Source organism: Phyllobates terribilis, unplaced genomic scaffold (genome assembly GCF_046119375.1).
Source record: "Phyllobates terribilis strain yellow unplaced genomic scaffold, ASM4611937v1 Scaffold_12__6_contigs__length_324123572, whole genome shotgun sequence".
In the NCBI taxonomy this organism is placed as follows: domain Eukaryota; kingdom Metazoa; phylum Chordata; class Amphibia; order Anura; family Dendrobatidae; genus Phyllobates; species Phyllobates terribilis.
This window is the reverse complement of record NW_027362772.1, coordinates 15,755,011-15,899,189: the sequence shown is the minus strand read 5'-3', so window position 1 is coordinate 15,899,189 and position 144,179 is coordinate 15,755,011. Positions and strand designations below refer to the sequence as shown.

The 144,179-nt window shown below is 42.8% G+C and overlaps 2 protein-coding genes across 4 annotated transcripts; one reads left to right on the top strand and one right to left on the bottom strand.

Moving 5' to 3' along the window:
- The first annotated feature begins 45,367 nt into the window (after positions 1-45,367).
- On the top strand, positions 45,368-53,155 carry RBM42 (RNA binding motif protein 42). Its single transcript, XM_073655572.1, has 10 exons — positions 45,368-45,558; positions 45,998-46,127; positions 46,234-46,321; positions 50,595-50,726; positions 50,804-50,928; positions 51,320-51,445; positions 51,560-51,664; positions 51,734-51,854; positions 52,146-52,340; positions 52,625-53,155. The coding sequence occupies exons 1-10, from the start codon at positions 45,503-45,505 to the stop codon at positions 52,735-52,737; spliced, it is 1,191 nt and encodes a 396-aa protein (XP_073511673.1). The 5' UTR covers positions 45,368-45,502; the 3' UTR covers positions 52,738-53,155.
- A 5,719-nt stretch (positions 53,156-58,874) lies between these two features.
- Positions 58,875-93,615, bottom strand: LOC141172939 (Friend leukemia integration 1 transcription factor-like). 3 transcript variants are annotated; one of them, XM_073657555.1, is made up of 9 exons: positions 93,085-93,320; positions 67,142-67,329; positions 66,530-66,687; positions 63,613-63,816; positions 63,451-63,528; positions 63,301-63,363; positions 63,151-63,195; positions 60,743-60,790; positions 58,875-59,673 (listed from the first exon to the last, which is right to left on the bottom strand). In XM_073657555.1, exons 1-9 carry the CDS (start codon positions 93,136-93,138, stop codon positions 59,168-59,170), a joined length of 1,344 nt encoding a protein of 447 aa, XP_073513656.1. In that variant the 5' UTR covers positions 93,139-93,320; the 3' UTR covers positions 58,875-59,167. The 3 variants fall into 3 exon arrangements, with proteins under 3 accessions (XP_073513656.1, XP_073513658.1, XP_073513657.1); XM_073657557.1 differs by lacking the exon at positions 93,085-93,320 and adding an exon at positions 78,097-78,215 and having other exon boundaries at positions 58,876-59,673; XM_073657556.1 differs by lacking the exon at positions 93,085-93,320 and adding an exon at positions 93,449-93,615 and having other exon boundaries at positions 58,879-59,673.
- Positions 93,616-144,179: the final 50,564 nt, after the last annotated feature.

Here is a 144,179-nt window from a genome sequence, read left to right as displayed (position 1 = left end):
GCAAAACTGCAGGTGCGGAGGACAAGCAGGGCAGAACAGAGCAGAGCGAAACCGCAGGTGCGGAGGACAAGCGAGGCAGAACAGAGCAGAGCAAAACCGCAGGTGCGGAGGACAAGCAGGGCAGAAAATTACAGGGCTGTGTTCACATGGAACAGACTGGGAAACACAGGAAGATAGTTAGAACACAGGAGGTAGATATGGAGGCAGGGAAACGGGACAAGCAGAACCAGATACACACAAGGTACTTACAATGAAGTAGTGAGTGGACACAAAACTCACAAACAGATCTACAGAGACAACGAGTTGGAGTTAGGTGCAGGTTCAGATACTGCAGGAAAAGGGAAGGTACGGACATAGAGACAAACAGGTAACGGGCTAGGACACAGTTCAGACAGGAACTGAACCCGGAACAAGATACAGGAACGAGCCTGGGAACTCAGCCCCCAGGGTGGCAGAAACAGACTAGAAGTCACAGATACAGGTAACAGGCCTGGGTATACAGCCCCCAGGGTGGCGGAAACAGACAAGATACAGGACAGGACCTGGCAACTCAGTTGCACAGAACACTGAAAGAAAGTGTTGCTCAGGCACCTCCTACTGGGTGGAGGGGGTTTAAGTATCCAGTGACTCACAGCAATAGGCTGGGGATGCATTAGGAGTGCGCACACTGTAACTTTAAGAATCAGGCAGTAACCGCGCCGCCGCCCTAAGCAATCAGACAAGAGACATGCACACAGCACATACTGGAGCAAAGTGTGCAGCCTGGACTGATAGGTAAGATGGCGGTCTTGCATAGTGGGAGATGGTAAGCCATGCCAGCACGCCGCCAGGGATGTTACAAGGGTGTTGTTAGATCTGCTTAGGGGTCTCCACTCTCCTTTTCCCTAGCTGCTGAGCTTCCCCCATTTTTCCCATCGTCATTCGCTGGGTCCTTCCCATACCTAGCATGACATTATCACCAGCCGTTTAAAGAAAAACAAAAACTGACTTATTTTTTTTGTGTGGTTTTTTTTTGTTGTTTCTGGGTTTATGGATCCCGTTTTGGTGCTGGCAAGCAGTTTCAGAGTTTATCACTGGGGGTGACTGACCTTCAAGTGGGGATTGTGATCTCACTGTTACAAGGAGATCCCCAATCCTGGGCTTTCTTGTTGCAACAGGGCTCTATTTGTCTCCAATCGGTTGAAGGGTTTTTCGGGGCTTTAGCCCTCATCTATGATGATCCTGACCGAATCTCCTTGGCTGAGTCCAGGTTACGTCGCCTTCAGCAGGGGAATCGGTCAGTGGAGACTTATAGTTCCGAATTCCATAGATGGGCAACCGATACCAAATGGAATGACCCGGCTCTTAGAAGTCAATTTTGTTAAGGCCTTTCAGAAAGGTTGAAGGAAGCCTTGGCAGTTGACAAGACCCCAGGGTCCTTGGAAGCTGCCATGTCATTGGCTATACACGTGGATAGATGCCTTTGAGATAGGTGGGTGAGACCACCTTCTCCTGAGCCCTCTTTTCGGGGCCCCTTTGCCTGGGGGGCAGTCTGGGGGTGAACCTGTGCTTATGGAATTGGAGGAACCCATGCAGTTAGGGGGAGGTACTGCGTCGCATATTTCCCCTGAAATCCGCAAGAGAAAGGGCGTGTGTTGTTTTTTTTGTGGTAAAAAGGGACATTTTATTGGGGTCTGTCCCTCGATTCCTAAGCAAAAAGAAACTCGATTAACCCTTGGTAGTGTGGAGTTGGATAATCAGGGGGTGTGTTTGTCTTCAACATGCAGTTCTCGGTTTGTCCTAATGGCAGAGGTGGTGCTAGAGAGCAGGACTGAGAAAATTTCTGTGTTTGTTGACAGTGGAGCTGGAGTCAGCATGGTTGATGCAGGGTTTGTGAGAACTCATGGGCTTACTTGTCGCACGTTAACTAAGCCCATCCCTATTTATGCCATCAACTCAGCGCCACTTGCACAGAGATGTCTGACACAGATTGTACATAATATAAGACTGAGGGTGGGGTCTTTTCATTGTGAGATAATTCCTTGCTATGTCCTGGAGGGCCTTCCCACTCCAATTGTACTGGGTCTACCCTGGTTGGTGAAACATAATCCTGTAGTGGATTGGCAATCCAGGGAAATTGTTGAATGGGGAGATTACTGTCATGAGAACTGTTTAAACATTTCCCTTTCTGCTGTCTCTACGGAGACCTTACCTGCGTTTTTGTCTGGTTTTGAGGATGTTTTTTCTGAGAGGGTGTGTCAGGATTTGTCTGCTCATCGTGCTTATGACTGTCCTATTAACCTGACCCCTGAGCTAAACTACCAAAGTCCAGACTGCATAATCTTTCTGGCCCTGAGAGACAAGCCATGAAGGATTTCATTGCGGAGAGTCTAGAGAAGGAACATATCAGACCCTCATCTTCGCTCGTGGCAGCAGGGTTCTTCTTCGTTAAGAAGAAAGATGGCGGTCTCCGTGTCACGCAAGGTGTGGGAAAGACTAAATGCAACACAAAGCGAAGAGAGGAAGGGAGCCCAGACACTAGGGGAAGTCGGAGTGGAGACCTCCTAGGCTGATCTGATATCACCCTGTCTCCCCTACCGTCCCTATATTGGTTCTTCACCAATCGCCACATAGGAATCTATCCCTGTATTTCCCTAGCGCTTGGCCCTGGATAAGGGTGGGGGGGTGAACACTAGTCGATCCCAACTAACGACAACAAGGTAGACAGACACGGGGGAAAGATAACTTAGCTTGAGCCGACTTTAGAGAGATAACACACACGTCCTCTTAGCACCAGAGAGGAAGTAAACAGACTGCACTCACTCCAAGCTTTCACAGGGAAACGTGAATATCACCGGCACCGCCCTGTAGCAAAGTGAAACTATTTAAATATCCAGGCCAGGGTGTCAATTAGAGCAGGAGGTAGGTAGCCTCTGGGTCCTAGAGAAACAGCTAAGATTGTGTCTGTAATGCCAAATGAAGAGACCTCCTACCATCAACTGCAGGGCGACTGTCTGTCACATCTGACACACTTGTCACACTCCGTCCCTGTTTAGATTTCCGGGAATCAAATCAAATTACCATCCGAGATCCATACCCTCTTCCTCTGATTCCTGATTTGCTCAGCCAGGTTGTGGGAGCTAAGGTTTTCTCCAAGTTGGATTTAGGGGAGCCTATAATCTGGTTAGAATCAGAGAGGGGGATGAATGGAAGACAATGTTCAATACCCCTGAGGGGCATTTCGAGAGTCTGGTTATGCCTTTCGGTTTGACCAATGCACCTGCGGTATTCCAGCATTTCATAAATTATATTTTCTATCATTTGGTGGGGAGGTTTGTGGTGGTCTATCTGGATGATATTCTGGTTTACTCACCTGATTTTGAGACCAATCGGGGGCATGTTAAGCAGGTGCTCCAGATATAAAGAGATAACAAACTATATGCCAAACTAGAGAAATGTGTTTTCACTGTCCAGGAGTTGCAGTTTTTGGGACACCTGTTATCATCATTGGGTTTTCGGATGGATCCGGAGAAAATCCGTGCAGTCCTTAATTGGGAACGTCCCGGGAACCTGAAGGCTCTACAACATTTTCTGGGCTTTGCTAATTTTTACCGGAAATTTATCCAAAATGATTCGGTAATTGTGAAACCCCCTACTGACATGACTAAGAAGGGGTCTAATCTTTCTAAATGGTCGAATGCTGCCCAACAGGCTTTTTCCTCCCTAATGAGTTTTTTTCCACAGCACCTATACCCAGTCAACCCGATGTTTCTCAATCTTTCATCGTGGAGGTTGATGCATCGGATGTAGGGGTTGGGGCTGTGTTGTCTCAGGGTCCGTCCCCTGGTAAATGGCGTCCATGCACTTTCTTTTCCAAAAAATTATCTTCTGCTGAGAAAAATTATGATGTGGGTAATAGGGAACTTTTGGCGATTAAATTGGCATTCGAGGAATGGCGACATTGGTTGGAGGGGGCTGTCCATCCTATTACTGTTATTACTGACCATAAAAACCTGTCATATCTCCAGTCAGCTAAACGTCTCAACCCTAGGCAAGCCAGATCGTTCCTGTTTTTTACTAGGTTCAATTTTGTTGTCACTTTCCGTCCAGGGGTTAAAAACATCAAGGCTGATGCTTTGTCCCGGAGCTGCCCTGGTGGTGGTGACCATGAGAACCCTGCCCCAATATTACAGAAGGGGGTAGTCATTTCGGCGTTGTACCCTGACCTGGAGGGTGAGGTGTTGGAGGTTCAGGGGGACGCCCCTGCTTCCTGCCCTTCGAAGAGGTTATTTGTACCATCTAATCTGCGCCGTAAAGTAATTGGGGAACATCACAACTGTGCTTGCTGGTCATCCAGGTGGTAAGGCAACCGCAGACCTCCTTTCTCGTCGTTTTTGGTGGCCAGGGTTGCATCAGTATGTGGTTGATCAGGTGTCGGCTTGCAGTATTTGCACGCGTTCTAAGGTTTCGCATACCCGTCTGTCTGGTACTCTTCTTCCTCTTCCTATTCTTATCGGGCCATGGACATACTTGTCCATGGATTTTATTATTGACCTATCAGTATCTGCAGGCAAAACGGTGGTTTTGGTGGTAGTAGATAGGTTCAGTAAAATGGTTCATTTTATCGCATTACCAACACTTCCGAATGCCAATACTCTTGCTCAGGTTTTTATTAATGAGATCGAGAAGCTTCACGGGGTTCCCTTCGATGTGGTGTCTGATCGGGGGACCCAGTTTGTTTCTAAGTTCTAGAAAGCTTTCTGTACTCGACTGGGGGTGCAGCTGGCCTTTTTTCTGCCTTCCATCCTCAGTCGAAGGGGCAGACCGAGCGCGTCAATCAGAATTTGGACACATACCTCAGGTGTTATATCTCCGAGAACCAGGAGGATTGGACATCCTACTTACCGTTGGCCAAGTTTGCTATTAATAATCATCGCAAAGAATCTACTAGCAGGTCACCGTTCTTTGGTGCATACGGTTTACATCCACAGTTTGGTACTTTTCGTGGGAGAGGGAATGTTTTTCTTCGTCGCTCTCCTCGGTATGGCAGGGTGTTCTAAGTAATTTGAAGATCATGGAAGACAGATTCAAACGTATTTCTGACAGAAAACGCTCGCCAGGTCCGGACCTAAATGTGAATGACTTTGTGTGGTTGTCTACCAGGAATATCAAGTTGAAGGTTCCTTGCTGTAAGCTGGGACCTCAGTTTATTGGTTCCTATTAGTGATGAGCGAGCATGCTCTCTACTGCTCGGTGCTCGCCCGAGCATCTCACTGCTCGAGATGCTCTGCGCTCGCCGAGTATTTCCGGGGCTGCTCAGCAGGAGCTCGGGTCCCCTCCCTGCATGTTTGGCGCTCTTTAGAGCGCCAGTCAACATGCAGGGATTGCCTGCCACTCATTGTAAAGCCGGAGCCATTGTGGTTGTAGCATTACAGTGATTGGCTGGCCGCACAGCGTCATCAGGTGTATATCAGACCTGGCGCCGCCATGCTCATCACAGTCACTCCGGAATCAGACAGTGTAGGGAGAGGTGCTACTGCTTAAGGGAGAGATTTGCTTGTGTATTAGGTAATGTAGAGAGAAAAACCGTACATTACACATATCCATCTTAACAAACAGTCCTTTTGAGGACTAACTAATCCATCTGCAGAGATATCAGGCAGGCAGTGTATATAGGCAGGCAGGCAGGGTATATAGCAGACTGCAGTGCATATAGCACAAGAGGCTCCATTCCAATTCTGCCTTCTGCTGCTGTTAGATATTTCTATGCAAAGGCCCAGGTCTCAGGGGCCAGGAATACCTTTTTTGGATCTTAATCCTCATTATTTGCTTAAAAAGCAATCCAGAGAACACTGTTTTTCTGCGCCATTTGCTTGTTGGTACTGCGGAATACAGCCAGGTCCTTTCCATATTACAGTGCTAGAAATTCAGATATTTAAAACTCTGTTTTCTCCGTCACACGGATCACATATACGTTGTCTGAAAATAATGCCATTTCTGGCCTCCATTAAAATTTCCTTTAGTGTGTCATTGAAGCAATTCACAGCAGTTTGCTGTTCAAACTACTTACCTACAGGCCAGGTATTTAAAACTCTGTTTTCTCTGTCACACGGATCACATATAAGTTCGCTCCAAACTCAGTCATTTGTAGTGAGCGTGGAAGATACTGTCCTACATTTAAAATGGGCAAGGCACGTGGCAAGGGACGGGGAACTGGACGTGATGGTGATAGTGCATGCAGAGGCCGAGGACAAGGCCGTGGGCAAGCTGAAATTGTGCCACAACAAACACCCACATCTTCTCGCCTGACCTTCCTGTCCTAATTCCTAGGGGACCGCAGCACACCACTATTGAACCCAGAGCAGTGTCAAAAGATTGTGGGATGGATAGCGGATAATGCTTCCAGTCACTTAGCCACCACCACCACCACCCTGTCTTCCACACGGTCAAGTCTCAGTAGCCATGAGTCTGGACCGCATATTCGTCACCCTAATCCTCCTTCCTCCCACCATGCCGAGTGCCCGGAGACAACTGATCCCCCACTTGGACACTCTGATGAGCTGTTCACTCTTCCATCTATAGATTCGGGCCTCTCGCCCGGTCCACTTGAAGCGGGGCAAGAGGAGATCGCGTGTAGCGATGCCCAAATATTTGAGCTGCCACGGTGGGAAAGTGTCACAAGAGGTGAACGATGATGAGACACAATTGCCAGAAAGTCAGGAGGAGGACCAGGGTGCTGAAGTGGAAGAAGAGGTGGTGGATGATATAGTAAATGACCCAACCTGGCAGGAGGACATGCAGAGCGAGGACAGCAGCCCACTGGGGGAGGGAGGCAGAGCACCCCAACAGGCAGGAAGAAGCAGTGTGGTGACCGCAGACAGAAGGCAGGCAACCGCTCCCCGTAACACCAACACCAAGGAAGTTGCCAGTACAACTGTTAGGTCTTTCCCGAGTCTGGTTGTTTTTTAAAGACTCTGCCAATAACCCCAAAAAGGCCATTTGCACCACCTGCCAGACCAGCATCACCAGGGGTGGCAAAACGACCAGCCTGACCACCACCAGCATGATCAGGCACTTGGCAGCAAAGCACCCGACTTTGTGGGCCGAACCCCAGGGTCCAGGAACAGTGTCTGCAGGTGGCACCATTGCTTCTTCCGCTGTTGTGCATGCAAGCCAATCCCCTGTCCATGGTGCATGCAAAGATGCCTCCTGCCCTGCACCTGTCGTTGCACACTCTCAAGTAGCAGCATCAGGAAGCACGTCCATGTCCTTGTCTCAGTGCAGCATTCAGTTGTCAATACCCCAGTCTTTGAAACGCAAGCACAAATATGCAGCCAACGCCCCACAGGCCACACTACTAAATGCTCAAATTTCACAACTGCTTGCGCTCGAAATGTTGCCTTTTAGGCTCGTGGAGACGGAAGCATTCTGCAACCTGATGGCGGCGGCCAACCCTCGGTACTCGTTCCCCAACCGCCACTATTTCTCCCGGTGTGCCATCCCCGCATTACACAAGCACGTGTCCCAAAACATTAGCCGTGCCCTCAACAACGCAGTTACCGGGAAAGTCCACCTAACCACGGACACGTGGACAAGTGCTTGTGGGCAGGGACAGTACATCTCGCTGACTGCACACTGGGTTAACATAGTGGAAGCTGGGACCCAGTCGGACCTTGGGACGGAACACGTCCTCCCGACGCCAATGATTGCCACATCAGTCACAAGCTGGAAGCACTGCCTCAGCCAAGCGGCAACAGGCTGTGCTGAAGCTAATATGCTTAGGTGACAAACCGCACAATGCTGAAGAGTTGTGGTCAGCTCTGAAAGAGCAGGCAGATCTGTGCCTGAACCTACGGCCAGGCATGGTCATGTGTGACAATGGCCGGAACCCGGGGTGGCGGCTCTGAAGCGAGGCGAATTCACACAAGTACCATGCCTGGCCCATGTGCTTAACCTCGTGGTTCAGCGGTTTCTCAAATCCTACCCGGCGCTGCCGGATCTGCTTGTTAAAGTATGCCGCCTGTGTGCCCATTTTATGAAGTCAGCTACAGCTTCCGCCAGCCTTGCCGTGTTTCAGCAGCGTTTGCAGATTCCGGCTCACAGACTGGTGCGTGATGTCCCCACGTGTTGGAGCTGTACACTGCAGATGTTGGGAAGGATTTGTGAGCAGAAGAGGGCAGTTGTTGAGTACCAGCATCAACAAGGCCGTCGATATTCAGTTCAGACTCCACACATAAGAGCTCAGGAGTGGACATGGATGTCAGACATATGTACCATCCTCCAAAACTTTGAGGACTCCACCAAGATGGTGAGCGGCGATGACGCCATATTTAGCGTCACCATCCCGCTACGCTGTCTGCTCACAATCAAAGAGGATGCCTTGCAGGCGGAGCACGATGAGATGGAGCAAGGAGCCATACAGGGTGATTACACACAGCCAAGCCTCATCTCATCCCAATGTGGATTGGGTGACAATGAGGAAGAGGAGGAGGAGGAAGGACCGGATCTAGTTTCATGCACTATAGACGGTACTACCTACACAGCTGTCATACCGTCTGTTCAGCGTGGATGGCCAGAGGACAGAGAGGAGGAGGAGCAGAGCATGGTCAGTCATCCTCTTGCTGAGGACACGGAAGTCTTGCCTGTTAGTAGTCTGGCACGCATGGCTGAATTTATGTTACGCTGCCTTTCTCATGACCCTCATGTTCTAAAAATTTTGGGTGACAGTCATTACTGGTTGGTGACACTTCTAGACCCATGCTAAAAGGAGAACTTTATATCTCTTATTCCTGAGGCGGACAGGTCTACAAAAATGGGGCTGTACCAGAAGGCCCTTGTTGCAGAACTATTAAAAAAATTCCCATCTGAAAACGCTGGCGGCAGAGGGCACACTTCGTTGGACAACCAAGGAGTACAGGCGAGAGAGACACAACTTCAATCCAGCAGAGGCAGAGGAACACTGTCAAAGTTCTGGGAGAGTTTTCTCAGACCCTCCCATCGCACAGGCCCTGAGGCGCGGGGTACTCTCACAAGGAGTGCAAAGTTTGGGAAGATGCTGAGAGAGTACCTTGCCGACCGTACAAACATCCTCCGTGATTCCTCTGTGCCTTATAATTATTGGGTATCCAAGCTGGATACGTGGAATGAACTGGCTCTCTATGCCTTGGAGGTACTGGCCTGCCCTGCTGCCAGCGTTTTATCAAAGCAGGTTTTTAGTGCCGCTGGTGGAATTATAACTGATAAGCGCATCTGCCTGTCAACTGACAATGCTGACAGGCTGACTCTTATAAAAATGAACAAGGGCTGGATTGAGCCAGACTTCTCAACTCCACCGAATGACAGCAGCGTAGCATAAACTCAAATCCAGTGTCTTTTCTTGGGAGGTGTATTCCCATGCACCTCTTCACACCCACACATGGGTATACACTTCCTGATTTTGGCTATTTGCTCTTGTCCTCCTACTTCTCCTCATCCTCCACCACCATATCACCAGGGTGACCGTGGTCTGTGATGCAACACCCACATAATTTTTTTTAAAGGGTGTTTATGATGCCAGTAAAAAATTTTTTTTATACAGTATGTTCATGCATACACCCCAGGGGTAAATGTTTGTCAGCCCATACACTTAGTGCATGGGCATTACAACTATAGGAGGCCTGCTCCTTTCTAATGGGAACAATTTTTATGAGGCCCTCCTCCACGTCTCTTCCAAGGGGCATTGAAGTGCCTCAAAATTTTTGGCAGCCCTTGCATTCACTGCATAGGCCAACACTATGGGAGACTCTCTCCTTTCTAATGGGAATTTGTCATTACTGTGGCCCTGCTCCATGTGTCTTTAAATTCTTAGTGTTGTTTTTACTAAAATTGGTCAGCCGTTGGACTCACTGCATACCCTATAACTGTATAGCATACTCTCTCCTTTCTAATGGGAACATGTCGTACTTGTTACTGTGGCCCTGCTCTTTGTCTCTTTAAATTCTTAGTGGGGTTTTTCCTAAATTTGTTCAGCCGTTGGACTCACTGCATACCCTATAACTGTATAGCAGACCCCTTCCTTTCTAATGGGAACATGTCGTACTCGTTACTGTGGCCCTGCTCTGTGTGTCTTTCAGAGTCCCTCCATCATCAATGAAACAGGATGTGTCTGATGATGTGTCACACACCACATTGCCAGCTAAGGTTGTAAAATGTTAAAATAACATTTCCCGGTGAATGCATTTGCCTTAAAAAATAACGTAAAAAAAAACAAAACAGTAGGATCTTTCTTTAGTATAAAAACAATGTAACCTCAATGTAATCACATTGTTCAGCTTCTGCACCTCCTCCTCCATCTCCGAAATGACCACATCAGTCACAAGCTGACAGCACTGCAGCACTGCCTTGGCCAAGCGACTACAGGCTGTGCTGAAGATAACATGCTTAATGCTTAATTGACAAACAGCCCAGTGCTGCAGAGTTGTTGAAAGCTGTAACATAGCAGCCTGATCTGTGGCTCTCACCGCTGAACATACAGCCAGGCATGGTCGTGTGTGACAATGGGCGGAACCTGGTGACGGAGAAATGACAGCCGGGGTAGATACGGTTTCCCTCTATGCCAGTCCTTTCACCGAGCTAAAGAATATGGCTGTGGTGAAATACGACTCCCACTGAGAAGCTGTTTCAGATTGAAAAACATTGTTCCCACCAGAGGATTTGATTCTGAGGGATAACCTTTCTCACCCGCTCAAGAGCCCCATAGCAGCTGCAAAGTTAGCGCTATCATGAACTCTCCTGAGGTAGAAGCCAGGGCCCACCAGACGATTCTCTAGTGGGACCGTCCAACCCTGCTTAGAAGCAGCCCTGGCTAAGAAAAGTGTGTGGGAAGGTTCTTGGACACTCTATGGCTGCTTTTTTACTGAGGTGGAAACCCACGCAAACAAGGGGAGAACATACAAACTCCTTGCAGATGTTGTCCTTGCTGGGATTTGAACCCAGGACCCCAGCGCTGCAAGGCTTCAGTGCTAACCACTGATCCAGGGCCCACCAGACGATTCTCTAGTGGGACCGTCCAACCCTGCTTAGAAGCAGCCCTGGCTAAGAAAAGTGTGTGGGAAGGTTCTTGGACACTCTATGGCTGCTTTTTTACTGAGGTGGAAACCCACGCAAACAAGGGGAGAACATACAAACTCCTTGCAGATGTTGTCCTTGCTGGGATTTGAACCCAGGACCCCAGCGCTGCAAGGCTTCAGTGCTAACCACTGATCCAATGTGCTGCCGTTCACCCTCTAATATCTAACAGGCTGGAGAAACTTGCACCTGCTGCCACTCTATCTTCAGCTTCTTTGTGTTATGTTCTGCTACCAGAGCTAAGGAAAGAGAGGAGATCTGTCCCTACGATAGAACTCAGCTGAATCCCTACGATGTAACAGGGAACCTGATCCTGCGATCAGACCTGCTAAAGTCCTAAGCTAGTCTGTACGGAGACCTATAGATGTGGGGAAGGAATCCCTACAAGTACTAAGGACTGGGAGGAAAATGGGACACCTCCTAACAGAAATAGTAGCAGACAGACGAACAAACAAAATATATAGAACATAGAGGTCCGTAGACCAAGCAAACTAACAGAGTTAGATACAGAGCACAGGCTAGCTAGAAAGTAGTTATACAATGAAGTCCAGCAAAGCCAGAAGGGCGGAGCAGGATTAAATAGGCCAACAAGGTCATGTGACCAGCAAAGGAAAAAACCTAAGAGCAAGGTTCTAACAGTACCCCCCCTTCTAAGAGGATCCTCCGGATCCCCTAGGACCAGGCTTATCAGGAAATCTCCTGTGAAACGCTCTGATAAGTCTGGATGCGGAAACATCATCTGACCTCATCCAAGAGTTATCCTCGGGTCCGAAACCTTTCCAGGCCACAAGATACTGCAAACTACCTCTATACCGTCTAGAGTTAAGGATGCGAGAAATTTCATATTCCCCGTCCTCCACCACCGGAGGAACAGAGGCAGAGGCGTCACCATCCGACACAACAGCTTTTTTTAACAGAGAGACATGAAATACCGGATTAATTCTCCAGGAGGTAGGAACCTCCAACCTAACAGCAGATTGGTTGACAACCTGAAGCACCTTAAAGGGCCCTACAAACTTGGGACCCAATTTCTTAGAAGGAATCCTCAACCGCAGATTCCTAGAGGACAACCAAACCATGTCACCAACAGCGAACAAAACCTCCTGTCGTTTCCTATCAAAGTAGTCTTTAGATTTTCTGTTGGCCTCCTGAAGATTACCACGCACATCCGTCCAAACTCTCTCCAAATCACCGGAAAAATTCTCCTCCTCAGGCACGGCAGATCCCAACTTGGAGAACGACCCAAACGACGGATGTCTCCCAGAACAACAAAAAAAAGGCGAACAACCAGCAGAAGAAGATGTATGATTGTTCAGAGCAAATTCAGCAAGTGGCAGAAACTCAGACCACCCCTCTTGATTGTCTGCCACAAAACAACGCAAGAACTGCTCAACATCCTGGTTTTTCCTTTCTGTCTGGCCATTAGATTCAGGATGATATCCGGACGAGAACGACAAATGAACTCCCAACCTGTCACAAAAGGCACGCCAAAAACGAGCCACGAACTGAGGACCCCTATCAGAAACAATGTCAGTAGGAACGCCATGAAGTCTGACAATTTCCTTGACAAAGGCCTTAGCGAGAGTTTTAGCGCAGGGCAGTTTGACGAAGGGAACCAAGTGACACATCTTGCTAAAACGGTCCACGACCACCCAGATGACAGTAAAACCCTCAGAGGGGGGAAGGTCAGTTATAAAGTCCATAGCCAAATGTGTCCAAGGAGCACTGGGAACCTCCAAAGGACAAAGCAACCCCGCAGCAGGAGTATGTGAGGACTTAGATCTAGCACATATAGTACATTGACGCACCCACTTAATGACCTCCTTCTGCCATCCAGGCCACCAAAAACTGCGACCCACCAGTCTCTTGGTCTCAGAGATTCCGGGATGACCTGCCAACCGAGACTCGTGACACTCAACAAACAAATCTCTCCTAAAGGTCCCAGGCACAAACAACCTCCCATGAGGAGTGTTAGATGGGGCATTCTCCTGTGCTTTAAGAATCTCATCTTCCAAAACGGAGTCCAAAGCAGCTATCACAACACCTTCTTGTAAAATGTTCTCCTCTTTCTCAGCACCGACTATGGGAGAAAAACTGCGAAACAAGGCATCCGCCTTAACATTCTTAGTACCAGGGATGTAAGTAACAGAGAAATTAAACCGCGAGAAAAACAGTGTCTACCTAGCCTGACGGACATTCAGGCGCTTGGCAGCATCAAGATATATCAGATTTTTATGATCCGTAAGAACCTGAACGGGAAATTCCGCACCTTCCAAGAAGTGGCGCCAGTGTTCAAATGCGAGTTTAATAGCCAATAATTCCCGATTACCAATATCGTAATTCAGTTCAGTCTCCGAAAATTTTTTTGAAAAAAAGGCACAGGGATGTAATCCATCCCCGTTATCCTGAGACAATACTGCGCCAACCCCCACAGAGGAAGCATCAACCTCAACCAAAAACGGCTTAGTCACATCAGGCTGCATAAGGATGGGAGCAGAGGTGAACCTCTCCTTGAGATACACAAAAGCTTCAATGGCCTCAGAAGACCACTGAACCGCATCAGCACCTTTCCTGGTGAGATCGGTCAGAGGTTTGACAATACTAGAAAAATTTTTTATGAATTTTCTGTAATAATTGGCGAAACCTAAAAACCTCTGTATCGATTTCAAACCAATAGGCCTAGGCCATTCCTGCACAGCTTGAACTTTAACCGGGTCCATCTCAAAACCATCGCTGGAGATAATGTAACCCAAAAAACTAATTCTCTGTACAGCGAACTCACATTTCTCCAGCTTAGCAAAAAGCGAATTGTCCATTAATAACTGTAATACCTCACGTACGCTCCGCCAATGAGACTCCAGATCTGGCGAATAAATCAAAATGTCATCCAAATACACAACCACATTTTTGCCGATCAAAGGTCTAAGGATGTCATTAATAAGATTCTGAAAAAATGCTGGAGCATTGGTAAGACCAAAAGGCATCACCAGATTCTCAAAATGACCCACAGGAGTGTTAAAAGCAGTCTTCCATTCATCACCCTCCTTCATGCGCAACAGATTGTATGCCCCCTTAAGGTCAATTTTAGAGAACCACTTGGCCCCCATTAACTGGTTAAACAGATCAGGAATCAATGGCAGTGGGTAAGGATTGCGTACAGTAATTTTGTTAATCTCACGAAAATCCAGACAAGGACGTAAACCGCCGTCCTTTTTTTTTACAAAAAAAAATCCAACCGCCACAGGAGACTTAGAGGGCCTAATGTGACCGGCGGCCAAACTTGTCTGTATGTATTCCTCCAAAGCCTTTCTCTCAGGAATAGTAAGGTTAAATAAACGACTTTTAGGAAGAGTCGCTCCAGGGACAAATTCAATAGAACAATCATAGTCTCTATGGGGAGGCAAAACCTGCGATTCCTTCTCAGAAAAAACTCTCCAAAAATCCTGAATAGGAACAGGCAATTCTCCCCTATCCAAAGCTGCAATACGCCCGTTACAACACTTGTCATAACATTTATGGCTCCAGGATTTAATTTCACTGGTAGACCAATCCAGTACAGGATTGTGAAATTTTAACCAGGGCAATCCCAATATTACTGGAGAAGGCAAGTTATTCAAAACTACCAAATCCAATTTCTCATGGTGAACACCATTAATAGTGAGAGGAAATTCACAGACCTTGAGAGTAATATTCTTCAAAGGGGAACCATCCACAGAAACCACAGCAATGGGGGATGATAAAGGTTCGGGTTTTAAATTGAGTCTTTCCAAGAATCCCCCATCAATTACATTCAGAGTAGACCCACAATCAACAAACACCCGAAATTCCATTAATTTTTCCTGAGCAATCGTGGAAGCAGCTAAAAATACACCCTTGGAATTTAAACAGGCAATACGGGCATGACTGACCATTTTTTTTTCTTTCTTCATACGAAGCTCACAGCCTTTAATCAAATGACCAGATTTTCCGCAATAGAAACACAAGCCTTCAAAAAATCTACGGTCTTTTTCTTGAGAGCGAGGTGCCACCGATCCAATCTCCATCGGTTCACCACTGTTAGTACACACATTCTCATAACCAGAAACTGACATAGCAGAGGATTTGCTCTCATTAACCCTTGCACGCAGTCTCCTATCCACCCGTATAGCTAATTGCATAGCCTGTTGCAAATCTTCAGGTGTAGGATAAGCAATTAGCAGGTCTTTAACCCTTTCATTGAGCCCAGCAAGAAATAGACTTTTCAGAGCAGAATCGTTCCACCCTGTTTGAGTAGACCAACGACGGAAATGAGTACAATATTTTTCCACATTACCTGATCCCTGTTTCAAACGTCTCAACTCAGTCTCAGCTGATGCGACACGGTCAGGATCATCATATAATAGTCCCAAAGCAGAAAAAAAACTATCCACTGATCTGAAGCATGTATCACTAGGTTGCAAAGAAAAGGCCCACTCCTGAGGCTCTTTGCGCAAAAGTGACATTATGAACCCTATGCGCTGGGATTCATCCCCAGAGGACTTGGGTCTCAAACGAAAATACAATAAGCAAGCATTTTTAAATGAAAAAAATTCTCGGTGTTCACCAAAAAATAAATCCGGCAAACATACCTTAGGCTCCAAGAAATGTGCTCCAGGACAGTTACTCACGTGCTGACGGAGCTCGGCCACCTCCAGAGAGAGTCCCTGCAGGCGATGAGCCAAATCCTGAACCGACACCATGATGGAACAGAAAAATCTTTCCTTAGAGAATTTGCAGGCTGGACTTACTGTTATGTTCTGCTACCAGAGCTAAGGAAAGAGAGGAGATCTGTCCCTACGATAGAACTCAGCTGAATCCCTACGATGTAACAGGGAACCTGATCCTGCGATCAGACCTGCTAAAGTCCTAAGCTAGTCTGTACGGAGACCTATAGATGTGGGGAAGGAATCCCTACAAGTACTAAGGACTGGGAGGAAAATGGGACACCTCCTAACAGAAATAGTAGCAGACAGACGAACAAACAAAATATATAGAACATAGAGGTCCGTAGACCAAGCAAACTAACAGAGTTAGATACAGAGCACAGGCTAGCTAGAAAGTAGTTATACAATGAAGTCCAGCAAAGCCAGAAGGGCGGAGCAGGATTAAATAGGCCAACAAGGTCATGTGACCAGCAAAGGAAAAAACCTAAGAGCAAGGTTCTAACACTTTGTGATAAACTAATGTATTTGGGCAGCCAGTCAGTCTACCAAATAAAATTCCTGAGAAGGAAATTGGGGATGGCTTCGCTACTGGTACTGGGGGCAGTGCTAATACCATGGTGTCATACCATAGTTTACTGGAAATATTCCAGGCTGGTAGGAGGCAAACAAATTCCCACAGAAAAGTACCAGCAGTAATGTTCAGGGACCCGCACTTGTAGAAGGCGGAGACAACACCGGGAGAAATAGTGATGGCTGGGGACTGAGAATAGACATGAGGCATGTGGTTGTGAAAAGCTTCCTCCTCCACGAGCCTAAAAGGCCACATTTCAAATTAAAGCAGCATTAGAGGACTTCCTGGGAGAAATGACAGCTGGGTAGATATGGTTTCCCAACTCCTTTCACCGAGCTAAAGAATATGGCTGTGGTGAAATACAACTCAGCAAAAAAAGTTGTGGACTGGCTCCGTACCGTCCCTGGCCACATTCACCTGTCCACGTGTTTGTGGTTAGGCGGTCCTTCCCAGTAAGTGCACTGGGGAGGGCATGGGTAATGTTGTGGGACCCGTGCTTGTGGAAGGAGGAGACGACACCGGGAGAAACAGTGGCGGCTGGGGACAGAGTATGGACACCCGGTCACCGCCGGCATGAGGTTATGAAAAGCTTCTGCCTCCACGAGCCTAAAAGGCCATATTTCAAGTGAAAGCAGCTGTCAAAAATTTGGCAGTATAGTATTGCAGCCTGTGGGTGGGTGGCTGGCTGGCTGGCTGCATACTTGCGCTTGCATTCCAAGGAATGGGGTAGGGACAACTGAACGCTGCAGTGGGACAACGACGTGGACAGTGATTGTTACAAGTCTGCAACAACAGGTGCATGGCGGGAGGCATCTTCGCATGCGCCAAGGATCACTTATCATTGGCACACTTTTAGGCAGTGACCTGGGAGTCAGAGATGCTTCCAGAGGTCTTCCCCATGCTGTTCCCATGACTTTTCAGCACTGGATGCATGTGTCTGATGATGTGTCACACACCACATGGCCAGATAAGGTTGTAAAATGTTAAAATTACATTTCCTGGTGAATGCATTTGTCTTGGTTGAAAGCAATGCAAAAGTGCAAAAACGCATCAAAAACACTACGTGTGAACATAGCCCAAGTTGTGGAGGAGTATTTTTGTTTTTGGTTATTTATTTTGCCTTATATACAAGTCATTACCCTGGAAAGTATGTTCCTTAACATATTTCCCAGGAAAATCCATTTTGGTTTCGTTTTTGTATGTTTTATTGTGAGTCCATAAAAGTGGCGTAATACTCTGACAACGTTGTTGACAGCAGTGACCTGGGAGTCAGAAATTCTTCCAGGGGTCTTCCCCATGCTGTTCCCATGTCATTTGAGCACTGTTCCCATTGATTTGGGCAATTTTTAGGCCCTCTGCAGACCGCCGGGGGGAGCCGCCTGAGAAATGCTCAAGTTTCCCATAGACTTACATTAGGCTCGTTGCTCGGGTCGAGCACCCGCATATTCCAATTTGCTCGACCCGAGCATCGAGCACCCGAGCATTTTAGTGCTCACTCATCACTAGTTCCTATAAAATTACTGCCTTCATTAACCCTGCAGCGTTTCGTCTTGAGTTACCTCAGGCTCTTAGGATCTACAATGTGTTTCACAGGTCTCTGCTCAAGAAGTATGTGGTACCTCTTGAGCCCTCCCCCAGCCAATCATGGCTGATGGCAATTTGGAGTTCCAAATTTCGAGGATTGTGGATTCTTGTCTTCAATGTTGTTCCCTTCAGTACTTGGTGCACTGGAGGGGTTATGGTCCAGAGGAGAGGATGTGGGTTTCAGCATCGGAGGTGAATGCCCCTAGCTTGGCTCATTCTTTCCATGTCTCTCATCCAGAGAAGCCTGGTCCTGAGTGTTCGAAGACCACTCATAGAAGGTGAGGTACTGTCACGGGTGTGTCAAGTTTGACAGACAGTCATTCTGGATCTGGCTATAGAAGGTCGCTGCGCTTGGCCTTTGTGATGAAAGCCGGCCGGTGGGTGCAGCTCTCTGGCGCCCCCTTACCTCTCAGGTCAGTCAAGGTACTGCACCTAGAGAAAGTAGTGCCAGGAAGCTGCAACCAGCGCAGGGAACACGGTAGTGTGTTATCCCTTCAACGTCACTAAACCGTAACGTCACTACACAGCACAACTCGCTAGCGCCCTCTTAGCCTCAGGTCAGTCAAGGAACTGCACCTAGGATAAGCGGTCGCCAGGGAGACTGTCCTGTAACCTACTGGGTATCGGGGCCCTCTGTAGTGAGGGCGGTATATATATCTTCCTTGGCCGCGCCAGGAATATATATATCTGAACCTCCGACCGTCACTACCAGCCTTCCCCAATCCCCAGTTGGTATGCTGCCACCAGTCCCTATTGTTAGAACCTTGCTGTTAGGTTTTTTTTCCTTTGCTGGTCACATGACCTTGTTGGCCTATTTAATCCTGCTCCGCCCTTCTGGCTTTGCTGGACTTCATTGTATATCTACTTTCTAGCTAGCCTGTGCTCTGTATCTAACTCTGTTAGTTTGCTTGGTCTACGGACCTCTAGGTTCTATCTATTTTGTTTGTTCGTCTGTCTGCTACTATTTCTGTTAGGAGGTGTCCCTTATTCCTCCCAGTCCTTAGTACTTGTAGGGATTCCCTCCCCAAATCTATAGGTCTCCGTACAGACTAGATTAGGACTTTAGCAGGTCTGATCGCAGGATCAGGTTCCCTGTTACATCGTAGGGATTCAGCTGAGTCTTATAGTAGGGACAGATCTCCTCTCTTTCCTTAGCTTTGGTGGCAGAACATAACAGTAAGTCCAGCCTGTAAATTCTCTAAAGAAAGATTTTTTTTTGTTCCATCATGGTGTCGGTTCAGGATTTGGCTAAACACCTGCAGGGACTCTCTCTGGAAGTGGCCGAGCTCCGTCAGCACGTGAGTAACTGTCCTGGAGCATATTTCTTGGAGCCTAAGGTATGTTTGCCGGATTTATTTTTTGGTGAACATCGAGAATTTTTTTCATTTAAAAATGCTTGCTTATTGTATTTTCGTTTGAGACCCAAGTCCTCTGGGGATGAATCCCAGCGCGTAGGGTTCATAATGTCACTTTTGCGCAAAGAGCCTCAGGAGTGGGCCTTTTCTTTGCAACCTAGTGATACATGCTTCAGATCAGTGGATAGTTTTTTTTCTGCTTTAGGACTATTATATGATGATCCTGACCGTGTGGCATCAGCTGAGACTGAGTTGAGACGTTTAAAACAAGGATCAGGTAATATGGAAAAATATTGTACACATTTTCGTCGTTGGTCCACTCAAACAGGGTGGAACGATTCTGCTCTGAAAAGTCTATTTCTTGCTGGGCTCAGTGAAAAGGTTAAAGACCTGCTAATTGCTTATCCTACACCTGAGGATTTGCAACAGGCTATGCAATTAGCTATACGGGTGGACAGAAGACTGCGTGCTAGGGTTAATGAGAGCAAATCCTCTGCTATGTCAGTTTCTGGTTATGATAATGTGTGTACTAACAGTGGTGAACCGATGGAGATTGGATCGGTGGCACCTCGCTCTCAAGAAAAAGACCGTCGTTTTTCGCAAGGCTTGTGTTTCTATTGCGGGAAATCTGGTCATTTGATTAAAGGCTGTGAGCTTCGTATGAAGAAAGAAAAAAAAATGGTCAGTCACGCCCGTATTGCCTGTTTAAATTCCAAGGGTATATTTTTAGCTGCTTCCACGATTGCTCAGGAAAAATTAATGGAATTTCGGGTGTTTGTTGATTGCGGGTCTACACTGAATGTTATTGATGGGGGATTCGTGGAAAAACTCAATTTAAAACCTGAACCTTTATCATCCCCCATTGCTGTGGTTTCTGTGGATGGTTCCCCTTTGAAGAATATTACTCTCAAGGTCAGTGAATTTCCTCTCACTATTAATGGTGTTCACCATGAGAAATTGGATTTGGTAGTGTTGAATAACTTGCCTTCTCCAGTAATATTGGGTTTGCCCTGGTTAAAATTTCACAATCCTGTACTGGATTGGTCTACCAGTGAAATTAAATCCTGGAGCCATAAATGTTATGACAAGTGTTGTAACGGGCGTATTGCAGCTTTGGATAGGGGAGAATTGCCTGTTCCTATTCAGGATTTTTGGAGAGTTTTTTCTGAGAAAGAATCGCAGGTTTTGCCTCCCCATAGAGACTATGATTGTTCTATTGAATTTGTCCCTGGAGCGACTCTTCCTAAAAGTCGTTTATTTAACCTTACTATTCCTGAGAGGAAGGCTTTGGAGGAATACATACAGACAAGTTTGGCCGCCGGTCACATTAGGCCCTCTAAGTCTCCTGTGGCGGTTGGATTTTTTTTTGTAAAAAAAAAGGACGGCGGTTTACGTCCTTGTCTGGATTTTCGTGAGATTAACAAAATTACGGTACGCAATCCTTACCCACTGCCATTGATTCCTGATCTGTTTAACCAGTTATTGGGGGCCAAGTGGTTCTCTAAAATTGACCTTAAGGGGGCATACAATCTGTTGCGCATGAAGGAGGGTGATGAATGGAAGACTGCTTTTAACACTCCTGTGGGTCATTTTGAGAATCTGGTTATGCCTTTTGGTCTTACTAATGCTCCTGCATTTTTTCAGAATCTGATTAATGACATCCTTAGACCTTTGATCGGTAAAAATGTGGTTGTGTATTTGGATGACATTTTGATTTATTCGCCAGATCTGGAGTCTCATTGGCGGAGCGTGCGTGAGGTATTACAGTTATTAATGGACAATTCGCTTTTTGCTAAGCTGGAGAAATGTGAGTTCGCTGTACAGAGAATTAGTTTTTTGGGCTACATTATCTCCAGCAAAGGTTTTGAGATGGATCCGGTTAAGGTTCAGGCTGTGCAGGAATGGCCTAGGCCTATTGGTTTGAAATCAATACAGAGGTTTTTGGGTTTCGCCAATTACTATAGAAAATTCATAAAAAATTTTTCTAGTATTGTCAAACCTCTGACTGATCTCACCAGGAAAGGTGCTGATGCGGTTCAGTGGTCTTCTGAGGCCATTGAAGCTTTTGTGTATCTCAAGGAGAGGTTCACCTCTGCTCCCATCCTTATGCAGCCTGATGTTACTAGGCCGTTTTTGGTTGAGGTTGATGCTTCCTCTGTGGGGGTTGGCGCAGTATTGTCTCAGGATAACGGGGATGGATTACATCCCTGTGCATTTTTTTCAAAAAAATTTTCGGAGACTGAATTGAATTACGATATTGGTAATCGGGAATTATTGGCTATTAAACTCGCATTTGAACACTGGCGCCACTTCTTGGAAGGTGCGGAATTTCCCGTTCAGGTTCTTACGGATCATAAAAATCTGATATATCTTGACGCTGCCAAGCGCCTGAATGCCCGTCAGGCTAGGTGGGCACTGTTTTTCTCGCGGTTTAATTTCTCCGTTACTTACATCCCTGGTACTAAGAATGTTAAGGCGGATGCCTTGTCTCGCAGTTTTTCTCCCATAGTCGATGCTGAGAAAGAGGAAAACATTTTACAAGAAGGTGTTGTGATAGCTGCTTTAGACTCCGTTTTGGAAGATGAGATTCTTAAAGCTCAGGAGAATGCCCCATCTAACACTCCTCATGGGAGGTTGTTTGTGCCTGGGACCTTTAGGAGAGATTTGTTTGTTGAGTGTCACGAATCTCGGTTGGCAGGTCATCCCGGAATCTCTGAGACCAAGAGACTGGTGGGTCGCAGTTTTTGGTGGCCTGGATGGCAGTAGGAAGTCATTAAGTGGGTGCGCCAATGTACTATATGTGCTAGATCTAAGTCCTCACATACTCCTGCTGCGGGGTTGCTTTGTCCTTTGGAGGTCCCCAGTGCTCCTTGGACACATTTGGCTATGGACTTTATAACTGACCTTCCCCCCTCTGAGGGTTTTACTGTCATCTGGGTGGTCGTGGACCGTTTTAGCAAGATGTGTCACTTGGTTCCCTTCGTCAAACTGCCCTGCGCTAAAACTCTCGCTAAGGCCTTTGTCAAGGAAATTGTCAGACTTCATGGCGTTCCTACTGACATTGTTTCTGATAGGGGTCCTCAGTTCGTGGCTCGTTTTTGGCGTGCCTTTTGTGACAGGTTGGGAATTCATTTGTCGTTTTCGTCCGGATATCATCCTGAATCTAATGGCCAGACAGAAAGGAAAAACCAGGATGTTGAGCAGTTCTTGCGTTGTTTTGTGGCAGACAATCAAGAGGGGTGGTCTGAGTTTCTGCCACTTGCCGAATTTGCTCTGAACAATCATACATCTTCTTCTGCTGGTTGTTCGCCTTTTTTTTGTTGTTCTGGGAGACATCCGTCGTTTGGGTCGTTCTCCAAGTTGGGATCTGCCGTGCCTGAGGAGGAGAATTTTTCCGGTGATTTGGAAAGAGTTTGGACGGATGTGCGTGGTAATCTTCAGGAGGCCAACAGAAAATCTAAAGACTACTTTGATAGGAAACGACAGGAGGTTTTGTTCGCTGTTGGTGACATGGTTTGGTTGTCCTCTAGGAATCTGCGGTTGAGGATTCCTTCTAAGAAATTGGGTCCCAAGTTTGTAGGGCCCTTTAAGGTGCTTCAGGTTGTCAACCAATCTGCTGTTAGGTTGGAGGTTCCTACCTCCTGGAGAATTAATCCGGTCTTTCATGTCTCTCTGTTAAAAAAAGCTGTTGTGTCGGATGGTGACGCCTCTGCCTCTGTTCCTCCGGTGGTGGAGGACGGGGAATATGAAATTTCTCGCATCCTTGACTCTAGACGGTATAGAGGTAGTTTGCAGTATCTTGTGGCCTGGAAAGGTTTCGGACCCGAGGATAACTCTTGGGTGAGGTCAGATGATGTTTCCGCGTCCAGACTTATCAGAGCGTTTCACAGGAGATTTCCTGATAAGCCTGGTCCTAGGGGATCCGGAGGATCCTCTTAGAAGGGGGGGTACTGTTAGAACCTTGCTGTTAGGTTTTTTTTCCTTTGCTGGTCACATGACCTTGTTGGCCTATTTAATCCTGCTCCGCCCTTCTGGCTTTGCTGGACTTCATTGTATATCTACTTTCTAGCTAGCCTGTGCTCTGTATCTAACTCTGTTAGTTTGCTTGGTCTACGGACCTCTAGGTTCTATCTATTTTGTTTGTTCGTCTGTCTGCTACTATTTCTGTTAGGAGGTGTCCCTTATTCCTCCCAGTCCTTAGTACTTGTAGGGATTCCCTCCCCAAATCTATAGGTCTCCGTACAGACTAGATTAGGACTTTAGCAGGTCTGATCGCAGGATCAGGTTCCCTGTTACATCGTAGGGATTCAGCTGAGTCTTATAGTAGGGACAGATCTCCTCTCTTTCCTTAGCTTTGGTGGCAGAACATAACACCTATTTTAGATATACGCCCAGTCCGTGAATGGGCCTATATCGGGTCAGGAACCAACCCTGGGTAGCGTTTTTGGCTTGAGCCGAGCTCACACGGACGTGCGTTCGTTATGCAGAATAAAAGGCAGGCCCACAATTACTTGAGGTAATTGATTATAATAATACACTAGATACACGATATACAACTAAATATACACAGGTATAAGGTCAGGCTAAACTATACAACAATGGAATACAACACACAGAATCACCACAGCATATCAGTTACCGGTTTCTTGATTTTCTTGTGACGCAGGGAGAGGATTCTGCGGTCGCAGGCACGGTTCTTTGTTACAGGCTGAGGCCTACCACCGCATGGTCAAACTGCTCCTCCCCTTGGTGGCCTCAGCTGGTGCTCAGATGTTCAGCACACCACTCTTGGGTCAAAAACTGACTTGTCTCTTGTCTGTCCTGCTATCTTACCTGCCCCGTCCCGCCCACTGCTGGTGAGGTCAGCTGGCTCAGTCTCCACCCTCAGGTCTAACTTCGATCAGAAGCCCAAATTCTATGGAACCCAAAAACTTCTTCTGGGATGGTCTCATGATACCCCCAGGGGTTCCCATGGATTCGGGCCGCCGTAACCGACCTTTTGATATCAATTATGATACCATACGGTCCTCAGGAATGGCTCCGCGCTATATCTTGGCTTCCAGAGCACGTACAAACGTCTACCGCGGAGGCTTGTGTGCGCAATGGCTCCGGGACGCCGTGATATTTTTTTATTGGCCCATCCCATGCAACATGCGTGTACTTTTCATGTTTCTATATCTTATGCCTCCATGCTTGTGACAGACAAAGAAACTAGTCCTATGGGACAAATGGTCAGGTACAGATAGACGAAGCACCCCCCCCTGCTGGCTGTGTTTCCTCTCGAAGTCTTTGAAGCTCCTAGCATTCAAGTGTTAAGTAGGCTTCTTATCTTACAGGAGCCTGGATGGGGGGAAACTATCTAGTTGACGTTTTAACAGAAGGTCCCAAGGGTGGGGGCTGCTGAAGTGTGGCCATCCCTGGATATGATTTATCATTACCAAGATGGCGGCTACAGGTTCATCACACCTCCCCCTATACGAGGGCGCGAGGGGGTAGCACATTCCTGTGTTCCCCCGTGCGTCCTTCTGCACCCTCCCCTTGCCGGGATAACCCGTCAGCATTACCGTGGTCACGGCCTCTTCTGTGGCGAATGGAGAAGTGGTACTGCTGGAGAGCGAGGCTCCAGCGTAGCAACCTGCCATTCGACCCAGAGACCGTGTGTAACCAGCTGAGGGGGTTGTGGTCCGTCTCCACGGTGAAATGGCTCCCGTACAAGTAGGGCTGCAGACGCTGCAGGGCCCATACAATTGCCAGGCATTCTTTTTCCACCGTGGAGTAAGCCACCTCCCGGGGCAGTAGCTTCCTGCTCAGGTACAAGACAGGATGTTCCTGGCCTGTCGTGTTGACCTGACTTAGCACAGCACCGAGGCCAAAGTCACTGGCGTCGGTCTGTACCACAAACGGCCGGTCGAAGTCGTCAGCTTGCAGTACAGGGGAGCTACTTAGGGCGGCCTTGAGTGCCCCGAAAGCTGTCTCGCAGGCGACTGTCCAGTCGACTGCGACGGGCAGCTTCTTCTTGGTGAGGTCCGTCAGGGGCTTGGCCAGGGTGCTATAGTGTGGGACGAACCTCCTATAGTACCCGGCGGTCCCCAAGAAGGACATCACCTGCTTTTTGGTCCTAGGAGTGGGCCAGGATGCGATGGCATCCACTTTCCCCGGTTCTGGCTTCAGAACCCCCCCGCCTACCCGGTGACCCAGGTAGAGGACCTCACTCATGCCCAGCTGGCACTTTTCCGGCTTGATGGTCAAGCCTGCCCGGTGGATCCGACCGAGCACCTGCCGCAGGTGCTCTAGGTGATCCTCCCAAGTGGGACTGAAGACTGCAATATCGTCCAAGTACGCAGCCGCGTACCCTTCAAGTCCCTCAAGCAGCGTATTGACCATCCGCTGAAAAGTGGCAGGGGCATTCTTCATGCCGAATGGCATCACGGTGGACTCGTACAGTCCAAAAGGGGTGATAAAGGCAGAGCGTTCCCTTGCCGCGGGGGTCAGAGGAATCTGCCAGTACCCCCGGCTCAGATCCATGATGGTCAGGTACTTAGCCCCGGCCATCCGATCGAGCAGGTCATCGATGCGTGGTATGGGGAACGCATCGGTGGCCGTTACAGCGTTGAGCCCCCGGTAGTCCACGCAGAACCGTGTAGTTCGGTCCTTCTTTGGTACGAGGACTACAGGCGAGGCCCACGCGCTGCTGGATGCCTGGATCACCCCCAGCTTCAGCATCTCGTCTATCTCTTGGCGCATGTTTCCCTGCACCTCGAAAGAGACCCGATATGCTGAACGCCGGATCGGCGGGTGATCGCCAGTGTCCACGTCGTGGACAGCCATCTCAGTCCTTCCGGGCAGGCTGCTGAACAGCCCCCGGAAGGGGTGCAGGGTGGTCCCCAGCTGGGACCGTTGGTCCTCCGTGATCTGGTGGCCAACCCCCACATCCTCGATGGACCCACCCGCCTTGGCTTGGGTGAGCAGATCCAGGAGGGTTTCTACCTCTCCTTCCTCGGGAAGGTTGCACACTGGGTGGGCAGTCGCTTCCCGCTCATGATGAGCCTTCATCATGTTCACGTGGAAGGCCTTCCTCCTTCCACGGGCGTGATCCAGGGTGACCAGATAGGTGACGGCATTGAGTTTCTGGTGCACGAAGTAGGGACCTTCCCAGGCTGCCTGAAGCTTGTTCTGTGGTACGGGGACCAGTACCCACACCTTTTGACCCACCTGGTAGGTCCTCTCACAAGCATTCTGGTCGTACCACCGCTTCTGGTCGGCCTGGGCCTGGGCCATATTGTCCTGCACCAGCTTTGCCAAGGCCATCATCCTGTCCCGGTGGCGCACGACATACTCGATGACCGACACCTCGGGGGTGGCCAAATCCCCTTCCCATGCTTCCTTCACCAGAGCCAGGGGGCCCCGTACCCGTCGCCCGTACAGGAGCTCAAAGGGGGAGAACCCCGTTGAGGCCTGCGGAACCTCCCGGTAAGCAAATAGGAGGTGTGGGAGGTAACGCTCCCAGTCTCTCCCGTGGGAGTCGACCAACATCTTAAGCATCTGCTTTAAGGTGCCATTGAACCGCTCACACAGGCCATTAGTCTGTGGGTGATACGGGCTGGCCACCAGATGTTGCACCTGCATTTGCTTACAGAGGGACTCCATCAGCCGCGACATGAACTGGGTCCCTCGGTCGGTGAGCATTTCTTGGGGGAAACCCACTCTGGAGAAGATCTCCAGTAAGGCGGTAGCCACCTTGTCGGCCCGAATGGACGACAAAGCTACCGCTTCCGGGTACCGGGTGGCATAGTCCACTACCGTGAGTATGAAGCATTTCCCGGAGTGGCTGGGAGTGGACAGAGGTCCAATAAGATCCACAGCAACCCTCGAGAAAGGCTCTTCGATGATTGGCAGAGTTACCAGTGGGGCTTTGGGGCGCGGCCCCGCCTTCCCCACCCTCTGACAGGTGTCACACGAACGGCAGTAGGCACCCACCGCGGCTCCCATCCCAGGCCAGTAGAAATGCTGAGCTATCCTGGCCTTGGTTTTAGCGATCCCTAGGTGTCCGGCCATCGGAATCTCGTGTGCGATCCGCAACAATTCCGCCCTGAACGGATAGGGTACCACTAACTGTCGGTCCCTGGGCCACGCCTCCGGTGAACCCTGCTGGACCGTTACCCGGTACAGCCGTCCCTGGTCCCAGACCACCCGCTCGCAGTCTGACTCCATGGGAGGCTGTGCCGCCTGTTCCTTGAGAGCTTTCAGGCTGTCGTCTGCTTCCAACGCAGCCTGAAATTCCTGACTTGATGTGGCCAGAATCGACGAAACTGCCACATCCTCTGTCAGCCCCTCCGGGCATGTCACCTGGCCGCTGTCTGACCCGGCAGACACTTGGTCAGAAGTGGGGAAGCCGTCGGACCTCTGCAAGGCTCCTTGGGCTCCGGCGCTCCCACTCCTGGTGACAGCGGCTATGACCGCTGTGACCGTGGGTAGTGCCTGCTTCCCCTCTGTTTCTGACCAAGCCGCCCGATCAGGCAGGCTTCCTAGGCCTTTGGACATCTCAGATGTGGGGAACTCCTGCCCTGGGGTCTTACCTGGCGGCTCCTCTCTTGGGACACCCCCACCTCCCATGGCCTGTTCCTCCCCCTGCAGTGGGCCTATACTCAGCAGCCTGGATACCCCTGGGAGCCCTACACTGCCGGTAGCTGCCCCCCTCTCCATCCCTGAGCTTCCCTCTACAGAATCCTGCCCGCCCCCTCCCTCACCGGAGGACAAGAGGTCACGGCACGCCGGCTGAGCACCTCTGCGGGCATCCCCACACTCCCCACCTGCTTTCACTAACCCTGTTTGTGTTGTGTCTGTGCAGGTGTTACCCTCAGGTTTCACTCCCTCCTCCTCAGCAGGACACACACTACATACAACATGGTTGGCATTAGCAGCAGACAAATCAATACACTCTTGGGGGGCCGAACTTGGGGGTTCAGAGGGTACATACTGCGATACTAGACGCCCCAAGTCGGTCCCTAATAAAACATTTGCGGGAATATTTGGCGTTACTCCCACCTCCCGCATCCCCCTTCCGGCACCCCAGTCCAAATACACCATGGCAACGGGAAGTGCCGGCTCCACGCCTCCAACCCCGGAGACGGAAAGAGTCTTTCCTGGTACCAAGTCCTGGGGGGACACCACCTCAGGCCGTACCAGTGTTCGTTCAGCGCCCGTGTCCCGCAGTCCCATGACCGCAGAACGGCCTATGGTGACGGGTTGGATGTTGTCCAGGGACCTACCACCACCCCCTCCCACACACAAAACATTGGGCGCTCTCTGGGACTGGGATGGGGTCTTTTGGACACTCAGCCCTAAAGTGTCCTGGTTTGTTGCATAGATGACAACGTCTTACGTCTGGTCCTTGCCTGGAGAGGGCAACAGGGGGATACACCCCTTGTGTTCTAGGGGCCGGGGAAACAGGGGCATGACTGGGCTTACCCCCTCTCCAGGTGCTGCTGGCAGACTTCTTCAGCTCAGGCGCCCTGTTATTGGCATACTCGTCTGCCAGGGCGGCTGTAGCAGAAGCCCCTGTTGGTTTTCGGTCACGGAGGAACTGTCGGAGGTCCTCTGGGCAGTTCCACAAGAACTGCTCCGTGACGAACAGTTCCTGGACCTCCTGGCGGGTAGTAAGCGCTAGACCCGAGGTCCAGTGCTCTGCGGCTCTCAACAGCGCCCGCATATGATCGGTCCAGGTGTCCTTGGGGCCACGCAGCAGGCTCCGGAACTTCTGGCGGTACGACTCGGGAGTGAGGTTGTACTGCCGGATCAGGGCCCGCTTGATGCAGTCGTAGTTCTGTACCTCCCCGGCAGGTAAGTCCCCCAAGGCATCCAGGGACTTACCCCTCAAACGGGGGGTCAGGTATCTGGCCCACTGATCCCGGGCCAGATGGTGCTGAAGACAGGTCCGTTCAAATGCCACCAGAAAGGAGTCCAGGTCCCCATCCTTCTCCAGTAGAGGGAAGTCCTCAGCTCGGACTTTGGACGACTTGGTCTCCTGATGGGTTGGTTGCTCTAGCGGAAGCCCCCGCTGGGCCAGGTCCAGTTGGTGCTGGCGCTCCGCAGCTCGCTCTGCACGCTCCGCAGCCTCCCGGCGCTCTGCAGCCCGCTCTGCACGCTCCGCAGCCTCCCGGCGCTCCGCAGCTTCGCGCTCCTCCTCCGCTGCCTTCTCTGATGCTGCCAGGAGGGTTTTGTAGACGGCATCGCCATGAGACTGGAGACTTGCCATAGCCGCTTGTAAAAGGGCTTGTGATCTGGACAGGCTGGGCTGGGTAGGTGGTGGGCAGCCCACTGCGGGACCGTATACTGGGGACTGGCTCCCTGAGGTGCCCGGGCTGGACTCCTCCTCGCCATGAGTAACAATGTCCTCCCCTCCTGCCACACGGACCGTAGCATTAGCCTCCTGCAGGGTCTTGCTCCTGGTGCCGTCTGCCATCTTGGTAACCGACACCGCTGCAACCCTGAGTTTGCACACACCTTGTTATACTTTTAGCCTGACCGTCTAACGTTGGGCTGACCTTAAGACTCCAGCAGTGGAAGTTACCACTGGCAGTCTTTAGTGCCTGGGAGTAGGGGTCCCACAACACTATTATTCTGCAATCCCACCGCTCTGCCACCAATGTGATGAAAGCCGGCCGGTGGGTGCAGCTCTCTGGCGCCCCCTTACCTCTCAGGTCAGTCAAGGTACTGCACCTAGAGAAAGTAGTGCCAGGAAGCTGCAACCAGCGCAGGGAACACGGTAGTGTGTTATCCCTTCAACGTCACTAAACCGTAACGTCACTACACAGCACAACTCGCTAGCGCCCTCTTAGCCTCAGGTCAGTCAAGGAACTGCACCTAGGATAAGCGGTCGCCAGGGAGACTGTCCTGTAACCTACTGGGTATCGGGGCCCTCTGTAGTGAGGGCGGTATATATATCTTCCTTGGCCGCGCCAGGAATATATATATCTGAACCTCCGACCGTCACTACCAGCCTTCCCCAATCCCCAGTTGGTATGCTGCCACCAGTCCCTATTTTAGATATACGCCCAGTCCGTGAATGGGCCTATATCGGGTCAGGAACCAACCCTGGGTAGCGTTTTTGGCTTGAGCCGAGCTCACACGGACGTGCGTTCGTTATGCAGAATAAAAGGCAGGCCCACAATTACTTGAGGTAATTGATTATAATAATACACTAGATACACGATATACAACTAAATATACACAGGTATAAGGTCAGGCTAAACTATACAACAATGGAATACAACACACAGAATCACCACAGCATATCAGTTACCGGTTTCTTGATTTTCTTGTGACGCAGGGAGAGGATTCTGCGGTCGCAGGCACGGTTCTTTGTTACAGGCTGAGGCCTACCACCGCATGGTCAAACTGCTCCTCCCCTTGGTGGCCTCAGCTGGTGCTCAGATGTTCAGCACACCACTCTTGGGTCAAAAACTGACTTGTCTCTTGTCTGTCCTGCTATCTTACCTGCCCCGTCCCGCCCACTGCTGGTGAGGTCAGCTGGCTCAGTCTCCACCCTCAGGTCTAACTTCGATCAGAAGCCCAAATTCTATGGAACCCAATAACTTCTTCTGGGATGGTCTCATGATACCCCCAGGGGTTCCCATGGATTCGGGCCGCCGTAACCGACCTTTTGATATCAATTATGATACCATACGGTCCTCAGGAATGGCTCCGCGCTATATCTTGGCTTCCAGAGCACGTACAAACGTCTACCGCGGAGGCTTGTGTGCGCAATGGCTCCGGGACGCCGTGATATTTTTTTATTGGCCCATCCCATGCAACATGCGTGTACTTTTCATGTTTCTATATCTTATGCCTCCATGCTTGTGACAGACAAAGAAACTAGTCCTATGGGACAAATGGTCAGGTACAGATAGACGAAGCACCCCCCCCTGCTGGCTGTGTTTCCTCTCGAAGTCTTTGAAGCTCCTAGCATTCAAGTGTTAAGTAGGCTTCTTATCTTACAGGAGCCTGGATGGGGGGAAACTATCTAGTTGACGTTTTAACAGAAGGTCCCAAGGGTGGGGGCTGCTGAAGTGTGGCCATCCCTGGATATGATTTATCATTACCAAGATGGCGGCTACAGGTTCATCACAGCCTTGCAGACACTTTCTTGATCCTTTCATCATCCCTCGCTCTCTAGGATCCAGTGGTGATCTCAACCTTCTGCAGCTAATTAACACACCCTTGCTGGATCTTTAAATACACTCAGATGTGCCAGGGAATCGCTGGTGATAGAGTAAATTCCTTTGTTCAGGTCTGGAGTTCTAGCAGTCGGCTAGATTCTTGGTCCGGAGCCTGTTTTTGATTAGGGGGTATGGGCTGGGGTGTGTATTCAGGCGGTCATCGCCCGGGTATGTATTAGTTTAGGGGTCTAGTCTGGGATCTGTATTTGATTAGGGAGTCTAGTCTGTAATCTATATGTGTAGGGGGTCTGTATTTACCATAATTGGTGGTCTGGTCCGGGGAATGTATTATTTTGATCTGGTCTGGGGTCTGTATTTAGGGGGTCTGTATTTAAATAGGGGGTATTAGTTAAGGGGGTATGATCTGGGGTCTGTATTTAGGGGGTCTCAGCCCGGTCTGTATTAGTTTAAGGTGTCTGAGATCTATATTTGATTAGGGGGGTCTTGTCTGGGGTCTGTATTTAATTAAGAGGTCTGGTCCAAAGTATGAATTAGTTTAGGAGGTATGGTCTGGGGTCTGTATTTAGGGGGTCTCGGCCCTAGTATGTATTAGTTTAAGGGGTCTGGGATCTATAATTGGGGGCGTCTTTTCTGGGGTCTGTATGTTATTAGGGGGTCTATATAAAATTAGGGGGTCTGGTCCAGAGTATGTATTAGTTTAGGGGGCATGATTTGGGGTCTGTATTTAGGGGGTCTCAACCTGGGTATGTATTAGTTTAAGGGGTCTGGGATCTATAATTAGGAGGGGGGGGTCTTGTCTGGGGACTGTATGTTATTAGGGGGTCTGTTCTTAATTAAGGGGTGTGGTCCAGGGTATGAATTAGTTTAGGGGGTCTGGTCTGGGGTCTGTATTTAATTAGGTGGTCAAGTCTGTGGTCTGTATTTGTTTAGGGGGTCTGGTTTGGGGACTCTGTTTAGAGGATCTGGTCTGGAATATGTGTTAGTTTGAGGATCTGTATTTGTTTAGGGGGGGTCTGACCTTGGGACTGTTTTTGATTAGGGGCTATGGGCTGGTTTCTGTATTTTGGGTGTCTGTGTGCAAATGGGATTTCTGCATGTGATTAGGGGGTCTCAGCCATTGTGATTTAGATGTGTATGGTCAGGGTTTATCCTATATAATTGGGTGGGCCATTATATATTCTTATTGCTTTACATCCTATGTTTTCTAGCGGTATACTATGGTCACTATTGCCATTTGCATTTTTTGCTTCTATATCTGCACTTTTTTGTCTGTCCATGTCTTTACCTGTGTATATTATTTTGTCTTTCATGGAGTATGTTTCTGTTTTGATCTCTATATACACTGTATATATTACTCTTTGGAGATCTTTTTTGTCAGTGTGCAAAAAAAAAAAAAAAAAACTTTCTCCCCTTTATAATGTTTTTAACTCTTTATTGTTCACTATAAGTACCTTGTAAAATATTTCACTATTTTTGCATGCAAGCTGTCTTATATTATTATTTTTGGGTTACTAGTGCCTTCAACACACCGTTCCCCCTTTTCTCGTGTCCCTTATGAAAACTTGTCATGTCTGAGTTCACTGCTGTGGGAATCGTCTTTATCTGGCATCCACGGAGCCGATCCTCGCTGAACCTCTTATCAGCGCACGACACGCAGCCCAGATCTCATTATCGCAGCTAAGTGACCGCGATCGGGGGCCACTGGTGGGAAAAAAACATGAACGCTGCGAAGACGCGCAAATCCATCTCCTTTTGTCCCTCCAGTAGGTTTTTAGGCAAGGGCTACAGGGCGCCCATGGCCGCACAGTCAACGCATAGCTCCCAACTGTTCCGTTTTTTTCATTTATTTCTATTTTCTACAGCAGTTATGCTATTCATATTTCATATTTCATATCTATATACTCAGTGTTACAGTGTGCTACTTTATTTGTTCATTATATATGGAGGTAGCTGCTCTTAGTAAGCACCTGTTCACACCTAGTTTTTGTAGTGGAAGTGCCGTCATTCTCTTTGTTACTAGATTTAGCGTTGACTGAGCACTCCACCCCCACCCCCATGCCGCAGGTGGTTTTAAATGCATCAGGATCTGTATTTCCCACACATAAGCAGACGGAGGTCTCTTAGAGAGGTATTCACATTGATAGGTCCTGACATCGAGAAACGCCTTACCGCGGCTGTCAGGTACACATGAATTGGCCAATTTATGCGCTAAGATTTCTCATTTATTTACAGCAGTAATGCTATTCATTTTCCATACTTCATATTTACATGCGCTAAAAAAAAATTTCAAAATTTTTTTTTCATTTATTTCTATTTTCTACAGCAGTTATGCTATTCATATTTCATATCTATATACTCAGTGTTACAGTGTGCTACTTTATTTGTTCATTATATATGGAGGTAGCTGCTCTTAGTAAGCACCTGTTCACACCTAGTTTTTGTAGTGGAAGTGCCGTCATTTTCTTTGTTATTAAGTTTGACAGACAGTCATTCTGGATCTGGCTATAGAAGGTCGCTGCGCTTGGCCTTACAGACACTTTCTTGATCCTTTCATCATCCCTCCCTCTCTAGGATCCAGCGGTGATCTCCACCTTCTGCAGCTAATTTACACACCCTTGCTGGATCTTTAAATACACTCAGATGTGCCAGGGAATCGCTGGTGATAGAGTAAATTCCTTTGTTCAGGTCTGGAGTTCTAGCAGTCGGCTAGATTCTTGGTCCGGAGCCTGTTTTTGATTAGGGGGTATGGGCTGGGGTGTGTATTCAGGGGGTCATCGCCCGGGTATGTATTAGTTTAGGGGTCTAGTCTGGGATCTGTATTTGATTAGGGAGTCTTGTCTGTAATCTATATTTGTAGGGGGTCTGTATTTCCCATAATTGGTGGTCTGGTCCGGGGAATGTATTATTTCGATCTGGTCTGGGGTCTGTATGTTATTAGGGGGTCTGTATTTAAATAGGGGGTATTAGTTAAGGGGATATGATCTGGGGTCTGTATTTAGGGGGTCTCAGCCCGGTCTGTATTAGTTTAAGGTGTCTGAGATCTATATTTGATTAGGGGGGTCTTGTCTGGGGTCTGTATTTAATTAAGAGGTCTGGTCCAAAGTATGAATTAGTTTAGGAGGTACGGTCTGGGGTCTGTATTTAGGGGGTCTCGGCCCTAGTATGTATTAGTTTAAGGGGTCTGGGATCTATAATTGGGGGGGGTCTTTTCTGGGGTCTGTATGTTATTAGGGGGTCTATATAAAATTAGGGGGTCTGGTCCAGAGTATGTATTAGTTTAGGGGGCATGATTTGGGGTCTGTATTTAGGGGGTCTCAACCTGGGTATGTATTAGTTTAAGGGGTCTGGGATCTATAATTAGGAGGGGGGGGGTCTTGTCTGGGGACTGTATGTTATTAGGGGGTCTGTTCTTAATTAAGGGGTGTGGTCCAGGGTATGAATTAGTTTAGGGGGTCTGGTCTGGGGTCTGTATTTAATTAGGTGGTCAAGTCTGTGGTCTGTATTTGTTTAGGGGGTCTGGTTTGGGGACTCTGTTTAGAGGATCTGGTCTGGAATATGTGTTAGTTTGAGGATCTGTATTTGTTTAGGGGGGGTCTGACCTTGGGACTGTTTTTGATTAGGGGCTATGGGCTGGGTTCTGTATTTTGGGTGTCTGTGTGCAAATGGGATTTCTGCATGTGATTAGGGGGTCTCAGCCATTGTGATTTAGATGTGTATGGTCAGGGTTTATTCTATATAATTGGGTGGGCCATTATATATTCTTATTGCTTTACATCCTATGTTTTCTAGCGGTATACTATGGTCACTATTTATTGCCATTTGCATTTTTTGCTTCTATATCTGCACTTTTTTGTCTGTCCATGTCTTTACCTGTGTATTTATATTATTTTGTCTTTCATGGAGTATGTTTCTGTTTTGATCTCTATATACACTGTATATATTACTCTTTGGAGATCTTTTTTGTCAGTGTGCAAAAAAAAAAAAAAAAACTTTCTCCCCTTTATAATGTTTTTAACTCTTTATTGTTCACTATAAGTACCTTGTAAAATATTTCACTATTTTTGCATGCAAGCTGTCTTATATTATTATTTTTGGGTTACTAGTGCCTTCAACACACCGTTCCCCCTTTTCTCGTGTCCCTTATGAAAACTTGTCATGTCTGAGTTCACTGTTGTGGGAATCGTCTTTATCTGGCATCCACGGAGCCGATCCTCGCTGAACCTCTTATCAGCGCACGACACGCAGCCCAGATCTCATTATCGCAGCTAAGTGACCGCGATCGGGGGCCACTGGTGGGAAAAAAACATGAACGCTGCGAAGACGCGCAAATCCATCTCCTTTTGTCCCTCCAGTAGGTTTTTAGGCAAGGGCTACAGGGCGCCCATGGCCGCACAGTCAACGCATAGCTCCCAACTGTTTCGGATTCAGCGGGACTGTCCCGATTTAATGGCTCAGTCCCGCCATCCCGGAACGTCAGGGCTTTGTCCCGGCTTCTAATACTCACCTCCATTGCATCTTTCTGCACTGACATAAATTATGTTATAATACTCACACTTCTCCTGTGATTGGGTCTCCCCAGGACTCAAACTAGCTAGGAGCCACAGCCCATAATGATAAACATAGGAGAATTTGGTAATCTTGACCTGTATTGCAGGTAGTGAACCCAGAAGCAGATTGTAACAAATTTTTTTTTTTTTTTTGTTCCTAGGTACAAAGTGTGTGTTCCTAACCCGTTATGCCTAAAACAAATAGAAAATAGGTGCTGTTCCACAAAAACTTTGCTTCTGTGATCAGGACAATGAAATGTTGACGTTTGTCTGTTTTCGGGAAAATTCTCGATTCGTATTCAATACTGAATAGTCTTCTAGAATATTCTTGAACTGCTACAATTGTGCAGAAGTTTCTACAATTTTCCAGAATTATTTAGAAGTTTCTAGAAACTTTTAGAACTTTCTAGAACGTTCTCGGACTGTTCAATAGTAGTAATACAAGTATAAAAGCACAGGTGACTCGAACCAACATTTCGGTTTATGTTATTGCTGAGTAAGAGAATAACGAATCGTAGCTAAAGGGACACTGTCAGGTAATTTTTCAGTATGATGCTAATATTACCCTTGAATAGGGCCTGGGCGGACCTTTTAAAAACATGTAAAATTATTATTCTACCCTTTGTAGTTTCCATGTTATCAGCATAGTCAGAACCTGCAGGGAGCTGGTACATTAGTCCTCTCCATTATAAGCAAACAGGAATAGTCCGGCTACTGTATAAACTGTCATGTAATTATGCACTCCCTCTCAGCAGCTCCCTCCTCCCTCTCAGCAGCTCCCTCCTCCCTCTCAGCAGCTCCCTCTCAGCAGCTCCCTCCTCCCTCTCAGCAGATCTCTCTCAGAAGCTCTCTCTCAGCAGCTCCCTCCTTCCTCTCAGCAGCTCCCTGCTCCCTCTCAGCAGCTCCCTCTCATCATCTCCCTCCTCCCTCTCAGCAGCTCCCTCTCAGTAGCTCCCTCTCAGCAGCTCCCTCTCAGCAGCTCCCTCTCAGCAGCTCCCTCTCATCAGCTCCCTCTCATCAGCTCCCTCCTCCCTCTCATCAGCTCCCTCCTCCCTCTCGGCAGCTCCCTCCTCCCTCTCGGCAGCTCCCTGCTCCCTCTCGGCAGCTCCCTCCTCCCTCTCGGCAGCTCCCTCCTCCCTCTCGGCAGCTCCCTCCTCCCTCTCGGCAGCTCCCTCCTCCCTCTCGGCAGCTCCCTCCTCCCTCTCATCAGCTCCCTCCTCCCTCTCGGCAGCTCCCTGCTCCCTCTCGGCAGCTCCCTCCTCCCTCTCGGCAGCTCCCTCCTCCCTCTCGGCAGCTCCCTCCTCCCTCTCGGCAGCTCCCTCCTCCCTCTCGGCAGCTCCCTCCTCCCTCTCATCAGCTCCCTCCTCCCTCTCGGCAGCTCCCTCCTCCCTCTCGGCAGCTCCCTCCTCCCTCTCGGCAGCTCCCTCCTCCCTCTCGGCAGCTCCCTCCTCCCTCTCGGCAGCTCCCTCCTCCCTCTCGGCAGCTCCCTCCTCCCTCTCAGCAGCTCCCTCTCAGCAGCTCCCTCCTCCCTCTCAGCAGCTCCCTCTCAGCAGCTCCCTCCTCCCTCTCAGCAGCTCCCTCCTCCCTCTCAGCAGCTCCCTCCTCCCTCTCAGCAGCTCCCTCCTCCCTTGGCTCTCAGTGCAGTGTCAGGTTTCAGTTTCTATAGGAGCTACTGTACTGTTCTGTTGAGGACACGGAGGGAGAGAGCTATTTGTTTTAGATGGCATCAAGAGGTTGTTTGCGCCCAGCAGATGCATTTTGCTACGTGTGTGGACAATTTATAAAGACAAGAGCGGGAAAGTATTCCGTGAAAGCATGTTGTAAGATGTGCGAGGACTACAAGGCATATTTCGGCATGCCTGTCGGGGATCAAGACAAGTCCTGGGCACCTCATTTCACATGCGAATATTGCAAGAAAACTCTTGAAGGTAAGGTGAACAATTACTGCTCCTAATGCAGTGCTTTATTTTGTAAAATTTCAATGATTTAGATCTACTACAGTTTAAGGCTATGTGCCCACGATGCAGAAATGCTCCAGATTTTTCCTGAGCATTTCCGCATCTCCCAGGCAGAAAAAAGGCATGCGGATTGTACATGTGTTTTTCCTGCTAGGGACATGCGATTTTAGCAGGTCCTTTCACAACACCGCGGGACGCCGATGACAGAGGACGCCACCGGAAAGGAGAACGGGGGCCGCCGGAGAGGTAAGTATAATGTTTTTTTTTTATTTTTTATGTTTTATTCTTTTTTTTACTAATGGTACCCGGGTTGGAGGAAAGTCTCCTCTTCTCCAGACCCAGGTACCATCTGCTTGTTGAACTGCATAACATCTGCATGCATACATGTATACATGTGAATGTTATGCGGTTCAATGCAAGTCAATGGCGGCGATATCGCCGCGATTACGCAGAAGACATGGTTGTGCTGCAGATTTTTCCGCAATGATAATCCGCAGCGGAAATTTCCGCAGCATGCGCACAGCACATGCGGATTATCATTGGGGAACATGGCAGACAACTTGACACGCGTTTTTAATGCGTTTTCGCGGCGGAAATGGCGCAGCGGAAACGCATTAAATCCGCATCATGGGAACACAGCCTAAGGAGTTGCAATTGACAACATTTTCACATATGTCAATGCACTATAGTAAAATATATAAGATGGGTTGTCCTTTTTTTGATTTTTGACTGTCTTTGTCTATTTACCATGCAAGTATTGTTTTTTTTTTTATCAGACCGCATGAACGAAAATATAATAATTTCCTTTTTTTGTCACAATAAATACGACATTTTTCTGGGCTGTGGTCATAAAATCAAAGTTTGTGCTGAATGTAGTCGTTTTTCCATAGTCTTTAAACATAAGCAGTTGAAATATTACACTTGGAAGCCAGGAACAAAAATTGTGTTACACAGTATGTACCTTGTATACAGTCAGCTTTTTTATTCCCATAAAACTGCTAAAAATAATAAAAGCAATTACAAAAATATCATTTTGTCTTTTTTTTTGAGTCTTCCCAGGTCTCGAACCCACAACCTTCAACATTACAGGCAGGAGCTAAAGCTACGCAGTCACAGGTTCTGGTGATATCACTGGGAGAATTTTGTATGCTTGATCTGCATTGCAGGCTCTGACTCCACAGGCAGATTACATAGAGATACATCTGTACTTAGCAGTGTATTTCTATGTCCCTGTATTTTAGAGGTAGAATAAAATGTGTTTTTTTTCTTCCTATAAAATTACTAAAAAGTAATGAAAAACAATTACAATAATGTCATTTTTAATGCTCCTTTTTTAAAAAAAAAATTAAATATCACAAGTCAGCAAATAACACTGACATATTTGGTGTCCCTGTAATCGTAACGACCAACAGAACACAGTGATCAAATTATTTACGGGAATCGGTAAATGGGGTAAAAAGATGGCGTGATTGATATGTTTATTCTATTAAACCCATAAAAAAATTTAACGCTGAGGCGGTGTTCATACATAGCATAAATGCAGCGTTTTTTCTACTGCTTTTTTTTCTGCAGGTATCCGCACCACATGACGCAATAACAATCTTGTCTGATTACTGCATGTTTGCTACATTTCTTTTAAGCAGTTTTGGTGCTTTTTTTTTCTCTTATCTTCTATGTGGAGTCTATAAAAAAACACAAGTAAAAAACTGCAGATACTTTATTAAGGGCAGAATCAAAGCTTTTCTATACTATAAAAAACAAATTAAAAACACGGCTTCACATCTACACCAGAAACGCATCAAAAAAGGGAAAAGGCATAAAAATGCAGCAATAATCAGAGAAGATTGTTTTTGTGTAGTTTGGTGCGGATCCTGCAAGAAACGAAAAAACACAGTATTTCTGCAGCGTGTGAACACGTCCTCACAGACACAAAATGCCAGGTGTCGTATAGTGACGCTACATAAAAATGAGAAAGTTCTGGCGGCTCCGACTGTGAATGAAGGAACAAAAAACACACATACAAGGCAGAAGTCTCAAAAAGCGCGTCGTGACGCAAGATAATGTCAGTTAACTGTTTAAGTGTCGATCATAACAAGAAGTCATCTTGCGCATGCGTGGCTAAATACGTGTACAGGAAGCTAGCGGTTACCAATTGGGATGCCGATACCTCACACGACTCGCCGCCAGCTGGTAAAAGCTTTAATATTATTTAACTCTATATATAACCTCATAAGGCCAATACTAATTGCACATTTGCCGCTGAGGAAGCCACACTAGTGGCGATACACATGGAGTCCGCTCCTTTCTTCTGCCTCATTATTGGCGCAGGTCTTATATGACTGCATTGTCCATACCACGATTCATGATGCACAGATAAGAAATATAGGTATAGTACAATGCCAAATATTTCACTTACTACTTACATTACATGAGTGATATCTATTGTAAATTCTACAATATCTCAGAAACCTCAAACACCTCGACCTACACTCACTCTCTGAATCCCTCCTCCCTCTTACAGACATAAATTTCTTACATAATGCAGATGTTGCTGCTGCTTTATATAACACAGCCGTAGCTCTCGACTCAGTCGCCCCTCTCACACATACCAAAGCTCGCACAATCAATAGGCAACCCTGGCACACCAACCGTACTAAAGAACTGTGACGGGCCTCCAGGGTTGCTGAGCGGAGATGGAAAAGGTCCCACCCCATCGAGCACTTCATCGCATTCAAACAATCCCTCACTATTTTCAAATCCACACTTACTGCAGCAAAACAAACCTACTTTTCATCTCATATCCTCCCTGTCTCACAACCCTAAACAGCGATTCAACACTTTCAATTCTCTCCTCCGTCCCCCAGCGCCTCCTACCTCTTCTTTCATCTCAGCCGAAGACTTTGCCTCATTCTTCAAGCTGAAGATTGACACCATCAAACAAAGCTTTTCCCTAAAGTCTCCACAGCCCCTCCTCATATCTCGCCTCCCTCCAATCTATTCTAAACTCTGCTGCCCGACTAATCCACCTGTCCCCCCGCTATTCCCGGCCTCTCCCCTTTGTCAATCTCTTCACTGGCTCCCCATTGCCCAGAGAATCCAGTTCAAAACCCTAACCCTTGCATACAAAGCCATCCACAGCTTATCTCCTCCATACATCTGTGACCTAGTCTCCCGGTATTTACCTGCACGCAAGCTTCGATCCTCACAAGATCTCCTTCTCTACTCCCCTATTATCTTCTCTTCCCACAATCACATACAAGATTTCTCCCGTGCATCCCCCCGACTCTGGAACTCTCTACCCCAACACATCAGACTCTGGCCTACATTGGAAACCTTCAAAAGGAGCCGGAAGACCCACCTCTTCCGACAAGCCTACAACCTGCAGTAACCACCGCTCCACCACACCGCTGCACGACCAGCTCTACCCTCACCTACTGTATCCTCACCCATTCCTCGTAGATTGTGAGCCCTCACGGGCAGGGTCTTCTCTCCTCCTGTACCAGTCTCTGACTCGTTTTGTTAAGATTATTGTAAGTATTTTTGCTATGTATACCCCTCACATGTAAAGCGCCATGGAATAAATGGCGCTTTAATAATAAATAGTAATAATAATACAGAATAATCGATTCCATATAATGTTCCATACAGTATGGGTCCCATATATAGTTCCATACAGGGCGGCACGGTGGCTCAGTGGTTGATTCGCAGCGCTGGGGTCCTGGGTTCAAATCCCACCAAGGACAACATCTGCAAGGGTTTCCTCCGGGTTCTTCGGTTTCCTCCCACACTCCAAAGACATACTTATAGGGAATGTAGATGGTGAGCCCCAATGAGGACAGCAATGATACGGTCTCTAAATTGTCTGAATTGTAAAGCGCTGTGGAATATGTTGGCGCTATATAAATAAAAAGATTATTATTGTTATACAGAATAATAGACTCCATATATTGCTCCTTACAGTATATTGGGCCCTATATATTGCTCCATACAGTATGGGCCCCAAATAATGCTCCATTCAGTATGGGTCCTATATATTGCTCCATTCAGTATGGGCCCCATATATTGCTCCATTCAGTATGGGCCCCATATATTGCTCCATATAGAATAATGGGCCCCGTATAATGATTCATGCAGAATAATGGGCCCCATATATTGCTCCATACAGAATAATGGACTCCATATATTGCTCCATACAGTATAATGAGTCCCATATATTGCTCCATACAGTATAATGAACCCCATATAATGCTCCATACAGTAGAATGAGCCCCATATATTGCTCCATATAGAATAATGGGCCCCATATAATGCTCCATACAGAATAATGGGCCCCATATAATGCTCCATACAGAATAATGAGTCCCATATATTGCTCCATATAGAATAATGGGCCCCATATAATGCTCCATACAGAATAATGGGCCCCATATAATGCTCCATGCAGAATAATGGGCCCCATATAATGCTCCATACAGAATAATGGGCCCCATATAACGCTCCATACAGAATAATGGGCCCCATATAATGCTCCATACAGAATAATGGGCCCCATATAATGCTCCATACAGAATAATGGGCCCCATATAATGCTCCATACAGAATAATGAGCCCCATATTATGCTCCATACAGAATAATGGGCCCCATATAACACTCCATACAGAATAATGGGCCCCATATATTGCTCCATACAGAATAATGGGCCCCATATAACGCTCCATACAGAATAATGGGCCCCATATAATGCTCCATACAGAATAATGGGCCCGATATAATGCTCCATACAGAATAATGGGCCCCATATAATGCTCCATACAGAATAATGGGCCCCAAATAATGCTCCATACAGAATAATGGGCCCCATATAATGCTCCATACAGAATAATGAGTCCCATATATTGCTCCATACAGTATAATGAGCCCCATATATTGCTCCTTACAGTATAATGGGCCCCATATAATGCTCCATACAGAATAATGAGTCCCATATATTGCTGCATACAGAATGAGTCCCATATATTGCTCCATACAGTATAATGAGCCCCATATATTGCTCCTTACAGTATAATGGGCCCCATATATTGCTCCATACAGAATAATGGACTCCATATATTGCTCCATACAGTATAATGAGTCCCATATATTGCTCCATACAGTATAATGAGCCCCATATAATGCTCCATACAGTATAATGAGCCACATATATTGCTCCATATAGAATAATGGGCCCCATATAATGCTCCATACTGAATAATGGGCCCCATATAATGCTCCATACAGAATAATGAGTCCCATATATTGCTCCATATAGAATAATGGCCCCCATATAATGCTCCATACAGAATAATGGGCCCCATATAATGCTCCATACAGAATAATGAGTCCCATATTACGCTCCATACAGAATAATGGGCCCCATATAACGCTCCATACAAATAATGGGCCCCATATAATGCTCCATACAGAATAATGGGCCCCATATAATGCTCCATACAGAATAATGGGCCCCATATAACGCTCCATACAGAATAACGGGCCCCATATAATGCTCCATACAGAATAATGGGCCCCATATAATGCTCCATACAGAATAATGAGTCCCATATATTGCTCCATACAGTATAATGAGCCCCATATATTGCTCCTTACAGTATAATGGGCCCCATATATTGCTCCATACAGAATAATGGACTCCATATATTGCTCCATACAGTATAATGAGTCCCATATATTGCTCCATACAGTATAATGAGCCCCATATAATGCTCCATACAGTATAATGAGCCCCATATATTGCTCCATATAGAATATTGGGCCCCATATAACGCTCCATACAGAATAATGGGCCCCATATAATGCTCCATACAGAATAATGAGTCCCATATATTGCTCCATATAGAATAATGGCCCCCATATAATGCTCCATACAGAATAATGGGCCCCATATAATGCTCCATACAGAATAATGAGTCCCATATTATGCTCCATACAGAATAATGGGCCCCATATAACGCTCCATACAGAATAATGGGCCCCATATAACGCTCCATACAGAATAATGGGCCCCATATAATGCTCCATACAGAATAAGGCTGCGTGCCCACGTTGCGGATTACAAGCGTTTTTGCTGCGGATTTTCCGCAGCGGAAACGCTTGTAAAACGCTTGGTAATCCGCATCCCATTGTCCCCAATGAGAATCTGCAAGTTCTATGCCCACGCTGCGGATTTTTCCGCAGCGTTTATGCTGCGTTCAAAAATCCGCAGCATGTCCATTAATTTTGCGTTTCCGCATACGGAATTGCCTTGTGCAATGCATTAAAAACGCAAGGCAATTCCGCATGTGGAAAACGCGCAATAAACGCGTGCGGAATTCTGCATGCGTTTTTCCGGGAGAGGACATGCGGAAATGAAGCAGAAATTTTCTGCTTCATTTCCGCAACGTGGGCACATAGCCTAATGGGCCCCATATAATGCTCCATACCGAATAATGGGCCCCATATAATGCTCCATACAGAATAATGAGTCCCATATATCGCTCCTTACAGTATAATGGGCCTTATATAATGCTCCATACATAAAATAATTCAAATACGCACCTCTTCTCGCTGGCGGCAGGTCCTGTCTCCTCAGCGTCTTCTGGCTCTCTGCACTGTCAGAGCAGAGGGTGCGCTGTAGTGACATCATCACGCCCTCTGTCCTGAGACGTCACAGAGTCAGAAGACGCGGAAGATGCCGGAGCTGCGGAGGACTGAGGAGAGGTAAGTATTGCAGGTGCCGGGCCCCGGGCAAGCGGAAGGGCCCTCTCGTGGGCCGGTGTCCCCAACAGTGAGTGGGCGCCCCCCGCTTGCTCAGGGCCCCGGCACTTGCCAACATTGAGGCATTTGTTCTTTGAGTTACATTTTCCTGAGTCATTTGGTGGATTAGGTAAATGGGCGCGGCCAAACTTTCCGCACACGCGCCACATGATTTGTCCCGCTTTCTGGTGATTTTTACTGCACAGTGAACGCGATAAAAATAATGGCGGTTTGACACTCAATGTTGCCCATAGCAACCAGGCAGAAATTCCTATTCTAAACCTTACAGACCATAGTAACCAATCAGAGACCATGTTTCATTTTCCCCACACACTTAAGCAAATAAAAGCCAGACTCTGATTGGTTGCTATATGCCCTGAGGTTTATAGGATGAAAGCTGTACTCTGATTGGTTGCTATGGGTGACAAGGCCTGTTTATACAAGACACTATTTTTTTCTTTTTTTACATAACGTGGCTTCTCATCAGTGTCCATCGTTTATTTCTGCATGTCCACACTCAGAAACCATATGCCCTTACTTTGCCCCACAGCAAAATGGCGGCGGTCTATTACATCACGCGTGCGCAGTGAGAAGCGCTTATACGCGAGACCAGAAGCGGAAGTGACGTGTGGGCTGAAGCGGAAATGACGTTGAAACAGTGCGCCGCGACGTAAAGCAGTCTATGGCGGAGAGAGTGGAGGGAAGCAGAGGAATTTCGCGACTTGTGCCTTCTCTGTGAAGCGGCGTCATGGCCGGGAAGAGCGGGGAGGAGAAGCTGAAGGCGATGGAGGCGGAGATGGCTCTGTGAGTGACGTCCGGCGGCTCCCATGCTGGCACTTGTAGTCCATATCTCAGCACAGCATTTGCAGGGGGCAGATGTTGATTTTTATAAGCCCGTTTTTTTTTGCTTTTCACAGTTGAGGGTTTGTTACACTTTCTAGGCTCGCAAGGGATTGTCTGGGCCAGATGCAACTGAAACAAACCCTCAGCTGTGAGGAGCGCGGGGTCCTGCAGGTCTTCGGTGTCTCGATGCAGGCGTGAATGTCTCCATTCATTGACAGCAAGCAGAGATACTCTACAGATGGGGAGAAGGAGACACAAAGTCAACCAGAAAGATTCATTTTCTTCTGATTGGAAGGGATTGTCCAGTCCCCGGCCCCTGGACCCCTCTGCTCAGCCTGCCACTCCGTCCAGTGCGGATCGGACCCGTCTCATATTGTTCATTAACTTTCTTTCTTGGCAGATTCGAGCAGGAGGTGCTGGGCGCCCCTGTGGCTCTGCCTCCCGGAGATCCCGTCCCCATCCCTGTACCATTAGCCATGCCTGCTGTTCCCATCATCCGCCCCGTTATAGCAACCAACACCTACAGCCAGGTAGGAGGTCGTTACAGTGTAAGGCTGAACGAGCACTAAAGCTGCACAATCCCAGTCTGAGTGCGACAGAATGGCAGAGAATAATGGTCGTGTTCTTACATCACAGGTGCAGCAGAGTCTGGATGCGCGAGCAGCCGCTGCAGCAAGTGTGGTTCCTCCTCTAATGGTTCCCCCTGTACAGTTTGTTGGACCAGGTTAGAATAAAAATTTCTCTGATTATTTTTACACTGATGCTGAGTTATACTAAATATTATCAGGGCTGTGGAGTCAATAAGCCAAACCACCTCCCTCGTACACGGTTCATGTTTAAGTGATAAATTTACTGTAGCACAAATTCATCTCACCTAAAAGTCCAGACCCTTAGATCAGGAATAGGACAGACATTTATAGGACATTTCATAACTTTCCCACATTCTTATGGAAACATTTCCAGCACATCCTGCATTGAACTACTGTACCCAATTTTTTATATATTTTCGGAGTCGGTCCATTTTATACCGACTCCACCAAAATGAACTCCGACTCCCCAGCCCTGTATATTATACTCCAGAGTTGGACTCACTATTCTGCTGGTGCAGTCACTGTGTACATACGTTACATTACTGATCCTGAGTTACATTCTGTATTATACTCCAGAGCTGCACTCACTATTCTGCTGGTGCATTCACTGTGTACATACATTACATTACTGATCCGGAGTTGCATTCTATATCATACTCCAGAGCTGCACTCACTATTCTGCTGGTGCAGTCACTGTGTACATACATTACTGATCCTGAGTTACATCCTGTATTATACTCCAGAGCTGCACTCACTATTCTGCTGGTGCAGTCACTGTGTACATACATTACATTACTGATCCTGAGTTACATCCTGTATTATACTCCAGAGCTGCACTCACTTTTCTGCTGGTGCAGTCACTGTGTACATACATTACTGATCCGGAGTTACCTCCTGTATTATACTCCCGAGCTGCACTCACTATTCTGCTGGTGCAGTCACTGTGTACATACATTACATTACTGATCCTGAGTTACATCCTGTATTATACTCCCGAGCTGCACTCACTATTCTGCTGGTGCAGTCACTGTGTACATACATTACATTACTGATCCTGAGTTACCTCCTGTATTATACTCCCGAGCTGCACTCACTATTCTGCTGGTGCAGTCACTGTGTACATACATTACATTACTGATCCTGAGTTACATCCTGTATTATACTCCAGTGTTGCACTCACTATTCTGCTGGTGCAGTCACTGTGTACATACATTACATTACTGATCCTGAGTTACATCCTGTATTATACTCCAGAGCTGCACTCACTATTCTGCTGGTGCAGTCACTGTGTACATACATTACATTACTGATCCTGAGTTACATCCTGTATTATACTCCAGAGCTACACTCACTATTCTGCTGGTGCAGTCACTGTACATACATTACATTATTGATCCTGAGTTACCTCCTGTATTATACTCCAGAGCTGCACTCACTATTCTGCTAGTGGAGTCACTGTGTACATACATTACATTACTGATCCTGAGTTACATCCTGTATTATACTCCAGAGCTGCACTCACTATTCTGCTGGTGCAGTCATTGTGTACATACATTACATTACTGATCCTGAGTTACATCCTGTATTATACCCCAGAGCTGCACTCACTATTCTGCTGGTGGAGTCACTGTGTACATACATTGCATTACTGATCCTGAGTTACATTCTGTATTATACTCCAGAGCTGCACTCACTATTCTGCTGGTGCAGTCACTATGTACATACATTACATTACTGATCCTGAGTTACATCCTGTATTATACTCCAGAGCTGCACTCACTATTCTGCTGGTACAGTCACTGTGTACATACATTACATTACTGATCCTGAGTTACATCCTGTATTATACTCCAGAGCTGCACTCACTATTCTGCTGGTGCAGTCACTGTGTACATACATTACATTATTGATCCTGAGTTACCTCCTGTATTATACTCCAGAGCTGCACTCACTATTCTGCTGGTGCAGTCACTATGTACATACATTACATTACTGATCCTGAGTTACATCCTGTATTATACTCCAGAGCTGCACTCACTGTTCTGCTGGTGGAGTCACTGTGTACATACATTACATTACTGATCCTGAGTTACATCCTGTATTATACTCCAGAGCTGGACTCTCTATTCTGCTGGTGCCGTCACTGTGTACACACATTACATTACTGATCCTGAGTTACCTCCTCTATTATACTCCAGAGCTGGACTCTCTATTCTGCTGGTGCAGTCACTGTGTACATACATTACATTACTGATCCTGAGTTACATCCTGTATTATACTCCAGTGCTGCACTCACTATTCAGCTGGTGCAGTCACTGTGTACATACATTACATTACTGATCCTGAGTTACATCCTGTATTATACTCCAGAGCTGCACTCACTATTCTGCTGGTGCAGTCACTATGTACATACATTACATTACTGATCCTGAGTTAGATCCTGTATTATACTCCAGAGCTGCACTCACTATTCTGCTGGTGCAGTCACTGTGTACATACATTACATTACTGATCCGGAGTTACATCCTGTATTATACTCCAGAGCTGCACTCACTATTCTGCAGGTGCAGTCACTGTGTACATACATTACATTACTGATCCTGTACTGATCCTGAGTTACATCCTGTATTATACTCCAGAGCTGCATTCACTATTCTGCTGGTGCAGTCACTATGTACATACATTACATTACTGATCCTGAGTTACAATCCTGTATTATACTCCAGAGCTGCACTCACTATTCTGCTGGTGCAGTCACTGTGTACATACATTACATTATTGATCCTGAGTTACCTCCTGTATTATACTCCAGAGCTGCACTCACTATTCTGCAGGTGCAGTCACTGTGTACATACATTACATTACTGATCCTGTACTGATCCTGAGTTACATCCTGTATTATACTCCAGAGCTGCATTCACTATTCTGCTGGTGCAGTCACTATGTACATACATTACATTACTGATCCTGAGTTACAATCCTGTATTATACTCCAGAGCTGCACTCACTATTCTGCTGGTGCAGTCACTGTGTACATACATTACATTACTGATCCTGAGTTACATCCTGTATTATACTCCAGAGCTGCACTCACTATTCTGCTGGTGCAGTCACTATGTACATACATTACATTACTGATCCTGAGTTACAATCCTGTATTATACTCCAGAGCTGCACTCACTATTCTGCTGGTGCAGTCACTGTGTACATACATTACATTATTGATCCTGAGTTACCTCCTGTATTATACTCCAGAGCTGCACTCACTATTCTGCTGGTGCAGTCACTATGTACATACATTACATTACTGATCCTGAGTTACATCCTGTATTATACTCCAGAGCTGCACTCACTGTTCTGCTGGTGGAGTCACTGTGTACATACATTACATTACTGATCCTGAGTTACATCCTGTATTATACTCCAGAGCTGGACTCTCTATTCTGCTGGTGCCGTCACTGTGTACACACATTACATTACTGATCCTGAGTTACCTCCTCTATTATACTCCAGAGCTGGACTCTCTATTCTGCTGGTGCAGTCACTGTGTACATACATTACATTACTGATCCTGAGTTACATCCTGTATTATACTCCAGTGCTGCACTCACTATTCAGCTGGTGCAGTCACTGTGTACATACATTACATTACTGATCCTGAGTTACATCCTGTATTATACTCCAGAGCTGCACTCACTATTCTGCTGGTGCAGTCACTATGTACATACATTACATTACTGATCCTGAGTTAGATCCTGTATTATACTCCAGAGCTGCACTCACTATTCTGCTGGTGCAGTCACTGTGTACATACATTACATTACTGATCCGGAGTTACATCCTGTATTATACTCCAGAGCTGCACTCACTATTCTGCAGGTGCAGTCACTGTGTACATACATTACATTACTGATCCTGTACTGATCCTGAGTTACATCCTGTATTATACTCCAGAGCTGCATTCACTATTCTGCTGGTGCAGTCACTATGTACATACATTACATTACTGATCCTGAGTTACAATCCTGTATTATACTCCAGAGCTGCACTCACTATTCTGCTGGTGCAGTCACTGTGTACATACATTACATTACTGATCCTGAGTTACATCCTGTATTATACTCCAGAGCTGCACTCACTATTCTGCTGGTGCAGTCACTATGTACATACATTACATTACTGATCCTGAGTTACAATCCTGTATTATACTCCAGAGCTGCACTCACTATTCTGCTGGTGCAGTCACTGTGTACATACATTACATTATTGATCCTGAGTTACCTCCTGTATTATACTCCAGAGCTGCACTCACTATGCCTTCACTGTGTACATACATTACTTATCTGGTGCCTTCCTTTCTTCTACACTCAGAGGCACCTAAGTGATTTTTTTCCCTTTTTGCTCCAGCGATCCCGCCCCCCAGACCTCCTATTATGAGGCCTAGTTTCATCCCTCACGCTTTACAGAGACCATCGGAGCCTCATCCTGTGATGCCTCGGCCGTCCTTCATCCCGCACGTCCTGCAGCACCAGCGAGCCAGTAAGTGCCTCCTCTTGTTGCTTCTGAAACAACATCTTATTTCACAGTTCCTATTCTAACCCTGTTTTATTCCTCAGTGGGTCCCCGGCACCCCGGTATGCCTCCACCGCAGCCCCTGATGGCACATCCCATGCACGGACCTCCACCACCGCTGATGAGTCACATGCCTCCTCCCCCCTTAAACATGAGAACCGGCCCACCGGTGAGTCCTCTGACGATTGACATCTCGGGCCGGTGGAATGACTGAACTGTGAGCTGCGGCACCGAAGCTGGGGGGGGGGTCCCGTGTTCCAGCTAGCATCAGAGCGACGCTTGCAATCACGTACTCCCTGTTTGGGAAACCGGTCACTCTGAGGTGGACGGCAACCAAGGCAACGTGCCATTCACTGTGAAATTTAAAAATCTTTCCATTCTACAAGCACTTTGAAATTTTTACCATTAATTAACAAGAGTCGCCCCCTTTTAATGGATCTGTTCAGGACGTAAGGTTTGGTCGTCAAGTTCAAAGTCCTGGACAGACACTTTATACCTACAGGAGCTACAACCCAAGCTTAAAGAAGAAAATTAAGTGTCTTATCTTTTTGCTCTTGCAGCCGGCACCAGTCGGTCCAATGCCACCTCCGCCTCGTCCTGTTATACAGTCCTCCCCGAAAATAAACCCCACAGTTATCCAGGCTGCGCCCACGGTGTATACAGCTCCACCTGTGAGGAAGGTAGAGGTGAGTCCTGGCCCCTTGCCGCCACGTCCCGTCCCCCCCCCCGGACCACTGCCGTCATCTCCCAGGCCAATGCCCACCACTGCTCCAGGCTCTTTACATCACTCATGTCTTTAGGAGGAAATCCCAGAGCCGCCGGCAGTGACAGACGACAAGGATCTGAGTTACGAGGAAGCGGTGATTGGTCCCAGCATGCCGGAGTTGGAGCCCATACAGCCCGAGGTCCGTGTATGAGGATGATGGCTTCTGTAGTCTGGTCTGTCCACGTTATTTACAGCCATTGTCTTCTAGGTGATCCTGGAGCCGGTGCAGGAAGACAAAAAGATGAAGAAGCCAGAAAAGCTGAAGCGCTGTATCCGAACTGCAGCTGGGACATCCTGGGAAGACCAGAGTCTACTGGAGTGGGATACTGGTGAGGATGGGACCGATGGCACCGCCACCGCGGGCAGAAGTGGCTCCATACACATAGAGGAAAGGGGCCACTTCTGCAGGATGTCTCAGGTGCTTGTGGTAGTGGCCCCTGAAGACACTTAGGTTGGACAGCCTAAGTCGATGAGGGGCTGTCTGATGCTTGGTCAGTCAGTATTTCCGTATGGGAAGGCTGCAGCCCGTCCTTCCATGGCTTTAGCCACTTGCCGGCTCCTTTGTGAGGATCTCACAACTTCTGACAATATGTAAATGCATTTTGCTTAATCCCCCACAGACGACTTCCGGATATTCTGCGGGGACCTGGGGAACGAGGTGAACGACGACATCCTGGCTCGGGCGTTCAGCCGCTACCCCTCCTTCCTGAAGGCCAAAGTCATCCGAGACAAACGGACGGGCAAAACGAAAGGTTACGGCTTCGTGAGCTTCAAAGACCCCAATGATTACGTCCGGGCAATGAGGGAGATGAACGGTGTGTGCAGCGGGGGGCTATCGCTTCCTTTCTCTCTGATGTGTGGAAGTGGGGTCATGTCTAGCGCCATGTTGGCGTTTATTCTGTGGCCATCGTTTTGTAATGAAGGGGTCGTTTTCAATATCACCGCTTGCTATCAGTGAATGTGAACGGTCTTGTGTACATCTGGCTTCTGTCTTATTGATCATGGAGCTCTGATACATTGTAACGAGTCTTGCACCTATGAGAGAGCTCGCTCCGATGCGTAGGATTTCTTTTTTCCTGACTTATTTCATCTTCTGCAGGTAAATATGTCGGCTCTCGGCCCATCAAGCTTCGGAAGAGCATGTGGAAGGACCGAAACATTGACATCGTGCGCAAGAAGCAGCGGGAGAAGAAGAAGCTCGGGCTGAGATAACCCCGGACACACGGGAACTGCTGAGCGATGTGACGGCCCGTGCCTGGTCTGTCTGGTCTGTCCGGTCAGTGCGGCATCAGATCCCACAATTCCCCTTATTTGAGTCTAGAGAGTCCACGTTTTGATTTCTTGATTGTTGTCTTTGGCTGATTACTACGTCCAGGGGCCGTGAGGGTCCGAGATCTTCTCCAAGAGTGGTACGTGGCACTACCACTAATGGCCAGCAGGTGGCACCATACACCCATATAAGAAGTTACAGCGTGCCCCTTCTGAGGAGTTATGCGATATTAACCCCTTCAGCGCCGCACAGTCCTGTGTTACTGTATATATCCGATTCCTCCGCAGATCATTGGTCTTTTGGTCTTTCATGTTCGGCCAATGTACAGTGTAAATAAAGTCAATGTCAGTTTTTATTTTTTTCATGTTTTTTTTTTCTCTTTTATATCCTGGGAATTTAAATCGCATGGCCTGGACCATGTGACTGTGTTATAGCTGTGGACCCCTAATCCCCGCTGCTCCTGAAATACTGTGTACCCTCCTTCACACCACACCTTCTCTTCTTTAAGATGAAACTCGCTGCACCTCAAAATGTGTTACTGGTTGATTCTCACCCGTTTTATCTCCTTGCACCCATAACTACGCCTGATAACTGTGGACCCCCTACCACACTTCTTCCCATAATTACACCTGAGCACTAGGGACCCCCTACCGCACTGCCCCCCTCCATAACTAAACCCAATAACTAGGGATTCCTTACCGCACTGCCCCCCATAACTACACCTGATCACTAGAGACCCCCTACCGCACTGCCTCCCATAACTAAACCCAATAACTAGGGATTCCTTACCGCACTGCCCCCCATAACTACACCTGATCACTAGGGACCCCCTACCGCACTTCTCCCAATAACTACACCTGATCACTAGGGACCCCCTACTGCACTGCCCCCCCATAACTACACCCAATAACTATGGACCCCCTACCGCACTGCTCTCCACAACTGCACCCGGTAACTGGGGACCCCCTAACGCACTGCCTCCCATAACTACACCCAATCACTGGGAACCCCCTACTGCACTGCCTCCCATAACTACACCCGATAACTAGGGATTCCCTACCGCACTGCCTCCCATAGCTACACCTGATAACTAGGATATTCCCTACCGCACTGCCTCCCATAGCTACACCTGATAACTAGGGATTCCCTACCGCACTGCCTCCCATAGCTACACCTGATAACTAGGGATTCCCTACCGCACTGCCTCCCATAGCTACACCTGATAACTAGGGATTCCCTACCGCACTGCCTCCCATAGCTACACCTGATAACTAGGGATTCCCTACCGCACTGCCTCCCATAGCTACACCTGATAACTAGGGATTCCCTACCGCACTGCCTCCCATAGCTACACCTGATAACTAGGGATTCCCTACCGCACTGCCTCCCATAGCTACACCTGATAACTAGGGATTCCCTACCGCACTGCCTCCCATAGCTACACCTGATAACTAGGGATTCCCTACCGCACTGCCTCCCATAGCTACACCTGATAACTAGGGATTCCCTACCGCACTGCCTCCCATAGCTACACCTGATAACTAGGGATTCCCTACCGCACTGCCTCCCATAGCTACACCTGATAACTAGGGATTCCCTACCGCACTGCCTCCCATAGCTACACCTGATAACTAGGGATTCCCTACCGCACTGCCTCCCATAGCTACACCTGATAACTAGGGATTCCCTACCGCACTGCCTCCCATAGCTACACCTGATAACTAGGGATTCCCTACCGCACTGCCTCCCATAGCTACACCTGATAACTAGGGATTCCCTACCGCACTGCCTCCCATAGCTACACCTGATAACTAGGGATTCCCTACCGCACTGCCTCCCATAGCTACACCTGATAACTAGGGATTCCCTACCGCACTGCCTCCCATAGCTACACCTGATAACTAGGGATTCCCTACCGCACTGCCTCCCATAGCCACACCTGATAACTAGGGATTCCCTACCGCACTGCCTCCCATAGCTACACCTGATAACTAGGAATTCCCTACCGCACTGCCTCCCATAGCTACACCTGATAACTAGGGATTCCCTACCGCACTGCCTCCCATAGCTACACCTGATCACTAGGGATTCCCTATCGTACTTCTCCCCATAACTACACCCGATCACTAGGGACCCCCTACTGCATTGCTCCCCATAACTACACCCGATCACTAGGGGCCCCCCATAACTATACCTGATCACTAGGGATCCCCTGCCACACTTCTCCCCATAACTACACCTGATAACTATGGACCCCCTACCGCGCTGCTCTCCACAACTATACCCTATCACTAGAGACCCCCTACCGCGCTGCTCTCCACAACTATACCCTATCACTAGAGACCCCCTACCGCGCTGCTCTCCACAACTACACCCGATCACTAGAGACCCCCTACCGCGCTGCTCTCCACAACTACACCCGATCACTGGGGACCCCCTACCGCGCTGCTCTCCACAACTACACCCGATCATTGGGGACCCCCTATCGCAGCTTTGCGGAGAATAAGAAGCTGCACTACCAGGGCCTCCTGTGGATGAGTGGTGGTGTTCTCAGAAGAGAAAGCCCCCATGTTTTCATAATCATTGACTCCCCCTTTCTTTGTGCCCCCTATATAGTGTTCAAAAACATGAGTTAAGCACAAAGCCTTAAACTCACAATATGTACTCTCTGTTTTGAGGATTCAGCATTCCTGTGAATCACTAACCTAATATTTAGTTGTATAACCACAGTTTTTTAAAACTGCTTCACATCTATGTTGCATAGAGTCAATCAACTTCTGGCACCTGTCACTGTTATTCCTGCCCAGGATGCTTTGACTACATCCCACAATTTTTTGGCATTTGTTGTCTTTGCCTCAGAAACGGCATTTTTCATGTCACCCCACAAGTGTTCTATCGGATTGAGCTCTGGGGATTGGGCTGGCCACTCCATAACCTCAATTTTGTTGGACTGGAACCAAGAAGTTGCTAGTTTACTAGTGTGTTTAGGGTCGTTGTCTTGGTGAAACTCCCATTCCAAGGGCATATCCTCTTCAGCATAAGGCAACATGACCTCTTCAAGTAATTTAATGTATGCAAACTGGTCCATGATCCCTGGTATGCGGTAAATAGGTCTAGCACCATAGTAAGAGAAACATGCCCATATCATGATGCTTCCACCATGCTTCACTGTCTGCAGGGTGTACTGTGGCTTGAATGCAGAGTTTGGGGGTCGTCTAATGAACTGTCTGCGGCCCTTGGACCCAAAAAGAACAATTTTACTTTCATCAGTCCACAAAATGTTTCTCCATTTCTCTTTAGGCCAGTTGATGTGTTCTTTGGCAAATTGTATCCGCTTCAGTACATGTCTTTTTTGTAACAGTGGGACTTTGCGGGGACTTCTTGCTAAGAAATTAGCGTCACACAGGCGTATTCTAACTGTCACAGTCCTCACAGGTAACTGGAGACTGTCTGTGATCATCCTGGAGCTGATCATTGGCTGAGCCTTTGCCATTCTGGCTATTCTTCCATCCATTCGAGTGGTAGTCTTCCGTTTTCTTCCACGTCTCTCTGGTTTTGCTTTCCATTTTAAAGCATTGGAGATCATTATAGCTGAAACAGCCGATCATTGTCTGCACTTCTTTATAAGTTTTACCCTCTCCAATCAACTGTTTAATCAAAGTACGCTGTTGGTTTTCTTAGAATCTACTGCACCAACTGGTAAATTGTCTGACATGTAGTAATGTAATTTATACCAAAACCAGCGATTAATCTGGTCAGTCATATTGGACTGCTAGTATTGTGAACACTACTGTACCTTCACCCTTCAGGCGCTGAGGATTGTGGGAGCCCGGCCCGTCCATTGTCCTATTTCCTGATAAACAGGAAGCGGCTGCGTGTGTGGCGTATACAGGATGTGCAGTACTGGCTGCGGGGTATAAGATCTCACAGGATACGGGGGCGGCGCTCACTTTCAGTCGTCACAGGACCCTCCGTAAAGCATAAAAGACCCAAAACATGGGACCCTCACAGTGAACGGGATTCACACCTAAGCTGGTGGGGCTGGTACTTGTAGTCCCTCTTTTTTTTTCTTTTTTTTTTACAGGGTAAAGTTACACTTTACCTAAGGTTCGGCTTGGGCCGTGCTGGTCCTCCCGCGGAATAATTGGCCTAAAATTTAGGATCTGGCCCCCAACCGAAATACTCAGGTATCGCGAAAACCCCCAATATCCTAAAGGAGGAGCGGACCACGACAGCGGGGTCCGCGATGTCACTGCACTCATGTGTGCCAGTATAGCGGGGGCCACAAGGTCACTGCACTCCCGTGCATGTGATGGTATAGCGGGGGCCGCAAGGTCACTGTACTCCCCACATGTGCTGGTATAGCGGGGGCCGCAAGGTCACTGCACTTCCCGCATGCACTGGTATAGGGGGGGCCGCAATGTCACTGCACACTCCCCACGTGTGCCAGTATAGCGGGGGCCGCAAAGTCACTGCACTCCCAACATGTGCTGGTATAGCGGGGGTCGCGAGGTCACTGCACTCCCCACGTGTAGCGGTGGCCGCGAGGTCACTGCACTCCCCACCTGTGCTGGTATAGCGGGGTCCACGAGGTCACTGCACTCTCCACATGTGCTGGTATAGCGGGGGCTTCGAGGTCAATGCACTCCTCACGTGTGCTGGTGTAGCAGGAGTAAGTCCCTGCTCGACCGCGGAGGCCGCGAGGTCACTGCACTCCCCACGTGTGCTGGTATAGCCGAAGTAAGTCCCAGCCCGACTGCAGGTCTCGAGGTCACTGCACTTTCCACATGTGCCAGTATAGCAGGGGCCGCAAGGTCACTGCACTCCCCACGTGTGCCAGTATAGCGGGGGCCGCAAGGTCACTGCACTCCCAACATGTGCTGGTTTAGCGGGGGACGCGAGATCACTACACTCCCCACATGTGTTGGTATAGCGGGGGCCGTGAGGTCACTGCACTCCCCACGTGTGCCAGTATAGCGGGGGCCACAAGGTCACTGCACTCCCAACATGTGCTGGTATAGCGGGGCTCGCAAGGTCACTGCACTCCCCACGTGTGCCAGTGTAGCAGTGGCCGCGAGGTGACTGCACTCTCCACATGTGCTGGTATAGCGGGGGCCACGAGGTCACTGCACTCTCCACATGTGCTGGTATAGCGGGGGCCACGAGGTCACTGCACTCTCCACATGTGCTGGTATAGCCGAGGTAAGTCCCAGCCCGACCGCGGAGGCCGCGAGGTCACTGCACTCCCCACGTGTGCTGGTATAGCCGAGGTAAGTCCCAGCCCGACCGCAGGTGCCAAGCGGTCACTGCACTTCCCACATATGCGGGTATAGTGGGGGCAAATCCCAGCCCAACTGCGGGGGTTCCACGAGGTCACTGCACTCCTCACATGTACTGATATAACGGAGGCAATCCCAGCCCGACCGCGGGGGCCTTAAGGTCATTGCACTCCTCACATGTACTGATATAACGGAGGCAATCCCAGCCTGACCGCGGGGGCCACAAGGTCACTTCACTCCTCACGTGTGCCGGTATAGCGGGGGCAATCCCAGCCTGACCGCGGGGGCCACAAGGTCACTTCACTCCTCACGTGTGCCGGTATAGCGGAGGCAATCCCAGCCTGACCGCGGGGGCCACAAGGTCACTTCACTCCTCACGTGTGCTGGTATAGCGGAGGCAATCCCAGCCTGACCGCGGGGGCCACAAGGTCACTTCACTCCTCACGTGTGCTGGTATAGCGGAGGCAATCCCAGCCTGACCGCGGGGGCCACAAGGTCACTTCACTCCTCACGTGTGCTGGTATAGCGGAGGCAATCCCAGCCTGACCGCGGGGGCCACAAGGTCACTTCGCTCCTCACGTGTGCCGGTATAGCGGGGGCAAGTCACAGCCTGATCCAGACCCCCCCAACTACCAGGATGGCACCTCCGTAGAGTCGCGTGAATCTGCCCTAAGGAAGATTTGCAGTCCACTTGTTCCTTTTGTGAAATGGCTGAAACCAGGGAAAAATAGCTATATTTTCATATCCTCCTTCTACAGATGGATATAATGTAACGGCCGCGATCTTATAATCTACAGGAGGATATAATTTATTATTACAGATAGGAAACATTTTACACAATCCTGCTTAACCCTTTCACTTCCTCACCAAAAGTTGTGGGGGGAAAAAAAAAACCTGAGCCGGATGTTAACCCCGAAGCCGCCGTCTTCACCGAGTCCGGCCCACATCTAGAAGAAAAGTCCAAGCCTAATGCATTTAATAAGTAAAATACAAAATATATAAAAACCCCACAAAATTCACAAAAAGGGGCGAGACCCCAAATCCTCGGTGTGACTATTCACAAAAGTTCTCCTGGGTTCTGTAGTTCGCCCCTTCAGTAGTAAGCCCCCAGATGTGCGCCCAGTTGGCCGCCATGTTGCCGTGTCTGCCCTGGGTACAGTCCGCCACCTGGAGGCGTGCTGAAGTACTGCACTGGGATGATGGCCGGTAGGGTCGGGGACTGGTTGTGGTGGGGGGGTAGTGGCACGGCGGACTTGGCTTGCTGGGTATAATAGTTCCCGTCCTGATATTTGCACCCTGAGGGGTCGTTGTTGTGGGATTGCTGGACCACCTGGATCCCCTGGAAGTCGAACCTGTAGGCGTATCTCTTGCCGTGCACTTTGCTCATGATGTTCTTGTCGTAGTAGTAGCGCAGTGCCCGGCTCAGCTTGTCGTAGTTCATGTTGGGTTTGCTCTTGCGCTCCCCCCAGCGGCGCGCCACCTCGTCCGGATCCGTCATCTTGAATTCTCCGTTCACTCCTTCCCAGGCGATGCAGCCGGCGTTCCCGCTGTCCGACAGGAGCTCAAGGAGGAATTGCCACAGCTGGATCTGGCCGCTGCCTAAAGAAAAAAAAATCAAGGATAAGTCAGCGAGCGCGACACGTATGAGCAATCCCAATGTTGGGGTTCTAGGAAGGCGAGAGTACAAGAGCTACAAACTCTGCCTTCATATTAGAACGAGCTCGCTGATGGATTCTCAGTTAACTCATTCTGCAGCCACCAATAGACAGGTGCAAAAATTTTAATGAAAAAATTATTTTTTGTTAGCCCTAAATACATGGATTTAAAGAAAGTTGATTAATAGCCCAGTTGAAGGGTTAAAATATTTTGTGAAATCTGCCACATCTCTTCAGCTTTACTTTAGGGCTGAAGTCATTATAAGGTGATTACAGGCTCGTTAATTATCAGCCGGATTATTAGGGACGGACTAATAAAAACATTTACACATTTGTACTCTTAAAGAGCAAGTAATTAAAGGGCCAGGCGCCCCACGGAGAGGCCTAATCTGCTTACTGGAAGCTACAAGTGGTTGCCAGCTGAGCAGGCAGAAGTCATGGATGGCAGGTGAGGAGCCGAGGCAGGAGGAAACGGGCAGCGATCCTGGGGGGCGAGCGGAGGAGATGTCCCCTAATGAGCATTACAACACGGCAATGTTTACTGACACAACACACAGCAGCGTGGGGGCCATTACCAAATCCTCCCGGCTTATGGAGGTTGTCTATGGAGCAATCTTATCAGTACCAGACCTTCTGCTTTTTAAGAAACGCGTCTCTCGCTCCAAAACACATTTGTAATCAACTTTGTATTATTTTATTTTGACCATTCCAAAACTTTTAAAAACTTTTTTTTTTTCGGTGCTATGGGTATTAGTCAGCAGGGGGCGACATAGAGCCCAGCTCCTCCTTGCAAGAAGAGACCGGGAAATCTCTGCTCAACCTCGAAGGATGATGGGGGTCAATTAAAGGGATTTACGTCTTCACCTTCTGATTTAGGAATATCACATGCAAATATCAACTTCATCTTTAGTTGCCCTTTAAGAGTCATTCCCCATTTTTGTTATGTTAGTTGTTTTTTTTTAAATAATATTTGCAAAATTGCAATCCACCAACTACGTGACGCAACCTCTCACCTGGATTAGACAGACGGCTGCTTGTCGGCCCCAAAACCTGATACGGATCTGCAAAAAAAAAATCCTTAGAAAATGAGTTTTTTTCACAGTGCAAAGAAATGATGAAAAAGTTTTGCAGCTCAAAAGATAACATTGTGCTTCAATTTCTCATCAGTGCTGATTTAGATATAGTAGTCAGCAGAGGGTTTGTTACAATTGTATCCAGTCTAAATAATCGGATCATCAGCATCTCCTGAGCATTTGTCACAATGTATCAGTGGAGGTCTATACAGACTAGTGAGAGTTTTACAGTTGTTACAATGTATCAGTCTGGAGGTCTATACAGACTAGTGACAGTTCTCCAGTTGTTACAATGTATCAGTGGAGGTCTATACAGACTAGTGAGAGTTCTCCAGTTGTTACAATGTATCAGTGAAGGTCTATACTGACTAGTGAGAGTTCTCCAGTTGTTACAATGTATCAGTCTGGAGGTCTATACAGACTAGTGAGAGTTCTCCAGTTGTTACAATGTATCAGTCTGGAGGTCTATACAGACTAGTGACAGTTCTCCAGTTGTTACAATGTATCAGTGGAGGTCTATACAGACTAGTGAGAGTTCTCCAGTTGTTACAATGTATCAGTGAAGGTCTATACTGACTAGTGACGGTTCTCCAGTTGTTACAATGTATCAGTGGAGGTCTATACAGACTAGTGAGAGTTCTCCAGTTGTTACAATGTATCAGTCTGGAGGTCTATACAGACTAGTGACGGTTCTCCAGTTGTTACAATGTATCAGTGGAGGTCTATACAGACTAGTGAGAGTTCTCCAGTTGTTACAATGTATCAGTCTGGAGGTCTATACAGACTAGTGACAGTTCTCCAGTTGTTACAATGTATCAGTGGAGGTCTATACAGACTAGTGACAGTTCTCCAGTTGTTACAATGTATCAGTGAAGGTCTATACAGACTAGTGACAGTTCTCCAGTTGTTACAATGTATCAGTGAAGGTCTATACAGACTAGTGACAGTTCTCCAGTTGTCACAATGTATCAGTGAAGGTCTATACAGACTAGTGACAGTTCTCCAGTTATTACAATGTATCAGTGAAGGTCTATACAGACTAGTGACAGTTCTCCAGTTATTACAATGTATCAGTGAAGGTCTATACAGACTAGTGACAGTTCTCCAGTTGTTACAATGTATCAGTGGAGGTCTATACAGACTAGTGACAGTTCTCCAGTTGTTACAATGTATCAGTGAAGGTCTATACAGACTAGTGACAGTTCTCCAGTTGTCACAATGTATCAGTGAAGGTCTATACAGACTAGTGACAGTTCTCCAGTTATTACAATGTATCAGTGGAGGTCTATACAGACTAGTGACAGTTCTCCAGTTATTACAATGTATCAGTGAAGGTCTATACAGACTAGTGACAGTTCTCCAGTTGTTACAATGTATCAGTGGAGGTCTATACAGACTAGTGACAGTTCTCCAGTTATTACAATGTATCAGTGAAGGTCTATACAGACTAGTGACAGTTCTCCAGTTATTACAATGTATCAGTGAAGGTCTATACAGACTAGTGACAGTTCTCCAGTTGTTACAATGTATCAGTGGAGGTCTATACAGACTAGTGACAGTTCTCCAGTTGTTACAATGTATCAGTGAAGGTCTATACAGACTAGTGACAGTTCTCCAGTTGTCACAATGTATCAGTGAAGGTCTATACAGACTAGTGACAGTTCTCCAGTTATTACAATGTATCAGTGGAGGTCTATACAGACTAGTGACAGTTCTCCAGTTATTACAATGTATCAGTGGAGGTCTATACAGACTAGTGACAGTTCTCCAGTTGTTACAATGTATCAGTGGAGGTCTATACAGACTAGTGACAGTTCTCCAGTTGTTACAATGTATCAGTGGAGGTCTATACAGACTAGTGAGAGTTCTCCAGTTGTCACAATGTATCAGTGGAGGTCTATACAGACTAGTGACAGTTCTCCAGTTGTTACAGTGTATCAGTGGAGGTCTATACAGACTAGTGACAGTTCTCCAGTTGTTACAATGTATCAGTCTGGAGGTCTATACAGACTAGTGACAGTTCTCCAGTTGTTACAATGTATCAGTGGAGGTCTATACAGACTAGTGACAGTTCTCCAGTTGCTACAATGTATCAGTGAAGGTCTATACAAACTAGTGAAAGTTCTCCAGTTGCTACAATGTATCAGTCTGGAAGTCTATACAGACTAGTGACAGTTCTCCAGTTGTTACAATGTATCAGTCTAGTGAAACAATTGTATCAAACCCTCATTGATGAGAATTTTGGGTGTTTCCTTTCACTGACAGCAAACAAAGTCTTCACAATTTTGATGCTACAAAGTTTTACAACTTATTACGATAAGTCTATGATGTGCATAGTTCCCTCTCACCTGGGGTGTTGCGTATGGGGACCGCCGGAGTCGGGGATGGAGAACCTATAGTAAAATAAGAAAAAACATTCTGACTTATTTATATTGATCCCCGGGAGTCATTTCTGGGATCCATCGTCCCTTTAGACGCTGTAGAGTTTGACTTCTCACCCCGGTGGATGGTGCTGCTGATGGGATTCCAGCTCGTCCTCCGCACGTCCTCATACGTCGGCTCTGTAAATATGGCGCAGGAAAGATAGTTAGCCACCATGAGGGCAAAAGACACGTACCGTTCACCTGACACCTGGTCACCGGTCCTACCTGACTTCACTGGGTTCCTTGGGGTCACAGGATGAGACGGAGCAGCCGGAACCACCGAATATGTGAACGTCGGGCTGTCTATGGGAAGCAATAGGAAAATATCAGTCACTAGAGCGAAAGAGTGAATGACTGACTGATAAGGTATTTGGAGGGGGCACATACTTTGGCGGAGAAATGCCAAGTGGGAAATCAGCATTTCAGTACTGTATGATGAAGCCATACGTAGAAAGTCCTCCCGGGTCATCCGGCACAGCTCCTTCCCGTCTACTCCCTGCATCAGTGAGGTGTTCACATCACACAGGCCATATTCCTTCACCGCCCAATCCAACCACTGAGTGACATGATTCTGCGTCCATGCCAAGGGGTCTGTGGTCAGAGATATAATCGTATCACTGTAAACTATAGCATATAACTACTATAATACTGCCACCAATATACAAGAATATAACTACTATAATACTGCCCCTATGTACAAGAATATAACTACTATAATACTGCTATGTACAAGAATATAACTACTATAATACTGCCCCTATGTACAAGAATATAACTACTATAATACTGCTCCTATGTACAAGAATATAACTACTATAATACTGTCCCTATGTACAAGAATATAACTACTATAATACTGCCCCCTATGTACAAGAATATAACTACTATAATACTGCCCCTATGTACAAGAATATAACTACTATAATACTGCCCCCTATGTACAAGAATATAACTACTATAATACTGCTCCTATGTACAAGAATATAACTACTATAATACTGCTCCTATGTACAAGAATATAACTACTATAATACTGCCCCTATGTACAAGAATATAACTACTATAATACTGCCACCAATGTACAAGAATATAACTACTATAATACTGCTCCCTATGTACAAGAATATAACTACTATAATACTGCCCCTATGTACAAGAATATAACTGCTATAATACTGCCCCTATGTACAAGAATATAACTACTATAATACTGCCCCCTATGTACAAGAATATAACTACTATAATACTGCTCCTATGCACAAGAATATAACTACTATAATACTGCCCCCTATGTACAAGAATATAACTACTATAATACTGCCCCCTATGTACAAGAATATAACTACTATAATACTGCTCCTATGTACAAGAATATAACTACTATAATACTGCCCCTATGTACAAGAATATAACTACTATAATACTGCTCCCTATGTACAAGAATATAACTACTATAATACTGCCCCCTATGTACAAGAAAATAACTACTATAATACTGCCCCTATGTACAAGAATATAACTACTATAATACTGCCCCCTATGTACAAGAATATAACTATTATAATACTGCCTCCTATGTACAAGAATATAACTACTATAATACTGCTCCTATGTGCAAGAATATAACTACTATAATATTGCTCCTATGTGCAAGAATATAACTACTATAATACTGCTCCTATGTGCAAGAATATAACTACTATAATACTGCCCCTATGTACAAGAATATAACTACTATAATACTGCCCCCTATGTACAAGAATATAACTACTATAATACTGCCCCCTATGTAAAAGAATATAACTACTATAATACCGCCCCCTATGTACAAGAATATAACTACTATAATACTGCTCCTATGTACAAGAATATAACTACTATAATACTGCCCCTATGTACAAGAATATAACTACTATAATACTGCTCCTATGTACAAGAATATAACTACTATAATACTGTCCCTATGTACAAGAATATAACTACTATAATACTGCCCCCTATGTACAAGAATATAACTACTATAATACTGCCCCCTATGTACAAGAATATAACTACTATAATACTGACCCCTATGTACAAGAATATAACTACTATAATACTGCTCCTATGTACAAGAATATAACTACTATAATACTGCTCCCTATGTACAAGAATATAACTTCTATAATATTGCTCCTATGTGCAAGAATATAACTACTATAATACTGCTCCTATGTGCAAGAATATAACTACTATAATACTGCCCCTATGTACAAGAATATAACTACTATAATACTGCCCCCTATGTACAAGAATATAACTACTATAATACTGACCCCTATGTACAAGAATATAACTACTATAATACTGCCCCCTATGTACAAGAATATAACTATTATAATACTGCCTCCTATGTACAAGAATATAACTACTATAATACTGCTCCTATGTGCAAGAATATAACTACTATAATATTGCTCCTATGTGCAAGAATATACTATAATACTGCTCCTATGTGCAAGAATATAACTTCTATAATATTGCTCCTATGTGCAAGAATATAACTACTATAATACTGCTCCTATGTGCAAGAATATAACTACTATAATACTGCCCCTATGTACAAGAATATAACTACTATAATACTGCCCCCTATGTACAAGAATATAACTACTATAATACTGACCCCTATGTACAAGAATATAACTACTATAATACTGCCCCCTATGTACAAGAATATAACTATTATAATACTGCCTCCTATGTACAAGAATATAACTACTATAATACTGCTCCTATGTGCAAGAATATAACTACTATAATATTGCTCCTATGTGCAAGAATATAACTACTATAATACTGCTCCTATGTTCAAGAATATAACTACTATAATACTGCCCCCTATGTTCAAGAATATAACTACTATAATACTGCCCCCTATGTACAAGAATATAACTACTATAATACTGCCCCCTATGTACAAGAATATAACTACTATAATACTGCCCCTATGTACAAGAATATAACTACTATAATACTGCCCCCTATGTACAAGAATATAACTACTATAATACTGCTCCTATGTACAAGAATATAACTACTATAATACTGCCCCCTATGTACAAGAATATAACTACTATAATACTGCCCCTATGTACAAGAATATAACTACTATAATACTGCTCCTATGTACAAGAATATAACTATTATAATACTGCTCTTATGTACAAGAATATAACTACTATAATACTGCCCCCTATGTACAAGAATATAATTACTATAATACTGCTGGAACTTGATTTTCCCTGTGACACCAGCTCCTCACCTGCGGGTACGATCACCCTCTTTTCCTCATTGCCGTTAATGTGACTCGGTGACTCCGTCCCGTTACTGGTGGTGTCAGGGTAGGTGGTCTGGTAATTTGTATGTTGGGTCTCGCTTTCTTCTTCTCTTTCATCTATAGGTGCCCCAACATGGGGGAGTCTGAACGAGAGAAGAAAGAGTATTGATGCAGTAAAGGGGTTATATGTTATACTTTAACCACCAGGGGCGCTGTTTGAGGTTGTATTCATCTGTCAGGGGTGATGGGATTCTTACAGATCTAAAACCAGATATCTCAGCCTCTTGTCCTCATTGAGATCTCAACTTCTTGAGTGTTAAGAGCTAATCCCCAAGGGTTGACTTCTCTGTGAGAACTTGCTATGGCCGACCATGGGCACCAAGTACCAACACCGAAGCCTATGCTTTATCTTCTTGAGTAGTGGACACCACCCTGGTGTTTTCCAAGATGTAGAAGCTTTCATCATGGGTGGAATCATCGCATCTTCTGGATATTTGGATGGGTCTTGACTTTTTCGTTCTGCAGAGTTTGCAAAATAACCAGAAGACTTCTAGATACATATTTGTTGGGATATATCTTGACTCAATCAACTCTTACCGGTTGTGAGATTGCTCCTCAGCCTCCTGCTTAATGTTGTGATGGTGATCACTGGTGGACACCCATGTGGCCTCAGGAAGGTTCCCACCACGTTCCTTAATGCTGGGTGAGTATTCATCGGGCATCTCTGTCTTCATCAGAAGAGGAGCGAAGAGAGGGTGGTCCTCACTGACCACCGTGAGGGCCTCCTGGAAGACAAGACAATACATAGTATCCAACATAATGTTATCTACCGGTGTCTCTCAATGAATTAAAGGGATACCATCGCTGGATCCAAATAGGTCGTCTATACAATGTCTCATAAATACTAAATCCATGATTACAACCAATCCCCCTAGATAACACCAGAGGTGCCAAGCAGATGGCAAGAAGAAGCTAGCCCCTCCTTCCTGACTCCTTAGTAGAAGGCACTTCCTACTTAATGCAGCAGCCGGAAGTGTGTCAAGTGACTTCGGTTAGTTCTGCTGATTGGCTGAGAGGTGTGATGTAACAGATTATCTCCTTCCTTTTCCTCTAAGGCTTTGCCCCCCATATTCAGTTCCCAGACCCCCGACAAGTCCATGTAAATAGGTAAATAGTTCTTAAACTGGTGAAACAAAGAAGTTTTCCCAGGGGAAGCGACAACAATGGCAGGAACTTCAGCCAAAAGAATTCTAGAAGTTATTATCTGAGTATAAATACATTTTATCAGAGTCGCGATTCTTTGTATCTCCGGAAATTCCAAAGACTTTTTTTTGGGGGGGTTAATACTCCACCCTTGACCTTCAGAAGTCTTAAAGGGGATTTCCACTTAAAAGTTACATTTTTTGCCCTCTTCTTTTGAATTTTTGATAGGAAGTCATTCTGGTGACGTCATGTCCAGCTCACATGATGTCATCTTATGAGTTGTAGTGGAAGAGTGGGGTGGTTATATGGTGATGTCATGTGTCCGTGGAATTGTGATGTCATCGCTCTGTATCCAAATACCGTGGGAAAATCAAAGCAGCAAGACAAGACCCCATTGACCCCAGCTAAGACCCTGCAGATAGTCGGTTCTGTTCACCGAGTCACTTAGTTCTCACTTCAGCCCTGTGACATTGTCTCCGTTGTGCAGGAAAAAGCATGATCACCACATTGTCCTGGATGATGGGAGAAGTTGTTCTTGGATGAGGTTTAGATCCCATTCTTTATTCATGGCAGTGAGTGAGCCCCCCAAAGGTGATAAGCCCCCTCACACGCATGGTCTCAGGAGTTACCTTCTCTTCTCGGGACAATTATTCTTCCAGATTTTGTATCACGCAAGGTGTGGGAAAGACTTAGTGCAACACAAAGGGAAGAGGGAAAGGGAACCCAGACTTTAGGGAAAGGGGGGAAGTGGAGACCTCCTAGTCTGGTCTAGTGTCAACCTGTCTCCCCTAACGTCCCTGTATTGGCCCTTCACCAATCACTGCACGTGTGCCTCGCCCTGTCTTTCCCTGGCATATGGCTAAGGCTAGGGAAGGGAGGAGATGAACACTAGTCGATCCCCACTGAACACTAAAGACAACAAGGGAGGTCAAACGGGGAAATTGCTTAGCTTTAGACGACTCCAGACAAATGCACACACGTCCTCAGGCACCAGAGAAGAAGAAGTACTGCTCTTGCTAAAGCCATCACAAGGAGTAATGAATATCGCTGGTACTTCCCTCTGGAACACAGCAGGTATTTATACACTCAGGCCAGGGAGCTAATTACCAGAGGGAGGTAGCCGCTAGGTCCTAGAGACAGCCAGCCCCTAAGAAGATGTCTGTAATGCCAAGCATAGAGATCTCCTGCAACCCACTGCAGGGCGACTGTCTGTCACTTCTGACACATCTGTGACATTTTGAAAAGAGTCTGACGGGGGCTTCATCAGAGAAACTAACGCTACCCCTGTCATCTGCAGTCCACTCCCTATACGTCCTGCAGAATGTCAGTCTGTCCTTGACATTTTCCTTGGAGAGAAGAGGCTTCTTTGCTGTCCTTCTTGACACCAGGCAGTCTCCGTTTCACGATACTTGCCTGCTACTATTTGTGAGCAAGCTCTGCACCGGTGCTTAATGGGGTATTCCCATCTCCAAGATCCTATCCCAATATGTAGTAGGTGTAATAAATAATAATATTAGCAAATACCTCCAATTAGAAATGTAGTATAGTTCTTCTGATTATCTATGTCACTTACCCCATGTGCAGGGCATTGCAGTAGCTTAGGTATCCATGGTTACGACTACTAACAGCTGTCACTAAATGAGTGGTTGTAACCATGGATACCGCAATGCCCTGCACATGGAGTAAGCTAAATAGTCCATCAGAAGAACTACACATCTTTTCTAATTGATTGTATTTACTAATATTATTACACCTGCTACATGTTGGGATAGGATGTTGGAGATGGGAATACCTCTTTAGCCGATCCTGAAGCTGAATCCTCTTTAAGGCCACGGCCCCACTATCAGTATTTGGTCAGTATTATATCTCAGGAGTGGGAGCCAAAACCAGGAGTGGGTGATAAATGGAGAATTGGTGACTTGTTTCTATTATACCTTTTCTCTGATTGTTCGTCACCTGGTTTTGGCTCCCACTCCTGAGAAAAAATACTTGTCGAATACTGGCCAAATACTGATAGTGGACAGTGGCCTAAGAGATGTTTCTGGCACTTACTGGACTTTCTTGGGTGTCCTGAAGACTTTTTCACAGCAATTGAACCTTTTCCCTTTGAATTTGTTGATGATTTGATAAATGGTTGATTTAGGGACAATCTTGCAAGCAGCAATGTCCTTTCCTATAAAGCTCTTTTGATGCAAAGCAATGCTTATAAGAGCAATGTCCTTGCCTGTAAAGCCATTTTAATGTAAAGCAATGATGACTGCACGGTAATGATGGTTAAGAGAATAAAACATTGATTTCAAGCACCAAATCCATTATAAAGTCACCAATGTACTGTTATGTATCAATCAGCATGACAGAGTGGTATCAGCTGCCCTGTCCTCGTTAACACTTTCTCCTGAACTAACTAGAGATCTCTGAATTGATGCCAGCAGGTCAGATTGTGGTGGGGTTGAAATTCAATGGAAATGTTTATTTTCATGGTAAGGAATGATGTAACAATTATTTTGCAATTCATCTGTATAATAATCCAGGGTTAATGTAAACTCCCAATATAAAATCCAAAGCAGCAAAACTACACGAAAAGCAAAATTTATGTCAGTATCAAAAGTTATGGTGACGGGTCACGACTATAGGATCTCCAGTAATAGTTACATCAGGAAATTGCCCTTTATCCCACACAGGTAACATCTGCAGTCCTATGTGTCCGGGCACAGGACTGCAGATCCGCGAGATCCCACCCAGCGCCTCCTCCATGTTGTATCACTTTGTACAACCAGCGGATGTTGCCCCACGGACCTCGGGTTACACAAACCCATGTTACCCCATCAGGGCAGAAGAAAGACAGTATCACACAGGAGAGGATTAGATACACAGCTCAGCAGACAGTATCACACAGGAGAGGATTAGATACACGGCTCAGCAGACAGTATCACACAGGATAGGATTAGATACACAACTCAGCAGACAGTATCACACAGGATAGGATTAGATACACAGCTCAGCAGACAGTATCACACAGGAGAGGATTAGATACACAGCTCAGCAGACAGTATCACACAGGATAGGATTAGATACACGGCTCAGCAGACAGTATCACACAGGATAGGATTAGATACACAGCTCAGCAGACAGTATCACACAGGAGAGGATTAGATACACGGCTCAGCAGACAGTATTACACAGGATAGGATTAGATACACAGCTCAGCAGACAGTATCACACAGGATAGGATTAGATACACAGCTCAGCAGACAGTATCACACAGGAGAGGATTAGATACACGGCTCAGCAGACAGTATTACACAGGATAGGATTAGATACACGGCTCAGCAGACAGTATCACACAGGATAGGATTAGATACACGGCTCAGCAGACAATATTACACAGGATAGGATTAGATACACAGCTCAGCAGACAGTATCACACAGGATAGGATTAGATACACGGCTCAGCAGACAGTATCACACAGGATAGGATTAGATACACAGCTCAGCAGACAGTATCACACAGGATAGGATTAGATACACGGCTCAGCAGACAGTATCACACAGGATAGGATTAGATACACAGCTCAGCAGACAGTATCACACAGGAGAGGATTAGATACACGGCTCAGCAGACAGTATCACACAGGGTAGGATTAGATACACTGCTCAGCCTAGTATCACACATGATCGGTTTAGCTTTCTGATCGGTATCTATAATCCACAGGAATCATTCACATTTGATGAGTTTACAGATTTCCCTTTATAATTCTTATTCTATGGATCTGTAGTCTCCGCTCGCGGTTCCGGTCGCGGTTGCATCAGTTCCCGGGAGGCTGCGGGGCCGTTTCTGCTGTTAGTGGGGTCATCACCGTCTTACACTTTCTAGATACAGTCTATCACTTTATACTCCAGAGCCGCATTCGCAATTCTGCTAGTTGTTAATGGAAACAGTCAGCAAGCTTGTAGTCAGACCTATTCTAAATAGACTTTAATGAATGCTGGTGAGAAGGAGGTGTCTCCAGAACACATAGTAATCCGCCTTCTTTCCTGCACTTTCTGGTTTCTTACAGCAGAAGTGTCGCTGCTCTATTGGAGTTTCACAATGACTGTGATTCTATATCTGTAAATGATCTTGTAGCTGAGGGAACATAGAATCTTCTCTACACAGGGAGAGATTGGTGCAGAATTGCATTTATTTCCATTTCTGGTAATGTAATTAGCTTTTCAAGGTTTCTGAAATCCTCTGTGCTGCTGGTGACCTGAACCACTGCTTGGGTAGTGACGTAACGCTTGGGGTTAGAATCGGACCCACAGTGAATAATGACTGGATGTGAGTGTCCGGCCTCACCGCACCGCACAGCTCAGCGTCTTAAGGGCCTGACCTCGGTCCGAGGCCGAAACGCGTCTCTCAGTGACTGTGCCCAGAATAAACTCTTCCTGTACCATTGACTGGTGCGCCCATCTGGGGGTCATTTTTTACTGCTTTCTTCTCCTGTTATAAACAGGTTATTGCTTACTACAAGATTAGTGCACGCCATTCCTGAAATACTCTGTGCTGTCGGTACAGTAATGCACTCATTGTATATAAAGCTACCTACCCAATGTTTCCAATCACCATCCTTTGGCTAGCTGACTGTTCCTACAAAAACTAACACCCCCCCTCATTCTCCTGACATCCTCTGTGCTGCTGGAGAACCAGTTTCTTCTACTGTGTACCCCTAAGTCTGTGATTTTCACTGGATTAGATACTCTTCTCCTGACATACTCTGTGCTGCTGGAGAACCAGTTTCTTCTACTGTGTACCCCTCTGTCTGTGATTTTCACTGGATTAGATACTCCTCTCCTGACATACTCTGTGCTACTGAAAAACCCTGTCACTCACAGATACTAACTTTCTATAAGGACAGCACGCCCCTTTCCTGAAATACTCTGCGCTACAATGGTTCTCTTATGTTATGAAGTATATGTGCAAGTTTACCCATTGTCCTCCTGGAGTGTGCATTCAGAAATACTCTGTGCTGCTGTGAACCCCACAGCTTCCTACATTCTAAAAAATACTTCTCTTTTGATCAGCATGCTCTTATCCTGAAATACTCTGTGCTGCAGGGTCCTACTCTCCCTCAAGATCTCTGAAACACTTTGTTCTGCTGTGAGGATTTCATTTGCTCGCTGCTTTTGCTTCCATTTGTCAATGACAGTACCTTTTGGTTGCAGCCCTATGTTCTAGCAGCCCCATGTTCTAGCAGCCCCATGTTCTAGCAGCCGCATGTTCAAGCAGCCCCATGTTCTAGCAGCCGCATGTTCTAGCAGCCCCATGTTCTAGCAGCCCCATGTTCTAGCAGCCGCATGTTCTAGCAGCCCCATGTTCTAGCAGCCGCATGTTCTAGCAGCCCCATGTTCTAGCAGCCCCATGTTCTAGCAGCCGCATGTTCTAGCAGCCGCATGTTCTAGCAGCCCCATGTTCTAGCAGCCGCATGTTCTAGCAGCCGCATGTTCTAGCAGCCCCATGTTCTAGCAGCCCCATGTTCTAGCAGCCCCATGTTCTAGCAGCCCCATGTTCTAGCAGCCGCATGTTCTAGCAGCCCCATGTTCTAGCAGCCCTATATTCTAGCAGCCTTATGTTCTAGCAGCCCCATGTTCTTGCAGCCTCATGTTCTAGCAGCGGAGTTGCTTCGGTAACGTGGGTACTCTCAGCCCCCCAGGGACGCCATTGTAGCAACCGTTTGACAGAAACCGTCATTTCCCCTCAATGTGGATGACAGCGCTGACGAAAATAGCAAGATGTGTGAACAGAGGCGATGAGTGAACAGATAGAAGATTCCCTGGTAAACAGGAAGAGCGCGGAAACCACAAGCGATCAGAGCCGCGCTCCTGCCCAACCTGCGCCCCCGAGTTATAGCGGGGTGCTTACATGTAATATATGGAGACCATGGACCAAGGTTACCAAAACTTGTCAGCTTTCCTCCAAAAACAACACCACACCTGTCCACAGGCAGGTCGTGGTATTGCAGCTCTGTCCCATTCACTTCAATGGAGCAGAGCCAAAAAAGCAGCCCCAACCAATGAATAGGTACATTTATAACACTGGGGTCATCCTACAGGCCTAATGCACATGCCAGATCAACAGCTGCTTGCTGATGGTTTCCAGATGGAAGAAAACAATATTGCAAAAAAAAGTGAAAACAGCAAAATAATATAATAAAAATTTCTCTGATGTCGAATGTCAGAGCTGGGGACGATGGTCGGAGACTGCAAGATTCTGTTGTGATAGGAAACGATCAGCCGTAACGTGACCCAGCTACGAAATCTGAAAAACCACAAGTGGCACCGCACCCGAGCCGCGCCCTGCGCCAAGACATCTGTCAGCCGGGAACGTAGGCCACCATGGCGGCCACAGACACGGATTCATAGCTGTCACATGTACTAGAACCACAGGGGGTAGCTATAATAGGTGCAGGGGTTGCAACTGCACCGGGGCCCTGGAGACTGGGGGGCCACAAGGAAAAGACTAATATGATTAAAGGCCTGTGTCAGTTGGGGGCGCAATTACAGATTTTACAAGTTACACCACTGACTAGTGCCACTTTGTGACGTCACGCTTTGCCACAGTCGCAGAAAGTCCAAATCTGATGGATTTTTGGCCACATGCATGGACTTCAATGAGAGTCAGGTTGGATACGAGTCACCCAACCCAAAAATATCTGAATTGTCTGGAGTCAGGTGCAACCAAAAATCCATCATGCCGTGGTCTTTCCATTTTGGGGGGCAAAGTTGCAAATCGCAACCCAAAATCCAATGCACTTTTTAATTTTTCTTTTGCAACAGTCGTGGTTGGTGAAAGTCACGAATGATTCACGTGGCGCCATGTATCACGTGGCGTGAAGATCGCAGCATCTGCTGGTGGTCAATGGAGTCACGTTGCAACCCACGACCGACTGTGACCATGACGGGATGGAGTTTTGGTTGCAAGTTGCATGTGACTTTGATTCCATAGACTTCAATGTAAGTTGTGCACGATGGCGAGCGGCGACCTCAGCAGCAGTCAGAGATGTTTTTGGTGGCCCGAGACGTGGACGTGGGATTTGCATTGAAGTCTATGGCAAGTGAGTTTTCAGATTTGCGGCTCCGTGTTGCAATCGCAGGAGGTCGCCATGCAGCTCGGCATGTAGTGGGTCTCAGGATTGGGGGGATCGGGTGTTTCTCCAGATCCCGCATTCCTCTGGGTCCAGGCCGCTCCCTAATTGTGCAGGGGGGACACTCCGGATGCAGGGATGGAAATATCCTACCGTCTGGAGCTGCAGATAAGAGCGGATTATCACAATGGACGCACGGCTTCCTGTGCTGGAGAAGAAGTGGTGAGCGGCCCCCAGTCCTGATAACGGGGGCTGCAGGCCTCACTACAAGTCCCAGCAAGCCATCAGCTTACATGAGTCATGGAGCTGCGCCTGCATCCTGTACAATGTATGAGCAGCGCTCCCTTAACCTTTAATTAGCCACGTGGGGTCCATTAGCCGCGTGGGGTCCATTAGCCGCGTGGCTTCCGTTAGCCACGTGGGGTCCATTAGCCGCACGGGTTCCGTTAGCCGCGTGGAGTCCATTAGTCGGGCGGGTTCCATTAGTCGGGCGGGGTGCATTAGCCGGGCGGGTTCCATTTAACTGGGTGGGGTCCATTAGCCAGGCGGGTTCCATTAGCCGGGCGGGGTACATTAGCCGCGCGGGGTCCGTTAGTCGACATGTCGTTGACTACACATGGCACAGCGAGGCGCGGGACTAACTGTGGTCAAGGTCATTGGGAATTGCCGTATGAGCAATTTTCTAGTGTGATGATGTTGGAGCGGCTGCACTCGGCATCTATCGGCGTCGTTCACACTGAGCGGCGGATCAGGAGATGACTTCTCTGCTTGCTGTCAGGGAATGAACCTTATCTAAAAACCCTCCAGATCTAAAACTTCTCACATCTGAGGGTTTGTTACAATGTCTCTAGGCTCGATAATCATCTGGCCTCCAGACTGATATATATTTTTCTGTTTTTCAGATACTGATGACGCTCATTGATTTAAATGGGGTCCTTCATTATTTTACGTCACATCATGTTAGGGGTCCTCCAGCACACAGGAATCTAGCTTTTCCTGCACTGATACATTGTAACAATACAACTAGGACAATAGAGAGCTTTGTGCTGCTCCTGGGTTGTCTGGACTAGATACAATTGTAACAAAGCTTCAGCTGTGACCAGTGTGCGGTCAGGATGGGGTCTCAGTCTCCGGAGGGGAACAAATAACATGTTTCAATTCACAAACAACAACAGAGAAGTCATCAAAGATGTTCCCATAAGAAATGGACGGTATCCGCCCCCAGGGTGTGAACTCTGCCCCTACCCCCAGGGTGTGAACCCGGCCCAGACCCCCAGGGTGTGAACCCGGCCCGGACCACTAGGGAGTGAACCCAGCACAGAACCTCAGGGTGTGAACCCAGCCCAGACCCCCCCCAGGGTGTGAACGTGGCCCAGACCCCCAGGGTGCGAACCCTGCCCCTACCCCCAGGGTGTGAACCCTGCCCCTACCCCCAGGGTGCGAACCTGGCCCCTACCCCCAGGGTGCGAACCTGGCCCCTACCCCCAGGGTGCGAACCCGGCCCCTACCCCTAGGGTGCGAACCCTGCCCCTACCCCCAGGGTGTGAACCCGGCACAGACCCCTGGGGTGTGAACCCTGCCCCTACCCCCAGGGTGTGAACCCAGCACAGACCACTGGGGTGTGAACCCTGCCTGTACCCCTAGGGTGCGAACCCGGCCCCTACCCCCAGGGTGCGAACCCTGCCCCTACCCCCAGGATGTGAACCCTGCCCCTACTACCCCCAGGGTGCGAACCCTGCAGCTACCCCCAGGGTGTGAACCCGACCCCTACCCCTAGGGTGTGAACCCGGCACAGACCCCCAGGGTGTGAACTCTGCCCCTACCCCCAGGGTGTGAACCCAGCCCGGACCACTAGGGAGTTAACCCAGCACAGAACCTCAGGGTGTGAACCCAGCCCAGAACCCCCAGGGTGTGAATGCGGCCAGACCCCCAGGGTGCGAACCCAGCCCCTACCCCCAGGGTGCGAACCCGGCCCCTACCCCTAGGGTGTGAACCCTGCCCCTACCCCTAGGGTGTGAACCCTGCCCCTACCCCCAGGGTGTGAACCCTGCCCCTACCCCCAGGGTGCGAACCCGGCCCCTACCCCTAGGGTGCGAACCCTGCCCCTACTACCCCCAGGGTGCGAACCCTGCAGCTACCCCCAGGGTGTGAACCCGACCCCTACCCCTAGGGTGTGAACCCGGCACAGACCCCCAGGGTGTGAACTCTGCCCCTACCCCCAGGGTGTGAACCCAGCCCGGACCACTAGGGAGTTAACCCAGCACAGAACCTCAGGGTGTGAACCCAGCCCAGAACCCCCAGGGTGTGAATGCGGCCAGACCCCCAGGGTGCGAACCCAGCCCCTACCCCCAGGGTGCGAACCCGGCCCCTACCCCTAGGGTGTGAACCCTGCCCCTACAGCTAGGGTGTGAACCCTGCCCCTACCCCCAGGGTGTGAACCCTGCCCCTACCCCCAGGGTGCGAACCCGGCCCCTACCCCTAGGGTGTGAACCCTGCCCCTACCCCTAGGGTGTGAACCCGGCCCCTACCCCTAGGGTGTGAACCCTGCCCTACCCCTAGGGTGTGAACCCTGCCCCTACCCCCAGGGTGCGAACCTGGCCCCTACCCCCAGGGTGTGAACCCTGCCCCTACCCCTAGGGTGTGAACCCTGCCCCTACCCCCAGGGTGTGAACCCGGCCCCTACCCCCAGGGTGTGAACCCTGCCCCTACCCTCAGGGTGTGAACCCGGCCCCTACCCCCAGGGTGTGAACCCGGCCCCTACCCCCAGGGTGTGAACCCGGCCCCTACCCCCAGGGTGCGAACCCGGCCCCTACCCCCAGGGTGCGAACCCGGCCCCTACCCCCAGGGTGCGAACCTGGCCCCTACCCCTAGGGTGTGAACCCGGCACAGACCCCCAGGGTGTGAACCCGGCACAGACCCCCAGGGTGTGAACCCGGCCCCTACCCCCAGGGTGCGAACCCGGCCCCTACCCCCAGGGTGCGAACCCGGCCCCTACCCCTAGGGTGCGAACCTGGCCCCTACCCCTAGGGTGTGAACCCGGCACAGACCCCCAGGGTGTGAACCCTGCCCCTACCCCCAGGGTGTGAACATGGCACAGACCCCCAGGGTGTGAACCCTGCCCCTACCCCCAGGGTGTGAACACGGCACAGACCCCCAGGGTGTGAATCTGGCCGGACCCCCAGGGTGTGAACCCTGCCCCTACCCCCAAGGTGTGAACCCGGCTCAGACCTCCAAGATGTGAACCCGGCTCAGACCCCCAGGTCACACGACTGTCCGATATGGCAGCAGATGTCATCTCTTTGGATTATGAAGTATTAGGAGGATCCCCAGCGTCACAATAAGGGGGCACAGATCTGTGGGGCTGCGGATGGGCAGGGATTAATGGAGGAAGGAAACTGCTCCAACCTGGAAACAGTCAGAGAGATAAACTTCTGACTATAGGTGATCCCGGCAGAGAGCAGGAAATCTGTACTGACACCTCTGTGCTACACAGGACTACAACTCCCATCATATATTACAGCTGAGCCATGTATCTAATCCTCTCCTGTGTGATACTGTCTGCTGAGCTGTAGCTAATCCCATCCTGCGTGATACTGTCTGCTGAGCCGTGTATCTAATCCTATCCTGTGTGATACTGTCTGCTGAGCTGTGTATCTAATCCTATCCTGTGTGATACTGTCTGCTGAGCTGTGTATCTAATCCTCTCCTGTGTGATACTGTGTGCTGAGCTGTGTATCTAATCCTCTCCTGTGTGACTGTCTGCTGAGCCGTGTATCTAATCCTATCCTGTGTGATACTGTCTGCTGAGCCGTGTATCTAATCCTCTCCTGTGTGATACTGTCTGCTGAGCCGTGTATCTAATCCTCTCCTGTGTGATACTGTCTGCTGAGCCGTGTATCTAATCCTATCCTGTGTGATACTGTCTGCTGAGCCGTGTATCTAATCCTATTCTGTGTGATAATGTCTGCTGAGCCGTGTATCTAATCCTCTCCTGTGTGATACTGTCTGCTAAGCCGTGTATCTAATCCTATCCTGTGTGATACTGTCTGCTGAGCCGTGTATCTAATCCTATCCTGTGTGATACTGCCTGCTGAGCTGTGTATCTAATCCTCTCCTGTGTGATACTGTCTGCTGAGCGATGTATCTAATCCTATCCTGTGTGATACTGTCCGCTGAGCCCTGTATCTAATCCTATCCTGTGTGATACTGTCTGCTGAGCTGTATCTAATCCTATGCTGTGTGATACTGTCCGCTGAGCCCTGTATCTAATCCTATCCTGTGTGATACTGTCTGCTGAGCTGTATCTAATCCTATGCTGTGTGATACAGTCTGCTGAGCCGTGTATCTAATCCTCTCCTGTGTGATACTGTCTGCTGAACCGTGTATCTAATCCTCTCCTGTGTGATACCGTCTGCTGAGCCGTGTATCTAATCCTATCCTGTGTGATACTGTCTGCTGAGCCGTGTATCTAATCCTATCCTGTGTGATACTGTCTGCTGAGCTGTGTATCAAATCCTCTCCTGTGTGATACTGTCTGCTGAGCTGTATCTAATCCTATCCTGTGTGATACTGTCTGCTGAGCCGTGTATCTAATCCTATCCTGTGTGATACTGTCTGCTGAGCTGTGTATCTAATCCTCTCCTGTGTGATACTGTCTGCTGAGCCGTGTATCTAATCCTATCCTGTGTGATACTGTCTGCTGAGCTGTGTATCTAATCCTCTCCTGTGTGATACTGTCTGCTGAGCTGAATCTAATCCTATCCTGTGTGATACTGTCTGCTGAGCCGTGTATCTAATCCTCTCCTGTGTGATACTGTCTGCTGAGCTGTGTATCTAATCCTCTCCTGTGTGATACTGTCTGCTGAGCTGTGTATCTAATCCTCTCCTGTGTGATACTGTCTGCTGAGCTGTGTATCTAATCCTCTCCTGTGTGATACTGTCTGCTGAGCCGTGTATCTAATCCTATCCTGTGTGATACTGTCTGCTGAGCTGTGTATCTAATCCTCTCCTGTGTGATACTGTCTGCTGAGCTGTATCTAATCCTATCCTGTGTGATACTGTCTGCTGAGCCGTGTATCTAATCCTCTCCTGTGTGATACTGTCTGCTGAGCCGTGTATCTAATCCTATCCTGTGTGATACTGTCTGCTGAGCTGTGTATCTAATCCTATCCTGTGTGATACTGTCTGCTGAGCCGTGTATCTAATCCTCTCCTGTGTGATACCGTCTGCTGAGCTGTGTATCTAATCCTCTCCTGTGAGATACTGTCTGCTGAGCCGTGTATCTAATCCTATCCTGTGTGATACTGTCCGCTGAGCCCTGTATCTAATCCTATCCTGTGTGATACTGTCTGCTGAGCCGTGTATCTAATCCTCTCCTGTGTGATACTGTCTGCTGAGCCGTGTATCTAATCCTATCCTGTGTGATACTGTCTGCAGAGCTGTGTATCTAATCTTGTCCTGTGTGATACTGTCTGCAGAGCTGTGTATCTAATCCTCTCCAGTGTGATACTGTCTGCTGAGCCGTGTATCTAATCCTATCCTGTGTGATACTGTCTGCTGAGCCGTGTATCTAATCCTATCCTGTGTGATACTGTCTGCTGAGCCGTGTATCTAATCCTATCCTGTGTGATACTGTCTGCTGAGCCGTGTATCTAATCCTCTCCTGTGTGATACTGTCTGCTGAGCTGTGTATCTAATCCTCTCCTGTGTGATACTGTCTGCTGAGCCGTGTATCTAATCCTCTCCTGTGTGATACTGTCTGCTGAGCCGTGTATCTAATCCTCTCCTGTGTGATACTGTCTGCTGAGCCGTGTATCTAATCCTATCCTGTGTGATACTGTCTGCTGAGCTGTGTATCTAATCCCATCCTGTGTGATACTGTCTGCTGAGCTGTGTATCTAATCCTCTCCTGTGTGATACTGTCTGCTGAGCTGTGTATCTAATCCTCTCCTGTGTGATACTGTCTGCTGAGCCGTGTATCTAATCCTATCCTGTGTGATACTGTCTGCTGAGCCGTGTATCTAATCCTATCCTGTGTGATACTGTCTGCTGAGCAATGTATCTAATCCTCTCCTGTGTGATACTGTCTGCTGAGCCGTGTATCTAATCCTCTCCTGTGTGATACTGTCTGCTGAGCCGTGTATCTAATCCTATCCTGTGTGATACTGTCTGCTGAGCTGTGTATCTAATCCTATCCTGTGTGATACTGTCTGCTGAGCCGTGTATCTAATCCTATTCTGTGTGATAATGTCTGCTGAGCCGTGTATCTAATCCTCTCCTGTGTGATACTGTCTGCTAAGCCGTGTATCTAATCCTATCCTGTGTGATACTGTCTGCTGAGCCGTGTATCTAATCCTATCCTGTGTGATACTGCCTGCTGAGCTGTGTATCTAATCCTCTCCTGTGTGATACTGTCTGCTGAGCGATGTATCTAATCCTATCCTGTGTGATACTGTCCGCTGAGCCCTGTATCTAATCCTATCCTGTGTGATACTGTCTGCTGAGCTGTATCTAATCCTATGCTGTGTGATACTGTCCGCTGAGCCCTGTATCTAATCCTATCCTGTGTGATACTGTCTGCTGAGCTGTATCTAATCCTATCCTGTGTGATACTGTCTGCTGAGCTGTATCTAATCCTATGCTGTGTGATACAGTCTGCTGAGCCGTGTATCTAATCCTCTCCTGTGTGATACTGTCTGCTGAACCGTGTATCTAATCCTCTCCTGTGTGATACTGTCTGCTGAGCCGTGTATCTAATCCTCTCCTGTGTGATACTGTCTGCTGAGCTGTGTATCTAATCCTCTCCTGTGTGATACTGTCTGCTGAGCTGTATCTAATCCTATGCTGTGTGATACAGTCTGCTGAGCCCTGTATCTAATTCTATCTTGTGTGATACTGTCTGCTGAGCCGTGTATCTAATCCTATCCTGTGTGATACTGTCTGCTGAGCTGTGTATCTAATCCTATCCTGTGTGATACTGTCTGCTGAGCCGTGTATCTAATCCTCTCCTGTGTGATACCGTCTGCTGAGCTGTGTATATAATCCTATCCTGTGTGATACTGTCTGCTGAGCCGTGTATCTAATCCTCTCCTGTGAGATACTGTCTGCTGAGCCGTGTATCTAATCCTATCCTGTGTGATACTGTCCGCTGAGCCCTGTATCTAATCCTATCCTGTGTGATACTGTCTGCTGAGCCGTGTATCTAATCCTCTCCTGTGTGATACTGTCTGCTGAGCCGTGTATCTAATCCTATCCTGTGTGATACTGTCTGCAGAGCTGTGTATCTAATCTTGTCCTGTGTGATACTGTCTGCAGAGCTGTGTATCTAATCCTATCCTGTGTGATACTGTCCGCTGAGCCCTGTATCTAATCCTATCCTGTGTGATACTGTCTGCTGAGCTGTGTATCTAATCCTATCCTGTGAGATACTGTCTGCTGAGCCATGTATCTAATCCTCTCCTGTGTGATACTGTCTGCTGAGCTGTGTATCTAATCCTCTCCTGTGTGATACTGTCTGCTGAGCTGTGTATCTAATCCTATCCTGTGAGATACTGTCTGCTGAGCCATGTATCTAATCCTCTCCTGTGTGATACTGTCTGCTGAGCTGTGTATCTAATCCTCTCCTGTGTGATACTGTCTGCTGAGCCGTGTATCTAATCCTATCCTGTGTGATACTGTCCGCTGAGCCCTGTATCTAATCCTATCCTGTGTGATACTGTCTGCTGAGCTGTGTATCTAATCCTATCCTGTGTGATACTGTCCGCTGAGCCGTGTATCTAATCCTCTCCTGTGTGATACTGTCTGCTGAACCGTGTATCTAATCCTCTCCTGTGTGATACTGTCTGCTGAGCCGTGTATCTAATCCTCTCCTGTGTGATACTGTCTGCTGAGCTGTGTATCTAATCCTCTCCTGTGTGATACTGTCTGCTGAGCTGTATCTAATCCTATGCTGTGTGATACAGTCTGCTGAGCCCTGTATCTAATTCTATCTTGTGTGATACTGTCTGCTGAGCCGTGTATCTAATCCTATCCTGTGTGATACTGTCTGCTGAGCTGTGTATCTAATCCTATCCTGTGTGATACTGTCTGCTGAGCCGTGTATCTAATCCTCTCCTGTGTGATACCGTCTGCTGAGCTGTGTATATAATCCTATCCTGTGTGATACTGTCTGCTGAGCCGTGTATCTAATCCTCTCCTGTGAGATACTGTCTGCTGAGCCGTGTATCTAATCCTATCCTGTGTGATACTGTCTGCTGAGCTGTGTATCTAATCCTATCCTGTGTAATACTGTCCGCTGAGCCCTGTATCTAATCCTATCCTGTGTGATACTGTCTGCTGAGCCGTGTATCTAATCCTCTCCTGTGTGATACTGTCTGCTGAGCCGTGTATCTAATCCTATCCTGTGTGATACTGTCTGCAGAGCTGTGTATCTAATCTTGTCCTGTGTGATACTGTCTGCAGAGCTGTGTATCTAATCCTATCCTGTGTGATACTGTCCGCTGAGCCCTGTATCTAATCCTATCCTGTGTGATACTGTCTGCTGAGCTGTGTATCTAATCCTATCCTGTGAGATACTGTCTGCTGAGCCATGTATCTAATCCTCTCCTGTGTGATACTGTCTGCTGAGCTGTGTATCTAATCCTCTCCTGTGTGATACTGTCTGCTGAGCTGTGTATCTAATCCTATCCTGTGAGATACTGTCTGCTGAGCCATGTATCTAATCCTCTCCTGTGTGATACTGTCTGCTGAGCTGTGTATCTAATCCTCTCCTGTGTGATACTGTCTGCTGAGCCGTGTATCTAATCCTATCCTGTGTGATACTGTCCGCTGAGCCCTGTATCTAATCCTATCCTGTGTGATACTGTCTGCTGAGCTGTGTATCTAATCCTCTCCTGTGTGATACTGTCTGCTGAGCCGTGTATCTAATCCTATCCTGTGTGATACTGTCTGCTGAGCTGTGTATCTAATCTTGTCCTGTGTGATACTGTCTGCTGAGCTGTGTATCTAATCCTATCCTGTGTGATACTGTCCGCTGAGCCCTGTATCTAATCCTATCCTGTGTGATACTGTCTGCTGAGCCGTGTATCTAATTCTCTCCTGTGTGATACTGTCCGCTGAGCCCTGTATCTAATCCTCTCCTGTGTGATACTGTCTGCTGAGCCGTGTATCTAATCCTATCCTGTGTGATACTGTCTGCTGAGCTGTGTATCTAATCCTATCCTGTGTGATACTGTCTGCTGAGCTGTGTATCTAATCCTATCCTGTGTGATACTGTCCGCTGAGCCCTGTATCTAATCCTATCCTGTGTGATACTGTCTGCTGAGCCGTGTATCTAATTCTCTCCTGTGTGATACTGTCTGCTGAGCCATGTATCTAATCCTCTCCTGTGTGATACCGTCTGCTGAGCTGTGTATCTAATCCTCTCCTGTGTGATACCGTCTGCTGAGCTGTGTATCTAATCCTATCCTGTGTGAACAGTCTGCTGAGCCGTGTATCTAATCCTCTCCTGTGTGATACTGTCTGCTGAGCCATGTATCTAATCCTCTCCTGTGTGATACCGTCTGCTGAGCTGTGTATCTAATCCTCTCCTGTGTGATACCGTCTGCTGAGCTGTGTATCTAATCCTATCCTGTGTGAACAGTCTGCTGAGCCCTGTATCTAATCCTCTACCTGGTCTATTACATTACAGTCTGGAGTTTGGAGATTTCTCCTTTTCTTCTTTATCTCTTTTCTCTTGCACTTTCTTACTTATTGTGCAGCTCTCACCCACAATGACCTTTGACCTGAGCTCCGTAAGCCCCGCCCCCGAGGAGCCGACTGATACAAAAGCGAGGATTAGAATGGGAAACCTTAAAGGACAAGTCCTAAATATACCACTCGGCCATTTTTAAGTTCTGTTCCCGAAAACCGGTGATTAAAAACAATAGAAGTCGAAAAATTTACAGAGGCTGAAAATCTGTAATGACCTAAAGCTTCTCACAGCAGAGGGTTTGTTACAACTGCATCCAGTTTAGACAATTCTCTGTTCTCCGTACTTGATACATTGTAACAAACCATCAGCACAGGAGAGATTTCTTCAGCCCACAGAGGATTGTCTGCACAGGATACAATTGAGACAAACCCTCAGCTGTTTCCAGCCTTTGGATGTAAGCGAGAATGTTCTCATTCACTGACAGCCAGCAAAAAGCAGAATGACTATTGGTAAGATTTGGTGCGGCTGATAACAGAAAGCAATAGGGATAGCAGGTGAAGTATAGAGGGTTTCATTCTATTATTTTGGGGCCCCTTATTACATTACCTATTGGCTGGTGCGCCCCCTGCTGATTTGCTATTTATACTGCAGGGTCTCTACTTACCGATTCCAAAATGGCTTAAATGGAAACCATCAGCAAGACGGAAACAGTCATCTACACAAAGTGCTGAAGCCAGGGGTCAACTGACCCCACTAAATAGTCTCCACAAGTGCCGGTCAGGGAGCAGGAAAACGTGAGCCCCATTCCTGATATTGTAGGGCTCTGCCTATATTTTAAGACCTGCTGATAAAAAGGTCACCAGATACTGATGATGGAGGCGACGGGCGGTCACCAGATACTGATGATGGAGGCGACGGGCGGTCACCAGATACTGATGATGGAGGTGACGGACGGTCACCAGATACTGATGATGGAGGCGACGGGCGGTCACCAGATACTGATGATGGAGGTGACGGGCGGTCACCAGATACTGATGATGGAGGTGATGGGTGGTCACCAGATACTGATGATGGAGGTGACGGGCGGTCACCAGATACTGATGATGGAGGTGATGGGTGGTCACCAGATACTGATGATGGAGATGATGGGTGGTCACCAGATACTGATGATGGAGGTGATGGGTGGTCACCAGATACTGATGATGGAGGTGATGGGTGGTCACCAGATACTGATGATGGAGGTGACGGGCGGTCACCAGATACTGATGATGGAGGGGACAGGAGGTCACCAGATACTGATGATGGAGGGGACGGGCGATCACCAGATACTGATGATGGTGGTGACGGGCGGTCACCAGATACTGATGATGGAGGTGATGGGCAGTCACCAGATGCTGATGATGGAGGGGACAGGAGATCACCAGATACTGATGATGGAGGGGACAGGAGGTCACCAGATACTAATGATGGAGGTGATGGGCGATCACCAGATACTGATGATGGTGGTGACGGGCGGTCACCAGATACTGATGATGGAGGTGATGGGCAGTCACCAGATGCTGATGATGGAGGTGACGGGCGGTCAACAGATACTGATGATGGAGGCGACGGGCGGTCACCAGATACTGATGATGGAGGCGACGGGCAGTCACCAGATACTGATGATGGAGGGGACGGGCGATCACCAAATACTGATGATGGAGGGGACGGGCGATCACCAGATACTGATGATGGAGGTGACGGGCGGTCACCAGATACTGATGATGGAGATGACGGGTGGTCACCAAATACTGATGATGGAGGGGACAGGAGGTCACCAGATACTGATGATGGAGATGACGGGCGGTCACCAGATACTGGTGATGGAGGGGACGGGCGGTCACCAGATACTGATGATGGAGGTGATGGGTGGTCACCAGATACTGATGATGGAGGTGATGGGTGGTCACCAGATACTGATGATGGAGGGGACGGGTGGTCACCAGATACTGATGATGGAGGTGACGGGCGGTCACCAGATACTGATGATGGAGGGGACGGGCGGTCACCAGATACTGATGATGGAGGCGACAAGCAGTCACCAGATACTGATGATGGAGGTGATGGGTGGTCACCAGATACTGATGATGGAGGGGACGGGTGGTCACCAGATACTGATGATGGAGGTGACAGGAAGTCACCAGATACTGATGATGGAGGGGACGGGTGGTCACCAGATACTGATGATGGAGGTGACGGGCGGTCACCAGATACTGATGATGGAGGTGATGGGTGGTCACCAGATACTGATGATGGAGATGATGGGTGGTCACCAGATACTGATGATGGAGGTGATGGGTGGTCACCAGATACTGATGATGGAGGTGATGGGTGGTCACCAGATACTGATGATGGAGGTGACGGGCGGTCACCAGATACTGATGATGGAGGGGACGGGCGGTCACCAGATGCTGATGATGGAGGGGACGGGCGGTCACCAGATACTGATGATGGAGGGGACGGGCGGTCACCAGATACTGATGATGGAGGTGACGGGCGGTCACCAGATACTGATGATGGAGGTGACGGGCGGTCACCAGATACTGATGATGGAGGGGACGGGCGGTCACCAGATGCTGATGATGGAGGGGACGGGCGGTCACCAGATACTGATGATGGAGGTGACGGGCGATCACCAGATACTGATGATGGAGGTGACAGGTGGTCACCAGATACTGATGATGGAGATGACGGGTGGTCACCAAATACTGATGATGGAGGGGATAGGAGGTCACCAGATACTGATGATGGAGATGACGGGCAGTCACCAGATACTGGTGATGGAGGGGACGGGCGGTCACCAGATACTGATGATGGAGGGGACGGGCGGTCACCAGATACTGATGATGGAGATGACGGGCGGTCACCAGATACTGATGATGGAGATGACCGGCGGTCACCAAATACTGATGATGGAGGGGACAGGAGGTCACCAGATACTGATGATGGAGGGGACGGGCGATCTCCAGATACTGATGATGGAGGGGACGGGCGGTCACCAGATACTGATGATGGAGGTGATGGGCAGTCACCAGATGCTGATGATGGAGGTGACAGGCGGTCAACAGATACTGATGATGGAGGCGACGGGCGGTCACCAGATACTGATGATGGTGGTGACGGGCGGTCACCAGATACTGATGATGGAGGGGACGGGCGATCACCAGATACTGATGATGGTGGTGACGGGCGGTCACCAGATACTGATGATGGTGGTGACGGGCGGTCACCAGATACTGATGATGGAGGTGATGGGCAGTCACCAGATGCTGATGATGAAGGGGACAGGAGGTCACCAGATACTGATGATGGAGGGGACAGGAGGTCACCAGATACTGATGATGGAGGTGATGGGCGATCACCAGATACTGATGATGGTGGTGACGGGCGGTCACCAGATACTGATGATGGAGGTGATGGGCAGTCACCAGATGCTGATGATGGAGGTGACGGGCGGTCAACAGATACTGATGATGGAGGCGACGGGCGGTCACCAGATACTGATGGTGGAGGCGACGGGCAGTCACCAGATACTGATGATGGAGGCGACGGGCGGTCACCAGATACTGATGATGGAGGGGACGGGCGATCACCAGATACTGATGATGGAGAGGACGGGCGGTCACCAGATACTGATGATGGAGATGACCGGCGGTCACCAAATACTGATGATGAAGGGGACAGGAGGTCACCAGATACTGATGATGGAGGGGACAGGAGGTCACCAGATACTGATGATGGAGGTGATGGGCGATCACCAGATACTGATGATGGTGGTGACGGGCGGTCACCAGATACTGATGATGGAGGTGATGGGCAGTCACCAGATGCTGATGATGGAGGTGACGGGCGGTCAACAGATACTGATGATGGAGGCGACGGGCGGTCACCAGATACTGATGATGGAGGCGACGGGCAGTCACCAGATACTGATGATGGAGGCGACGGGCGGTCACCAGATACTGATGATGGAGGGGACGGGCGATCACCAGATACTGATGATGGAGAGGACGGGCGGTCACCAGATACTGATGATGGAGATGACCGGCGGTCACCAAATACTGATGATGGAGGGGACAGGAGGTCACCAGATACTGATGATGGAGGGGACGGGCGATCACCAGATACTGATGATGGAGGGGACGGGCGGTCACCAGATACTGATGATGGAGGTGATGGGCAGTCACCAGATGCTGATGATGGAGGTGACAGGCGGTCAACAGATACTGATGATGGAGGCGACGGGCGGTCACCAGATACTGATGATGGAGGCGACGGGCAGTCACCAGATACTGATGATGGAGGCGACGGGCGGTCACCAGATACTGATGATGGAGGGGACGGGCGGTCACCAGATACTGATGATGGAGGCGGAGGACAGTTTTTCAGATCTCTGTGCCCATATTACAGCCCTATTCTCCAGCTGGCCTATGATGGGTCAGGACTTGGTCCATAGTATAGGTACTATGATGATGGCCTGCAGCGGTGCACCAGAAAGCAAAGGATCCTGCAGGGGCCCAGGCTCTGGCACAACAATGGGCCCCAGCAGATTTCCTGCAGGAGGAGAAGGGTTAACAGCGCAGTCTTGTGTAAGCACTTTCAGTAAATGGGCGGAGGGCGTGCGACCTGGGCCTGAGGTTACACAACGTTGACACCAACATACAAGAGCGCAACATCTGCAACAATGGTGACCGCCGTAAGGACGAAACTAGATCATGGTGGGCAGGGCGGACGCAGACAGCAGAGGACCCCATTGTGGGAACCTTCTCATTAGCTCAGACCCTCACATGCAATCTAATAGACAGTCAGAATACATCACCTGCAAGAGGATGTAGCAGAGCTGAGTGTGTCCTGTGACTCAACTCAAGATAGCAGCATGTATTTATTAGATGTGGTTTTACACAGGACTGCAGGTAAAATCCAGAAGTCACCTCAATGTGCTGACACTGTCTCAAAGAGGTCAATGACAAAGTCAGCTCTGCTACATCGATACTCTATTTTAGTAGTTTTGTCCCTTCTGATGTCCTAACATAGCAGTAATTTTAGCTTCATACATCATCCTGTATTAATAAAAAAATACATGAGGAGGCAAAGTTGTGCTGACTTTGCCTTTTGGAAGAATAATGAAGCTGAGTTTGCCATGTGGCACAATTTAAGATTACAGACTTTATTCTATGTTTGTTTTTGTTTTGTTTTTTTACATAGGACTGCAATTATTTGCATTATCTGCCTAGTTATCAGAATGTACTACTTACAAAGAATCAGAAGAGTTAAATGACAAAGTCAGCTTTGCTACATCTGTATGCCATAAAATAATGAATTATATAAAATAATCAACTATAATAATAGTTTTCTGGGGAAGTAAATTTATGCATGTTTAATTCATATTACGTATGCCTAATCTAGCGATACAATATGGGGATGTAGCAGAGATGAGTTTGTTTTACTCTATAACTCCAGAAATCAGCATCTATTATATTATATAAATTGTATTATATATTTAATATTATTATTTATTTTTTATATATATATATATATATTTTAACTCTCAGCATTATTATAAATTCTAAATAAAGTTGTAGCAGAGCTGAGTTTGTCATACTCCACAACCCAATAAATCAGCATTTACTATAGAAAACATCTAATATAGAAATGTAGCAGAGCTCAGTTTGTTTTACTTTATAACTCCAGAAATCAGCATCTATTATATTATATTAATTAGATTATATATTTACTACTATTATTTATTTATATACATATATATATATATATATATATATATATATATATATATATATAACTCTCAGCATTATTATAAATTCCTAATAAAGTTGTAGCAGAGCTGAGTTTGTTTGACTTTATTACTCCAGAAATCAGCATCTATTGCATTATATGATATTATATTATAGATGTATTATTTATTTATTTTATAAATATCAACCCTCAGCATTATTGTAAATTCCTAATAAAGTTGTAGCAGAGCTGAGTTTGTCATACTCCACAAGCCGGGAAATCAACATTTACTATATTTGATAAAATTTCTTCTAACATAGAAATGTAGCAGAGCTAAGTTTGTCATTCTCAGAAACTGAAAAAATCAGCATTATATTTGATAAAATATCTTATATAACATTAAACCTCAAATACAAATGTAGCAGAGCTGATATTTTTTTTTCCTTTCTCAAAAACTAAAGAAATCAGCATTTATTAGATCTGGTTTTGAATCTTACAGTATTATCATAATATAGAGAAGTAGTAAAGCTGAGTTTGTCATGTGAACAATTCCAAAACTCTGTATTTAGATGTGGTTTTCCATCTTCCTCCATTATAATGGGCTCCTGACATGGAGATGAGGCAGAGCTGAGTGTGTCCTTAGACAGAACTAAAGATGATATTACAATTCTATGCATTTGCATTTACTGACACACTCGGCTCTGCTACATCTGTAGCTCTGAACCCATTCTCCCCACAAGGGGTTAACTCCTCCCTCTCCGAATCTGCTTCACTTTGCGGAAACAGCAGCTTCCTCAAATACAAAACTTACCAAAAACTGTTACTAAGTAGCATCTCCTGTAAGACAGAAAGAACCCCAGAAATATCTATTTATCTGGATAATCCATTAACGTTCCATCATGTTTCCTTCTGCATCTCTTCTAATTTACATATTATATAGGACTTATATCTACGTCATTAATGCATCCCAATAGAAAATATACTCTGGACTCCAACCAGAGGCTCAAGTCAGACTACAACTCTCAGCATGCCTCCTGCTGTGAGTTATAGTTAAACTCCTGGGTGTAAGATCATCAGTAGCTTTATCTATAAATCGGCACAATTAATGAAAAAAAAAAAAAAAATACAAATGAAAAAAAAAGTAAAATCAATCAATAAAAAAATCTAGAAAAAATATATTTAACAAATAATATATATATAAATAATTATTTTATTTTATATTGATATTTATATTATTAAATTAAGAAATGCGACAATAACTAAGAAAATAAAAGATTACATATATAATACAAATCTAAATGAGTAAAATAAATGCAAAAATAATTAAAGAATAGAGATAAAAGGAAATAAATATAAAATTTAAAAAAAAAAAACGAATAACAAAAAAAAATCTATAAAATAGAGATGTAATCATTGCATTCACATCAATCAGACAATTTCAGAAATAACATAAAGATCTATATTAACAAAAAATTATGAAACAAAAGCTCCAGAATCTGAGAAGGAATTTTACTTATAGTAACCTAAGACTACAACCACCACCATCATCATCATCATCATCATATTCGCGCCCAGATCCCTTTAATCTCTTAATCTTTACTCATCAACCCTAATTATTCTCCATTTTTAGCTGCAGTTTTCTAATAAAACATGAGCCCCCCTGTCCTGATGGAAAATGAAAAAAAGAGCAAATGTCATTGAGAATTAGAATCTAAACGAAAATCTAAATATAAAGTAAAAGAGGGAAAAGTTCTAAAGAAGGAAAAGAAGTATTAAAGTAATAAATACACTTCGAAGCAAATTATACAAATGTAGATGCTTAGAATGGGAGCATGTGCGAATATATATATATATATATATATATATATATATATATATATATATATATATAAAATAATATATATATATATATATATATTCTCCTGTATGCATATATATATATATAAATGTATATGTGTATAATATACAAAAAATTATGTATATATAAATATAAAATCTAGAATTTATATGTGTATAATATACTTTATTAATAATGATTATTAATTCTGTTAAATGTTAAATCATTATTAATAATTATCAATAATAATAATCCTATATAAATATACATGCAATATAGTAATAGGATGTAAAAATGTGAATATATATATACACACACGCACATATATATAAAAATATAAATAAATAAGTAAAATAGATATATAAATGTATAAAAATAAGTAAAATAGATATAAATAAGTAATACAAACATATATATATTCACACAGACACACATATATGTATGTGTGTGTATGTATATATATATATATATATATATATATATAGATGTATAACACATCTATATATATCTACATATATATATGTATGTGTCCGTGTGTGTGCACATATATAATTATAACATATTCCAGTATTGAAAAAATATATCTATATATTTTTTTTAACTATATTATATAACTAATGGCTATAAAATAATATTTAGTATGAATTATTCTACTTTACATCATTATATTATATTTTTAGCAGTTATGAGAAAAACATGTTGAATCCAATTTGCGCAAAATGTTAAACAAGAATGAAACAATCTAAATGTTATAATGAATAATAGACTCTGATTCTATGTGACACTTTCCTGGGGCGGTAATTGCAGATTTCCATGTCTGGGGTGGGGGTCTCCTCCTAGTCCCCCTCACTTGGTGCAGTCTCCTGCTGCATTTTTGGGGCCCCCATCCTCTATCCCTGCTGCTGCCATCACCCACCTGTTCAGCCCCAGGATCCTGAGCACCAGGCTCTGCTCCTCCCTTCTTGTCCATAGACTACAGGTAACAGCTGCAGCCCCCCAGTCTTGCTGAGCCCCCCAGGTGGGTCCCCCATGCTGCTCCCCTGGGTGGTGCTGAGTCCCTCCCCAGGTCCCAGCTCTGAGCTCTAGATCTGGAGGTTTCTCTTGCTGTTATTTAAGCTGAGACATGAACCACTAAAGGAAGAGGAAATCTGGTACCAAAAGGAAAGAGTGGGGGCTTCGGAATAACCGCCCCAGGGCTGAGTGTCACAGGGGAAGAAGGAAGGGGTGGCTGCAGCCCTGGTGTCCAGCTCCTGGGCTCCATCTGCTCCAGCATCACCTACCTTGATGGTGCAGTCCATGTCACCTGGAGTGGAGCTGAGGAGCAGGTGCTGCAGGAGCCTCAGGAGGAGGCCATGTCCAGGTGAGGTTCTGCAGCAGAGCCGGCTGTGTGTGACTGTGCGCTGCTCTCTGACTCTGGGTCCCCTCTTTTTGGGGAAGTGATGTCACTTTGGTTTCCTTTTTGGTGACAGATGTTCAAGAAAAAAAATGAAACTTTAACTTCACTCCTGAACTTGCTGCAGAGAAGAAGAAACCAGGGGAAGACTCCACTAAAGGTCCCTCCATCCCTCCAGCAGGTGCCAGAGAGAGACCCCCAAAGATAGCGAAGCCGTGTATGGAGAGGGAGGGGTGGTGGCCATGGGGGGTCTTAAGTCTATAACCTTCCCTGTCAGCAGCTCCACAGGCAGCAGAGATGGGGGGCTGCCGGTATAGATAAGGAGGGGTAGGACCCTATTTTCCAGGAGGGTGGTCTGCAGAGACTGTGGGGATCTGAGGGGTCTGAGGACTGTAGTGTAATAATGTAATACTATCACTGAGAAGAAGAAAAGTCACTGCTGCCAGTGATGGAAACCAAAGTATCACTACCACTAATACTGCTGGTAATATCCCTACTAATACTAATACTGCTGGTAATATTCATACTAATACTAATACTGCTGGTAATATCCCTACTAATACTGCTGGTAATATCCCTACTAATACTAATACTGCTGGTAATATCCCTACTAATACTGCTGGTAATATCTCTACTAATACTAATACTGCTGGTAATATCCCTACTAATACTAATACTGCTGGTAATATTCCTACTAATAATGCTGGTAATATCCCTACTAATACTGCTGGTAATATCCCTACTAATACTGCTGGTAATATTCATAGTAATACTAATACTGCTGGTGATATTCCTACTAATACTAATACTGCTGGTAATATCCCTACTAATACTAATACTGCTGGTGATATTCCTACTAATACTAATACTGCTGGTAATATTCCTACTAATACTAATACTGCTGGTAATATCCCTACTAATACTAATACTGCTGGTAATATCTCTACTAATACTAATACTGCTGGTAATATTCCTACTAATACTAATACTGCTGGTAATATCCCTACTAATACTAATACTGCTGGTAATATCCCTACTAATACTGCTGGTAATATTCCTACTAATACTAATACTGCTGGTAATATCCCTACTAATACTAATACTGCTGGTAATATCTCTACTAATACTAATACTGCTGGTAATATTCCTACTAATACTAATACTGCTGGTAATATCCCTACTAATACTAATACTGCTGGTAATATTCCTACTAACACTAATACTGCTGGTAATATCCCTACTAATACTAATACTGCTGGTAATATCCCTACTAATACTAATACTGCTGGTAATATTCATACTAATACTAATACTGCTGGTAATATCCCTACTAATACTGCTGGTAATATCCCTACTAATACTAATACTGCTGGTAATATCCCTACTAATACTGCTGGTAATATCTCTACTAATACTAATACTGCTGGTAATATCCCTACTAATACTAATACTGCTGGTAATATTCCTACTAATAATGCTGGTAATATCCCTACTAATACTGCTGGTAATATCCCTACTAATACTGCTGGTAATATCCCTACTAATACTGCTGGTAATATTCCTAGTAATACTAATACTGCTGGTGATATTCCTACTAATACTAATACTGCTGGTAATATCCCTACTAATACTAATACTGCTGGTGATATTCATACTAATACTGCTGGTAATATTCCTACTAATACTAATACTGCTGGTAATATCCCTACTAATACTAATACTGCTGGTAATATCTCTACTAATACTAATACTGCTGGTAATATTCCTACTAATACTAATACTGCTGGTAATATCCCTACTAATACTAATACTGCTGGTAATATCCCTACTAATACTGCTGGTAATATTCCTACTAATACTAATACTGCTGGTAATATCCCTACTAATACTAATACTGCTGGTAATATCCCTACTAATACTAATACTGCTGGGAATATCTCTACTAATACTAATACTGCTGGTAATATTCCTACTAATACTAATACTGCTGGTAATATCCCTACTAATACTGCTGGTAATATCCCTACTAATACTGCTGGGAATATCCCTACTAATACTAATACTGCTGGGAATATCCCTACTAATACTAATACTGCTGGTGATATTCCTACTAATACTGCTGGTAATATCCCTACTAATACTAATACTGCTGGTAATATCTCTACTAATACTAATACTGCTGGTAATATTCCTACTAATACTAATAATGCTGGTAATATCCCTACTAATACTAATACTGCTGGTAATATTCCTACTAATACTAATACTGCTGGGAATATCCCTACTAATACTAATACTGCTGGGAATATCCCTACTAATACTAATACTGCTGGGAATATCCATGCTAATACTGCTGGTAATATTCCTACTAATACTAATACTGCTGGTAATATCCCTACTAATACTGCTGGTAATATTCCTACTAATACTAATACTGCTGGTGATATTCCTACTAATACTAATACTGCTGGTAATATCCCTACTAATACTAATACTGCTGGGAATATCCCTACTAATACTAATACTGCTGGGAATATCCCTACTAATACTAATACTGCTGGGAATATCCATGCTAATACTGCTGGTAATATTCCTACTAATACTAATACTGCAGGTAATATCCCTACTAATACTGCTGGTAATATTCCTACTAATACTGCTGGGAATATCCCTACTAATACTAATACTGCTGGGAATATCCATGCTAATACTGCTGGTAATATTCCTACTAATACTAATACTGCTGGTAATATCCCTACTAATACTGCTGGTAATATTCCTACTAATACTAATACTGCTGGTAATATTCCTACTAATACTAATACTGCTGGTAATATCCCTACTAATACCAATACTGCTGGTAATATCCCTACTAATACTGCTGGTAATATTCCTACTAATACTAATACTGCTGGTAATATCCCTACTAATACTGCTGGTAATATTCCTACTAATACTAATACTGCTGGTAATATTCCTACTAATACCAATACTGCTGGTAATATCCCTACTAATACTGCTGGTAATATTCCTACTAATGCTAATACTGCTGGTAATATCCCTACTAATACTGCTGGTAATATTCCTACTAATACTAATTCTACTGGTAATGTCCCTACTAATACTGCTAGTAATATTCCTACTAATACTAATACTGCTGGTAATATTCCTACTAATACCAATACTGCTGGTAATATCCCTACTAATACTGCTGGTAATATTCCTACTAATGCTAATACTGCTGGTAATATCCCTACTAATACTGCTGGTAATATTCCTACTAATACTTATACTGCTGGTAATATTCCTACTAATACTAATACTGCTGGTAATATCCCTACTAATACTAATACTGCTGGTAATATCCCTACTAATACTGCTGGTAATGTCCCTACTAATACTAATACTGCTGGTAATATTCCTACTAATACTAATACTGCTGGTAATATTCCTACTAATACTGCTGGTAATATCCCTACTAATACTGCTGGTAATATTCCTACTAATACTGCTGGTGATATTCCTACTAATACTAATACTGCTGGTAATATTCCTACTAATACTAATACTGCTGGTAATATCCCTACTAATACTAATACTGCTGGTAATATCCCTACTAATACTGCTGGTAATATCTCTACTAATACTAATACTGCTGGTAATATTCCTACTAATACTAATAATGCTGGTAATATCCCTACTAATACTAATACTGCTGGTAATATCCCTAGTAATACTAATACTGCTGGGAATATTCCTACTAATACTAATACTGCTGGTAATGTCCCTACTAATACTAATACTGCTGGTAATATTCCTACTAATACTAATAATGCTGGGAATATCCCTACTAATACTAATACTGCTGGTAATATTCCTACTAATACTAATACTGCTGGGAATATTCCTACTAATACTAATACTGCTGGTAATGTCCCTACTAATACTAATACTGCTGGGAATATCCCTACTAATACTGCTGGGAATATCCCTACTAATACTAATACTGCTGGTAATATCCCTACTAATACTGCTGGTAATATTCCTACTAATACTAATAATGCTGGTAATATCCCTACTAATACTAATACTGCTGGTAATATTCCTACTAATACTAATACTGCTGGGAATATCCCTACTAATACTAATACTGCTGGGAATATCCCTACTAATACTAATACTGCTGGGAATATCCATGCTAATACTGCTGGTAATATTCCTACTAATACTAATACTGCTGGTAATATCCCTACTAATACTGCTGGTAATATTCCTACTAATACTAATACTGCTGGTGATATTCCTACTAATACTAATACTGCTGGTAATATCCCTACTAATACTAATACTGCTGGGAATATCCCTACTAATACTAATACTGCTGGGAATATCCCTACTAATACTAATACTGCTGGGAATATCCATGCTAATACTGCTGGTAATATTCCTACTAATACTAATACTGCAGGTAATATCCCTACTAATACTGCTGGTAATATTCCTACTAATACTGCTGGGAATATCCCTACTAATACTAATACTGCTGGGAATATCCATGCTAATACTGCTGGTAATATTCCTACTAATACTAATACTGCTGGTAATATCCCTACTAATACTGCTGGTAATATTCCTACTAATACTAATACTGCTGGTAATATTCCTACTAATACTAATACTGCTGGTAATATCCCTACTAATACCAATACTGCTGGTAATATCCCTACTAATACTGCTGGTAATATTCCTACTAATACTAATACTGCTGGTAATATCCCTACTAATACTGCTGGTAATATTCCTACTAATACTAATACTGCTGGTAATATTCCTACTAATACCAATACTGCTGGTAATATCCCTACTAATACTGCTGGTAATATTCCTACTAATGCTAATACTGCTGGTAATATCCCTACTAATACTGCTGGTAATATTCCTACTAATACTAATTCTACTGGTAATGTCCCTACTAATACTGCTAGTAATATTCCTACTAATACTAATACTGCTGGTAATATTCCTACTAATACCAATACTGCTGGTAATATCCCTACTAATACTGCTGGTAATATTCCTACTAATGCTAATACTGCTGGTAATATCCCTACTAATACTGCTGGTAATATTCCTACTAATACTTATACTGCTGGTAATATTCCTACTAATACTAATACTGCTGGTAATATCCCTACTAATACTGCTGGTAATGTCCCTACTAATACTAATACTGCTGGTAATATTCCTACTAATACTAATACTGCTGGTAATATTCCTACTAATACTGCTGGTAATATCCCTACTAATACTGCTGGTAATATTCCTACTAATACTGCTGGTGATATTCCTACTAATACTAATACTGCTGGTAATATTCCTACTAATACTAATACTGCTGGTAATATCCCTACTAATACTAATACTGCTGGTAATATCCCTACTAATACTGCTGGTAATATCTCTACTAATACTAATACTGCTGGTAATATTCCTACTAATACTAATAATGCTGGTAATATCCCTACTAATACTAATACTGCTGGTAATATCCCTAGTAATACTAATACTGCTGGGAATATTCCTACTAATACTAATACTGCTGGTAATGTCCCTACTAATACTAATACTGCTGGTAATATTCCTACTAATACTAATAATGCTGGGAATATCCCTACTAATACTAATACTGCTGGTAATATTCCTACTAATACTAATACTGCTGGGAATATTCCTACTAATACTAATACTGCTGGTAATGTCCCTACTAATACTAATACTGCTGGGAATATCCCTACTAATACTGCTGGGAATATCCCTACTAATACTAATACTGCTGGTAATATCCCTACTAATACTGCTGGTAATATTCCTACTAATACTAATACTGCTGGTAATATCCCTACTAATACTGCTGGTAACATTCCTACTAATACTAATACTGCTGGTGATATTCATACTAATACTAATACTGCTGGTAATATTCCTACTAATACTAATACTGCTGGTGATATTCCTACTAATACAAATACTGCTGGTGATATTCCTACTAATACTAATACTGCTGGTAATATTCCTACTAATACTAATACTGCTGGTAATATCCCTTCTAATACTAATACTGCTGGGAATATCCCTACTAATACTAATACTGCTGGTAATATTCCTACTAATACTAATACTGCTGGTGATATTCATACTAATACTAATACTGCTGGTAATATCCCTACTAATACTAATACTGCTGGTAATATTCCTACTAATACTAATACTGCTGGTAATATTCATACTAATACTAATACTGCTGGTAATATCCCTACTAATACTGCTGGTAATATTCCTACTAATACTAATACTGCTGGTAATATCCCTAGTAATACTAATACTGCTGGTGATATTCCTACTAATACTAATACTGCTGGTAATATCCCTACTAATACTAATACTGCTGGTAATATCCCTACTAATACTAATACTGCTGGTAATATCCCTACTAATACTGCTGGCAATATCCCTACTAATACTGCTGGTAATATCCCTACTAATACTAATACTGCTGGTAATATCCCTACTAATACTAATACTGCTGGTAATATCCCTTCTAATACTAATACTGCTGGTAATATCCCTACTAATACTAATACTGCTGGTAATATCCATGCTAGTACTGCTGGTAATATTCCTACTAATACTAATACTGCTGGTAATATCCCTACTAATACTGCTGGTAATATCCCTTCTAATACTAATACTGCTGGTAATATCCCTACTAATACTAATACTGCTGGTAATATCCCTACTAATACTAATACTGCTGGTAATATTCATACTAATACTAATACTGCTGGTAATATCCCTACTAATACTGCTGGTAATATCCCTACTAATACTAATACTGCTGGTAATATCCCTACTAATACTGCTGGTAATATCTCTACTAATACTAATACTGCTGGTAATATCCCTACTAATACTAATACTGCTGGTAATATTCCTACTAATAATGCTGGTAATATCCCTACTAATACTGCTGGTAATATCCCTACTAATACTGCTGGTAATATCCCTACTAATACTGCTGGTAATATTCCTAGTAATACTAATACTGCTGGTGATATTCCTACTAATACTAATACTGCTGGTAATATCCCTACTAATACTAATACTGCTGGTGATATTCATACTAATACTGCTGGTAATATTCCTACTAATACTAATACTGCTGGTAATATCCCTACTAATACTAATACTGCTGGTAATATCTCTACTAATACTAATACTGCTGGTAATATTCCTACTAATACTAATACTGCTGGTAATATCCCTACTAATACTAATACTGCTGGTAATATCCCTACTAATACTGCTGGTAATATTCCTACTAATACTAATACTGCTGGTAATATCCCTACTAATACTAATACTGCTGGTAATATCCCTACTAATACTAATACTGCTGGGAATATCTCTACTAATACTAATACTGCTGGTAATATTCCTACTAATACTAATACTGCTGGTAATATCCCTACTAATACTGCTGGTAATATCCCTACTAATACTGCTGGGAATATCCCTACTAATACTAATACTGCTGGGAATATCCCTACTAATACTAATACTGCTGGTGATATTCCTACTAATACTGCTGGTAATATCCCTACTAATACTAATACTGCTGGTAATATCTCTACTAATACTAATACTGCTGGTAATATTCCTACTAATACTAATAATGCTGGTAATATCCCTACTAATACTAATACTGCTGGTAATATTCCTACTAATACTAATACTGCTGGGAATATCCCTACTAATACTAATACTGCTGGGAATATCCCTACTAATACTAATACTGCTGGGAATATCCATGCTAATACTGCTGGTAATATTCCTACTAATACTAATACTGCTGGTAATATCCCTACTAATACTGCTGGTAATATTCCTACTAATACTAATACTGCTGGTGATATTCCTACTAATACTAATACTGCTGGTAATATCCCTACTAATACTAATACTGCTGGGAATATCCCTACTAATACTAATACTGCTGGGAATATCCCTACTAATACTAATACTGCTGGGAATATCCATGCTAATACTGCTGGTAATATTCCTACTAATACTAATACTGCAGGTAATATCCCTACTAATACTGCTGGTAATATTCCTACTAATACTGCTGGGAATATCCCTACTAATACTAATACTGCTGGGAATATCCATGCTAATACTGCTGGTAATATTCCTACTAATACTAATACTGCTGGTAATATCCCTACTAATACTGCTGGTAATATTCCTACTAATACTAATACTGCTGGTAATATTCCTACTAATACTAATACTGCTGGTAATATCCCTACTAATATCAATACTGCTGGTAATATCCCTACTAATACTGCTGGTAATATTCCTACTAATACTAATACTGCTGGTAATATCCCTACTAATACTGCTGGTAATATTCCTACTAATACTAATACTGCTGGTAATATTCCTACTAATACCAATACTGCTGGTAATATCCCTACTAATACTGCTGGTAATATTCCTACTAATGCTAATACTGCTGGTAATATCCCTACTAATACTGCTGGTAATATTCCTACTAATACTAATTCTACTGGTAATGTCCCTACTAATACTGCTAGTAATATTCCTACTAATACTAATACTGCTGGTAATATTCCTACTAATACCAATACTGCTGGTAATATCCCTACTAATACTGCTGGTAATATTCCTACTAATGCTAATACTGCTGGTAATATCCCTACTAATACTGCTGGTAATATTCCTACTAATACTTATACTGCTGGTAATATTCCTACTAATACTAATACTGCTGGTAATATCCCTACTAATACTAATACTGCTGGTAATATCCCTACTAATACTGCTGGTAATGTCCCTACTAATACTAATACTGCTGGTAATATTCCTACTAATACTAATACTGCTGGTAATATTCCTACTAATACTGCTGGTAATATCCCTACTAATACTGCTGGTAATATTCCTACTAATACTGCTGGTGATATTCCTACTAATACTAATACTGCTGGTAATATTCCTACTAATACTAATACTGCTGGTAATATCCCTACTAATACTAATACTGCTGGTAATATCCCTACTAATACTGCTGGTAATATCTCTACTAATACTAATACTGCTGGTAATATTCCTACTAATACTAATAATGCTGGTAATATCCCTACTAATACTAATACTGCTGGTAATATCCCTAGTAATACTAATACTGCTGGGAATATTCCTACTAATACTAATACTGCTGGTAATGTCCCTACTAATACTAATACTGCTGGTAATATTCCTACTAATACTAATAATGCTGGGAATATCCCTACTAATACTAATACTGCTGGTAATATTCCTACTAATACTAATACTGCTGGGAATATTCCTACTAATACTAATACTGCTGGTAATGTCCCTACTAATACTAATACTGCTGGGAATATCCCTACTAATACTGCTGGGAATATCCCTACTAATACTAATACTGCTGGTAATATCCCTACTAATACTGCTGGTAATATTCCTACTAATACTAATAATGCTGGTAATATCCCTACTAATACTAATACTGCTGGTAATATTCCTACTAATACTAATACTGCTGGGAATATCCCTACTAATACTAATACTGCTGGGAATATCCATGCTAATACTGCTGGTAATATTCCTACTAATACTAATACTGCTGGTAATATCCCTACTAATACTGCTGGTAATATTCCTACTAATACTAATACTGCTGGTGATATTCCTACTAATACTAATACTGCTGGTAATATCCCTACTAATACTAATACTGCTGGGAATATCCCTACTAATACTAATACTGCTGGGAATATCCCTACTAATACTAATACTGCTGGGAATATCCATGCTAATACTGCTGGTAATATTCCTACTAATACTAATACTGCAGGTAATATCCCTACTAATACTGCTGGTAATATTCCTACTAATACTGCTGGGAATATCCCTACTAATACTAATACTGCTGGGAATATCCATGCTAATACTGCTGGTAATATTCCTACTAATACTAATACTGCTGGTAATATCCCTACTAATACTGCTGGTAATATTCCTACTAATACTAATACTGCTGGTAATATTCCTACTAATACTAATACTGCTGGTAATATCCCTACTAATACCAATACTGCTGGTAATATCCCTACTAATACTGCTGGTAATATTCCTACTAATACTAATACTGCTGGTAATATCCCTACTAATACTGCTGGTAATATTCCTACTAATACTAATACTGCTGGTAATATTCCTACTAATACCAATACTGCTGGTAATATCCCTACTAATACTGCTGGTAATATTCCTACTAATGCTAATACTGCTGGTAATATCCCTACTAATACTGCTGGTAATATTCCTACTAATACTAATTCTACTGGTAATGTCCCTACTAATACTGCTAGTAATATTCCTACTAATACTAATACTGCTGGTAATATTCCTACTAATACCAATACTGCTGGTAATATCCCTACTAATACTGCTGGTAATATTCCTACTAATGCTAATACTGCTGGTAATATCCCTACTAATACTGCTGGTAATATTCCTACTAATACTTATACTGCTGGTAATATTCCTACTAATACTAATACTGCTGGTAATATCCCTACTAATACTAATACTGCTGGTAATATCCCTACTAATACTGCTGGTAATGTCCCTACTAATACTAATACTGCTGGTAATATTCCTACTAATACTAATACTGCTGGTAATATTCCTACTAATACTGCTGGTAATATCCCTACTAATACTGCTGGTAATATTCCTACTAATACTGCTGGTGATATTCCTACTAATACTAATACTGCTGGTAATATTCCTACTAATACTAATACTGCTGGTAATATCCCTACTAATACTAATACTGCTGGTAATATCCCTACTAATACTGCTGGTAATATCTCTACTAATACTAATACTGCTGGTAATATTCCTACTAATACTAATAATGCTGGTAATATCCCTACTAATACTAATACTGCTGGTAATATCCCTAGTAATACTAATACTGCTGGGAATATTCCTACTAATACTAATACTGCTGGTAATGTCCCTACTAATACTAATACTGCTGGTAATATTCCTACTAATACTAATAATGCTGGGAATATCCCTACTAATACTAATACTGCTGGTAATATTCCTACTAATACTAATACTGCTGGGAATATTCCTACTAATACTAATACTGCTGGTAATGTCCCTACTAATACTAATACTGCTGGGAATATCCCTACTAATACTGCTGGGAATATCCCTACTAATACTAATACTGCTGGTAATATCCCTACTAATACTGCTGGTAATATTCCTACTAATACTAATACTGCTGGTAATATCCCTACTAATACTGCTGGTAACATTCCTACTAATACTAATACTGCTGGTGATATTCATACTAATACTAATACTGCTGGTAATATTCCTACTAATACTAATACTGCTGGTGATATTCCTACTAATACAAATACTGCTGGTGATATTCCTACTAATACTAATACTGCTGGTAATATTCCTACTAATACTAATACTGCTGGTAATATCCCTTCTAATACTAATACTGCTGGGAATATCCCTACTAATACTAATACTGCTGGTAATATTCCTACTAATACTAATACTGCTGGTGATATTCATACTAATACTAATACTGCTGGTAATATCCCTACTAATACTAATACTGCTGGTAATATTCCTACTAATACTAATACTGCTGGTAATATTCATACTAATACTAATACTGCTGGTAATATCCCTACTAATACTGCTGGTAATATTCCTACTAATACTAATACTGCTGGTAATATCCCTAGTAATACTAATACTGCTGGTGATATTCCTACTAATACTAATACTGCTGGTAATATCCCTACTAATACTAATACTGCTGGTAATATCCCTACTAATACTAATACTGCTGGTAATATCCCTACTAATACTGCTGGCAATATCCCTACTAATACTGCTGGTAATATCCCTACTAATACTAATACTGCTGGTAATATCCCTACTAATACTAATACTGCTGGTAATATCCCTTCTAATACTAATACTGCTGGTAATATCCCTACTAATACTAATACTGCTGGTAATATCCATGCTAATACTGCTGGTAATATTCCTACTAATACTAATACTGCTGGTAATATCCCTACTAATACTGCTGGTAATATCCCTTCTAATACTAATACTGCTGGTAATATCCCTACTAATACTAATACTGCTGGTAATATCCCTACTAATACTAATACTGCTGGTAATATTCATACTAATACTAATACTGCTGGTAATATCCCTACTAATACTGCTGGTAATATCCCTACTAATACTAATACTGCTGGTAATATCCCTACTAATACTGCTGGTAATATCTCTACTAATACTAATACTGCTGGTAATATCCCTACTAATACTAATACTGCTGGTAATATTCCTACTAATAATGCTGGTAATATCCCTACTAATACTGCTGGTAATATCCCTACTAATACTGCTGGTAATATCCCTACTAATACTGCTGGTAATATTCCTAGTAATACTAATACTGCTGGTGATATTCCTACTAATACTAATACTGCTGGTAATATCCCTACTAATACTAATACTGCTGGTGATATTCATACTAATACTGCTGGTAATATTCCTACTAATACTAATACTGCTGGTAATATCCCTACTAATACTAATACTGCTGGTAATATCTCTACTAATACTAATACTGCTGGTAATATTCCTACTAATACTAATACTGCTGGTAATATCCCTACTAATACTAATACTGCTGGTAATATCCCTACTAATACTGCTGGTAATATTCCTACTAATACTAATACTGCTGGTAATATCCCTACTAATACTAATACTGCTGGTAATATCCCTACTAATACTAATACTGCTGGTAATATCTCTACTAATACTAATACTGCTGGTAATATTCCTACTAATACTAATACTGCTGGTAATATCCCTACTAATACTGCTGGTAATATCCCTACTAATACTGCTGGGAATATCCCTACTAATACTAATACTGCTGGGAATATCCCTACTAATACTAATACTGCTGGTGATATTCCTACTAATACTGCTGGTAATATCCCTACTAATACTAATACTGCTGGTAATATCTCTACTAATACTAATACTGCTGGTAATATTCCTACTAATACTAATAATGCTGGTAATATCCCTACTAATACTAATACTGCTGGTAATATTCCTACTAATACTAATACTGCTGGGAATATCCCTACTAATACTAATACTGCTGGGAATATCCCTACTAATACTAATACTGCTGGGAATATCCATGCTAATACTGCTGGTAATATTCCTACTAATACTAATACTGCTGGTAATATCCCTACTAATACTGCTGGTAATATTCCTACTAATACTAATACTGCTGGTGATATTCCTACTAATACTAATACTGCTGGTAATATCCCTACTAATACTAATACTGCTGGGAATATCCCTACTAATACTAATACTGCTGGGAATATCCCTACTAATACTAATACTGCTGGGAATATCCATGCTAATACTGCTGGTAATATTCCTACTAATACTGCAGGTAATATCCCTACTAATACTGCTGGTAATATTCCTACTAATACTGCTGGGAATATCCCTACTAATACTAATACTGCTGGGAATATCCATGCTAATACTGCTGGTAATATTCCTACTAATACTAATACTGCTGGTAATATCCCTACTAATACTGCTGGTAATATTCCTACTAATACTAATACTGCTGGTAATATTCCTACTAATACTAATACTGCTGGTAATATCCCTACTAATACCAATACTGCTGGTAATATCCCTACTAATACTGCTGGTAATATTCCTACTAATACTAATACTGCTGGTAATATCCCTACTAATACTGCTGGTAATATTCCTACTAATACTAATACTGCTGGTAATATTCCTACTAATACCAATACTGCTGGTAATATCCCTACTAATACTGCTGGTAATATTCCTACTAATGCTAATACTGCTGGTAATATCCCTACTAATACTGCTGGTAATATTCCTACTAATACTAATTCTACTGGTAATGTCCCTACTAATACTGCTAGTAATATTCCTACTAATACTAATACTGCTGGTAATATTCCTACTAATACCAATACTGCTGGTAATATCCCTACTAATACTGCTGGTAATATTCCTACTAATGCTAATACTGCTGGTAATATCCCTACTAATACTGCTGGTAATATTCCTACTAATACTTATACTGCTGGTAATATTCCTACTAATACTAATACTGCTGGTAATATCCCTACTAATACTAATACTGCTGGTAATATCCCTACTAATACTGCTGGTAATGTCCCTACTAATACTAATACTGCTGGTAATATTCCTACTAATACTAATACTGCTGGTAATATTCCTACTAATACTGCTGGTAATATCCCTACTAATACTGCTGGTAATATTCCTACTAATACTGCTGGTGATATTCCTACTAATACTAATACTGCTGGTAATATTCCTACTAATACTAATACTGCTGGTAATATCCCTACTAATACTAATACTGCTGGTAATATCCCTACTAATACTGCTGGTAATATCTCTACTAATACTAATACTGCTGGTAATATTCCTACTAATACTAATAATGCTGGTAATATCCCTACTAATACTAATACTGCTGGTAATATCCCTAGTAATACTAATACTGCTGGGAATATTCCTACTAATACTAATACTGCTGGTAATGTCCCTACTAATACTAATACTGCTGGTAATATTCCTACTAATACTAATAATGCTGGGAATATCCCTACTAATACTAATACTGCTGGTAATATTCCTACTAATACTAATACTGCTGGGAATATTCCTACTAATACTAATACTGCTGGTAATGTCCCTACTAATACTAATACTGCTGGGAATATCCCTACTAATACTGCTGGGAATATCCCTACTAATACTAATACTGCTGGTAATATCCCTACTAATACTGCTGGTAATATTCCTACTAATACTAATACTGCTGGTAATATCCCTACTAATACTGCTGGTAACATTCCTACTAATACTAATACTGCTGGTGATATTCATACTAATACTAATACTGCTGGTAATATTCCTACTAATACTAATACTGCTGGTGATATTCCTACTAATACAAATACTGCTGGTGATATTCCTACTAATACTAATACTGCTGGTAATATTCCTACTAATACTAATACTGCTGGTAATATCCCTTCTAATACTAATACTGCTGGGAATATCCCTACTAATACTAATACTGCTGGTAATATTCCTACTAATACTAATACTGCTGGTGATATTCATACTAATACTAATACTGCTGGTAATATTCCTACTAATACTAATACTGCTGGTAATATTCCTACTAATACTAATACTGCTGGTAATATTCATACTAATACTAATACTGCTGGTAATATCCCTACTAATACTGCTGGTAATATTCCTACTAATACTAATACTGCTGGTAATATCCCTAGTAATACTAATACTGCTGGTGATATTCCTACTAATACTAATACTGCTGGTAATATCCCTACTAATACTAATACTGCTGGTAATATCCCTACTAATACTAATACTGCTGGTAATATCCCTACTAATACTGCTGGCAATATCCCTACTAATACTGCTGGTAATATCCCTACTAATACTAATACTGCTGGTAATATCCCTACTAATACTAATACTGCTGGTAATATCCCTTCTAATACTAATACTGCTGGTAATATCCCTACTAATACTAATACTGCTGGTAATATCCCTACTAATACTAATACTGCTGGTAATATCCATGCTAATACTGCTGGTAATATTCCTACTAATACTAATACTGCTGGTAATATCCCTACTAATACTGCTGGTAATATCCCTTCTAATACTAATACTGCTGGTAATATCCCTTCTAATACTAATACTGCTGGTAATATCCCTACTAATACTAATATTGCTGGTGATATTCCTACTAATACTAATACTGCTGGTAATATCCCTACTAATACTACTACTGCTGGTAATATCCCTTCTAATACTAATACTGCTGGTAATATCCCTTCTAATACTAATACTGCTGGTAATATTCCTACTAATACTAATACTGCTGGTGATATTCCTACTAATACTGCTGGTAATATCCCTACTAATACTAATACTGCTGGTAATATCCCTTCTAATACTAATACTGCTGGTAATATCCCTACTAATACTGCTGGTAATATCCCTACTAATACTAATACTGCTGGTAATATCCCTTCTAATACTAATGCTGCTGGTAATATCCCTTCTAATACTAATACTGCTGGTAATATCCCTACTAATACTGCTGGTGATATTCCTACTAATACTAATACTGCTGGTAATATCCCTTCTAATACTAATACTGCTGGTAATATCCCTTCTAATACTAATACTGCTGGTAATATCCCTACTAATACTAATACTGCTGGTAATATCCCTACTAATACTAATACTGCTGGTGATATTCCTACTAATACTAATACTGCTGGTAATATCCCTACTAATACTAATACTGCTGGTAATATCCCTTCTAATACTAATACTTCTGGTAATATCCCTACTAATACTAATACTGCTGGTAATATTCCTACTAATACTGCTGGTAATATCCCTACTAATACTAATACTGCTGGTAATATCCCTACTAATACTAATACTGCTGGCAATATCCCTACTAATACTGCTGGTAATATCCCTACTAATACTGCTGGCAATATCCCTACTAATACTGCTGGTAATATCCCTTCTAATACTAATACTGCTGGTAATATCCCTTCTAATACTAATACTGCTGGTAATATCCCTTCTAATACTAATACTGCTGGTGATATTCCTACTAATACTAATACTGCTGGTAATATCCCTACTAATACTAATACTGCTGGTAATATCCCTACTAATACTAATACTGCTGGCAATATCCCTACTAATACTGCTGGTAATATCCCTACTAATACTGCTGGCAATATCCCTACTAATACTGCTGGTAATATCCCTTCTAATACTAATACTGCTGGTAATATCCCTTCTAATACTAATACTGCTGGTAATATCCCTACTAATACTAATACTGCTGGCAATATCCCTACTAATACTGCTGGTAATATCCCTACTAATACTGCTGGCAATATCCCTACTAATACTGCTGGTAATATCCCTTCTAATACTAATACTGCTGGTAATATCCCTTCTAATACTAATACTGCTGGTGATATTCCTACTAATACTAATACTGCTGGTGATATTCCTACTAATACTAATACTGCTGGTAATATCCCTACTAATACTAATACTGCTGGTAATATCCCTTCTAATACTAATACTGCTGGTAATATCCCTACTAATACTAATACTGCTGGTAATATCCCTACTAATACTAATACTACTGGTAATATTCCTACTAATACTAATACTGCTGGTAATATCCCTACTAATACTGCTGGTAATATTCCTACTAATACTAATACTGCTTGTAATATCCCTTCTAATACTAATACTGCTGGTGATATTCCTACTAATACTAATACTGCTGGTAATATCCCTTCTAATACTAATACTGCTGGTAATATCCCTACTAATACTAATACTGCTGGTGATATTCCTACTAATACAAATACTGCTGGTAATATCCCTTCTAATACTAATACTGCTGGTAATATCCCTACTAATACTAATACTGCTGGTAATATCCCTATTAATACTAATACTGCTGGTAATATCCCTACTAATACTGCTGGTAATATCCCTACTAATACTGCTGGTAATATTCCTACTAACACTAATACTGCTGGTAATATCCCTAGTAATACTAATACTGCTGGTGATATCCCTACTAATACTAATACTGCTGGTGATATTCCTACTAATACTAATACTGCTGGTGATATTCCTACTAATACTGCTGGTAATATCCCTAGTAATACTAATACTGCTGTTGATATTCCTACTAATACTAATACTTCTGGTGATATTCCTACTAATACTAATACTGCTGGTAATATCCCTACTAATACTAATACTGCTGGTAATATCCCTACTAATACTAATACTGCTGGTAATATCCCTACTAATACTGCTGGTAATATCTCTACTAATACTAATACTGCTGGTAATATTCCTACTAATACTAATAATGCTGGTAATATCCCTACTAATACTAATACTGCTGGTAATATCCCTAGTAATACTAATACTGCTGGGAATATTCCTACTAATACTAATACTGCTGGTAATGTCCCTACTAATACTAATACTGCTGGTAATATTCCTACTAATACTAATAATGCTGGGAATATCCCTACTAATACTAATACTGCTGGTAATATTCCTACTAATACTAATACTGCTGGGAATATTCCTACTAATACTAATACTGCTGGTAATGTCCCTACTAATACTAATACTGCTGGGAATATCCCTACTAATACTGCTGGGAATATCCCTACTAATACTAATACTGCTGGTAATATCCCTACTAATACTGCTGGTAATATTCCTACTAATACTAATACTGCTGGTAATATCCCTACTAATACTGCTGGTAACATTCCTACTAATACTAATACTGCTGGTGATATTCATACTAATACTAATACTGCTGGTAATATTCCTACTAATACTAATACTGCTGGTGATATTCCTACTAATACAAATACTGCTGGTGATATTCCTACTAATACTAATACTGCTGGTAATATTCCTACTAATACTAATACTGCTGGTAATATCCCTTCTAATACTAATACTGCTGGGAATATCCCTACTAATACTAATACTGCTGGTAATATTCCTACTAATACTAATACTGCTGGTGATATTCATACTAATACTAATACTGCTGGTAATATCCCTACTAATACTAATACTGCTGGTAATATTCCTACTAATACTAATACTGCTGGTAATATTCATACTAATACTAATACTGCTGGTAATATCCCTACTAATACTGCTGGTAATATTCCTACTAATACTAATACTGCTGGTAATATCCCTAGTAATACTAATACTGCTGGTGATATTCCTACTAATACTAATACTGCTGGTAATATCCCTACTAATACTAATACTGCTGGTAATATCCCTACTAATACTAATACTGCTGGTAATATCCCTACTAATACTGCTGGCAATATCCCTACTAATACTGCTGGTAATATCCCTACTAATACTAATACTGCTGGTAATATCCCTACTAATACTAATACTGCTGGTAATATCCCTTCTAATACTAATACTGCTGGTAATATCCCTACTAATACTAATACTGCTGGTAATATCCATGCTAGTACTGCTGGTAATATTCCTACTAATACTAATACTGCTGGTAATATCCCTACTAATACTGCTGGTAATATCCCTTCTAATACTAATACTGCTGGTAATATCCCTACTAATACTAATACTGCTGGTAATATCCCTACTAATACTAATACTGCTGGTAATATTCATACTAATACTAATACTGCTGGTAATATCCCTACTAATACTGCTGGTAATATCCCTACTAATACTAATACTGCTGGTAATATCCCTACTAATACTGCTGGTAATATCTCTACTAATACTAATACTGCTGGTAATATCCCTACTAATACTAATACTGCTGGTAATATTCCTACTAATAATGCTGGTAATATCCCTACTAATACTGCTGGTAATATCCCTACTAATACTGCTGGTAATATCCCTACTAATACTGCTGGTAATATTCCTAGTAATACTAATACTGCTGGTGATATTCCTACTAATACTAATACTGCTGGTAATATCCCTACTAATACTAATACTGCTGGTGATATTCATACTAATACTGCTGGTAATATTCCTACTAATACTAATACTGCTGGTAATATCCCTACTAATACTAATACTGCTGGTAATATCTCTACTAATACTAATACTGCTGGTAATATTCCTACTAATACTAATACTGCTGGTAATATCCCTACTAATACTAATACTGCTGGTAATATCCCTACTAATACTGCTGGTAATATTCCTACTAATACTAATACTGCTGGTAATATCCCTACTAATACTAATACTGCTGGTAATATCCCTACTAATACTAATACTGCTGGGAATATCTCTACTAATACTAATACTGCTGGTAATATTCCTACTAATACTAATACTGCTGGTAATATCCCTACTAATACTGCTGGTAATATCCCTACTAATACTGCTGGGAATATCCCTACTAATACTAATACTGCTGGGAATATCCCTACTAATACTAATACTGCTGGTGATATTCCTACTAATACTGCTGGTAATATCCCTACTAATACTAATACTGCTGGTAATATCTCTACTAATACTAATACTGCTGGTAATATTCCTACTAATACTAATAATGCTGGTAATATCCCTACTAATACTAATACTGCTGGTAATATTCCTACTAATACTAATACTGCTGGGAATATCCCTACTAATACTAATACTGCTGGGAATATCCCTACTAATACTAATACTGCTGGGAATATCCATGCTAATACTGCTGGTAATATTCCTACTAATACTAATACTGCTGGTAATATCCCTACTAATACTGCTGGTAATATTCCTACTAATACTAATACTGCTGGTGATATTCCTACTAATACTAATACTGCTGGTAATATCCCTACTAATACTAATACTGCTGGGAATATCCCTACTAATACTAATACTGCTGGGAATATCCCTACTAATACTAATACTGCTGGGAATATCCATGCTAATACTGCTGGTAATATTCCTACTAATACTAATACTGCAGGTAATATCCCTACTAATACTGCTGGTAATATTCCTACTAATACTGCTGGGAATATCCCTACTAATACTAATACTGCTGGGAATATCCATGCTAATACTGCTGGTAATATTCCTACTAATACTAATACTGCTGGTAATATCCCTACTAATACTGCTGGTAATATTCCTACTAATACTAATACTGCTGGTAATATTCCTACTAATACTAATACTGCTGGTAATATCCCTACTAATACCAATACTGCTGGTAATATCCCTACTAATACTGCTGGTAATATTCCTACTAATACTAATACTGCTGGTAATATCCCTACTAATACTGCTGGTAATATTCCTACTAATACTAATACTGCTGGTAATATTCCTACTAATACCAATACTGCTGGTAATATCCCTACTAATACTGCTGGTAATATTCCTACTAATGCTAATACTGCTGGTAATATCCCTACTAATACTGCTGGTAATATTCCTACTAATACTAATTCTACTGGTAATGTCCCTACTAATACTGCTAGTAATATTCCTACTAATACTAATACTGCTGGTAATATTCCTACTAATACCAATACTGCTGGTAATATCCCTACTAATACTGCTGGTAATATTCCTACTAATGCTAATACTGCTGGTAATATCCCTACTAATACTGCTGGTAATATTCCTACTAATACTTATACTGCTGGTAATATTCCTACTAATACTAATACTGCTGGTAATATCCCTACTAATACTAATACTGCTGGTAATATCCCTACTAATACTGCTGGTAATGTCCCTACTAATACTAATACTGCTGGTAATATTCCTACTAATACTAATACTGCTGGTAATATTCCTACTAATACTGCTGGTAATATCCCTACTAATACTGCTGGTAATATTCCTACTAATACTGCTGGTGATATTCCTACTAATACTAATACTGCTGGTAATATTCCTACTAATACTAATACTGCTGGTAATATCCCTACTAATACTAATACTGCTGGTAATATCCCTACTAATACTGCTGGTAATATCTCTACTAATACTAATACTGCTGGTAATATTCCTACTAATACTAATAATGCTGGTAATATCCCTACTAATACTAATACTGCTGGTAATATCCCTAGTAATACTAATACTGCTGGGAATATTCCTACTAATACTAATACTGCTGGTAATGTCCCTACTAATACTAATACTGCTGGTAATATTCCTACTAATACTAATAATGCTGGGAATATCCCTACTAATACTAATACTGCTGGTAATATTCCTACTAATACTAATACTGCTGGGAATATTCCTACTAATACTAATACTGCTGGTAATGTCCCTACTAATACTAATACTGCTGGGAATATCCCTACTAATACTGCTGGGAATATCCCTACTAATACTAATACTGCTGGTAATATCCCTACTAATACTGCTGGTAATATTCCTACTAATACTAATAATGCTGGTAATATCCCTACTAATACTAATACTGCTGGTAATATTCCTACTAATACTAATACTGCTGGGAATATCCCTACTAATACTAATACTGCTGGGAATATCCATGCTAATACTGCTGGTAATATTCCTACTAATACTAATACTGCTGGTAATATCCCTACTAATACTGCTGGTAATATTCCTACTAATACTAATACTGCTGGTGATATTCCTACTAATACTAATACTGCTGGTAATATCCCTACTAATACTAATACTGCTGGGAATATCCCTACTAATACTAATACTGCTGGGAATATCCCTACTAATACTAATACTGCTGGGAATATCCATGCTAATACTGCTGGTAATATTCCTACTAATACTAATACTGCAGGTAATATCCCTACTAATACTGCTGGTAATATTCCTACTAATACTGCTGGGAATATCCCTACTAATACTAATACTGCTGGGAATATCCATGCTAATACTGCTGGTAATATTCCTACTAATACTAATACTGCTGGTAATATCCCTACTAATACTGCTGGTAATATTCCTACTAATACTAATACTGCTGGTAATATTCCTACTAATACTAATACTGCTGGTAATATCCCTACTAATACCAATACTGCTGGTAATATCCCTACTAATACTGCTGGTAATATTCCTACTAATACTAATACTGCTGGTAATATCCCTACTAATACTGCTGGTAATATTCCTACTAATACTAATACTGCTGGTAATATTCCTACTAATACCAATACTGCTGGTAATATCCCTACTAATACTGCTGGTAATATTCCTACTAATGCTAATACTGCTGGTAATATCCCTACTAATACTGCTGGTAATATTCCTACTAATACTAATTCTACTGGTAATGTCCCTACTAATACTGCTAGTAATATTCCTACTAATACTAATACTGCTGGTAATATTCCTACTAATACCAATACTGCTGGTAATATCCCTACTAATACTGCTGGTAATATTCCTACTAATGCTAATACTGCTGGTAATATCCCTACTAATACTGCTGGTAATATTCCTACTAATACTTATACTGCTGGTAATATTCCTACTAATACTAATACTGCTGGTAATATCCCTACTAATACTAATACTGCTGGTAATATCCCTACTAATACTGCTGGTAATGTCCCTACTAATACTAATACTGCTGGTAATATTCCTACTAATACTAATACTGCTGGTAATATTCCTACTAATACTGCTGGTAATATCCCTACTAATACTGCTGGTAATATTCCTACTAATACTGCTGGTGATATTCCTACTAATACTAATACTGCTGGTAATATTCCTACTAATACTAATACTGCTGGTAATATCCCTACTAATACTAATACTGCTGGTAATATCCCTACTAATACTGCTGGTAATATCTCTACTAATACTAATACTGCTGGTAATATTCCTACTAATACTAATAATGCTGGTAATATCCCTACTAATACTAATACTGCTGGTAATATCCCTAGTAATACTAATACTGCTGGGAATATTCCTACTAATACTAATACTGCTGGTAATGTCCCTACTAATACTAATACTGCTGGTAATATTCCTACTAATACTAATAATGCTGGGAATATCCCTACTAATACTAATACTGCTGGTAATATTCCTACTAATACTAATACTGCTGGGAATATTCCTACTAATACTAATACTGCTGGTAATGTCCCTACTAATACTAATACTGCTGGGAATATCCCTACTAATACTGCTGGGAATATCCCTACTAATACTAATACTGCTGGTAATATCCCTACTAATACTGCTGGTAATATTCCTACTAATACTAATACTGCTGGTAATATCCCTACTAATACTGCTGGTAACATTCCTACTAATACTAATACTGCTGGTGATATTCATACTAATACTAATACTGCTGGTAATATTCCTACTAATACTAATACTGCTGGTGATATTCCTACTAATACAAATACTGCTGGTGATATTCCTACTAATACTAATACTGCTGGTAATATTCCTACTAATACTAATACTGCTGGTAATATCCCTTCTAATACTAATACTGCTGGGAATATCCCTACTAATACTAATACTGCTGGTAATATTCCTACTAATACTAATACTGCTGGTGATATTCATACTAATACTAATACTGCTGGTAATATCCCTACTAATACTAATACTGCTGGTAATATTCCTACTAATACTAATACTGCTGGTAATATTCATACTAATACTAATACTGCTGGTAATATCCCTACTAATACTGCTGGTAATATTCCTACTAATACTAATACTGCTGGTAATATCCCTAGTAATACTAATACTGCTGGTGATATTCCTACTAATACTAATACTGCTGGTAATATCCCTACTAATACTAATACTGCTGGTAATATCCCTACTAATACTAATACTGCTGGTAATATCCCTACTAATACTGCTGGCAATATCCCTACTAATACTGCTGGTAATATCCCTACTAATACTAATACTGCTGGTAATATCCCTACTAATACTAATACTGCTGGTAATATCCCTTCTAATACTAATACTGCTGGTAATATCCCTACTAATACTAATACTGCTGGTAATATCCATGCTAATACTGCTGGTAATATTCCTACTAATACTAATACTGCTGGTAATATCCCTACTAATACTGCTGGTAATATCCCTTCTAATACTAATACTGCTGGTAATATCCCTACTAATACTAATACTGCTGGTAATATCCCTACTAATACTAATACTGCTGGTAATATTCATACTAATACTAATACTGCTGGTAATATCCCTACTAATACTGCTGGTAATATCCCTACTAATACTAATACTGCTGGTAATATCCCTACTAATACTGCTGGTAATATCTCTACTAATACTAATACTGCTGGTAATATCCCTACTAATACTAATACTGCTGGTAATATTCCTACTAATAATGCTGGTAATATCCCTACTAATACTGCTGGTAATATCCCTACTAATACTGCTGGTAATATCCCTACTAATACTGCTGGTAATATTCCTAGTAATACTAATACTGCTGGTGATATTCCTACTAATACTAATACTGCTGGTAATATCCCTACTAATACTAATACTGCTGGTGATATTCATACTAATACTGCTGGTAATATTCCTACTAATACTAATACTGCTGGTAATATCCCTACTAATACTAATACTGCTGGTAATATCTCTACTAATACTAATACTGCTGGTAATATTCCTACTAATACTAATACTGCTGGTAATATCCCTACTAATACTAATACTGCTGGTAATATCCCTACTAATACTGCTGGTAATATTCCTACTAATACTAATACTGCTGGTAATATCCCTACTAATACTAATACTGCTGGTAATATCCCTACTAATACTAATACTGCTGGTAATATCTCTACTAATACTAATACTGCTGGTAATATTCCTACTAATACTAATACTGCTGGTAATATCCCTACTAATACTGCTGGTAATATCCCTACTAATACTGCTGGGAATATCCCTACTAATACTAATACTGCTGGGAATATCCCTACTAATACTAATACTGCTGGTGATATTCCTACTAATACTGCTGGTAATATCCCTACTAATACTAATACTGCTGGTAATATCTCTACTAATACTAATACTGCTGGTAATATTCCTACTAATACTAATAATGCTGGTAATATCCCTACTAATACTAATACTGCTGGTAATATTCCTACTAATACTAATACTGCTGGGAATATCCCTACTAATACTAATACTGCTGGGAATATCCCTACTAATACTAATACTGCTGGGAATATCCATGCTAATACTGCTGGTAATATTCCTACTAATACTAATACTGCTGGTAATATCCCTACTAATACTGCTGGTAATATTCCTACTAATACTAATACTGCTGGTGATATTCCTACTAATACTAATACTGCTGGTAATATCCCTACTAATACTAATACTGCTGGGAATATCCCTACTAATACTAATACTGCTGGGAATATCCCTACTAATACTAATACTGCTGGGAATATCCATGCTAATACTGCTGGTAATATTCCTACTAATACTAATACTGCAGGTAATATCCCTACTAATACTGCTGGTAATATTCCTACTAATACTGCTGGGAATATCCCTACTAATACTAATACTGCTGGGAATATCCATGCTAATACTGCTGGTAATATTCCTACTAATACTAATACTGCTGGTAATATCCCTACTAATACTGCTGGTAATATTCCTACTAATACTAATACTGCTGGTAATATTCCTACTAATACTAATACTGCTGGTAATATCCCTACTAATACCAATACTGCTGGTAATATCCCTACTAATACTGCTGGTAATATTCCTACTAATACTAATACTGCTGGTAATATCCCTACTAATACTGCTGGTAATATTCCTACTAATACTAATACTGCTGGTAATATTCCTACTAATACCAATACTGCTGGTAATATCCCTACTAATACTGCTGGTAATATTCCTACTAATGCTAATACTGCTGGTAATATCCCTACTAATACTGCTGGTAATATTCCTACTAATACTAATTCTACTGGTAATGTCCCTACTAATACTGCTAGTAATATTCCTACTAATACTAATACTGCTGGTAATATTCCTACTAATACCAATACTGCTGGTAATATCCCTACTAATACTGCTGGTAATATTCCTACTAATGCTAATACTGCTGGTAATATCCCTACTAATACTGCTGGTAATATTCCTACTAATACTTATACTGCTGGTAATATTCCTACTAATACTAATACTGCTGGTAATATCCCTACTAATACTAATACTGCTGGTAATATCCCTACTAATACTGCTGGTAATGTCCCTACTAATACTAATACTGCTGGTAATATTCCTACTAATACTAATACTGCTGGTAATATTCCTACTAATACTGCTGGTAATATCCCTACTAATACTGCTGGTAATATTCCTACTAATACTGCTGGTGATATTCCTACTAATACTAATACTGCTGGTAATATTCCTACTAATACTAATACTGCTGGTAATATCCCTACTAATACTAATACTGCTGGTAATATCCCTACTAATACTGCTGGTAATATCTCTACTAATACTAATACTGCTGGTAATATTCCTACTAATACTAATAATGCTGGTAATATCCCTACTAATACTAATACTGCTGGTAATATCCCTAGTAATACTAATACTGCTGGGAATATTCCTACTAATACTAATACTGCTGGTAATGTCCCTACTAATACTAATACTGCTGGTAATATTCCTACTAATACTAATAATGCTGGGAATATCCCTACTAATACTAATACTGCTGGTAATATTCCTACTAATACTAATACTGCTGGGAATATTCCTACTAATACTAATACTGCTGGTAATGTCCCTACTAATACTAATACTGCTGGGAATATCCCTACTAATACTGCTGGGAATATCCCTACTAATACTAATACTGCTGGTAATATCCCTACTAATACTGCTGGTAATATTCCTACTAATACTAATACTGCTGGTAATATCCCTACTAATACTGCTGGTAACATTCCTACTAATACTAATACTGCTGGTGATATTCATACTAATACTAATACTGCTGGTAATATTCCTACTAATACTAATACTGCTGGTGATATTCCTACTAATACAAATACTGCTGGTGATATTCCTACTAATACTAATACTGCTGGTAATATTCCTACTAATACTAATACTGCTGGTAATATCCCTTCTAATACTAATACTGCTGGGAATATCCCTACTAATACTAATACTGCTGGTAATATTCCTACTAATACTAATACTGCTGGTGATATTCATACTAATACTAATACTGCTGGTAATATTCCTACTAATACTAATACTGCTGGTAATATTCCTACTAATACTAATACTGCTGGTAATATTCATACTAATACTAATACTGCTGGTAATATCCCTACTAATACTGCTGGTAATATTCCTACTAATACTAATACTGCTGGTAATATCCCTAGTAATACTAATACTGCTGGTGATATTCCTACTAATACTAATACTGCTGGTAATATCCCTACTAATACTAATACTGCTGGTAATATCCCTACTAATACTAATACTGCTGGTAATATCCCTACTAATACTGCTGGCAATATCCCTACTAATACTGCTGGTAATATCCCTACTAATACTAATACTGCTGGTAATATCCCTACTAATACTAATACTGCTGGTAATATCCCTTCTAATACTAATACTGCTGGTAATATCCCTACTAATACTAATACTGCTGGTAATATCCCTACTAATACTAATACTGCTGGTAATATCCATGCTAATACTGCTGGTAATATTCCTACTAATACTAATACTGCTGGTAATATCCCTACTAATACTGCTGGTAATATCCCTTCTAATACTAATACTGCTGGTAATATCCCTTCTAATACTAATACTGCTGGTAATATCCCTACTAATACTAATATTGCTGGTGATATTCCTACTAATACTAATACTGCTGGTAATATCCCTACTAATACTACTACTGCTGGTAATATCCCTTCTAATACTAATACTGCTGGTAATATCCCTTCTAATACTAATACTGCTGGTAATATTCCTACTAATACTAATACTGCTGGTGATATTCCTACTAATACTGCTGGTAATATCCCTACTAATACTAATACTGCTGGTAATATCCCTTCTAATACTAATACTGCTGGTAATATCCCTACTAATACTGCTGGTAATATCCCTACTAATACTAATACTGCTGGTAATATCCCTTCTAATACTAATGCTGCTGGTAATATCCCTTCTAATACTAATACTGCTGGTAATATCCCTACTAATACTGCTGGTGATATTCCTACTAATACTAATACTGCTGGTAATATCCCTTCTAATACTAATACTGCTGGTAATATCCCTTCTAATACTAATACTGCTGGTAATATCCCTACTAATACTAATACTGCTGGTAATATCCCTACTAATACTAATACTGCTGGTGATATTCCTACTAATACTAATACTGCTGGTAATATCCCTACTAATACTAATACTGCTGGTAATATCCCTTCTAATACTAATACTTCTGGTAATATCCCTACTAATACTAATACTGCTGGTAATATTCCTACTAATACTGCTGGTAATATCCCTACTAATACTAATACTGCTGGTAATATCCCTACTAATACTAATACTGCTGGCAATATCCCTACTAATACTGCTGGTAATATCCCTACTAATACTGCTGGCAATATCCCTACTAATACTGCTGGTAATATCCCTTCTAATACTAATACTGCTGGTAATATCCCTTCTAATACTAATACTGCTGGTAATATCCCTTCTAATACTAATACTGCTGGTGATATTCCTACTAATACTAATACTGCTGGTAATATCCCTACTAATACTAATACTGCTGGTAATATCCCTACTAATACTAATACTGCTGGCAATATCCCTACTAATACTGCTGGTAATATCCCTACTAATACTGCTGGCAATATCCCTACTAATACTGCTGGTAATATCCCTTCTAATACTAATACTGCTGGTAATATCCCTTCTAATACTAATACTGCTGGTAATATCCCTACTAATACTAATACTGCTGGCAATATCCCTACTAATACTGCTGGTAATATCCCTACTAATACTGCTGGCAATATCCCTACTAATACTGCTGGTAATATCCCTTCTAATACTAATACTGCTGGTAATATCCCTTCTAATACTAATACTGCTGGTGATATTCCTACTAATACTAATACTGCTGGTGATATTCCTACTAATACTAATACTGCTGGTAATATCCCTACTAATACTAATACTGCTGGTAATATCCCTTCTAATACTAATACTGCTGGTAATATCCCTACTAATACTAATACTGCTGGTAATATCCCTACTAATACTAATACTACTGGTAATATTCCTACTAATACTAATACTGCTGGTAATATCCCTACTAATACTGCTGGTAATATTCCTACTAATACTAATACTGCTTGTAATATCCCTTCTAATACTAATACTGCTGGTGATATTCCTACTAATACTAATACTGCTGGTAATATCCCTTCTAATACTAATACTGCTGGTAATATCCCTACTAATACTAATACTGCTGGTGATATTCCTACTAATACAAATACTGCTGGTAATATCCCTTCTAATACTAATACTGCTGGTAATATCCCTACTAATACTAATACTGCTGGTAATATCCCTATTAATACTAATACTGCTGGTAATATCCCTACTAATACTGCTGGTAATATCCCTACTAATACTGCTGGTAATATTCCTACTAACACTAATACTGCTGGTAATATCCCTAGTAATACTAATACTGCTGGTGATATCCCTACTAATACTAATACTGCTGGTGATATTCCTACTAATACTAATACTGCTGGTGATATTCCTACTAATACTGCTGGTAATATCCCTAGTAATACTAATACTGCTGTTGATATTCCTACTAATACTAATACTTCTGGTGATATTCCTACTAATACTAATACTGCTGGTAATATCCCTACTAATACTAATACTGCTGGTAATATCCCTACTAATACTAATACTGCTGGTGATATTCCTACTAATACTAATACTGCTGGTGATATTCCTACTAATACTGCTGGTAATATCCCTACTAATACTGCTGGTAATATCCCTACTAATACTGCTGGTAATATCCCTACTAAGACTAATACTGCTGGTAATATTCCTACTAATACTAATACTGCTGGTGATATTCCTACTAATACTAATACTGCTGGTGATATTCCTACTAATACTGCTGGTAATATCCCTACTAATACTAATACTGCTGGTACTATCTCTACTAATACTAATACTGCTGGTGATATTCCTACTAATACTAATACTGCTGGTAATATCCCTACTAATACTAATACTGCTGGTAATATCCCTACTAATACTAATACTGCTGGTGATATTCCTACTAATACTAATACTGCTGGTAATATCCCTACTAATACTAATACTGCTGGTGATATTCCTACTAATACTAATACTGCTGGTAATATCCCTACTAATACTAATACTGCTGGTGATATTCCTACTAATACTAATACTGCTGGTAATATCCCTACTAATACTAATACTGCTGGTGATATTCCTACTAATACTAATACTGCTGGTAATATCCCTACTAATACTAATACTGCTGGTGATATTCCTACTAATACTAATACTGCTGGTAATATCCCTACTAATACTAATACTGCTGGTGATATTCCTACTAATACTAATACTGCTGGTAATATCCCTACTAATACTAATACTGCTGGTAATATCCCTACTAATACTGCTGGTAATATTCCTACTAATACTAATACTGCTGGTGATATTCCTACTAATACTAATACTGCTGGTAATATCCCTACTAATACTAATACTGCTGGTGATATTCCTACTAATACTAATACTGCTGGTAATATTCCTACTAATACTAATACTGCTGGTAATATCCCTACTAATACTGCTGGTAATATCCCTACTAATACTGCTGGTAATATTCCTACTAATACTAATGGTAATATCCCTACTAATACTAATACTGCTGGTAATATCCCTACTAATACTAATACTGCTGGTAATATTCCTACTAATACTAATACTGCTGGGAATATCCCTACTAATACTAATACTGCTGGGAATATCCCTACTAATACTAATACTGCTGGTGATATCCCTACTAATACTAATACTGCTGGGAATATCCCTACTAATACTAATACTGCTGGTAATATTCCTACTAATACTAATACTGCTGGTAATATCCCTACTAATACTGCTGGTAATATTCCTACTAATACTAATACTGCTGGTAATATCCCTACTAATACTAATACTGCTGGTAATATTCCTACTAATACTAATTCTGCTGGTAATATCCCTACTAATACTGCTGGTAATATCCCTACTAATACTAATACTGCTGGTAATATCCCTACTAATACTGCTGGTGATATCCCTACTAATACTAATACTGCTGGTGATATCCCTACTAATACTAATACTGCTGGGAATATCCCTACTAATACTAATACTGCTGGTAATAATCCTATTAATGCTGCTGGTAATATCTCTACTATTACTAATACTGATAATACTTATATTACTAATACTACAGACAATAGTCCTTTTACTACAAGGCGCAGTGGTAATACTCCATACTAAACATAATTATGTTACTACTCTCTACACTGGTAATACCCTTTACTGCAAGTCAGGTAATACATACACTGATACTACTGATAATACTTATGTTATTACTGATACTTGTGACTATAATATAATGATGTCACTGCTACTAATATTAATAATACTTTTATGTGCTGTATTACAGATATTTCTTACTACTAATACTGATAAATCTCTTTGTGAATAGTAACTGATACTGCTGAGCAAAAGGACAGTAATACTGGTAATATTCCTGCTGATGATACTACTGGTAATACTACTTTAAAAACTTATAATAATCTAGCAGCGATACTGATATTTATACTACTAATAATTTTACAAATAATGATATTTTCACACTAATGCTCCTACTTAATATATTATTATTAGTACTACTTCTAAGATACTAATAATACTTGTAATAAGACTCCTATTATTACTACTACTGATAATCCTACTCCTTAATCTTTCAACTACTAAATACAGTTGATAAAACTATTGATACACCTGATAATAATTTTGATACCATTACTACTACTAATAACACATAATGCTGATATATTACACACAGTTCCAATTAGTGCAATAATTTTATTTCTAATAATTATATTGATAACACTAATCCCATAACTGGTTACTTATAACTCTAATTCATTTTGATACTGTTACTATGAAAATATATGAAGGAAATACCCTGAAATAAATGATGATACTGCCAATAATAATAGCAATACTACTATTACTACTACTAAAACTACTTAGAGCTGTTACTACTAAGGTTATTAATACTGCTATTAGTAAGACTACTTCTACTATTAGGACTATTACTACACTACTCCTACTATTACTACTCCAAGACCACCACTAATGCTACTACTACTGGTACTACTACTAGTACTACTGCCTTTAAAACTACTTAGAGCTATTACTACTACCTCTAAGGCTATTACTACTATTACTAAGACTACTTCTATTACTACAACACCTAATAAGACTGCTACTAAGACGACTACTACTACAGCTACTACTAAGACTACTGCTATTACTACTCCTTGTAAGACTATTACTACTTCTACTATTAGGATTTCTACTACTACTCCTACTATTACTACTTCTGCTAAGAGATTCACTACTAAGACTACAAACACTACTATTATTAAAACTACTGTACTACTGCTACTAATACTGCTACTAATACTACTACTATTAATACTACTACTAAGAATATTACTATTAAGACTACTACTATTACAGCTAAGACTATTACTACTAGATCTCCTCCTCCTCCTACTACTACTACTATTACTACTTCTGCTAAGAGTATCACTACTAAGACTACAAACACTACTATTATTAAAACTACTACTATTAATACTACTACCACTACTGGTACTGCTACTACTAAGAATATTACTATGAAGACTACTACTATTACTAGTACAGCTAAGACTATTACTACTAGAACTCCTCTTCCTACTACTACTTCTACTATTAAGATTTCTAGTACTACTCCTACTATTACTACTTCTGCTAAGACTACAAACACTACTATTATTAAAACTAATACTGCTACTATTAATACTACTATCACTACTACTACTACTACTACTAACAATATTACTATTAAGACTACTACTAATACTAGTACAACTAAGTCTCTTACAACTAGGACTCCTCCTCCTACTACTACTCCTACTATTAAGACTACTACTGTTACTACTTAGACTATTACTACTTCTACTATATCTATATAGAACTATCTCCTAATGACCCTGATATTTGCCCCAATATCCCCCATCCTGGGGTGGAGATCTCATGTACAGCTGTCTGTGTGCACAGTGACCTGGGGGCTGCTGTTTGGGGGTGACTCACACTTTCCATGGTTAGATGACATTTTGCTCACAGATGAAGATAAGTTTCTTTGTTGCTACAACCACTATATGTACAGCCACAGCCACAGCCACAGCCCTGTACAATGCACAGAGCATAGACCCAGGAGGGGGGACAGAAGGATCACCCCCAACATCACACAAATCAGAATACACTGTCTATGGAAGTGTCAGTCTGCAACTGCAGCTCTGGAATTCTAGTCATGAACCAGGAGGCTCAGGATGAGATCAGAGTCTCACACTTCTATACCAAACTTATTTTTCATGTCATCAAAACTTAGTCATTCTGAAACCTGGTCCAAGACCTCTGCTTGTCCTCAATGAATGGGAATATTCATGGTTAGAGGCCTGAGACTTCTCTCAGGTGAGGGTTTGTTACAATTAGATCCAGACTGATACAATGTAGCAAACTACCAGGACAGGAGAGACAAATTATTATTATTATTATTATTTATTATTATAGCGCCATTTATTCCATGGCGCTTTACATGTGATAGGGATATACATAACAAAAGCATTTACATAATCTTAACAAAACGAGTCAGCGACTGGTACAGGAGGAGCGAGGACCCTGCCCGCGAGGGCTCACAGTCTACGAGGGATGGGTGAGGATACAGTAGGTGAGGGTAGAGCTGGTCGTGCAGTGGTGTTTACTGCAGGTTGTAGGCTTGTCGGAAGAGGTGGGTCTTCAGGTTCCTTTTGAAGGTTTCCACGGTCGGCGAGAGTCTGATATGTTGGGGTAGAGAGTTCCAGAGTAGGGGGGAAGCACGGGAGAAATCTTGTATACGAGTGTGGGAGGAGGAGATAAGAGGAGAGTAGAGCAGGAGATCTTGTGAGGATCGGAGGTTGCGTGCAGGTAAGTACCGGGAGACTAGGTCACAGATGTATGGGGGAGACAGGTTGTGGATGGCTTTGTATGCCATGGTTAGAGTTTTGAACTGAATTCTCTGGGCAATAGGGAGCCAGTGAAGGGATTGACAGAGAGGAGAGGCCGGGGAATAGCGGGGGGACAGGTGGATTAGTCGAGCAGCAGAGTTTAGGATAGATTGGAGAGGTGCAAGAATGTTGGAAGGGATGCCACGGAGCAGGAGGTTGCAGTAGTCGAGGCGGGATATGATGAGGGCATGCACTAGTGTTTTTGCAGAGTCTTTGCTGAGGAATGCACGGATCCGGGAGATGTTTTTGAGTTGGAGTCGGCAGGAGGTGGAAAGGGCTTGAATATGTGGCTTGAAGGAGAGATCAGAGTCCAGGGTTACCCCAAGGCAGCGAGCTTGTGGGACTGGGGAGAGTGAACAGCCATTGACGTTGATGGATAGGTCGGATGGGGGATGTGAATGAGAGGGTGGAAAGATGATGAACTCTGTTTTATCCATGTTGAGTTTTAGAAACCTGTCGGAGAAGAAGGATGAGATGGCGGACAGACATTGTGGGATTCTGGTTAGTAGGGAGGAGATATCGGGTCCAGAGAGGTAGATCTGTGTGTCGTCAGCATAGAGGTGATACTGAAAGCCGTGAGACTCTATGAGCTGTCCCAGGCCGAAGGTGTAGATGGAGAAGAGCAGGGGTCCTAGAACTGAACCTTGGGGGACACCGACAGATAGGGGGCGAGATGAGGAGGTGGTGCGTGAGTGGGAGACGCTGAATGTCCTGTCTGTTAAGTATGAGGAGATCCAAGATAGAGCCAAGTCCGTGATGCCAAGAGATGAGAGAATCTGGAGTAAGAGGGAATGGTCCACTGTGTCAAAGGCAGATGACAGGTCCAGAAGGAGGAGGATGGAGTAGTGTCGCTTGGATTTGGCATTTAGTAGGTCGTTGGTGACTTTGGTCAGGGCAGTTTCAGTCGAGTGATGCGGTCGGAAGCCAGATTGTAGACGGTCGAAGAGGGAGCAGGAGGAGAGGTGGGAGGACAGTTCAAGGTGGACATGTTGTTCTAGAAGTTTTGAGGCAAAGGGGAGAAGTGATATGGGGCGGTAGCTGGTCAGAGAGGAAGGGTCAAGGGAGGACTTTTTGAGGATGGGTGTGATTGCGGCATGTTTGAAACATGAGGGGAAGACTCCGGTTGTTAGTGATAGATTGAAGAGGTGGGTTAGGGTTGGGATGAAGACTGAGGTGAGGTTAGTGATGAGGTGGGATGGGATTGGGTCAAGTTCGCAGGTGGTGAGGTGTGATTTGGAGAGTAAAGAGGAGACTTGACCTTCTGTAATGGTGGAGAAGTGGGGTTTGGAGGAGGATGGTTGAGTAGATATGAGGAGGGGTTGTGTGGACTTTAGGCCAAAGTTTTGTCTGATGGTGTCAATCTTCTGTTTGAAGAATGAGGCAAAGTCGTCGGCTGAGATGAGAGAAGAGGGAGGAGGTGCTGGGGGACGAAGGAGAGAGTTGAAAGTGTTAAATAGCTGTTTAGGGTTGTGAGATAGGGAGGATATGAGAGATGAGAAGTAGGTTTGTTTTGCTGTAGTGAGTGCGGACTTGAAATTAGTGAGGGATTGCTTGAATGCGATGAAGTGCTCGATGGAGTGAGACCTTTTCCATCTCCGCTCCGCAACCCTGGAGGCCCGGCGCAGTTCTTTGGTAAGTTTAGTGTGCCAGGGTTGCCTGTTGAATGTGCGAGGTGTGGTGTGTGTGAGAGGGGCGATCGAGTCTAGAGCTGCAGCTATTGTGGTGTTATATGAAGCAGCAGCAACGTCTGCATCGTGCAAGGAATTTATGTCTGTGAGAGGAAGGAGGGATTCAGAGAGAGAGTGTAGGTCAAGGTGTTTGAGATTTCTGCGAGGGTGTGTGAGTTTGTGGAGTGGGGATTGTGCACCCGGAGAGGAGAGGGTAGAGAATGTGAGGAGGTTATGGTCAGAGAGAGGGAGTGGTGAGTTAGAGAGGTTAGATAGGGAACAGAGGCGGGTGAAGATGAGGTCCAGTGTGTGGCCGTCTTTGTGGGTGGGTGTGGAAGACCATTGAGTGAGTCCAAAGGAGGAGGTGAGGGATAGGAGCTTAGAGACAGACGAGTGGGGAGTGTCAATGGGGATGTTGAAGTCACCCATTATGATAGTGGGGATGTCAGTGGAAAGGAAGTGAAGCAGCCAGGTAGTGAAATGGTCTAAGAAGGTGGTGGCTTGCCCTGGGGGTCGGTAAACGACGGCCAGTTGGAGGTTGGAGGGGGAATAGATGCGCACACAGTGCACCTCAAAAGAGGGGAGTGTAACGGAGGGTGGCAGTGGGATTTTGGTGAAAGCGCAGAGTTCCGATAGGAGGAAACCTACGCCTCCACCATGTTTGCCATTGGGGCGGGGGGTGTGGGAAAGGTGGAATCCGCCATATGAAAGGGCAGCTGGGGAGGCTGTGTCAGAGGGGGTGAGCCAGGTTTCAGTGATGGCGAGGAAGGAGAGTTTGTTTGTAATGAAAAGATCGTGGATGAAGGAAAGTTTGTTGCAGACAGAGCGAGCGTTCCATAGAGCTCCTGTTAGTATAGCTGAGGAGGTGGGTATTAGTTGGATGGGTATGAGGTTAGAAGGGTTGCGACAGTTTGAGGAAGGTCGTGGATAGGAGGTAGAAGTGACTGTGGGGATATGGCGAGGAGGACCAGGATTTGGAGAGATATCTCCAGCAGTGAGGAGGAGCAGAGAAAGTGTTAGCAGGTGGGAGCAAGAGAGAGCATGAGGTGGCTGTCTGTGTTTGGAGATCCAGGATTGAATGCTGAGGAATAATTTGGAGGAGGAGGTGAGATGAATGGGGAGAATAGAGGGAGAGATGAAGAGTTTCTTACTTGGTGTAGGGATTTGAGGGGTTATTAGAAAGTGGAGGACTATAGAGGAAAAAGTGAGAGCTAACAGAAACATAGTTAAAAGAGACTAAGTGGTCAAAGTGTGGGTTACCTGACTCCTGCCCTGACTAACTGCCTCTGAAATAACTGCCACTTCTCTCCGAAGTTGACGCGCCCCTGGGCCTGTGTCGCACTGCGGTGCGCACGCGGGAACTTACCCGGAGCCGGATCCGTGGAGGGTTGTAGTCTCGTGGCGGTGACCCGGTCCGTGCCCAGGGAGTCAAACTGGACGGCAGTCTATTAGTAGTAAATAGTTGATGACTACGCCACCCGTTGAGTGCAGCCAGGGAGCTGCTGCTGCGGGGCAGACCGCTGAGGCCGATGGTAGGATTATGCAGCGTGATAGTATAACCCCCAACGGGAGGGGTATGGCCTCAGGGCAGCCGACGTGGATGATGGGGGTAGCAGGAACCACTCAGAGACGGTACGGTGTAGTTCAGGGTCTTTACTGGTAACAACGATAGACCCTCCCGGAGTACTTGCTAGCGAACGGGGCCTGGTCAGTCCTTGAGCAGATGGGATCTCCCCTGGCCAGGCGGAGTTGTAGGCCTCCCAAACTGACTGTACTCTTCTGGCTACCTTGCTAGAAGCTGATGTAAGTAGCCCACGTCCCTGAGTGTACCGTGTGGTGCTCACCCGTATGGCCGGTGACTCGGGGCCTTCTAATGGCTTCCGCTCCACGATGGCGGTGCTGGTCCCACGCGTGTGACCGTGCCTTCGGGCTTCTGGGCCAGAGGACCTGAAATCCCCTGCCTGACGGATTCTGCTGCTGGGTAGGATGTAGTCCCCACAGCCTCGGACTCCGGGTCCGGAAAGAAGTCTTCTTAGTCAGGGCGAGCTCTGCAGCTGCCAGCCCCTGACTCCTTGTGACTCTGCTGTTTCCTATGCTGCTTCTTGTCTCTACTCCACTACTCCCACAAATGGCAGCTGATGGGTTTAGATCACAGACGATTGTTTAAACAATTGTAACAAAGCCTCAGCTGTGAGGAATATGAGATGTGTACAATATATACAGAAGAATGGTTCCATTTAATGAAAGCAAGCAGAGGTACTGTACAACGTGAGACACTGAAATATAAGGAGGAAACTTACAAAGAACTGCCGGAGTAAGGGCCATCAAATTAGGAGGCACACGTCTATGTAAAGTAATAATAATAATTCATATAACAAAATATTATAATACCATTATTATTTTTATTTATATTATTATAGTAAAGAATAAAAATGTAACAATAAATTACTTTTTAACTAATAATAATACAGTATTGGAATAACATTAGTATTTTTATTTATCTTAAAATATAAAATAATAAACATGTTACAATAAATTGCTGCTTCTTGCACGTTTTGTTGAAAGACTTTTCTCAGTATGCACCTTCTACACATAGAGAAATGCAAATGGATGTCTGTGGTGTGAGTGGCCACTGGGGGCGCTGTTCTACTAGACATTATTGCAGAGGCTGGACACAGGGCAGGGATTTCCAATTTTTTTTTATACATTGGGAGAAATCAGAAAATGTTTTCCCCTCTCAGGACGCCTCATCTACCTGGAACTGGTAATATAGGATCAGCAATGCTTGCCGCCTGCCAGAGAACCAGTGATCAGGTTATAAGGAACTGATCAGCAACCAGGAGGAAACCCTGACATCAATATCAGAAAAGATCCAAGTCCATGAAAGCTAAAATCTCAGTCTACACAGGAGACCGCATCACACAGGATAGAATCAGATACATTGTCCGTGTTGATTATTGTACGTCACTGAATACTAGGGCAACTTGTGTTTTGAACCATCATAGAGGAGGCAAAGTCAGTACATCAAATACTATAATACTGCCCCCTGTGTACAATAATATAACTACTATAATACTGCCCCTATGTACAAGAATATAACTACTATAATACTGCCCCTATGTACAAGAATATAACTACTATAATACTGCTCCTATGTACAAGAATATAACTACTATAATACTGCCCCTATGTACAAGAATATAACTACTATAATACTGCCCCTATGTACAAGAATATAACTACTATAATACTGCTCCTATGTACAAGAATATAACTACTATAATACTGCTCCTATGTACAAGAATATAACTACTATAATACTGCTCCTATGTACAAGAATATAACTACTATAATACTGCCCCTATGTACAAGAATATAACTACTATAATACTGCTCCCTATGTACAAGAATATAACCACTATAATACTGCTCCTATGTACAAGAATATAACTACTATAATACTGCCCCTATGTACAAGAATATAACTACTATAATACTGCCACTATGTACAAGAATATAACTACTATAATACTGCTCCTATGTACAAGAATATAACTACTATAATACTGCCCCCTATGTATAAGAATATAACTACTATAATACTGCCCCTATGTACAAGAATATAACTACTATAATACTGCCCCCTATGTATAAGAATATAACTACTATAATACTGCTCCTATGTACAAGAATATAACTACTATAATACTGCTCCTATGTACAAGAATATAACTACTATAATACTGCCCCCTATGTACAAGAATATAACTACTATAATACTGCTCCCTATGTACAAGAATATAACTACTATAATACTGCCCCTATGTACAAGAATATAACTACTATAATACTGCACCCTATGTACAAGAATATAACTACTATAATACTGCTCCCTATGTACAAGAATATAACTACTATAATACTGCCCCTATGTACAAGAATATAACTACTATAATACTGCCCCTATGTACAAGAATATAACTACTATAATACTGCCCCTATGTACAAGAATATAACTACTATAATACTGCCCCTATGTACAAGAATATAACTACTATAATACTGCACCCTATGTACAAGAATATAACTACTATAATACTGCCCCCTATGTACAAGAATATAACTACTATAATACTACCCCCTATGTACAAGAATATAACTACTATAATACTGCCCCTATGTACAAGAATATAACTACTATAATACTGCACCCTATGTACAAGAATATAACTACTATAATACTGCCCCCTATGTACAAGAATATAACTACTATAATACTACCCCTATGTACAAGAATATAACTACTATAATACTGCCCCCTATGTACAAGAATATAACTACTATAATACTGCCCCCTATGTACAAGAATATAACTACTATAATACTACCCCTTATGTACAAGAATATAACTACTATAATACTGCCCCTATGTACAAGAATATAACTACTATAATACTGCTCCTATGTACAAGAATATAACTACTATAATACTGCTCCTATGTACAAGAATATAACTACTATAATACTGCTCCTATGTACAGGAATATAACTACTATAATACTGCCCCCTATGAACAAGAATATAACTACTATAATACTGGCCCTATGTACAATAATATAACTACTATAATACTGCCCCTATGTACAAGAATATAACTACTATAATATTGCTCCTATGTACAAGAATATAACTACTATAATACTGCCCCTATGTACAAGAATATAACTACTATAATACTGCCCCTATGTAAAAGAATATAACTACTATAATACTGCTCCTATGTACAAGAATATAACTACTATAATAATGCCCCCTATGTACAAGAATATAACTACTATAATACTGCTCCTATGTACAGGAATATAACTACTATAATACTGCCCCGATGTACAAGAATATAACTACTATATTACTGACCCTATGTACAAGAATATAACTACTATAATACTGCCCCCTATGTACAAGAATATAACTACTATAATACTGCCCCTATGTATAAGAATATAACTACTATAATGCTGCTCCTATGTATAAGAATATAACTAATGTAATACTGCCCCTATGTATAAGAATATAACTACTATAATGCTGCTCCTATGTATAAGAATATAACTACTGTAATACTGCTCCTATGTACAAGAATATAACTACTATAATACTGCCCCTATGTACAAGAATATAACTACTATAATACTGCTCCTATGTACAAGAATATATCTACTATAATACTGCTCCTATGTACAAGAATATAACTACTATAATACTGCCCATATGTACAAGAATATAACTACTATAATACTGCTCCCTATGTACAAGAATATAACTACTATAATACTGCCCCCTATGTACAGGAATATAACTACTATAATACTGCTCCTATGTACAAGAATATAAATACTATAATACTGCCCCTATGTATAAGAATATAACTACTATAGTACTGCTCCTATGTACAAGAATATAACTACTATAATACTGCTCCCTATGTACAAGAATATAACTACTATAATACTGCCCCCTATGTACAGGAATATAACTACTATAATACTGCTCCTATGTACAAGAATATAAATACTATAATACTGCCCCTATGTATAAGAATATAACTACTATAATACTGCTCCTATGTACAAGAATATAACTACTATAATACTGCTCCCTATGTACAAGAATATAACTACTATAATACTGCCCCCTATGTACAGGAATATAACTACTATAATACTGCTCCTATGTACAAGAATATAAATACTATAATACTGCCCCTATGTATAAGAATATAACTACTATAATACTGCTCCTATGTACAAGAATATAACTACTATAATACTGCCCCCTATGTACAAGAATATAACTACTATAATACTGCCCCCTATGTACAAGAATATAACTACTATAATACTGCTCCTATGTACAAGAATATAACTACTATAATACTGCTCCCTATGTACAAGAATATAACTACTATAATACTGCCCCTATGTACAAGAATATAACTACTATAATACTGCCTCTATGTACAGGAATATAACTACTATAATACTGCTCCTATGCACAAGAATATAACTACTAAAATACTGCTACCTATGTACAAGAATATAACTACTATAATACTGCCCCCTATGTACAAGAATATAACTACTGTAATACTGCTCCCTATGTATAAGAATATAACTACTATAATACTGCCCCCTATGTACAAGAATATAACTACTGTAATACTGCTCCCTATGTATAAGAATATAACTACTATAATACTGCTCCTATGTACAAGAATATAACTACTATAATACTGCCCCCTATGTACAAGAATATAACTACTATAATACTGCCCCCTATGTACAAGAATATAACTACTATAATACTGCTCCTATGTACAAGAATATAACTACTATAATACTGCTCCCTATATACAAGAATATAACTACTATAATACTGCCCCTATGTACAAGAATATAACTACTATAATACTGCCTCTATGTACAGGAATATAACTACTATAATACTGCTCCTATGCACAAGAATATAACTACTATAATACTGCTACCTATGTACAAGAATATAACTACTATAATACTGCCCCCTATGTACAAGAATATAACTACTGTAATACTGCTCCCTATGTATAAGAATATAACTACTATAATACTGCCCCCTGTGTACAAGAATATAACTAGTATAATACTGCTCCTATGTACAAGAATATAACTACTATAATACTGCTCCTATGTACAAGAATATAACTACTATAATACTGCCCCTATGTACAAGAATATAACTACTATAATACTGCCCCTATGTACAGGAATATAACTACTATAATACTGCTCCTATGTACAAGAATATAACTACTATAATACTACTGCCTATATACTAGAATATAACTACTATAATACTGCTCCTATGTACAAGAATATAACTACTATAATACTGCTCCTATGTACAAGAATATAACTACTATAATACTGCTCCTATGTACAAGAATATAACTACTATAATACTGCCCCCTATGTACAAGAATATAACTGCTATAATACTGCCCCTATGTACATGAATATAACTACTATAATACTGCCCCCTATGTACAAGAATATAACTACTATAATACTGCCCACTATGTACAAGAATATAACTACTATAATACTACCCCTATGTACAAGAATATAACTACTATAATACTGCCCCTATGTACAAGAATATAACTACTAGAATACTGCCCCCTATGTACAAGAATATAACTACTATAATACTGCTCCTATGTACAAGAATGTAACTACTATAATACTGCTCCTATGTACAAGAATATAACTACTATAATACTGCTCCTATGTACAAGAATATAACTACTATAATACTGCCCCTATGTACAAGAATATAACTGCTATAATACTGTCCCCTATGTACAAGAATATAGCTACTATAATACTGCCCCCTATGTACAAGAATATAACTACTATAATACTACCCCTATGTACAAGAATATAACTACTATAATACTGCTCCTATGTACAAGAATGTAACTACTATAATACTACCCCTATGTACAAGAATATAACTACTATAATACTGCCTCCTATGTACAAGAATATAACTACTATAATACTACCCCTATGTACAAGAATATAACTACTATAATACTGTCCCCTATGTACAAGAATATAACTACTATAATACTGCCCCCTATGTACAAGAATATAACTACTATAATACTACCCCTATGTACAAGAATATAACTACTATAATACTGTCCCCTGTGTACAAGAATATAACTACTATAATACTGCCCCTATGTACAAGAATATAACTACTATAATACTGCTCCTATATACAGGAATATAACTACTATAATACTGCCCCTATGTACAAGAATATAACTACTATACTACTGCCCCTATGTACAAGAATATAACTACTTTAATGCTGCTCCTATGTATAAGAATATAACTACTGTAATACTGCCCCTATGTATAAGAATATAACTACTATAATGCTGCTCCTATGTATAAGAATATAACTACTATAATGCTGCTCCTATATACAAGAATATAACTACTATAATACTGCCCCCTATGTACAAGAATATAACTACTATAATACTGCTCCTATGTACAAGAATATAGCTACTATAATACTGCCCCTATGTATAAGAATATAACTACTATAATGCTGCTCCTATGTATAAGAATATAACTACTGTAGTACTGCCCCTATGTATAAGAATATAACTACTATAATGCTGCTCCTATGTATAAGAATATAACTACTATAATGCTGCTCCTATGTATAAGAATATAACTACTGTAATACTGCTCCTATGTACAAGAATATAACTACTATAATACTGCCCCTATTTACAAGAATATAACTACTATAATACTGCTCCTATGTACAAGAATATATCTACTATAATACTGCTCCTATGTACAAGAATATAACTACTATAATACTGCCCCCTATGTACAAGAATATAACTACTATAATACTGCCCCTATGTATAAGAATATAACTACTATAATACTGCTCCTATGTACAAGAATATAACTACTATAATACTGCCCCCTATGTACAAGAATATAACTACTATAATACTGCCCCTATGTATAAGAATATAACTACTATAATGCTGCTCCTATGTATAAGAATATAACTACTGTAATACTGCCCCTATGTATAAGAATATAACTACTATAATGCTGCTCCTATGTATAAGAATATAACTACTATAATGCTGCTCCTATATACAAGAATATAACTACTATAATACTGCCCCCTATGTACAAGAATATAACTACTATAATACTGCTCCTATGTACAAGAATATAGCTACTATAATACTGCCCCTATGTATAAGAATATAACTACTATAATGCTGCTCCTATGTATAAGAATATAACTACTGTAGTACTGCCCCTATGTATAAGAATATAACTACTATAATGCTGCTCCTATGTATAAGAATATAACTACTATAATGCTGCTCCTATGTATAAGAATATAACTACTGTAATACTGCTCCTATGTACAAGAATATAACTACTATAATACTGCCCCTATTTACAAGAATATAACTACTATAATACTGCTCCTATGTACAAGAATATATCTACTATAATACTGCTCCTATGTACAAGAATATAACTACTATAATACTGCCCCCTATGTACAAGAATATAACTACTATAATACTGCCCCTATGTATAAGAATATAACTACTATAATACTGCTCCTATGTACAAGAATATAACTACTATAATACTGCCCCCTATGTACAAGAATATAACTACTATAATACTGCCCCTATGTATAAGAATATAACTACTATAATGCTGCTCCTATGTATAAGAATATAACTACTGTAATACTGCCCCTATGTATAAGAATATAACTACTATAATGCTGCTCCTATGTATAAGAATATAACTACTGTAATACTGCTCCTATGTACAAGAATATAACTACTATAATACTGCCCCTATGTACAAGAATATAACTACTATAATACTGCTCCTATGTACAAGAATATAACTACTATAATACTGCTCCTATGTACAAGAATATAACTACTATAATACTGCTCCTATGTACAAGAATATAACTACTATAATACTGCCCATATGTACAAGAATATAACTACTATAATACTGCTCCTATGTACAAGAATATAACTACTATAATACTGCTCCCTATGTACAAGAATATAACTACTATAATACTGCCCCCTATGTACAGGAATATAACTACTATAATACTGCTCCTATGTACAAGAATATAACTACTATAATACTGCCCCTATGTATAAGAATATAACTACTATAATACTGCTCCTATGTACAAGAATATAACTACTATAATACTGCCCCCTATGTACAAGCATATAACTACTATAATACTGCCCCCTATGTGCAAGAATATAACTACTATAATACTGCCCCTATGTATAAGAATATAACTACTATAATACTGCTCCTATGTACAAGAATATAACTACTATAATACTGCTCCTATGTACAAGAATATAACTACTATAATACTGCTCCCTATGTACAAGAATATAACTACTATAATACTGCCCCTATGTACAAGAATATAACTACTATAATACTGCCTCTATGTACAGGAATATAACTACTATAATACTGCTCTTATGCACAAGAATATAACTACTATAATACTGCTACCTATGTACAAGAATATAACTACTATAATACTGCCCCCTATGTACAAGAATATAACTACTGTAATACTGCTCCCTATGTATAAGAATATAACTACTGTAATACTGCCCCCTATGTACAAGAATATAACTACTGTAATACTGCTCCCTATGTATAAGAATATAACTACTATAATACTGCTCCTATGTACAAGAATATAACTACTATAATACTGCCCCCTATGTACAAGAATATAACTACTATAATACTGCCCCCTATGTACAAGAATATAACTACTATAATACTGCTCCTATGTACAAGAATATAACTACTATAATACTGCTCCCTATGTACAAGAATATAACTACTATAATACTGCCCCTATGTACAAGAATATAACTACTATAATACTGCCTCTATGTACAGGAATATAACTACTATAATACTGCTCCTATGCACAAGAATATAACTACTATAATACTGCTACCTATGTACAAGAATATAACTACTATAATGCTGCCCCCTATGTACAAGAATATAACTACTGTAATACTGCTCCCTATGTATAAGAATATAACTACTATAATACTGCCCCCTGTGTACAAGAATATAACTAGTATAATACTGCTCCTATGTACAAGAATATAACTACTATAATACTGCTCCTATGTACAAGAATATAACTACTATAATACTGCCCCTATGTACAAGAATATAACTACTATAATACTGCCCCTATGTACAGGAATATAACTACTATAATACTGCTCCTATATACAAGAATATAACTACTATAATACTACTGCCTATATACTAGAATATAACTACTATAATACTGCTCCTATGTACAAGAATATAACTACTATAATACTGCCCCTATGTACAAGAATATAACTACTATAATACTGCCCCTATGTACAGGAATATAACTACTATAATACTGCTCCTATGTACAAGAATATAACTACTATAATACTACTGCCTATATACTAGAATATAACTACTATAATACTGCTCATATGTACAAGAATATAACTACTATAATACTGCTCCTATGTACAAGAATATAACTACTATAATACTGCTCCTATGTACAAGAATATAACTACTATAATACTGCCCCCTATGTAGAAGAATATAACTACTATAATACTGCCCCTATGTACATGAATATAACTACTATAATACTGCCCCCTATGTACATGAATATAACTACTATAATACTGCCCACTATGTACAAGAATATAACTACTATAATACTACCCCTATGTACAAGAATATAACTACTATAATACTGCCCCTATGTACAAGAATATAACTACTATAATACTGCCCCTATGTACAAGAATATAACTACTAGAATACTGCCCCCTATGTACAAGAATATAACTACTATAATACTGCTCCTATGTACAAGAATGTAACTACTATAATACTGCTCCTATGTACAAGAATATAACTACTATAATACTGCTCCTATGTACAAGAATATAACTACTATAATACTGCCCCTATGTACAAGAATATAACTGCTATAATACTGTCCCCTATGTACAAGAATATAACTACTATAATACTGCCCCCTATGTACAAGAATATAACTACTATAATACTGCTCCTATGTATAAGAATGTAACTACTATAATACTACCCCTATGTACAAGAATATAACTACTATAATACTGCCCCCTATGTACAAGAATATAACTACTATAATACTACCCCTATGTACAAGAATATAACTACTATAATACTGTCCCCTATGTACAAGAATATAACTACTATAATACTGCCCCCTATGTACAAGAATATAACTACTATAATACTACCCCTATGTACAAGAATATAACTACTATAATACTGTCCCCTGTGTACAAGAATATAACTACTATAATACTGCCCCTATGTACAAGAATATAACTACTATAATACTGCTCCTATGTACAAGAATATAACTACTATAATACTGCTCCTATATACAGGAATATAACTACTATAATACTGCCCCTATGTACAAGAATATAACTACTATAATAGTGCCTCCTATGTACAAGAATATAACTACTATAATACTGCCCCCTATGTACAAGAATATAACTACTATAATACTGCTCCTATGTACAAGAATATACGGTAACTACTATAATACTGCTCCTATGTACAAGAATATACGGTAACTACTATAATACTGCCCCTATGTACAAGAATATAACTACTATAATACTGCTCCTATGTACAAGAATATAACTACTATAATACTGCCCCTATGTACAAGAATATAACTACTATAATACTCGCTCGGTCGCTATATTCTCTACATCTGCAGAGTTGTGTAAGTTCGGCAGCTGCAGTTCTTTGCTGTAATATGTGGAGGTTGCGAGTGACTTGTTTCTTGTGGTTTTGCAGCTGTGGTAAACGGCTGATATTCTTGTGCCATCTTTGTGCAATGAGCTCTGAGTTTTCTGGTGATAAATGATTTGTCGTATCAGCTGATTTACGTTTTTTAAAGATCAGTTCCTTCAATAAATATAGATTCTTAATTTTTTGCCTTAGTTACTATTGTACTATCACATGCAGTGTTATTATAGCTCTGCTACATACTGTAGAATCTATGTAACACAGATATCATATAATACTGCATTCTGCATGTACGCAAAACTGCCTTATATGTACATAACAATGTGATACAGTGCCTATATAATACTGCCATACTATGTCTGATACCACTATACAGTGTCTACTTAATACTGTCATACTATGTCTGATACTACATTGCAGAGCATACATAATACTGCCACACTATGTATGATACCACTATATAGTGTCTATACAATACTGTCATACTATGTTTGATACCACAATACAGTGTCTACATAACACTGCCATACTATGTCTGATACCACTATACAGTGTCTACTTAATACTGCCATACTATGTCTGATACTACAATGCAGTGCCTACATAATACTGCCACACTATGTATGATACCACTATATAGTGTCTATATAATACTGTCATACTATGTTTGATACCACTCTACAGTGTCTACAAAATACTGTCTTACTATGTATGATATTATTATATAGTGTCTACACATAATAGTGTCATACTATGTCTGATACTACCATACAGTGTCTACATAATACTGCCATATTATGTATGCTACCACTATACAGTGTCTACATAATACTGCCATACTAGGTATGATACCACTATACAGTGTCTATGTAAGGAGATGGACAAGTGAGAAGACGCACACAGTTAATGCCTAACTGAGTGTTTGCAAGCAAACACCGCCACCTGCTGGTCAAAGATGATACGAAAAGGGAAAGCAGAGAGAATGGCATTAGCCGGAACTGAAGAGCGAAGTGTATGTTCAATGGGGGAAGAGACTGGAGGAGACA

Excerpts from the sequence above, each read along its gene's own strand:
- LOC141172939 (XM_073657555.1), bottom strand. The coding sequence starts at position 93,138 with ATGGACAAGAAGGGAGGAGCAGAGCCTGGTGCTCAGGATCCTGGGGCT. Across the intron at positions 63,529-63,612 it reads CTTGGCATTTCTCCGCCAAA|ACAGCCCGACGTTCACATAT; the intron begins GTATGTGCCCCC and ends TGCTTCCCATAG. Across the intron at positions 59,674-60,742 it reads CAGCCGTCTGTCTAATCCAG|GCAGCGGCCAGATCCAGCTG; the intron begins GTGAGAGGTTGC and ends TTTTTTCTTTAG.
- RBM42 (XM_073655572.1), top strand. The coding sequence starts at position 45,503 with ATGGCCGGGAAGAGCGGGGAGGAGAAGCTGAAGGCGATGGAGGCGGAG. Across the intron at positions 51,446-51,559 it reads CACCTGTGAGGAAGGTAGAG|GAGGAAATCCCAGAGCCGCC; the intron begins GTGAGTCCTGGC and ends TCATGTCTTTAG. Across the intron at positions 52,341-52,624 it reads GGCAATGAGGGAGATGAACG|GTAAATATGTCGGCTCTCGG; the intron begins GTGTGTGCAGCG and ends CATCTTCTGCAG.